This window comes from Pleurodeles waltl, chromosome 2_1 (assembly GCF_031143425.1).
Source record: "Pleurodeles waltl isolate 20211129_DDA chromosome 2_1, aPleWal1.hap1.20221129, whole genome shotgun sequence".
Taxonomy (NCBI): domain Eukaryota; kingdom Metazoa; phylum Chordata; class Amphibia; order Caudata; family Salamandridae; genus Pleurodeles; species Pleurodeles waltl.
The window spans coordinates 32,945,896-33,084,669 of NC_090438.1; the positions used below are offsets into that span (position 1 = coordinate 32,945,896).

Sequence of the window (138,774 nt, forward strand, 5' to 3'; positions counted from 1 at the left end):
TTGGTAGACCTGGGCACTGCCAGGAGTCCCCTTAGGGTGATTCATGTCAACCGCCTAAAACCCTACTATGACAGGGCTGATCTCACCCTGCTCATGGCAACAGATGAGGGACAGGAAGAAGAGAGTGACCCTCTCCCTGATCTCTTTTCCACCACTGAAGCAGATGCCTTAGTGGAGGGAGTAGTTTTAGCAGATTGTCTGACTGCAGAACAGAAAGACAACTGCATCAATCTCCTAGGACAATTTTCTGACCTCTTTTCAATTGTGCCAGGTACAACATCCTGGTGTGAACACACAATTGACACTGGAGACAGCCTGCCTGTCAAAAGTAAAATTTATAGGCAGCCTGACCATGTCAGAGACTGCATTAAACAAGAGGTGCAGAAAAGGTTGGATCTGGGAGTGATTGAACCTTCTGAAAGCCCATGAGCTAGCCCAGTGGTGCTTGTACTAAAACCTCACACCAAAGATGGAAAGAGGGAGATGGGGTTTTGTGTAGACTACAGAGGTCTCAATCAGGTAACAAAAACTGATGCTCACCCTATACCCAGGGTAGATGAGCTCATTGATACACTGGCTTCTGCCAAGTATCTTAGCACTTTTGATCTGACTGCAGGGTATTGGCAGATCAGATGGGCAGAAGATGCTAAACCAAAGACTGCATTTTCAAATATAGGAGGGCACTACCAATTTACAGTGATGCCCTTTGGTTTGAAAATTGCACCTGCCACTTTTCAGAGGTTGGTGAACACAGTCCTGCAAGGATTGGAGGCCTTTAGTGCAGCATATCTTGATGATATTGCTGTCTTTAGCTCAACCTGGGATGAGCACCTAGTCCACCTTTGCAAAGTTTTGGAGGCCCTGCAAAAGGCAGGCCTCACTATCAAGGCCTCAAAGTGCCAGATAGGGCAGGGAAAAGTGGTTTATCTGGGCCACCTGGTAGGTGGAGAACAGATTGCACCATACAGGAGAAAATCCAGACAATCATGGATTGGGTTCCCCCTACAACTCAGACCCAGGTGAGAGCCTTTTTAGGCCTCACAGGGTATTACAGGAGATTCATTAAAAATTATGGCTCCATAGCAGCCCCTCTTAATGATCTCACAAGTAAGAAAATGCCTAAAAAAGTATTATGGACAGCTAGCTGTCAGAAAGCTTTTGAGGAGCTCAAACAGGCCATGTGCTCTGCACCTGTCCTAAAAAGCCCATGTTACTCCAAGAAATTCATTGTTCAAACTGATGCATCTGAATTAGGGGTAGGGGCAGTCTTATCACAACTGAATTATGAGGGCCAGGATCAACCAGTTGCTTTTATCAGCAGAAGGTTGACCCCTAGAGAAAAGCGTTGGTCTGCCATAGAGAGGGAGGCCTTTGCTGTGGTCTGGGAACTGAAAACATTGAGGCCATACCTGTTTGGCACTTACTTTATAGTTCAGACAGACCACAAACCTCTACTTTGGCTAAAACAAATGAAAGGTGAAAACCCTAAATTGTTGAGGTGGTCCATATCTCTACAGGGAATGGACTATACAGTGGAACATAGACCTGGGAGTACCCACTCCAATGCAGATGGACTCTCCAGATATTTCCACTTAGACAATAAAGACTCATCAGGTCATGGCAAGTCTTATTGTCCTTCGTTTGGGGGGGAGGGGGTTGTGTAGGAAAGTACCATCTTGCCTGGCATGTTACCCCCATATTTCACTGTATGTATGTTCTTTTAGTCCTTGTGTCACTGGGACCTTGCCAGGCAGGGCCCCAGTGCTTTTAGTATGTGCCCTGTATGTGTTCCTTGTGTGATGCCTAACTGTATCACTGAGGCTCTGCTAACCAGAACCTCAGTGTTTATGCTCTCTCTGCTTTCCAAATTTGTCACTACAGCCTAGTGACTAAATTTACCAATTCACATTGGCATACTGGTACACCCATATAATTCCCTTGTATATGGTACTGAGGTACCCAGGGTATTGGGGTTCCAGGAGATCCCTATGGGCTGCAGCATTTCTTTTGCCACCCATAGGGAGCTCTGACAATTCTTACACAGGCCTGCCACTGCAGCCTGCGTAAAATAACGTCCACGTTATTTCACAGCCATTTACCACTGCACATAAGTAACTTATAAGTCACCTATATGTCTAACCTTCACCTGGTGAAGGTTGGGTGCCAAGTTACTTAGTGTGGGGGCACCATGTCACTAGCCAAGGTGCCCCCACATCATTCAGGGCAAATTCCCCGGACTTTGAGAGTGCGGGGCACCATTACACGCGTGCACTATACATAGGTCACTACCTATGTATAGCGTCACAATGGTAACTCCGAACATGGCAATGTAACATGTCTAAGATAATGGAATTGTTACCCCAATACCATTCTGGTATTGGGGGGACAATTCCATGATCCCCCGGGTCTCAAGCACGGAACCCGGGTACTGCCAAACTGCCTTTCCGGGGTCTCCACTGCAGCTGCTGCTGCTGCCAACCCCTCAGACAGGTTTCTGCCCTCCTGGGGTCCAGGCAGCCCTGGCCCAGGAAGGCAGAACAAAGGATTTCCTCTGAGAGAGGGTGTTACACCCTCTCCCTTTGGAAATAGGTGTGAAGGGCTGGGGAGGAGTAGCCTCCCCCAGCCTCTGGAAATGCTTTGATGGGCACAGATGGTGCCCATCTCTGCATAAGCCAGTCTACACCGGTTCAGGGATCCCCCAGCCCTGCTCTGGTGCAAAACTGGACAAAGGAAAGGGGAGTGACCACTCCCCTGACCAGTACCTCCCAGGGGAGGTGCCCAGAGCTCCTCCAGTGTGTCCCAGACCTCTGCCCTCTTGGAAACAGAGGTGTTGGGGGCACACTGGACTGCTCTGAGTGGCCAGTGCCAGCAGGTGACGTCAGAGGCTGCTTGTGATAGGCTCTTAACTCTCTTGGTAGCCAATCCTCCTAACTTGGTAGCCAAACCTCCTTTTCTGGCTATTTAGGGTCTCTGCTTTGGGGAATTATTCAGATAACGAATGCAAGAGCTCACCAGAGTTCCTCTGCATCTCCCTCTTCGCCTTCTACCAAGGATCGACCTCTGACTGCTCCAGGACGCCTGCAAAACTGCAACAAAGTAGCAAGACGACTACCAGCAATATTGTAGCGCCTAATCCTGCCGGCTTTCTCGACTGTTTCCAGGTGGTGCATGCTCTGGGGTTAGCCTGCCTTCACCCTGCACCAGAAGCTCAGAAGAAATCTCCCGTGGGTCGACGGAATCTTCCCCCTGCTAATGCAGGCACCAAAAGACTGCATCACTGGTCCTCTGGGTCCCCTCTCATCCTGACGAGCGTTGTCCCTGGAACACAGCAACTCTGTCCAAGTGACTCCCACAGTCCAGTGACTCTTCAGTCCAAGTTTGGTGGAGGTAAGTCCTTGCCTCTCTACGCTAGACTGCATTGCTGGGTACCGCGTGATTTGCAGCTGCTCCGGCTCCTGTGCACTCTTCCAGGATTTCCTTCATGCACAGCCTAGCCTGGGTCCCCAGCACTCCGTCCTGCAGTGCACAACCCTCTGAGTTGGCCTCCGACGTCGTGGGACCCTCTTTTGTAACTTTGCGTGGACTCCAGTTCACTAATCTTCTAAGTGCCTGTTGGGGTACTTCTGCGGGTGCTGCCTGCTTCTGTGAGGGCTCTCTGAGTTGCTGAGCCCCCCCTCTGTCTCCTCCTCCAAAAGGCGACATCCTGGTCCTCATCATTACACATGGAGAGAGGAGGAGGGAGAAGGAGGGACAAATGTGGAGGAACACACCGTACTTAGCTCCCTATAACTCAAAATACACAAGAAAGTACGGGGTTCTCTTAACGAGGGCGTCGCGGATATCAGCGTGGCCCTGGGTTGTATGTGTTCCTATTTGGAAGGGTAATGTCAGTGAAATGTCAGTAGGTAACTGCAGAGTGCATGCGCGGGGAGGAACAGCGGGGGGAGGAAATTCCTTTTACGGACTAGGTGGTCTCACACACTATATAGTGTCATGCTTCATCATTTGACCACCTAGACCCACCCAGGAAGGACAGTGCCACCTGGGCGGACTCAACCTCACTGTTAAAGGAACAGGAGGGAGTGCGTAAATAAACTTGTTTCTGGAAAGATCGGGATCCAGCTAATCTACTGAAAAAATTAAAAGCACCTCAGCAGACACCTGTGAGGAGTAACACATTTAATAGTGGTATCTGACTGGTGTAGTTAAAACGGGGGTTGGGACACCTCTGTGAGGTCAAGGACTCACAGGGTCCTAGGAGAGGACGATATAGGCGCACGGCGAGCGTCCCCTTTGATGTATGTTTGACTATAAGGGGACACTCCCCCTCCTGGATACCAGAGGCTAGCAGCCTCTATGAAAAGGGCCGCCTCAAGGTAATTCCTTGGGTAAGGTAGACCTTTTATTTCACACTCTTTGACTTTCACATAGAGTAATTTCCTCCAACGTGAGACGTAGGGATCCTAGGCCCTGACGAATGCCCCGAGACCTTCATTGGCTCACTTCTGAGGGCACTTCTGAGGGCAGAAACATGTTGGCTATTAGTTAGGTGACCCTGTGAGTCCTTGACCTCACAGAGGTGTCCCAACCCCCATTTTAACTACACCAGTCAGATACCACTATTAAATTTGTTACTCCTCACAGGTGTCTGCTTAGGTGTTTTTAATTTTTTCAGTAGATTAGCTGGATCCCGATCTTTCCAGAAACAAGTTTATTTACGCACTCCCTCCTGTTCCTTTAACAGTGAGGTTGAGTCCGCCCAGGTGGCACTGTCCTACCTGGGTGGGTCTAGGTGGTCAAATGATGAAGCATGACACTATATAGTGTGTGAGACCACCTAGTCCGTAAAAGGAATTTCCTCCCCCTGCTGTTCCTCCCCGCGCATGCACTCTGCAGTTACCTACTGACATTTCACTGACATTACCCTTCCAAATAGGAACACATACAACCCAGGGCCACGCTGATATCCGCGACGCCCTCGTTAAGAGAACCCCGTACTTTCTTGTGTATTTTGACATCCTGGTCCTTCCTGGTCCTCAGCAGCACCCAAAAACCTCTATTGCGACCCTTGCAGCTAGCAATGCTTGTTTTTGGTATTTCTGCGTGGGAATACCTCTGCAAGCTTCATCGCGATGTGGGACATCTGTCTTCCAAAGGAGAAGTTCCTAGTCCTCTTCTTTCTTGCAGAACTCGAAGCTTCTTCCAACTGGATGCAGCTTCCTTGCACCTTCATCCGGGGTTTCCTGGGCTCCCGCCCCCCCTAGACACTGTCACGACTATTGGACTTGGTCCCCTTACCTTGCAGGTCCTCAGGTCTGGAAATCCGTTGTCAGTGCGCTGCTGGTGTTTGTTGTTCTTTCAGAATCCCCCTATCACGACTATTGTGCTCTTTTGGGGTAGTAGGTGCACTTTACTGCTACTTTTCAGAGGCTTGGGGTGGGGTATCTTGGACACCCTGACTGTTTTCTTACAGTCCCAGCGACCCTCTACAAGCTCCCATAGGTCTGGGGTCCAATCGTGATTCGCATTCCACTTTTAGAGTATATGGTTTGTGTTGCCCCTTGACCTATGTTTGCCTATTGCAACCTATTGCAATTCTACACTGTTTGCATTACTTTTCGGACTCTTACTTACCTGATTTTGGTTTGTGTACATATAACTTGTGTATATTACTTACCTTCTTACTGAGGGTACTCACTGAGATACTTGTGGCATATTGTCATAAAAATAAAGTACCTTTATTTTTAGTATATCTGTGTATTGTGTTTTCTTATGATATTGTGCATATGACACCAGTGGTATAGTAGGAGCTTTGCATGTCTCCTAGTTCAGCCTAAGCTGCTTTGCCATAGCTACCTTCTATCAGCCTAAGCTGCTAGAAACACCTCTATTCTACTAATAAGGGATAACTGGACCTGGCACAAGGTGTAAGTACCCTTGGTACCCACTACAAGCCAGGCCAGCCTCCTACAGGGCTCTTTCCCCTTTTATACTTATCTTGCAGACAGTGCATCCTCTGCCTAAGGTTTCAGAAACAGTTTGGTTCTCTTTCAAATGACATTTCCTGACCTCTTCGCCAACATAGACTTCAGGTAAGGTGATGGCTCTCGCAGCAGGCACAGTGAAGTGTGGGATCTCTGCATCTGGCCTCATCAACAGTCCGGACCAGTCATCAGGGACAGAGAAAAGGGCTTGGCCTGAGTAGAAACGTCCTGATCTTGAGCAACAGAAAATGCAGTCCCACACCTCACCCCACCACCTACCAAACCTCAGTGCCCAGCAAGAACTCATCAGTAGCTCTTGGCTAACTGGACTTCATTGCATACACACGCGTATACACGGACGCACACCCCCACAACACCAACACACACACACACACACAACACTCACAATGCACACACAACACGCACACACAACACACGCACACAACACGCACACAACACGCACACAATACGCACACACAACACACACATACACAACACACCCACACAACACTCACAACACGCACACACAACACCCACACAACACACCCACACAACACACCCACACAACACTCACACACACACAACTCACACACACACACACAACATTCACAGTGCGCACACACAACACATACAAACACACCCACACCCACACAACACTCACAACACGTGCACACAACACTCACAACACGCACACACAACACCCACACAACACACACGCGCACTCAAAACACGCACACACAACACACCCACACAACACACCCACACAACACACCCACAACTCACACACACGCACAACATTCACAATGCGCACACACAACACACACAACACGCACACACAACACCCACACAACACACATGCACACTCACAACACGCACACACAACACACACACCACACTCAAAACACACACACAATACGAACACACAACACACACACAGACACTCACACACACAACACTCACACACAACACAATACACACAACACTCACAGACAACACTCACAGACAACACACACAACACGCACACACACACAACAAGCACACACAACACACCCCAACACCAACAACACACACACAACACTCACAATATGCACACACAACACACCCACACAACACACACCCACACAACACTCACAACACGCACACAATACGCACACACAACACACACACACAATACACACGCAACACTCACAACACACAAACTCAACACACCCACACAACACACACAACACTCACAATGCAAACACACACAACATACCCACACAACACACACACAAACACTCAGAACATGCACACAATATGCACACACAACACACACACAACACTCACAACACGCACACACAACACGCACACCCAGCGCAATGATCTGGCTCTCGTGCAAAAGCAGAAGTTTAAATCAGTGGGGCCTGCAGACTGTACTCCCCTTGGCATTGAGACAGTTCTGGTCACACTGAGGAATCACAAGTCTCTGTACGCTCACCGCTGTATGTGACTCACCCAGGGCATGGAGAGTAGTCTGGTGCCCACCATGATGGCATGAGATAAGCACCCCTCCGGGGACAGAAGAGATTCTAGACCTCTCATTACCAGGGACAGCGTTAGGCCTCTGCACATGCTGCGTTAACAGGACGTCCGGCCAGAAAAGAAGTCGGGATACCAGTTTCACATGCAGTTGGGCACTAAGGGCAGGGGCATTTGCCCACTTACCATGCACAGGAGGCTCCTGTCCCAACACAAGGAGGGTTGAAGCACTGAAAAGCGAAGACAGCTGGCCGTTTGCAACCATAAAAATGCTTTTTCAACTGTACAAAATGCAATGTGGTATCTTGTTACTGAATTACATTTTGCATTTGCAATTCTGTATTTGGAAGGGGCGTGTTTAGGGCGCCCCTTCCAAATGTTGAATTGATTTGATATGTTACTATTTTGCGACTGTATTCAGGTCGCAAAACAGTAATTCTTTACCACCAGTTTAAAACTAGTAGTAACTGATTTGCAAAGATGGCTTCGATTTGCAAAGATTTTGCTTTGAGAATGTAACTATTAACATGTTTTAAGAGCAGGTAGTGCTTCCACAGACTACTGCCTACTCTTAAAAAATGAAACTAAAAGGTTTTATTTTTGTCTTTTTAAACACATCCCATTCTCCTTTAAAGAAAACAGGCTCCATTTAGAAAAAACATAAGATTGCTTTTTTAAAAACCAATCACAGACCATGGTGGTCTGCTGACCTCAGCAGGCCACCATCCCTGTGATGGCTGCGACTCCTAATGGGTCGCAGCCTGCAATATACCTCATTAATATTCATGAGTTAGGTTGATTTGTGACCCTCAACGAATTCCCAAAATAAAACTCAATCGGTTTCATACATTAGGAATACCGATCTTCTAATTGCGATTCATAGAGAATCAATTAGGAAATCGGTATTCCCAATGTTGGTACATCTGGCCCATAGTGCTAGTTTGTGTCAGTGGTGATAACCAGTGGGCACCAGCTCTCATATTTAGGGCCTGGGAGTTGTTTTTCATCATCAGACTTTGACCCAGAACAACAGTGGAGGTGGTGTCGTGGCAGTGGGACCCAGGGATCTCAGGGGCCCAACGCACCCCACTTATGGCTGTTTTTAGTGCCGAACCATGGGTTGGAGATCCTTGTTCTTTATGGCATCAGGGTCCCTGGCACCCTTGATGCTACGTCACTGCAACCCCCGGCAGCCGTAGCCTCCATCTATTCATCTGAGAACTTTATTAATATTTAGAAATATGAACACGAACAACAAATCGTTGAATCTGTAAGTTTATTCTGACTGAAAACTACAATAAATACATATATGAAAAAACATGCCTTTTTTCTGCAGAGGCACTTTTAACCCACAACTGAACCCCCAGAGTGTGGAAGTGACTTCCCCAGATAACACAACTCTGGACGGGGCAGCCAGGACTTTCTTACGGGCCTGCTGACCACCCAAAGCCCCATTCAGAGCTTCTCCGGCACCGGTGGTCCTGGATGGTGCCTTTATTGTGACTGTCACACATGCGTTTATTGCACATTGGTGAGCAGCGTAGTCGGAGTTAGCACATGGTGCGCGACATCGTGGGCTCACGGTGGCCTCGGCATGGTAGTGAACATCGGTGTGAATAACCCCATGTCCTGGTCTAGTGACAGGTGACATCAGATCCTTTCCAGGCGGGCACCCCTGAGACCTGTGTGAGGAGGGCAAACATTGCAATGATGCGTTGACAAGCTCATGGCCAAACCTTGGCTATTGATGGTCCATCCATGGTCAACCCTGGTGGACCACAGCTTCCTCAGCACTGTGACCCCCTCCCGCCCCCCCAATGTCTGCGGGACCTTCCTCCTCTCCAGTGACCTCTCCCAAACACCGGCTTCTCTTCCCACCGCTGCTGTCCTCCACGTCGTTGTGTTTACGGTCTCCGTGGCAGTACTCCTGTGTGCAGCAGGCAACTAGAATGGAAAACCGGGTTATGCTACTGCGCCCAGTCATTCCGGCTAGTTCACCCCACGTACGCATCTCGCTTTCTAGGCGGCGTTTAGTCTCATATCGGCGAAGGCAGGTGGTCTGTGTAAAGCTGCCACGGCGTCGTTTCTGCCTGGAGGCAACTGCGCACTCGTAACCTGAGGGGCAGCACTTTCATGATCTGAGGGGCAGCACTTTCATGATCTGAGGGGCAGCACTTTCATGATCTGAGGGGCAGCACTTTCATGATCTGAGGGGCAGCACTCTCATGATCTGAGGGGCAGCACTTTCATGATCTGAGGGGCAGCACTTTCATGATCTGAGGGGCAGCACTCTCAGGATCTGAGGGGCAGCACTTTCATGTGTCAGAGATATCCTTAAAGGCTGTAGGTCTGTGTATGTGTCACAAGATCTATTTACGGGTATTCTAGGAGGCATCAATTCTTATTTGCTATTAATAAGTCCTAGGGATCTATGTATTTCTTGCGGCAGAATTCTTCATTAGAGATACCTTGCGGGGTAGCTCTTTTCTGTGGTAGTCAGTCCGTGGGGCAGCAGTTTTCAATGACATATATATTCTGCAGGGCAGCAGTTTTCTGTGACAAACAAATTCTGAGGTTCATCAGTTTTCTGTGACATACATTTTCTGTGGGGCAGCGTTTTTTTGTGACACATATTCTGTGGGACTGCAGTTTTCTGTGACATACATATTCTGCAGGGCAGCTGTTTACTGTGACATACATATTCTGTGTGGCAACAGTTTTCTATGACATACGTATCCTGCGTGGCACCAATTGTCTGTGACATATGTATTCTGAGGGGCAGACGTTTTCTGTGACATCCATACATCGAGGCGCAGCGGTTTTGTGTGGTGGGGATTTTCTGAGGGGTTCTACCTCTGTGTACGTCCGGCAGCAGACCTACCTCTGATCGCTGAGCTGGGGGTAGAGTATGGTATAATAGCTTTCTCTCTTTTAGAGGTCCTTTGTCAGGAAGTAACTCTCTCTCTGTTGGAAGCAGTTTGTGGGGCATTAGCTCTTTGTAGGAGGAAGTTTGTGGGGCATTAGCACTCTCTGTGGGGCATTAGCTCTCTCTGTGGGGCAGTTACTCTCTGTGATATGATATTGTGGGGCATTAGCTCTCTGTGGGGCAGTTGCTTTCTCTGTGATAGGTAGTTTGTGGGGCAGAAGCTCTCCCTGTGATAGGTAGTTTGTGGGGCAGTTGCTATCTCTGTGGTGCAGTACCGCTCTCTGTGATACATAGTTTATGGGGCATTGCTCTATCTGTGGGAGAAAGCTTGTGGGGCAGTAGCTCTCTATGTGAGAGGTGGCTTGTGGGGCGGTTGTTCTCTCTGTGGGAGGTAGTTTGTGGGCTATTACAACTCTGTGTGAGGTCATTTGTGGGGCATTAGCTCTCTCTGTGGGGCATGTTCTCTCTATTGGAGGAAGATTGTGGGACCGTCACTCTCTCTGTGGGAGGTAGTCTGTGGGACATTAGCTGTCTCTCAGTGGGGCAGTTGGAGGTAGTTTGTGGGGCAGAACCTATGTCGGAGGTAGTTTGTGGGGAAGTAGCTCTCTGTGATGGATAGTCTGTGAGACATTATCCTCTCTCTGTGGGGCAGTTGCTTTCTCTGGGGGAGGTAGTTTGTTGGGCATTATCTCTCTGTGTGGGGCGGTAGCGCCCTCTGTGGGCAGTTGCTCTCTGTGATGGGTAGTTTGTGGGGCATTAGCTCAGTCTGTGGGGAGTAGTTTGTAGGGTATTATCTCTCTGTGTGGGGCGGTAGCGCCCTCTGTGGGCAGTTGCTCTCTGTGATGGGTAGTTTGTAGGGTATTAGCTCTCTGTGGGGCAGTAGCTCTCTCACTCTGTTGGACTTAGTTAATGGGGTAGAAACTACTTTCGCTAGAGGTGTTTTGTGGACCACCCCCTGTGTCTCTACTAGAGAAGTACTTTCAGGCAAGAGTTCTCTATGTTAAAGGTATACTGAGGGGCAGTGGCTGGGCAGTACATCTGAGTTATTCTAGTGAGCAGATTGTGTCTGTTTTTGAGTGGGATTCTCAGCGAAACTGCCTCGCCCAATCGGTCAATTTGGACCTTAACATATAAGAGTTTAAATAATTACAACATAACTTAAAAACACAAGTATATATAATAGTGCATCGAGCAGATATAGAAAAGAGGGCAGTGGGAGAGGAGGGCAGAGCTATGGACTTGGAAGTTAAAATATGAACAACTTTTCATGAAAAGGGTATGGAAAGTGCAGAGGTGATTAAGCATCGAGGTAAACAGTAAAAGGTTTAAAAACTCAAAATACATAACAATAGCTCTCCGTGGCGTCTTGTACTGCACAGCGGCGCCCCCTCGGGGGAGACGTTTGAGGGCAGTAGTGTGTTTCAGGTGTTCGGGGGCAGTAGCTCTTTGTTGGTGACGTTTTCTGGGCATCACCTCTTGTGAGAGGTGTTCACTTTCAGGGGCACCCTGTGAGTGCCATTAGAAGCATCCACGGTCAGGGGGAGTAGTTCTGTTCCCATTCAGCAGGGCAGTACCTCTGTGTTAGCATTATTCACATCAGCAGGGCAGTAGCTCTGAATATTAGCATTATTCACATCAGTAGGGCAGTAGCTCTGAATATTAGCATTAGTCACATCAGTAGGGCAGTAGCTCTGAATATTAGCATTAGTCACATCAGTAGGGAAGTAGCTCTGAATATTAGCATTATTCACATCAGTAGGGCAGTAGCTCTGAATATTAGCATTATTCACATCAGTAGGGCAGTAGCTCTGAATATTAGCGGTATTCACATCTGCAGGGCAGTAGCTCTGAATATTAGAGGTATTCACATCAGCAGGGCAGTAGCTCTGAATATTAGAGGTATTCACATCAGGAGGGCAGTAGCTCTGAATATGAGAGGTATTCACATTCAGCAGGGCAGTAGCTCTGAATATTAGCGGTATTCACATTCAGCAGGGTAGTAGCTCTGAATATTAGAGGTATTCACATCAGTAGGGCAGTAGCTTTGAATATTAGCGATATTCACATCAGTAGGGCAGTAGCTCTGAATATTAGCGGTATTCACATCAGCACGGCAGTACTTTTGAATATCAGAGGTATTCACATCAGCAGGGCAGTAGCTCTAAATATTAGCGGTATTCACATTCAGCAGGGCAGTAGCTCTGAATATTAGCGGTATTCACATTCAGCAGGGCAGTAGCTCTGAATATTAGCGGTATTCACATCAGTAGGGCAGTAGCTCTGAATATTAGCGGTATTCACATCAGCAGGGCAGTAGCTCTGAACATCAGCAGTATTCACATTAAGCAGGGCAGTCACTCTTTTTGTTACAGTTATTCATATTCAGAGGCATTCTGTGACTGCCTCTATGAGAGGTATTCACATTCAAAAGGGCAGTTGCTCTTTGTGTAAATGGCCTGGCACTGCCAGCGACCGAGTAACCGGTATTCACATTTAGAAGGTCAGTAGCTCTGACTATGAGAGGGGTTCACATTCAGCAGGGCAGTAGCTCTGTGTGCTTGAGGTATACTGAGAGGCAGTTGCTCTGTTAGAGGTATTCACACTCAGAAGGGCAGTAGCTTTCTGTACTAGAGGTATCCTGAGCAGAATTAGCTCTGTTAGAGGTATTCGCACTCAGCAGGGAGCTAACATTCTGTGCTAGAGTATCCTGAGGGGCAGTAGAGGTATACACACTCAACAGGGCAGTAGCTTTCTGTGTCACACTCAGCAGGGCAGTAGCTTTCAGTGCTGTAGGCATTCCGAGGGGCAGTAGCTGAGATATTCACTCTCAGCAGGGCAGTAGTTTTCTCTGCTAGAGATATGCTGAGGGGCAGTAGCTCTGTTAGAGGTATACACACTCAGTAGGGCAGTAGCTTTCTGTGCTAGAGGTATACTGAGAGGCAGTTGCTCTGTTAGAGGTATACACGCTCAGCAGGGCAGTAGCTTTCTGTGCTAGAGTATCCTGAGAGGCAGTTGCTCTGTTAGAGGTATACACACTCAGCAGGGCAGTAACATTTTGTGCTAGAGGTATCCTGAAGGGCAGTTGCTCTGTTAGAGGTATTCACACTCAGCAGGGCAGTATCTTTCTGTGCTAAAGGTATCCTGAGAGGCAGTTGCTCTGTTAGAGGTATTCACACTCAGCAGGGCAGTAGCTTTCTCTGTTAGAAGTATTCTGAGGGGCAGTTGCTCTGTTAGAGGTATTCACACTCAGCAGGGCAGTAGCTTTGTGTGCTAGATGTATCCTGAGAGGCAGTTGCTCTGTTAGAGGTACACAAACTCAGCAGGGCAGTAGCTTTCTCTGCTAGAGGTATCCTGATTGGCAGTTGCTCTGTTAGAGGTATTCACACTGAGCAGGGCAGTAACATTCTGTGCTAGAGGTATCCTGAAGGGCAGTTGCTCTGTTAGAGGTATTCACACTCAGCAGGGCAGTATCTTTCTGTGCTAAAGGTATCCTGATGGGCAGTTGCTCTGTTAGAGGTATTCACACTCAGCAGGGCAGTAGCTTTGTGTGCTAGAGGCACTCCAAGGGGCAGTAGCCTGATCACTGTGAGGTGCTGACATGGAGCAGATCACCCTGGACGAGCTATTCTAAAGGGCACTAGTTTTCTGTTAAATGTATATTTAGGGCCAGTTGAGGTAATTTGAGGGACAGTGCCTTTCCTTCTGTTCAAGGTATGGGCAGTTTCCGTTTGAGGGGTGTTCTCGGTGATCAACAGATACTTCATGTTGCTGTAGGTATTCCATGGGGCTGCAGAACTTTCTTTAAATTGCTTTCTAAAGAGCATTGTCTGTTTTCCAGTTTGTGGCAGTATTTCTCTCTGTCACAGATATTCTGAAGTACAGCATCTCTCTATCATGGATGTTTGCAGAGGCAGTAGCTCTCAGTATTAGGGGTCTTTATGGGCAGTAGCTCTCTCTCTATTAGGAGTGCTCTGGGGCAGTAACTGCCTCTGGTATATGCACTTTAAAGTGCTGCATCTCTCGCTCTCTGTCAGGAATAGCCTGAGGGGCAGTAGCTTTGGGTTCTGGAGGCCATAGATATTCTGTGGGCAGTAGATAGTTACCTAAGGGTATTCAGTAGAGCAGCACCACGCTCTATGTTTTCTGAGAAGTATCTCACTCAGTCATCTATAGTCTGAGGTCAGGCATTCTCTCTCTCATAGGAATAGTCTGAGGGGCAGTATCTCTCTGTTTCTAGGAGTATTTGTAGAGGGGCAGTAGCATTCACTGTTTTGGGGGTGTTCTGGGCGCAATAGCCCTCTTTGTTACTCACAGAGCACCCCTCCTTCTCTCAGGGATATTCCTGGGGGCAGTATCTCCCTGTTTTAGGAGTATTTGTGGAGGGGCAGTAGCTCTCACTGTGTTGGGGGTGTTCTGGGTGCAGTAGCCCTCTTTGTTACTCACAGAGTACCCCTCCTTCTTTCATGGATATTCCTGGGGGCAGTATCTCTCTGTTTCTAGGAGTATTTGTGGAGGGGCAGTAGCTCTCACTGTGTTGGGGGGATGTTGGGCGCAGCAGCCCTATTTGTTACTCACAGAGCAACCCTCCTTCTCTCAGGGATATTCTGAGGGGCAGTATCTCTGTTTCTAGGAGTATTTTTGGAGGGCCAGTAGCTCTCACTGTGCTTGGAGTGGTCTGGGCGCAGTAGCCCTCTTTGTTACTCACAGAGTACCCCTCCTTCTCTCAGGGGTATTCTGAGGGGCTGTCCCTCTCCGTGTAGCTACTCAAAGTGCAGAAGTTCTCTTTAGTTAGGGGTATTCTGTGTGTGAGTATCCTGGACTTAGAGGTATCCTCCTTGCAGTAGTTTTCTGTTAGTACTATCCTGTGGTTTGAAGTTGGCATTGGGTCCTTCTCCTCTGGGGGAGTTATGAAAGGCAGTGGCTCTCTGTGTCTGGGATATTCTGTGGGACAGACTCTCTTCTTGCTGTCAGGGGTATTGTAGGCCAGAGCAGCCCGCTTCATGCTAGAGGTATTCTAAGGGCTGTAGTTCTGGGTTAGAGGTAGTTTGATGCAGTGACTCCCTCTTTGGGAGACGTGGAGTGAGGGTCCATGTTTCTATCTCTTTGAAGCATGGTGAGGAGGACTCGTGCTCAGTTATAGGTATTTTAAGGGGAAGTAACTTTCAGTCTTTCCATCTATAAGAGATATTATGTAAGTCTGTATCTTTCTTTTAGAAGTACTCAGAGTCATAGGTTAACTGAGGGGCAGGAGCTGTCTCTCGCTCTCTCTCTGTCTCCCTCTCTCTCTTAGAGATATTATGAAAGTATCTTTCTGCAAGGAGTACTCTGGGGGCAGTATGCCATAGGTTAACTGAGTGGCAGTAGATGTCTCTCTCTGTGGCTCCCTCTCTCTCTTAGAGATATGATGACAGTCAGTATCTTTCTGCTAGGAGTACTCTGTGGGCAGTATGCCATAGGTTAACTGAGGGGCAGTAGCTGTTTCTCTGTCTCTCCCTCTCTCTTAAAGATATTATGACAGTCCGTATCTTTCTACTAGGAGTACTCTGGGGGCAGTATGCTATAGGTTAACTGAGGGGCAGTAGCTCTTGGCTTCTCTGTCTTTGAGAAATATTCTGAAAGTCAGAAGGCTTTTGCTATAGATATTCTGAGGGCAGTAGCTCTCCTTCCACTAGAGGTACTTTGAAAGACTACAGGGGCAGTATCTCTTCTTTGAGTGTATTATAGGGACAACAGCTCTTGGTTGGGGCAGGATAGTTCTTTTAGCACTAGGAAAGTATTGGCAACCGTTAATCGGTAGTGGCGTTTTTGTGTACAGGGCAGAATGGCCTTTGATAGAGGGAGTACTAAAAAGGGCAGTAATGCAGAGAATGTCAATATCCAAGAGGACAGTGAGACACTCGCGGAGATGTATTAAAAGGAAGCATGTGGGTGGGATCTAAGGGACGTTTCAGACACGGTGGGTGTCAGCGTTCTGCCTGGCAGGGGGTATTCGAAGGGTACAGGACTGGGTGGCCTTGAATGGGCAGTAAGTTCATGCATGTTTGATTAGATACAGTCTTGCCTTGCCACCACCAGTAGGGGGTCAATGTCTCTGCACCCCATGAATGAACCGCCGCTGGTCTCATTTGCTCCCCGGGATCTAACTCCTAGGCAGTTCAGAGGGTCATGCAAGACCCAGGGCAGGGGTGGGTAATGAGGGAGACAGAGAAGAACTGAGGGGCACAGCCTATAGTATCTAGTGACACAGGTAGGGTGGTGCCTGCTGAAAGAGGGAGCTGAAGGCTGCTTATGTCAGTCAATGCAGGGCAGAGGGGCGATGTGTCTAGTGCCTCAGGGGTAAGGTGAACTTCCCATGCTCACTCTTAGACATCTGAGGTGGAATGGGAAGGGGCGATGCTAAAAGCCAAAGTTCTGAGTATGTTCTGGTTTTATTCTTGAAGTGTTCCAGAGGTTTTGGCGGGTGGATCTCAGTAAATACCACTGAGTGTGCAGGTCGTCTGTCACTTCATTTGTGACCAGGAAGTTGGCATACTGTATGTGTAGTTACACCACCTGGTCCTTCCAATGTGCCTGCACAAGATTTCTCTCTACTGCCCACCCGTGTCATCTCTTTGACTGCATTTCTTGTTCCCCCCCATCCTGGCCCTGCCGTTGATCATGAACGTCCAAGCAGCAATCGATGGTCTGTGCATAACAAGTCCCGCCCTAGGCCGCCATTTGCTGCCAGGGTTCAGACTGCAAGATCACTGGGCCGCGAGCGTGTGCTCTGTCGGCTGGCGCGGCTGGCTCTCCTGTGCTTCTCCCGATGTTTGGGCTGGTCCTCCAGATCACTGCTGCTGTCTGACCGGCCATTCTGTTCCACCGCCTGGTTCTCCCTGTTCTGCTGATGAGCTACCTGGCTTGTGTCGGGGGGCAAAGGAGGGATCTTGTTGGGGCAGCTGGAACGTGCAAAGCCCAGCCCTGGGGCGAATGCCTGGGGCCCACTGGAGGCTGTGTAGTGGGAGAAATGTGGAATGAAGTGGGGCACAGTGTCCACAGGACTCTTTGGGCTGGGCTTGCACTCGGGCTCTGGTTCTGGGGTGTTCTTGGCAGACAGGCCCTGCCGGCACTTCTTGAAGCCCAGGTAGTACATCTCAATGAGGTTAAGGAGCAATGAGAGGCAGGCCATGGCCAGCATGAAGATGATGAATATTGTCTTCTCGGTGGGCCTGGAGATGTAGCAGTTTACAGTGTTGGGACAGGGCCACCGGCTGCAAGTGTAGAGCGGATGCAGCTGGAACCCGTACAAGTAATACTGCGCTACAATGAAGCCAACCTCAAAAAGAGACTTGAAGATAATATTGAAAATGTATGTTCTCAGGATGGCCCCTCGTAGGTAAGCCTTCCCCATGTCATCTTTGATGGGTTTCCTGCTGGGCTTTGGTGTGGACAGGAGCAGCTCTTTGTCCTCTTCGGTCCCTTTTTTGCTCTGTCGCGCCTTGTTCTTGCGCTTCTCCTTCTCCTCCATGCGCACCAGGTGCATGATGTGAAACATGTAGATGGCTGTCGGCGTGGACACAAAGATAATCTGCAGGATCCAGAAGCGCATGTGTGAGATGGGGAAAGTCTTGTCATAGCAGACGTTCTGGCAACCTGGTTGCTTGGTGTCACAGGTGAACCCCGACTGCTCATCACCCCAAACCTTCTCAGCAGCCATGCCAAGGATCAGGATCCGGAAGATGAAGAGGACGGTGAGCCAGACTTTGCCGACCACAGTGGAGTGCTCCTGGGCACTCTCAAGAAGCTTTCCCAGTAGGCTCCAGTCTGCCATTACTGCAAATGTAGCACATCACCTGTGGGGACAAATAACATGTCAGTGGTGTGGTGTTGTAAGAAGAAGCATACAGATGCAGGTGGAAATATATCTGGGATTTAGAACAGAGCCAAAGTGTAGTTGCAAAGGAGACAAGAAAACAATTATTCACTCATCAGCTGCATCCTCTGTTGTAATTTTATATCTGTAATGATATTTGATTCATCATGGGATTTCATTTTGATGCCAAAAAGTGAACAGATTTCTACAGTGCTGCAAATGTCCCCTGTGAGAGTAGCCTTCATCCACCTCTATCTCTTTAATGAGACTATTGAATCTTTCAACCCGCCTGTTGGTCTGTGAATGATTGAAGTCCCTCAGTTTAATGTCTAATATCATCTCCCAGAAATAAGGAATGGATACAAATGCTTGGATCAATCTTAACTATTGTAATTTTGCGGGGTAGTATTTCATTCCATCATTTTTAATTAGTCTGTTATGTTATAGAAAGGGGCAAGTACGTGCAAATAGAACTCGGTTCTGCTTCTGTAGGAGCTGCAGATCCTGAATTGTTTGGTCCCTTCTAGATGGGAGCACAAGCAAACTTTCATGTTAGCGGCTGTTTTTTGGCTTCACTGTTTAGGTGCAGCTTAAGTCCCTACAATAAAGTGAGCTGTGTAAAAGCTGTCCCTGTCCACAATAGAGCAAAATATGTATGATTAAACTGTTGTTTTGACATTTTCAAACAGATAACATACAACTTTCAGCAGGCATGCCAACTTAAATTGTCCTCTTCCAATCCACCCTCGAGTCCTCGCCCTTCTTTAATTGCCCTCTACACCATGTGATTCGAATTTCATAAGTCCAATCTATCCTTTCTCATTTCAACACCTATCCTGAGTGCAGTTGTCTTTCTGTTAGCAATGATTGATTGGCAGCCCTCTCCTTTTAGGTTTCCTGCCTTTCATGATTTTGTCTCACATCACCTGTGTGGCTCTATGATCTGTTGAGCTCTGAAGGTCCTCTGGCATGTAGGTTCTCTATAGCCTCTGGAAAAAAACGAGAAGGAGACTCTATATGGTACAGAATTATTTTTCTGATCCATGTCCAGCATACATGAGTTTTTCCATCCCTACGATGGGCCAAAGTTTATCATGCCGCTCATTTATGCTTAGGCAACCCTGCATTCCTGACTTGACCAATAGCAACTTCCACAACTTCAGAGTCATTAGGTTAACCAAGGAGCTCAGTCTTTTTATTTTTTTGATGACCCCTTTTTATTTTTGTCTTTTATCCCATGAAGGGAATGTAAGAACCCCTTTCATTTCTAATATGACTGGTATCATTTCCTTCCAGAAGGGGCCATTTATAGGGCAGATCCATAATATATGGGTGATCATACCCTTTTGCCCACAACCCCTCCAGCACAGGTCAGACATGTGTAGGGTCAGTCATATGGAGGTGTTCAGTGCCATCTGAGTAGTATTTTCGCTGCTGTGTCACTACCCGGCACATGGATGATGCAATTGAGCGCTGTTGACGGACTGTCCCAGTTCTCCCTCCCATTTCGTTTGAAATTGTTTCTTCCATGTTTCTTAGTCTATTCGAAGCTTGTAGCGCCTCGACCTGAGGCGGGCCTCATCTTCAAGCTGTCTCAGTAATTTCTCTAACTGGGGCAATGGCCGATTGGTTGCTTCTCTGATTCTCCTCTTCATGACCCAATGATGGACTTTAGTGTTCCTGCCCTGGTAAATCATAATCCTGTTTTAGTTGCTCAGAGGGTTTTATTTCTCCTTTATCAAAGAGGTTGCCCACCTTACTGCACCTTGCATCCTGCCATTTTTAAAGCTTTTCTATCTAGACATGGGCTAGCCTTAGGATTTCGAAGACCGGACAGATTTGGGGATGGGGGTGCCAGTCTGAAGCCTGGTTGGTTGCAGTTTGGTCAGGCATCTGGTCGTGTTGGTTGGTGACTTTCCAAGCCAACCACGGTTCCTCCCAGAGAGCCCTCCCTGCAGACAAGTAATCCAGGAGGCACACATGCTTCTCTGTTTCTGCTCTGGACATCTCTAGTAGATAGTGGAGGTTCCCTGCCCAAGGGCGGCTGATGTAGGGGCAAAGTGGCGGGCGGGGGTAGAACAACATAAAGAAATAAAAAAAAGAAACTTGCTGCCACTGCCTTGCCGCTCTTCTGGCTCCTGCTCCACTCGCTGTAGGCACAGGCTCCAAGCCAGCCCTGCGGCCAATCCTAACGCTGCTCTTTCATGAGAGCAGCGTTTGGATTGGCCGCAGCGCCCTGGCTTGGCGCTCCGAGGCAGACTGAGAGCCTCTGGCTGCTCTCTCCAACCCGGCAACACAGCTCGGATTAGAGAGAGCACAGTGCGCATGTGTGTTTGGCTGCCCCAGGACGGCTGGCCAAACACACATGCGCACTGAGGGGGAGTGCTGTGCACTCCCCTTCCGTCCCTGTCATCACCCTATGGCCCCACCCCCTGAATAATAAAAATGATAATAAATAATGTTCATTATCGTTTTTATTTTTCGTTTTGCAGCTCCAGCTGCTGTTAGGGGTGGAGGGGCGATGCTTGGCGCTGCCTGGCAGTATGGTAAAATATTTGATCTGCGCACGTGAGTGCGCTATCTTTGCGGGAATTCTTGCCTTCTTACCCCCCCTCAATAAAGTTGATGCATGTACTCTGTAGCTGGCAGATACATTTATGTTCTATCCAAATGGGTATTGATTGACATATGAAGAGGATTCTAGAAAGAATTGTCATTTTCACAGTGGCTAATCGCCCTAGCCAGATTAAAGACCGATTGTGCCATTTTTGAAGATCTTGCTTGATGGACTGGGCCAACTGGGGAAAGTCTGCTGTACATCTTCCTGCTATGGTTGGTGCAACTTCAATGCCTTGATGTCCAGTGGAGGAGATGCTCTATTATAAATGGGGAATGCTGTGTACAAAGCATGGGCTCCTGCCCTTATAGTCAGGCTTCATGTTTCTGATGTCTGGCTCTTTAGCTTGGAGCACGAACAGTATACCTCATCTAAGAGGTGGGAGATAGGCTAGTGGCTTCCCCAGTGTGACCTGAGTATTGTCAGCAAATAATGTGGTTTTGGAATTTATTTTTATCTTATTTCACTCCAGTAATAACTTATTCTCTGTTATCAGCTGTACTCAATATGCAGATGGCAAGGGTGATAACTGCATCTCTGCCTAGTCTCACCTGGGGTCTTGTCAGAGCCTCTACCTGGGGAGAAGCACAACGGGTCATTTTTAGAAAGTCTGGTCCTAGACCACTTTAGGACCGACCTCAGGAAGGTCCAGTTGACCCTGACAGATGCTTGTCTGCATCTCATGATAGGAGTGTTATTTTCTTGTTCTGTTTGTTGGCAATCTCAAAGAGGCGTGCTGCTCCTTGTGTTGTCTGGTACTCGTCTCTTGGCTATAAACGCACCTTGATTGGGTTCGATCCGTTCGATCAAGTGAGGTCTCAGTTTGTTCAGACGATTGGTAAAATTTGGTGTATATTTTCACATCCGTGTTAAGGAGTGAGATGGGTCCGTAAGATCCACAACTTTCAGGATCTTTCTTGCATTTCAGCAAAATTGTTAATTTATCCAGGAATTTTTGCATTTCAGACCACAAAGCAATGTACAATGACAGAGGGAATCCGTCCAGACCCGGCCCTTGTCCCGACTGGATTAATAGCTTCCATCATTCCCATCCTCGTCGCCAGTTGTGGAATCGTGCAAGAACACCGCGGCACACGGAGGTATGTTTTCTACTTCTTTACTCCGCACTGAAGCACGTTCCACCGTCCCCAATCTCGTTTCCTCTCCTTCGTGTCCCCTCCCTTTCCACTTCCGGAACTTGGCCCTCCCTGGACATCTCCTGGTTCCCGAGGTCCTAAACATAACTATGAATTTGTAAAGCGCAAGTTCACCAGAATCTTGGACCTCAATAACAGATGTTTATTGTAATCCAACTTAGTGGTACTTATTTTATCGACATCAGAAAGATGTATGTCCGACTTGACCTGCCAGGATTCAAACACAGATCCCTGGAGATCATGCATTAATTACTTCACTGGGCCACCGACGCAGTGTCTAGCACCCCTAGCACCTTCCCGCCTTGTTGTGTTGTGATGTGTAGTATGGACGCCTTGCTTAGCGTTTTCTAAGCGTATTTACAAGCAGCGTCTACGCTGTGCCTCCCTAATATTACTTCTCATAGTATTTCTCGTCGATTTTAACCAGAGCATAGTCTGCCATATTCAGTTCCATCAATTTGATTTGTCCTTGTAATGCTAGTATTTCTCTCCAAATCTTTCATGAAAGGGTCTGTCCTGATCCCTTGAGATCAGATTACACCTTTTCAGCATTTCTTGCCTGATTGCCTCTAGTGTGGCTGATTCAGCTGCACTCTCCCTTCATCACAGCCTTCGATGAGTCCCAGACTCTCTCTGGCCTGCACTCCCCTCCCTGCTGTTGTGGCATTAGGTGCTCTTTTAATTGAATTTAATTAAATAAAGCAGCTGTGGCTGTGGGGTCTCTATGTAGGATTTCATTCAGTTGCCAGATAAGGCAACAGTCCGCGTGTGTGTGGGGTCTCCCACCCATTTCCCTGTCCGCATGTGTGTGTGGGGTCTCCCACCCATTTCCCTGTCCGCGTGTGTGTGTGGGGTCTCCCACCCATTTCCCTGTCCGCATGTGTGTGGGGTCTCCCACCCATTTCCCTGTCCGCGTGTGTGTGGGGTCTCCCACCCATTTCCCTGTCTGCGTGTGTGTGGAGTCTCCCACACATTTCCCTGTCCGCGTGTGTGTGTGGGGTCTCCCACCCATTTCCCTGTCCGCATGTGTGTGGGGTCTCCCACCCATTTCCCTGTCCGCGTGTGTGTGGGGTCTCCCACCCATTTCCCTGTCTGCGTGTGTGTGGGGTCTCCCACCCATTTCCCTGTTTTCCTGCATGGTCTCAGCTGCGTCCCCACTCACCTCATCCTACGGCACACACCTACCTACCATTGCAATATAGGAAGCCACATTGGTCTCCCTGTTATGGGCAACCTGTCTCTTACATTACATGTTGGTGTTGGGAGTAGGTGAAGCGTTTCCTGAGTGCGAGTGCAATGAGAGCGAGTGCAATGAGAGCGAGTGCAATGAGAGCGAGTGCAATGAGAGCGAGTACAATGAGAGCGAGTGCAATGAGAGCGAGTGCAATGAGTGCGAGTGCAATGAGTGCGAGTGCAATGAGAGCGAGTGCAATGAGTGCTTGTGTCTGCTTTGAAGCTGGTTGATAAGAACTTGAAATGTTTTAGTTATTTCTAATTTAAACACTATCACTAACACTATGTATTTCTAAAGACATTCCACACATTATATTTGTGCTGTGCAGTGCGCAACCTTTTCACTGTGGTGCGGAGGCGTGCATGTGCTGTGTAGCACAGGAGTTGTACTGGAAGCTTACAACTGTAGTATAATATCCTATGCAGACACATTCTGAAATGTTTCACACATTGTATATGTGCTGTACTGTGCACAAGCTTTGCACCATGGTGCGGAGGCATGCGTGTGCTCTCTAGCACAGGAATTGTACTGGAAGCATACAATTGTAGTATAATGTCCTAGGCCGACACATTCTGAGACATCCCACACATTGTATGTGTGCTGTGCACAAGCTTTGCACCATGGTGCGGAGGCGTGCGTGTGCTCTCTAGCACAGGAATTGTACTGGAAGCATACAATTGTAGTATAATGTCCTAGGCCGACACATTCTGAGACATCCCACACATTGTATGTGTGCTGTGCACAAGCTTTGCACCATGGTGCGGAGGCGTGCGTGTGTTGTCTAGCACAGGAGTTGTACTGGAAGCATACAGTTGTAGTATAATATCCTATACTAACACATTCTGAGACACCCCACACATTGTATGTGTGCTGCACTGTGCACAAGCTTTGCACCTTGGTGCGGAGATGTGCGTGTACTGTCTAGCATACGAGTTGTACTGGAAGCATACAATTGTAGTATAATATCCCATGCTGACACATTGAGACACCCCACACATTGTATGTGTGCAGTGGTGTGCAGTGCACCACACATGCAATAAGTGAAAGCTTGAAGAAACAAAGACATTTCTCCATTTTGAGGCTGCATTTAAGGAGACGTTCATTCTTTTGCCCAAAGCCCGGCCTGGCTGCCACAACAGATGGTTTGTGTCAGTCTTTGCAACAATCTGCGCAAGATAAACCCAAGCAATGTCCATTGGCACAAAGTGACCCAAAGCACCTTAAAGCACTATGGGGGTCATTCTGACCCTGGCGGCCCAACGACCGCGGAAGCACCGCCAACAGGCTGGTGGTGCTTCCATGGGCATTCTGACCGCGGCGGTACAGCCGCGGTCAGAAATGGGAAACCGGCGGTGTCCCGCCGGTTTCCCGCTGCCCCAGGGAATCCTCCACGGCGGCCGCCATGGGGATTCCGACCCCCTTCCCGCCAGCCTGGTTCTGGCAGTTTTCACCGCCAGAACCTGGCTGGCGGGAACGGGTGTCGTGGGGCCCCTGGGGGCCCCTGCAGTGCCTATGCCATTGGCATGGGCACTGCAGGGGCCCCCTAACAGGGCCCCACATAGATTTTCAGTGTCTGCATGGCAGACACTGAAAATCGCGACGGGTGCAACTGCACCCGTCGCACCCCTTCCACTCCGCCGGCTCCATTCGGAGCCGGCATCCTTGTGGAAGGGGGTTGCCCGCCAGCCCAGCGGGAAACTCAGAATGACCGCCGCGGTCATTTGGCGGCTCCCGCTGGGCGTGCGGTTACCGCCGCCGGCGGGAGTCAGAATGACCCCCTATATGTGCTAGAGAAGGGCAGCTTTCAGAGTGAAATATTGTTTCTGCCGGGAAGTATGATACATATTTATGACTGGGGTTGCGTCGCTTTTGAACCACACAATGTGGTGCATGCGTGACGCAAGCCCAAAATGTGATTTATAAAGCCACGCAAGGCCGTCTTGCGTGGCCCTTGGTGGCTTCGTACATCTGGAGTAACGCAATGCTGCATTACATCACTCTGTGCCAGGAAGGCGTTCCCATGCTTGTTGTCGTGCAAGACACAAGGATTTTGACACGTTCTCCAGTTTACTAGAAGTGGTAGACCTGGGAATGTGCTAAAATGCTCCCGTCCCAAGAGAGGTCTAGCAAGGAGTCATATCTTTATTTCTTCGTGTTTCCCCTCTTTCTGTGTCTGCTGCACTCTGCATCCTGCAGCACCCGCAGAAAGACGAACAGGCCTCATGGGATTGTCTTTTGTGCAGGAAGGTGTCCCTCCCTTCATAGAAGCAGTCCTGCCTGGATGCAGGCACCTTGGCGCTAGGCAGCACGTGTGCGCCAGGAAAGGACAGGACTTATGTAAATCAAGGGCGCATTCCTGCCCTCTCCATGGGACGCGGCGCAGCGAGGCGACGCTTCAGGGCGCTGCGTCACTGTCTTATAAATACCGCCCCAAATGTCCTTGAAAGGGTCTGCGCTGCTGTGTCACTCTGCAGGACTTTGACACGACACAAACCCTTGGTACATCCGGGGCAGTGAGTGGAAGGAGCGAGACCCCCGTCATTGGAAAGTTTCCCACATGAGGGCTGTACCTGTTGGACACGTGTGACCCTTCACATGCTCATGGCAGACAATCTAAGTGAATGCCACAGACGTGTGAGGCCTGTGTCCCCCGGGCGGGGCCCAGGGCACTGCGCCGGGGCTGGCCCGGTGCCAGGCCCCCGGGTGGCACAGCCGGTCTGCAGTTTGTGTCCCTCGCCGCCTCCTTCACAGGTGTGGCTGGGGTGGAGGGGCATTCTGTGCCCGCTGTAGTCCAGGGTCAGGTCCTCTCCGACGCCCCAAAACGGGACTTAAGCGGGTACTGGGCGCTATATGAAGCACGCACGCCCCTAAGCGCTTTTCAACTCTGTCCATGCTGCCCAGGAAACAGATCACGTACATTAGGGCATGCGAGCTTCTGTACTTACTAAACGTAACGGTATCGTTAGATGGTTGGCAGGGCCCTATAATAACGGTTCTATACATTATCTGTCCCTATAGACAGGGTGGGCAGAGCACGTTTGCACAAACCTGAAAGTGTAAGTCTGTGTGATGCCGGCGCGGTGCCCTTGGTCCCTCTGTCCACGGGGCGGTGTCACTCTCTGACCCCTTCACAGCTCAGGGCACCACGGGTACCACGAGAGATAGTGGCACAGGGCACAGGCTGGCTTGGGGGACAGAACAGAGCTCGGAACAGGCTGGGCACAGGGCACCACTGGTACCACGAGGGACAGTGGCACAGGGCACAGGCTGGCATGGGGGACAGAACAGCTCGGAACAGGCTGGGCACAGGGCGGTGTCACTCTCTGACCCCTTCACATCTCAGGGCACCACTGGTACCACGAGGGACAGTGGCACAGGGCACAGGCTGGCATGGGGGACAGAACAGCTCGGAACAGGCTGGGCACAGGGCGGTGTCACTCTCTGACCCCTTCACAGCTCAGGGCACCACGGGTACCACGAGAGATAGTGGCACATGGCTCAGGCTGGCATGGGGGGCAGAACAGAGCTCGGAACAGGCTGGGCACAGGGCGGTATCACTCTCTGACCCCTTCACAGCTCAGTGCACCACAGTCACCACGAGAGATAGTGGGAGACAGAGGGTGGCATGAGGGCATGTGCAGCTCGGAACAGGCGGGCACCGGGGCGGTGTACGCCCCCCCTGAAGGGCACACGCCAGGTGTACCTTGTCCCGGAGGGTGGGTGGAAGGGGCCTGTGTGGGACGTGGTACCAGGGAGCGGAGAGGCTTTAGTACTAAACCCTAACCTACCCCAGCAGTAACCCTAGGCCGAAACCGGACCCTCCACTCACCCCAGGCCGCACCCCGAACCCCGATCCCTCCTCGGTGTCTGCTGCTTGGCTGGGTTGGGTGCCGGTGGGAGGCATTGTCTGTGCTTCAAGGGAGATGCCCTGGAAGGTGGCACTAAAGCTGGTGTGTGCAGTGCCTATCTGCAGTGACTGCCAGGGTTGCCAGCTCGGCTCACACTCGGGCGGCAGTGCCTGGACAAACCTGCAGTGTGTGCCAACTGTACCAGCGCGACTCACACTCAGGCGGCAGTGCCTGGACTCACTTGCAGTATGTGCCAGCTCAGCTCACACTCAGGCGGCGATGCCTGGACTCACCTGCAGTGTGTGCCAACTCAGCTCACACTCCAGCAGCAGTGCCTGGGCTCACCTGCAGTGTGTGCAGCTCAGCTCACACTCCAGCAGCAGTGCCTGGACTCACCTGCAGTGTGTGCCAACTCAGCTCACACTCGGCCAGCAGTGCCTGGGCTCACCTGCAGTGTGTGCAGCTCAGCTCACACTCCAGCAGCAGTGTCTGGACTCACCTGCAGTGTGTGCCAACTCAGCTCACACTCGGCCAGCAGTGCCTGGGCTCACCTGCAGCCTGCAGTGTGTGCCAGCTCAGCTCACACTCCGCCAGCAGTGCCTGGGCTCAACTGCAGTGTGTGCCAGCTCAGCTCACACTCAGGCGGCAAAGCCTGGACTCACCTGCAGTATGTGCCAGCTCAGCTCACACTCAGGCGGCGATGCCTGGGCTCACCTGCAGTATGTGCCAGTTCAGCTCACACTCGGCCAGCAGTGCCTGGACTCACCTGCAGTGTGTGCCAACTCAGCTCACACTGAGGCGGCGATGCCTGGGCTCACCTGCAGTGTGTGCCAACTCAGCTCACACTCGGCCAGCAGTGCCTGGGCTCACCTGCAGTGTGTGCCAGCTCAGCTCACACCCCGCCAGCAGTGCCTGAGCTCACCTGCAGTGTGTGCCAACTCAGCTCACACCCGGCAGCAGTGCCTGGGCTCACCTGCAGTGTGTGCCAGCTCAGCTCACACTCCAGCAGCAGTGCCTGGACTCACCTTCAGTGTGCGCCAGCTCAGCTCAGCTCACACTCCGCCAGCAGTGCCTGGACTCACCTGCAGTGTGTGCCAACTCAGCTCACACTCAGGCGGCGATGCCTGGGCTCACCTGCAGTGTGTGCCAGCTCAGCTCACACTCCGCCAGCAGTGCCTGGGCTCACCTGCAGTGTGTGCCAGCTCAGCTCACACCCGGCAGCAGTGCCTGGGCTCACCTGCAGTGTGTGCCAGCTCAGCTCACACTCAGGCGGCAGTGCCTGGGCTCACCTGCAGTGTGTGCCAACTCAGCTCACACTCGGCCAGCAGTGCCTGGACTCACCTGCAGTGTGTGCCAACTCAGCTCACACTCAGGCGGCGATGCCTGGGCTCACCTGCAGTGTGTGCCAACTCAGCTCACACTCGGCCAGCAGTGCCTGGGCTCACCTGCAGTGTGTGCCAGCTCAGCTCACACCCCGCCAGCAGTGCCTGAGCTCACCTGCAGTGTGTGCCAACTCAGCTCACACCCGGCAGCAGTGCCTGGGCTCACCTGCAGTGTGTGCCAGCTCAGCTCACACTCCAGCAGCAGTGCCTGGACTCACCTTCAGTGTGCGCCAGCTCAGCTCAGCTCACACTCCGCCAGCAGTGCCTGGACTCACCTGCAGTGTGTGCCAACTCAGCTCACACTCAGGCGGCGATGCCTGGGCTCACCTGCAGTGTGTGCCAGCTCAGCTCACACTCCGACAGCAGTGCCTGGGCTCACCTGCAGTGTGTGCCAGCTCAGCTCACACCCCGCAGCAGTGCAGTGTATGCCAGCTCAGCTCACACTCGGCCAGCAGTGCCTGGGCTCACCTGCAGTGTGTGCCAGCTCAGCTCACACTCGGCCAGCAGTGCCTGGGCTCACCTGCAGTGTGTGCCAGCTCAGCTCACACTCAGGCGGCAGTGCCTGGGCTCACCTGCAGTGTGTGCCAACTCAGCTCACACTCAGGCGGCAGTGCCTGGGCTCACCTGCAGTGTGTGCCAACTCAGCTCACACTCCAGCAGCAGTGCCTGGACTCACCTTCAGTGTGCGCCAGCTCAGCTCAGCTCACACTCCGCCAGCAGTGCCTGGACTCACCTGCAGTGTGTGCCAACTCAGCTCACACTCAGGCGGCGATGCCTGGGCTCACCTGCAGTGTGTGCCAGCTCAGCTCACACTCCGCCAGCAGTGCCTGGGCTCACCTGCAGTGTGTGCCAGCTCAGCTCACACCCGGCAGCAGTGCCTGGGCTCACCTGCAGTGTGTGCCAGCTCAGCTCACACTCAGGCGGCAGTGCCTGGGCTCACCTGCAGTGTGTGCCAACTCAGCTCACACTCGGCCAGCAGTGCCTGGACTCACCTGCAGTGTGTGCCAACTCAGCTCACACTCAGGCGGCGATGCCTGGGCTCACCTGCAGTGTGTGCCAACTCAGCTCACACTCGGCCAGCAGTGCCTGGGCTCACCTGCAGTGTGTGCCAGCTCAGCTCACACCCCGCCAGCAGTGCCTGAGCTCACCTGCAGTGTGTGCCAACTCAGCTCACACCCGGCAGCAGTGCCTGGGCTCACCTGCAGTGTGTGCCAGCTCAGCTCACACTCCAGCAGCAGTGCCTGGACTCACCTTCAGTGTGCGCCAGCTCAGCTCAGCTCACACTCCGCCAGCAGTGCCTGGACTCACCTGCAGTGTGTGCCAACTCAGCTCACACTCAGGCGGCGATGCCTGGGCTCACCTGCAGTGTGTGCCAGCTCAGCTCACACTCCGCCAGCAGTGCCTGGGCTCACCTGCAGTGTGTGCCAGCTCAGCTCACACCCCGCAGCAGTGCAGTGTATGCCAGCTCAGCTCACACTCGGCCAGCAGTGCCTGGGCTCACCTGCAGTGTGTGCCAGCTCAGCTCACACTCGGCCAGCAGTGCCTGGGCTCACCTGCAGTGTGTGCCAGCTCAGCTCACACTCAGGCGGCAGTGCCTGGGCTCACCTGCAGTGTGTGCCAACTCAGCTCACACTCAGGCGGCAGTGCCTGGGCTCACCTGCAGTGTGTGCCAACTCAACTCACACTCGGCCAGCAGTGCCTGGGCTCACCTGCAGTGTGTGCCAGCTCAGCTCACACTCGGCCAGCAGTGCCTGGGCTCACCTGCAGTGTGTGCCAGCTCAGCTCACACTCAGGCGGCAGTGCCTGGGCTCACCTGCAGTGTATGCCAGCTCAGCTCACACTCAGGCGGCAGTGCCTGGGCTCACCTGCAGTGTGTGCCAACTCAGCTCACACTCGGCCAGCAGTGCCATAAGGGGCATCTACGTCCCTGGTGAACCAGACCTCTTATCTCAGCCACTGCGCCCACCTTCCGTCGACTCGATCAAGAGGGGTGCCCATAAATCAGGGGCAGGTGCAGACGAGGGTACCCGGGGTGGTGCGGGTCAGGGCATGGGTCGGCGGCACGTGCCGATGTGTTTATAGACCACCGTGAGGGGACAGCTGAATACACCCAGAGGGTGCCAGAGAGAGACCAGCTGCCCCTGTGGGCGTCTGTGCCCGATGCCAGATCGGATCCCCGAGGGGCAGCTAGAGGAGAGACATGCTGGCACCTGACAGAGGGCATAGCTCGCGTCTCTAGGACACACTCTGTCCGATGCCAGCTGTGCCTTCGTGAGGTATGTAGCATGCTGTCACCATCCAGACGGTACAACCCCCGTCCTAGGAGACTCTGCCCAGATGCTTGCTGGTCTCTCCAGCTGGCATGCTTGCACCCTAAAGAGGGCACAGCCCCTGTCCTAGGAGACTCTGCCTGATGCCTGCTGGGCTCTTCATGTGGCATGGTGCCACCTGTAGGAAAGTACCATCTTGCCTGGCATGTTACCCCCATTTTTCACTGTATATATGTTGTTTTAGTTGTATGTGTCACTGGGACCCTGGTAACCCAGGGCCCCAGTGCTCATAAGTGTGCCTGAATGTGTTACCTGTGTAGTGACTAACTGTCTCACTGAGGCTCTGCTAATCAGAACCTCAGTGGTTATGCTCTCTCATTTCTTTCCAAATTGTCACTGACAGGCTAGTGACCATTTTTACCAATTTACATTGGCTTACTGGAACACCCTTATAATTCCCTAGTATATGGTACTGAGGTACCCAGGGTATTGGGGTTCCAGGAGATCCCTATGGGCTGCAGCATTTCTTTTGCCACCCATAGGGAGCTCTGACAATTCTTACACAGGCCTGCCACTGCAGCCTGAGTGAAATAACGTCCACGTTATTTCACAGCCATTTTACACTGCACTTAAGTAACTTATAAGTCACCTATATGTCTAACCTTTACCTGGTAAAGGTTAGGTGCAAAGTTACTTAGTGTGAGGGCACCCTGGCACTAGCCAAGGTGCCCCCACATTGTTCAGAGCCAATTCACTGAACTTTGTGAGTGCGGGGACACCATTACACGCGTGCACTACATATAGGTCACTACCTATATGTAGCTTCACCATGGTAACTCCGAATATGGCCATGTAACATGTCTATGATCATGGAATTGCCCCCTCTATGCCATCCTGGCATTGTTGGTACAATTCCATGATCCCAGTGGTCTGTAGCACAGACCCTGGTACTGCCAGACTGCCCTTCCTGGGGTTTCACTGCAGCTGCTGCTGCTGCCAACCCCTCAGACAGGCAGCTGCCCTCCTGGGGTTCAGCCAGGCCTGGCCCAGGATGGCAGAACAAAGAACTTCCTCTGAGAGAGGGTGTGACACCCTCTCCCTTTGGAAAATGGTGTGAAGGCAGGGGAGGAGTAGCCTCCCCCAGCCTCTGGAAATGCTTTGTTGGGCACAGATGTGCCCAATTCTGCATAAGCCAGTCTACACCGGTTCAGGGACCCCTTAGCCCCTGCTCTGGCGCGAAACTGGACAAAGGAAAGGGGAGTGACCACTCCCCTGACCTGCACCTCCCCTGGGAGGTGTCCAGAGCTCCTCCAGTGTGCTCCAGACCTCTGCCATCTTGGAAACAGAGGTGCTGCTGGCACACTGGACTGCTCTGAGTGGCCAGTGCCACCAGGTGACGTCAGAGACTCCTGCTGATAGGCTCCTTCAGGTGTTAGTAGCCTTTCCTCGCTCCTAGGTAGCCAAACACTCTTTTCTGGCTATTTAGAGTCTCTGTCTCTGGGGAAACTTTAGATAACGAATGCATGAGCTCAGCCGAGTTCCTCTGCATCTCTCTCTTCACCCTCTGATAAGGAATCGACCGCTGACCGCGCTGGAAGCCTGCAAACCTGCAACATAGTAGCAAAGACGACTACTGCAACTCTGTAACGCTGATCCTGCCGCCTTCTCGACTGTTTTCCTGCTTGTGCATGCTGTGGGGGTAGCCTGCCTCCTCTCTGCACCAGAAGCTCCGAAGAAATCTCCTGTGGGTCGACGGAATCTTCCCCCTGCAACCGCAGGCACCAAAAAGCTGCATTACCGGTCCCTTGGGTCTCCTCTCAGCACGACGAGCGAGGTCCCTCGAATCCAGCGACGCTGTCCAAGTGACCCCCACAGTCCAGTGACTCTTCAGCCCAAGTTTGGTGGAGGTAAGTCCTTGCCTCACCTCGCTGGGCTGCATTGCTGGGAACCGCGACTTTGCAGCTACTCCGGCCCCTGTGCACTTCCGGCGGAAATCCTTTGTGCACAGCCAAGCCTGGGTCCACGGCCCTCTAACCTGCATTGCACGACTTTCTAAGTTGGTCTCCGGCGACGTGGGACTCCTTTGTGCAACTTCGGCGAGCACCGTTTCACGCATCCTTGTAGTGCCTGTTTCTGGCACTTCTCCGGGTGCTACCTGCTTCAGTGAGGGCTCTTTGACTTGCTCGACGTCCCCTCTCTCTGTAGGTCCAATTTGCGACCTCCTGGTCCCTCCAGGGCCCCAGCAGCGTCCAAAAACACCAAACGCACGATTTGCGTGTAGCAAGGCTTGTTGGCATCCTTCCGGCGGGAAAACACTTCTGCACGACTCTCCAAGGCAAGAGGGATCCGTCCACCAAAGGGGAAGTCTCTAGCCCTTTTCGTTCCTGCAGAAACCTCAGCTTCTTCTGTCCAGTCGAAGCTTCTTTGCACCCGCAGCTGGCATTTCCTGGGCATCTGCCCATCTCCGACTTTCTTGTGACTTTTGGACTTGGTCCCCTTGTTCCACAGGTACCCTAGATTGGAAATCCACAGTTGTTGCATTGCTGGTTTGTGTCTTTCCTGCATTATTCCTCTAACACAACTCTTTTGTCCTTAGGGGAACTTTGGTGCACTTTGCACTCACTTTTCAGGGTCTTGGGGAGGGTTATTTTTCTAACTCTCACTATTTTCTAATAGTCCCAGCGACCCTCTACAAGGTCACATAGGTTTGGGGTCCATTCGTGGTTCGCATTCCACTTTTGGAGTATATGGTTTGTGTTGCCCCTATCCCTATGTTTCCCCATTGCATCCTATTGTAACTGTACATTGTTTGCACTGTTTTCTAAGACTATACTGCATATTTTTGCTATTGTGTATATATATCTTGTGTATATTTCCTATCCTCTCACTGAGGGTACACTCTAAGATACTTTGGCATATTGTCATAAAAATAAAGTACCTTTATTTTTAGTATAACTGTGTATTGTGTTTTCTTATGATATTGTGCATATGACACTAAGTGGTACTGTAGTAGCTTCACACGTCTCCTCGTTCAGCCTAAGCTGCTCTGCTAAGCTACCATTATCTATCAGCCTAAGCTGCTAGACACCCTATACACTAATAAGGGATAACTGGGCCTGGTGCAAGGTGCAAGTACCCCTTGGTACTCACTACAAGCCAGTCCAGCCTCCTACATTGGTTGTGCAGTGGTGGGATAAGTGCTTGAGACTACTTACCACTCTTGTCATTGTACTTTTCATAAGAGAAAAATATACAAAACAAGGTCAGTGTATATACACATAGCCAAAAAGTTTTGCATTTCCTCTTTTCACTCTTTTCTAAGTGCTGAAAAGTACTCCTAAACTTTCAAAAAGTTCTTAAAAGTTTAAAAAGTTTTTTCTGTCTTTCCAAAAAGTTCTGAAAACTTTTTTCTCTTTTTCTATCACTTTAACTCTCTCTAAAAAATGTCTGGCACAGGAAAAAATGTTGAACTGTCCAAACTTGCATATGATCACCTTAGCTGGAAAGGAGCAAGGAGTCTCTGCATAGAGAGAGGTTTGAGTGTAGGGAAGAATCCTTCCTTAGAACTGTTAATTAATATGCTTAGAGTACAGGATAAGGCCATAAGTGCCCAATCTGTAGAAAAAGTAGCTAATGGTTCTCAATCTGATCCAGGGACTCCCCCAGGAAAAGATTCAGGAAAGAAACTTCTCAGCCTGCCCATTACTAGACAGTCTAGCATAGTTGGTACAGAGGTTGAATCACACCATACTGATGGTGTGCTCTCACATTATACTGGTAGCCAAGCTGTTAGGGTGCCCTCTGTAAGGGACAGGTCTCCTTCTGTTCATTCCCATCATACCTCTGTATCTAGAAATGTCCCTCCCACCCACCCTGATGACAGATTGTTAGAAAGGGAGCTCAATAGATTGAGAGTGGAACAAACCAGACTGAAGCTCAAGAAGCAACAGCTGGATTTGGATAGACAGTCTTTAGAATTAGAGAAGGAAAGACAGAAGTTGGGTTTAGATACCCATGGTGGCAGCAGCAGTATTCCCCATAGTCATCCTGCAAAAGAGCATGATTCCAGGAATCTGCACAAGATAGTTCCCCCTTATAAGGAGGGGGATGACATTAACAAGTGGTTTGCTGCACTTGAGAGGGCCTGTGCTGTACAGGATGTCCCTCAAAAGCAGTGGGCTGCTATCCTATGGCTATCATTTACTGGAAAAGGTAGGGATAGGCTCCTTACTGTATAAGAAAATGATGCTAATAATTTCCAAGTTCTTAAGAATGCACTCCTGGATGGTTATGGCTTAACCACTGAACAGTACAGGATAAAGTTCAGAGAGACCAAAAAGGAGTCTTCACAAGACTGGGTTGATTTCATTGACCAGGCAGTGAAGGCCTTGGAGGGGTGGTTACATGGCAGTAAAGTTACTGATTATGACAGCCTGTATAACTTAATCCTGAGAGAGCATATTCTTAATAATTGTGTGTCTGATTTGTTGCACCAGTACTTGGTTGACTCTGATCTGACCTCTCCCCAAGAATTGGGAAAGAAGGCAGACAAATGGGTCAGAACAAGAGTGAACAGAAAAGTTCATACAGGGGGTGACAAAGATGGCAACAAAAAGAAGGATGGTAAGTCTTCTGACAAGGGTGGGGACAAATCTAAAAATGAGTCTTCATCAGGCCCACAAAAACACTCTGGTGGGGGTGGTGGGTCCAAATCCTCCTTTAATCAGAACAAGGAAAAGAAACCATGGTGCTATTTATGTAAAATAAAAGGCCATTGGACAACAGATCCCAGTTGTCCAAAGAAAGGCACCACAGCTCCTACCACTACAACCCCTACTGCTACACCTAGTGTCCCTACTAATAGCAGTGGTGGTGGGAGCAAACCTACTAATAGCCAATCCAAGGGAGTAGCTGGGCTCACTTTTGGTAATTTAGTTGGGGTTGGTCTAATTAGGGAGACCACAGAGGCTACTTTAGTCTCTGAAGGGGCTATTGATTTAGCCACTTTGGTTGCTTGCCCCCATAACTTGGAGAAGTACAGGCAACTAACCCTAATAAATGGTGTTGAGGTCCAGGCCTACAGGGACACAGGTGCCAGTGTCACAATGGTGATTGAGAAACTGGTGCACCCTGAACAACACATACTTGGACACCAGTACCAAGTAACCGATGCTCACAACATAACACAAAGCCACCCCATGGCTGTTGTAAATCTCAACTGGGGGGGGGGGGGGTAACTGGTCCAAAGAAAGTTGTGGTAGCTTCAGATTTACCTGTAGACTGTCTATTAGGGAATGATTTGGAGACATCAGCTTGGTCAGATGTGGAGTTGGAGGCCCATGCAGCAATGGTGGGCATCCCAGGGCATAGTTTTGCTTTGACAAGGGCTCAGGCCAAAAAGCAAAAAGGACAGGGAAGCTTGGATCCTGGAACAATGGACCAAGTGCTCCCTAAAGCTAGGGCTAGTAGAAGCAAACCACTTCCTACTATCCCTCCCTCTACAGTGGATTCTACTTCTGAGGAAGAAGAATTCCCTCCCTGTGCAGAACCTACACCAGAGGAGCTGGAAGCAGACACTGCTGAGCTTTTGGGTGAAGGGGGGCCTGCCAGGGAGGAGCTGAGTGTGGCACAGCAAACCTGTCCCACATTAGAGGGTCTCAGACAGCAAGCTGTCAAACAGGCTAATGGGGATGTCAGTGACTCTCACAGAGTTTACTGGGAGGACAACCTCTTGTACAGTGAGCATAGGGATCCTAAACCTGGAGCTGCCAGGAGATTAGTGATTCCTCAGGAGTACAGAAAGTTCCTCCTAACACTGGCACATGACATTCCCCTAGCTGGGCACCTGGGTCAAATGAAAACTTGGGACAGATTGGTTCCATTGTTTCATTGGCCTAGGATGTCTGAGGACACAAAGGAATTTTGTAAGTCCTGTGAAACCTGTCAAGCCAGTGGCAAGACAGGTGGCACTCCAAAGGCACCCCTTATCCCACTGCCTGTGGTTGGGGTTCCCTTTGAAAGGGTAGGGGTTGACATAGTTGGCCCCCTTGACCCTCCTACTGCTTCAGGCAATAGGTTTATCTTGGTGGTAGTGGACCATGCCACAAGATATCCTGAAGCTATTCCTTTAAGGACCACTACAGCTCCTGCAGTGGCAAAGGCCCTCCTGGGAATATTTTCCAGAGTGGGCTTCCCAAAGGAAGTAGTATCAGACAGAGGAAGCAATTTCATGTCTGCATACTTAAAGGCCATGTGGAAGGAGTGTGGTGTAACTTACAAGTTCACAACACCCTATCATCCACAAACAAATGGACTGGTGGAGAGATTTAATAAAACTCTCAAAGGCATGATTATGGGACTCCCTGAAAAACTCCGCAGGAGATGGGATATCCTTCTACCATGCCTCCTTTTTGCCTACAGGGAGGTACCCCAGAAAGGAGTGGGCTTCAGCCCCTTTGAACTTCTTTTTGGACACCCTGTTAGGGGTCCACTCACACTTGTAAAGGAGGGTTGGGAACAACCTTTAAAAGCTCATAAGCAGGATATTGTGGATTATGTACTTGGCCTCAGATCAAGGATGGCTGAGTACATGAAAAAGGCCAGTAAAAACCTTCAGGCCAGCCAAGAGCTCCAGAAGCAATGGCATGATCAGAAGGCTGTTTTGGTTCAGTACCAACCAGGGCAGAAAGTGTGGGTCTTGGAGCCTGTGGCCCCAAGAGCACTCCAAGATAAATGGAGTGGACCCCACACAATTGTTGAAAAGAAGGGTGAAGTCACCTACTTGGTTGACTTAGGCACTGCCAGGAGTCCCCTTAGGGTGCTCCATGTCAACCGCCTGAAACCCTACTATGACAGGGCTGATCTCACCCTGCTCATGGCAACTGATGAGGGACAGGAAGAAGACAGTGATCCTCTACCTGATCTCTTCTCTTCCACAGAACAAGATGCTCTTGTGGAAGGTGTAGTTTTGGCTGATTGTCTTACTGCTGAGCAGAAAGATAATTGCATAAATCTCCTAGGACAATTTTCAGAACTCTTCTCCATTGTGCCAGGCACCACTTCTTGGTGTGAGCACACTATAGATACTGGAGACAGTTTACCTGTCAAAAGTAAGATCTATAGGCAGCCTGACCATGTCAGGGACTGCATAAAGCAAGAAGTTCAGAACATGTTGGAACTAGGAGTGGTTGAGCACTCTGACAGTCCATGGGCTTCTCCTGTGGTACTGGTACCAAAACCCAATTCTAAAGATGGAAAGAAGGAAATTAGGTTTTGTGTAGACTATAGAGGTCTCAACTTGGTAACCAAAACTGATGCTCACCCTATACCCAGGGCAGATGAGCTCATAGATACACTGGCATCTGCCAAGTATCTAAGCACTTTTGATTTGACTGCAGGGTATTGGCAGATCAAATTGTCAGAAGATGCTAAACCTAAGACTGCATTTTCTACCATTGGAGGACATTACCAGTTTACTGTAATGCCTTTTGGTTTGAAAAATGCACCTGCCACTTTTCAGAGGTTGGTGAACACAGTCCTGCAAGGGCTGGAAGCTTTCAGTGCAGCATATTTGGATGATATAGCTGTCTTTAGCTCCAGCTGGGATGATCACCTGGTCCACCTTTGGAAAGTTTTGGAGGCTCTGCAAAAGGCAGGCCTCACTATCAAGGCTTCAAAGTGCCAGATAGGGCAGGGTAAGGTGGTTTATCTGGGACACCTTGTTGGTGGGGAACAGATTGCACCACTTCAGGGGAAAATCCAAACTATTATTGATTGGGTTCCCCCTACCACTCAGACTCAGGTGAGAGCCTTCCTAGGTCTCACTGGGTATTACAGGAGGTTCATTAAGAACTATGGCTCCATTGCAGCCCCTCTTAATGACCTCACATCCAAGAAAATGCCTAAAAAGGTATTATGGACAGCAAGCTGTCAGAAAGCTTTTGAGGAGCTGAAGCAGGCCATGTGCTCTGCACCTGTCCTGAAAAGCCCTTGTTACTCTAAAAAATTCTATGTCCAGACTGATGCATCTGAATTAGGAGTAGGGGCAGTCCTATCACAACTTAATTCTGAGGGCCAGGATCAACCTGTTGCTTTTATTAGTAGAAGGTTGACCCCTAGAGAAAAGCGTTGGTCTGCCATTGAGAGGGAGGCCTTTGCTGTGGTCTGGGCTCTGAAGAAGTTGAGGCCATACCTGTTTGGCACTCACTTCATTGTTCAGACAGACCACAAACCTCTACTTTGGCTAAAACAAATGAAAGGTGAAAATCCTAAATTGTTGAGGTGGTCCATATCCCTACAGGGAATGGACTATACAGTGGAACATAGACCTGGGAGTAGCCACTCCAATGCAGATGGACTCTCCAGATATTTCCACTTAGACAATGAAGACTCATCAGGTAATGGCTAGTCTTATTGTCCTTCGTTTGGGGGGGGGTTGTGTAGGAAAGTACCATCTTGCCTGGCATGTTACCCCCATTTTTCACTGTATATATGTTGTTTTAATTGTATGTGTCACTGGGACCCTGGTAACCCAGGGCCCCAGTGCTCATAAGTGTGCCTGAATGTGTTACCTGTGTAGTGACTAACTGTCTCACTGAGGCTCTGCTAATCAGAACCTCAGTGGTTATGCTCTCTCATTTCTTTCCAAATTGTCACTGACAGGCTAGTGACCATTTTTACCAATTTACATTGGCTTACTGGAACACCCTTATAATTCCCTAGTATATGGTACTGAGGTACCCAGGGTATTGGGGTTCCAGGAGATCCCTATGGGCTGCAGCATTTCTTTTGCCACCCATAGGGAGCTCTGACAATTCTTACACAGGCCTGCCACTGCAGCCTGAGTGAAATAACGTCCACGTTATTTCACAGCCATTTTACACTGCACTTAAGTAACTTATAAGTCACCTATATGTCTAACCTTTACCTGGTAAAGGTTAGGTGCAAAGTTACTTAGTGTGAGGGCACCCTGGCACTAGCCAAGGTGTCCCCACATTGTTCAGAGCCAATTCACTGAACTTTGTGAGTGCGGGGACACCATTACACGCGTGCACTACATATAGGTCACTACCTATATGTAGCTTCACCATGGTAACTCCGAATATGGCCATGTAACATGTCTATGATCATGGAATTGCCCCCTCTATGCCATCCTGGCATTGTTGGTACAATTCCATGATCCCAGTGGTCTGTAGCACAGACCCTGGTACTGCCAGACTGCCCTTCCTGGGGTTTCACTGCAGCTGCTGCTGCTGCCAACCCCTCAGACAGGCAGCTGCCCTCCTGGGGTCCAGCCAGGCCTGGCCCAGGATGGCAGAACAAAGAACTTCCTCTGAGAGAGGGTGTGACACCCTCTCCCTTTGGAAAATGGTGTGAAGGCAGGGGAGGAGTAGCCTCCCCCAGCCTCTGGAAATGCTTTGTTGGGCACAGATGTGCCCAATTCTGCATAAGCCAGTCTACACCGGTTCAGGGACCCCTTAGCCCCTGCTCTGGCGCGAAACTGGACAAAGGAAAGGGGAGTGACCACTCCTCTGACCTGCACCTCCCCTGGGAGGTGTCCAGAGCTCCTCCAGTGTGCTCCAGACCTCTGCCATCTTGGAAACAGAGGTGCTGCTGGCACACTGGACTGCTCTGAGTGGCCAGTGCCACCAGGTGACGTCAGAGACTCCTGCTGATAGGCTCCTTCAGGTGTTAGTAGCCTTTCCTCGCTCCTAGGTAGCCAAACCCTCTTTTCTGGCTATTTAGGGTCTCTGTCTCTGGGGAAACTTTAGATAACGAATGCATGAGCTCAGCCGAGTTCCTCTGCATCTCTCTCTTCACCCTCTGATAAGGAATCGACCGCTGACCGCGCTGGAAGCCTGCAAACCTGCAACATAGTAGCAAAGACGACTACTGCAACTCTGTAACGCTGATCCTGCCGCCTTCTCGACTGTTTTCCTGCTTGTGCATGCTGTGGGGGTAGCCTGCCTCCTCTCTGCACCAGAAGCTCTGAAGAAATCTCCTGTGGGTCGACGGAATCTTCCCCCTGCAACCGCAGGCACCAAAAAGCTGCATTACCGGTCCCTTGGGTCTCCTCTCAGCACGACGAGCGAGGTCCCTCGAATCCAGCGACGCTGTCCAAGTGACCCCCACAGTCCAGTGACTCTTCAGCCCAAGTTTGGTGGAGGTAAGTCCTTGCCTCACCTCGCTGGGCTGCATTGCTGGGAACCGCGACTTTGCAGCTACTCCGGCCCCTGTGCACTTCCGGCGGAAATCCTTTGTGCACAGCCAAGCCTGGGTCCACGGCACTCTAACCTGCATTGCACGACTTTCTAAGTTGGTCTCCGGCGACGTGGGACTCCTTTGTGCAACTTCGGCGAGCACCATTTCACGCATCCTTGTAGTGCCTGTTTCTGGCACTTCTCCGGGTGCTACCTGCTTCAGTGAGGGCTCTTTGTCTTGCTCGACGTCCCCTCTCTCTGCAGGTCCAATTTGCGACCTCCTGGTCCCTCCTGGGCCCCAGCAGCGTCCAAAAACGCCAAACGCACGATTTGCGTGTAGCAAGGCTTGTTGGCGTCCTTCCGGCGGGAAAACACTTCTGCACGACTCTCCAAGGCGAGAGGGATCCGTCCACCAAAGGGGAAGTCTCTAGCCCTTTTTGTTCCTGCAGAAACCTCAGCTTCTTCTGTCCAGTCGAAGCTTCTTTGCACCCGCAGCTGGCATTTCCTGGGCATCTGCCCATCTCCGACTTTCTTGTGACTTTTGGACTTGGTCCCCTTGTTCCACAGGTACCCTAGATTGGAAATCCACAGTTGTTGCATTGCTGGTTTGTGTCTTTCCTGCATTATTCCTCTAACACGACTCTATTGTCCTTAGGGGAACTTTGGTGCACTTTGCACTCACTTTTCAGGGTCTTGGGGAGGGTTATTTTTCTAACTCTCACTATTTTCTAATAGTCCCAGCGACCCTCTACAAGGTCACATAGGTTTGGGGTCCATTCGTGGTTCGCATTCCACTTTTGGAGTATATGGTTTGTGTTGCCCCTATCCCTATGTTTCCCCATTGCATCCTATTGTAACTGTACATTGTTTGCACTGTTTTCTAAGACTATACTGCATATTTTTGCTATTGTGTATATATATCTTGTGTATATTTCCTATCCTCTCACTGAGGGTACACTCTAAGATACTTTGGCATATTGTCATAAAAATAAAGTACCTTTATTTTTAGTATAACTGTGTATTGTGTTTTCTTATGATATTGTGCATATGACACTAAGTGGTACTGTAGTAGCTTCACACGTCTCCTAGTTCAGCCTAAGCTGCTCTGCTAAGCTACCATTATCTATCAGCCTAAGCTGCTAGACACCCCTCTACACTAATAAGGGATAACTGGGCCTGGTGCAAGGTGCAAGTACCCCTTGGTACTCACTACAAGCCAGTCCAGCCTCCTACACCACCCTACAGAGGGCACATGGGTTCTTCATGTGGCATGGTGCCTCCCTACAGAGGGCACAGCTCCCGATCCTGGGAGACTCTGCTCGATGCCTGCTGGGGTCTTCAGGTGGCATGGTGGTTTCATACAGAGGGCACAGCTCCTGCCTATTGAAGACTGTGCGGTGTAATGTAGGCAGGGCTTTGCGGCAGCATGCTGCCACCCTCCAGAGGGCACAGCGCATACCCTTGCCCTGGGAGACTCTGCCCGATGCCAGCTATGCCCTCGCCGTGGACTATATGACAAGCTTGCAGACTACAGTGGACAGCGTCCGCTCCTGGGAGACTCTTCCCGATGCCTGCTGGGCTCTTCAGGTGGCACGCTTGCACCCTACAGAGAGGGCACAGTTCCTGCCCACTGAAGGCTGTGCGGTGTACTGTAGGCCGGGCTTTGCGACAGCATGCTGCCACCCTCCAGAGGGCACAGCGCGTACCCTTGCCCTGGGAGACTCTGCCCGATGCCAGCTGGGCCCCTGGGGGTACAGCTCACCCATGAGACACGCCGGCACCCTAATGGAGAAGTGTGGCTCAATGGTTAGAGCGGCAGACCCTGAAGCAGAGATCTGGCTCAAGACCAGGGTTCAAGTCTCGCTTCGGCAGGTCTTGGGCTCAATTCCCCTTGACCAGATTCTCGCCTCGGTGCCTAATCTAATTCATGGGTCCCACTCTGCATGGAGTGGACGCCTCACAGGGAAAAGCCAGGAGGGGTTCCATAGCGGTATGAGTACAGCGCCTTGAGACCCTAACGGGTGAGTAGTGCGCTATACAAGTGCTAATTTACATTTTACATTTACATTTACAGAGGGCACAGGTCAGCAAGTACGGGGCAGTGCCCGCGTGTGATGGGTGCACGTGTGTCCACTGACAGGGATACTGCAGAGTGTCTTTGACAAACCACAACACACACAATTCAACATACAGCTAGAGTACACACACACACGGTGCCCAACACACATACACAGCCAGAGCAAACACATGCACACACCGTATACACACACACACACACACACACACACACGGTGCTCAACACACATTCACAGCCAGAACAAACACACAGTTCCCAACACACATACACAGCAGAGGAAACTCAGACACACGGTGCCCAACACACATACACAGCAAGAGCAAACACACACATGCACACACCGTATATATACACACACACACACACACACCATATACACACACGAACACAGTTCCCAACACACATACACAGCAAAGGAAACACACACACACACATGGACACACCATATACACACACACACACACGGTGCCCAACACACATTCACAGCCAGAGCAAACACACACATGCACACACCATATACACACACACACACACACACCATACACAGACCCCAACACACGTACACAGCAGAGGAAACACACACACACACATGAACACACCATACACACACACACACACACACACAGTGCCCAACACGCACAGACAGCCAGAGCAAACACACACATGCACACACCGTATACACACACACACACCATACACACACACAGTTCCCAACACACATACACAGCAGAGGAAAAACACACACGGTGCCCAACACACATACACAGCCAGAGCATACAAACACACACCGTGCCCAACACACATACACAGGAAACACACATACACACCGCCAAAGTATATAAACATGCGCACTGGTCCTCACAAGGAGTGTTTGTCTTGATCTGACAATGTTTATCCACGCCAGACCGAGCCCGTCCTCACAGAGTGGGCTATACATGCCCACACACACACACACACACGGTGCCCAACACATCCACAGAAAACACACATGCACACTCCATATGCACACACACGGTTCCCAACACACATACACAGCCAGAGGAAACACACAGAGCGTACACACACACACATACACACACCATACATACACACACACACGGTGCCAAACACACATACACAGCCAGAGGAAACACACAGAGCGTAAACACACACACACACATACACACACCATACACACACACACGGTGCCCAACACAGCCACAGAAAACACACATGCACACACCATATGCACACACACGGTGCCCAACACACATACACAGCCAGAGGAAACACACAGAGCGTACACACACACACATACACACACCATACACATACACACACACACACGGTGCCCAACACACATACAAAGCCAGAGCATACACACACACACACACACACACACACACACACACACCCAGACCGAGTACACACACACACAGAGCATACGCACACACGGCGCCCCCACACACATCATCCACCCACCTTGCACCAGAAACCGGTCCTCACAGAGTGGGCTATACATGCCCACACACACACACACACAAGGTGCCCAACACAGCCACAGAAAACACACATGCACACACCATATGCACACACACTGCCCCTTCAGCTCACTCTAGCAGCTTTCTACTTTCTCCCTTTGTGTTCCTTTTACGTTGTTCCCTTCCTCCGTCTTTCCCATATTTCTCTTTTGCTCACAACAAATGCTTGAGGCAGAAGAATAAGCGCCGGCCCTCAAAAATAAGTGCCGGTGCTCAGCACCGGAAACAACGAGCACAAATTAAGCACTGTGCACAAGTACACGAAGCTTGCAGAAGACACGTCTCGCGCACATGGCACGCACACCTACCCCTCCTTGGTGCTCTGCCCTCCGCTCTGCCCCGGGGTAGGGGCCTCTCCTTCTGCCCCAGGGTCCACTCTCCTTGTGAGGTCAGTCTCGGCCTTAGGACACTCGCCACAACACGTGCACACGTGCAGCGTGTGCGTGCCCAAAAATGTGCACTTACCTCCCACGTGGATTCCGCACCCACGAAGCGGCGGGCGGCACCCAAATGTGAGCCCGGGGGCCCGAAATAGCCCTGATGTCCGGGAACAGCTGTGAGCATCTCTGGAGAAAAATAGCACCACCGGGGGTCAGCTGGGGGGTCACTCACCGCCGAGAACTGTGTGAGGGCTGCCGAGTGAGGGCCTGAGGTCCGGGGGTGTGAGGGCCTGAGGTCCGGGGGTGTGAGGGAGCCGGGGGTGAGAGGGCCTGAGGTCCTGGGATGTGAGGGTCCGAGGGTGAGAGGGCCTGAGGTCCGGGGGTGTGAGTGCCTGAGGTCCGGGGGTGTGAGGGAGCCGGGGGTGAGAGGGCCTGAGGTCCTGGGATGTGAGGGCCCGAGGGTGAGAGGGCCTGAGGTCCGGGGGTGTGAGTGCCTGAGGTCCGGGGGGTGAGAGGGCCTGAGGTCCGGGGGTGTGAGGGAGCCGGGGGTGAGAGGGCCTGAGGTCCTGGGATGTGAGGGCCCGAGGGTGAGAGGGCCTGAGGTCCGGGGGTGTGAGTGCCTGAGGTCCGGGGGTGTGAGGGAGCCGGGGGTGAGAGGGCCTGAGGTCCGGGGGTGTGAGTGCCTGAGGTCCGGGGGTGTGAGGGAGCCGGGGGTGAGAGGGCCTGAGGTCCTGGGATGTGAGGGCCCGAGGGTGAGAGGGCCTGAGGTCCGGGGGTGTGAGTGCCTGAGGTCCGGGGGGTGAGAGGGCCTGAGGTCCGGGGGTGTGAGGGAGCCGGGGGTGAGAGGGCCTGAGGTCCTGGGATGTGAGGGCCCGAGGGTGAGAGGGCCTGAGGTCCGGGGGTGAGAGGGCCGAGGTCCGGGGGTGAGAGGGCCGAGGTCCGGGGGTGAGAGGCCCTGAGGTCCGGGGGTGACAGGGCCTGAGGTCCGGGGGTGTGAGGGAGCCGGGGGTGAGAGGGCCTGAGGTCCTGGGATGTGAGGGCCCGAGGGTGAGAGGGCCTGAGGTCCGGGGGTGAGAGGGCCGAGGTCCGGGGGTGAGAGGGCCGAGGTCCGGGGGTGAGAGGGCCGAGGTCCGGGGGTGAGAGGCCCTGAGGTCCGGGGGTGAGAGGGCCTGAGGTCCTGGGATGTGAGGGCCCGAGGGTGAGAGGGCCTGAGGTCCGGGGGTGAGAGGGCCTGAGGTCCTGGGATGTGAGGGCCCGAGGGTGTGAGTGCCTGAGGTCCGGGGGGTGAGAGGGCCTGAGGTCCGGGGGTGTGAGGGAGCCGGGGGTGAGAGGGCCTGAGGTCCTGGGATGTGAGGGCCCGAGGGTGAGAGGGCCTGAGGTCCGGGGGTGTGAGTGCCTGAGGTCCGGGGGGTGAGAGGGCCTGAGGTCCGGGGGTGTGAGGGAGCCGGGGGTGAGAGGGCCTGAGGTCCTGGGATGTGAGGGCCCGAGGGTGAGAGGGCCTGAGGTCCGGGGGTGAGAGGGCCTGAGGTCCGGGGGTGAGAGGGCCGAGGTCCGGGGGTGAGAGGCCCTGAGGTCCGGGGGTGAGAGGCCCTGAGGTCCGGGGGTGACAGGGCCTGAGGTCCGGGGGTGACAGGGCCTGAGGTCCGGCACTGAGCGGGCCGAGCTCCTGGTCTGAGGACTGCAGAGTGTTAGGGCCTGTCTCAGACCCCCCGGCTCACCTCTGACCTGTACTGATATCACCGTACTGCCATAAGACGCTCACCCCTGTCTCTGCCGCCCTCACCCCGGCTCACCTCTGACCTGTACTGAGAGCACCGGGTGCCACCCCCGTCTCCCCCCCCCCAGGTTCACCCCCAGCAGTCACTGGGGTCTGTATCAAAGAGACACTTAGATGCTTCGGGGTCCTTTGCTTCAGGGTCCTCAGAGACGAGGGTGACCCTGACGTGGCGACGCTCTGCTTGGGTCCATTAGCGCCTAGAAGGTCCTGCACCAGAACCCTGTACCCTCATCTGCCCCAGCAGGAAGACTGGGCCAGAAGTACCCCCCCACCCCTTCTTCACTCGCAGGGGTTGGAGAGGACCGCACCCCCAAGCATATGGAGAATAAAGCTGGGTTTATTAACAGTACAGACATTTGCATCACAGGGGCCAGCACCTATGCATTCTGTACATTGCCTTCTCATTAGACACTGCTGATAGCCAAGAAATACACAAAGATACACGTGGAATCGAGGAACCCACAGAAGTAGATTTACAAACATTTTGCGTTGGGTGTTCCCTCACAAAGGTGACGCTAACCAGCACAAAATGTTTTTTTCTAATGCACCCTAAAAGTAATGCAAAGCAGCAAAGCACAACTTCGCGTTACTTAGCGCCAAGGGGGCATTACATGGGTGGCACATGGGCGTTCAAATCCGACCACCCATGCCTTTTGATGCAAAACCCTCTCTACCGACAAGAGACAGGCTTTGTGCCCAAAATTAATGCCATGTGAAAGCAGGCGTTCAAACTAGGCCTGGACGCAGCTCGCGGAATTCTGCTACGTGGAGCTCCGCAAAGTGCTGGAAAAACTCTGCCGCGCTACACGGAGTTCCGTGAGTGGTGAAGTTTGGGGAAGTCATGCTGTTCACACTGATTTTCAGTGCCAGAGATTTCTCACGTGCTGCAAAATCAGTGCAAACGGCACTATGCGAAGCGCCAGAGGGCGCTAACTTCTTTCTGCCACTCGAGTAGATTTTATACACGAGCGGCAGCTTCCTCAATGCGAGCAGGAGCTTTCTCCATGCGAGCAACCTCCCGTGACCGCCTGCGTTCAGAAATCTAGCTCGCCAATTTACAAATTTCTCTAGTTCACGCTTGCCAACTTAGGGGTGGCGAGCCGCGCAAGAGAAAAAACTCAGCTCTGCATCAGTTTGCAGAGATTTCAGAACTCTGCGGAGTGGGGAAACCTCTGCGAACTCCACAGACAGAGCGGAATTCTTCACCCATCACTAGTTAGAAGAAGTGGTTTCATTTCTCCTTTCTTTTCCACCTTTGCGTGCGTGTTGCACTGTGCAGCACGCATACAACATAGGAAAAGTTTTAAAGTGTGTTTGAGCATAGTATTTTGCAGTGGAAGGACATCCTTCCAGTACAAAACCTATGCTAGACTCACACACACACACCCTTGTGCTACGGAGCAGAGGTGTGTGTGTGGCGCACGGTAGCTAAAATCAGCGCAGGCGCTAGGAAGAGGGGAGGAGAGGGCCATTTCTATTTGAATATGGCGCCCTCCTGCTCTCTCCGTGTCACGCAGCACAGTATTTTTGGCTGCTGTGCTGCTTTCCGTGCCCTGTTTGTAAATCTGGGCCCATGTTCCTTAAAGTCCCCTCAGAATGCACCTTATGCATGAGTCTAAGATCTGAAAGACTTCACCTGTGCCCTCAATGATACCACAGTCAGACCCTGGGCACAAAGTGTCTCTCTGCTCCTTGGCAGCGCCTGCATACCCTCATGGGTGACAAGAAACACTCTACAAATCTACTGAGTGATTGACATGTCCATCTTGGTGGACCACACGCCTCTGTTCTCAGAAACCGAGCCCATGCTCCAGGCCGGGCGCCTCTGGTTGCCCAGACAGCCTTCTAGGAACTGTCTCACTATCAGTGTTCAACATAAACGTGTACCTGAGTGGCCCTTAACATGTTATCTAGGAACTGATGAAATATCTGATTTCGTTTTATTTTACAGAGGACCTCATGTCATTTTTTATGTGAATAACACCATCTGTTCCTGGTTAAATTTAATTTGTTGGACTCATTTTTTTAGGCCGAACCCTTCCAGACAACTAAATACATCTTGGAGACATTCAAACAGCTTCCTTAGGAATGCATTCCGCTTGTTGCTCACCACTGGCTTTGTGGTTTATAACTCACATTTTCTGGCTTTTCTTTGCTGGCTTTATTTGTTTTAGGATGCCCAACTTGAGTTTAACCCTCTTAAGGATCAAAGGGCCAGATGTATCATCACAGCCCTTTGCGAGTCGGAAATAGCGATTTTTATGAAATTGCTATTTCCGACTCGCAAAGTGCTGTGTATCACATTTGCGATTCGGTAATAGCGATTTCTTAAAAATCGCAAATGCTATTACCGAATTGCAAATTGCGATACCGGCCCCATTCGCAGCTATGGGCCTGTTGGCCCATATCTGCAAATTTTTTGCATTTCCAAAATTGCGATTTCTGAGCCAGAAATCGCAATTTTGGAAATGCAAAAGCCCAGGGTGCTGGGGGCCTAAGGCCTCCTCTGCTGCACCCCAAAAATGTTTTGGGGGACCTGTAAGGTGCACACATGTCAAAAGGGCATGTGTGCTTTACATGTTCAATTTAAAAATGCATTTTAAATGCATTTTAAAATTTTGCACCAGGTTACCACCTGGTTTCTTTTGATGGTATTTTGCATGTGCAAATTGCCATTATGCGAAAAATCGCAATTTTTTTTTGCAGCATCTCCTTGCGATGTGGAATTTGCGAATCGCCACTCACAAAACTAGGTTGCAATGCAAGAAATCGTAATTTTTGCGATTTCTTGTTTGTGGTCTGCGAATGACTTTCATGCATCGCAGACCACTTTTTTGCACTCGCAAACGGCCGAATTTTGCGATTCGCACAGTTTCGAGTGCAAAAGTTTTTCATACATCTGGCCCAAAGTCTTTTCTCACTAACTCTCCATGAATTCTTCCAGGAGTGCTCCTTTCTGTAAACAGGCCTGTAAATCTTGTTCTTATCTTGTCACATTTGCTGTGCATTCAAAGACAGTGGTCAAATGTCAGGCTCTGGCTCAGAAGGAGCTTGGTGTTTACTTTCTGTCTCTGACTTCAAACTGAGAGGATTTATGTGACAATCTTGCAGGATACTGGGGGTAGGAAAAGTTTTTTTTTCTAGCAGGTAACAACATTTGAATCAACTCTGCAAGTATTTCAAATATACCAGAAGTAGGACAGCACAAACGAAGCACATTTTTTGTTATTTCTGAAGTGTTTTGGAAACAAATACTTTAATATGATAAAACAAATCAATACACTGGTGATGACATTCCCACACATTTTTGTTTCTGTGCTGTATACTTTTATCAGTAAATCTGTATGTCTCTGCAAATGTAATGGTGATTTCAATTGAAGATGTGTTGTCTGTAATGGCAGTGCACTACTACACCATGCATGCTCCACGCTGCGCCACCCCACTCTACACCACTCCACACCACTGCACTCTACTCTGCACCACTTCACACTATGCCAATCCATTCTATGCCACCCCACTCTATGTCACTGCACTCTATGCCACTACACTCTGTGCTAAAGCATTCTACTCTGAACCACTCCAGTCTCTGTCAGTGCAGTCTATGCCAATCCACTCCATGCCACTTGAATCTGCGCTACGCCACTCTACTCTACGTCACTGCAGTCTACTCTGCACCACTTCACTGTATGCCACTGCACTGCACTCTGCACCACTTCACTGTATGCCACTGCACTCTACTCTGCACCACTTCACTGTATGCCACTGCACTCCACTCTGCACCACTCCAGTTTACATCACTCCACGCCACCGCACTCAGTGCCATATCACTATGCGTCGCTCACCTCCGTACCACCCTACTCTGCCAACGCACTCCATGCCACTCTACTCTACACCACTCCACTCTTCACCACTGCACTATACACCACTCCGGTCTAGGCCACTCCACTCCACTCTGCACAGCTCCACTATACACCACTCTGCAGCACTGTACTCTGCGCCAATACACTCTGTGCTCATGCACTCAACTCCGTACCACTCCACTCTATGCCACTGCACTCTACACCACGTTACTCTGCATTATTACACTCTACGCCACTGTACTTTACACTGTTGCACTTTACGCTGCACCACTCCACTCTATGCCACTTCACTCTACGCCACTCTATACCACTCTGTGCCACTCTACTCTAAAACAGTGCACACTACACCACTGCACTCTACGCCAATGCACTCAATGCCACTGTACTCTGCACCAATCCACTCTGCAACCCTCTACGCCAATGCACTCTACACCAGTCCACTCTACGCCATTCTGCTGTACACACTCTACACAACTGCACTCTGTCACTTCAATACACTCCACTCCATGCCACCCCACTCTTCACGATTCCACTGTACGACAGGCCTCACTTCTCTCCTCTGTGCCACCTACATAACAGCAGCCACGCTGGTTTACAAAAGGGCTAAACACATTGGCAAAGTCAATAGCTCTTGCATAGGCGCAACCAATTGGCTTTGCCAATGTATGTTACTTCTCTTATTAACTGAAGAACATACCAAAAATCCTTCACCGGGGTCCAGTTGCGTTCACAGTTTTTCCCTCAGGAACAGGTATCTCTTAAAATTCCTTGTAAACCCGGTATTATCTTCCCCCGGCCTGGTACCCGCCAAAGACTAGGCCACACAAGGAGCAGTAAATCACATGCCTTATGTACCTCTGAACTCCAACATCCTGAACCAAGCTTTCAGTACATTCTATGCTGGTGAGTACGTCACACTGATACTGAGTCCTCAGGAGTCAGAAAGGTTACGTTCTAAGTCATGCAAGACACTACGAACCGCATCTCGGTGGACCTTATACAAACTGTTCTAGCAACCATGTGTAGTCTGTGCCCCTCGCAGCACTGTGCAGCTCACAACCACTGGACCTGCCAAAAAGAAGTATCTTTCGAGGACAATTAATATCCCTCTGTGTGCCTTTTAACTAACGAGCATGCGGAACTCACAAAGAAGTGTCAGAGAACGGAGTAAGTTCACGCTCTTCATATGCATTGTTCCTCGATGCACCATGTAAACACTTCTGTACCTACCTGGTTACCTTCGTTGCATCAAACATCAGCAGCACCGCCCTCCCTCGGATTATGGTTTAATCAGAGAACAGCATTTCCACGCCTTACAGTCCTCACTTTCATGGACCCTCTTGGATGCAGACCTGCTGCGTGATGGACCACATTGGCAGCAACCTGCAGAACTCCCAACATGGCTGAAGAAAAGATGTCAACACTGCCATGCTCAGATTCCTTCTCTCCCATCCTCGTCCAGACCCTCCTCTCTCAGGCACCCATAGGCTGCCCTCGGATCCAGCACAGAGCACAGCAACAGACACCTCAAGTGCATCCTTGTGTGAACTTTAAGAGGGGGCTGTGTGTGTGCTAGAAAATCTCTCTCTCTCTCGCTCACTCTCAAGAAGAGAGTCCAGTGGATCCCCAATTTGTTTGCAGAGGCAAAAGTGGGTAGGACTAATGTGGTAGTGTGGTCGAGCAGTAGGCTTATCAGAGGGTAGTGTGAAGCATTTGTGGTACACACACATGCAATAAATGAGACACGCTCAAAGAATAAATCTGAGGCCAATTTAGAAAAATAACAATCCTTTTTTATATATACTTTAATGTCAAGAACTTTGTTACAAGGTAAGTACGGTTTCAAGCATAAATACCTTTTCATTTAAAAAATCAAGGCAGTGCAATTTTAAAGTTCTTCAATGTTAACCTGTGGAGGAAAACAATGTTCTGTAAACACAGGGTTAACGACTCACGAGGCCAGTCTCAGAGATCTAAGGTAAGTACTGGGCACTGACCAGAACCACACCAGCAGGTCACTCCGGGTGGCACTGGGGGGCCGGGTGCAGAGGTGCAGCAAGGAGTCAGGTGCCCAATCGTTTTCCATGGAAACTGATCCTCGTGAAGACAGGCGGCAGGCCCTGGCTCGGAAGCCAGTCAGGGACTACAACCAGGTCGATGGTAGACCTGGGGTGCTCGAGCTGCGGGTGCACCTTTGGTCCTCTTCTCCTGTACTCAGGGGCAACTGATGCGGGGGTGTCTTTAGGCGTCAGGTTTTCACGTCAGGGAGCACTTGTAGTCAGGGGATCTTGTGTGTTGAGGCTGCAGGTGTCGTCAAGGAATCTGCAGGGGTGGACCTAGGGTGGACTCAAGCTGGGGGAACCGAGGGATGCCGTTGGCACCAGTGACCCACTTCAGATATGGTCAGGGGCGATGGGTGCAGTGGTTGCTGGAGGTGTCGGATTTTTTTTTCACCACCAGGCTGCTGGAGAGGGGGCCTGCGTACAGAGGCTGCAAGTGTCTCGGGAGAGTCCAAGATGCGGAGACCACACTGGACTGCATCTCTGGGCAGCTGGGGAACCGCGTTGGCACCATTGGCTGGCTTCACCTTGGGTTGTGGAAGTCGGGTGCAGTGTCGGATTTCTGTGGTTCCAGCAGCTGCAGTCTTTTCCTTGGAGTTTCTTGTTGCAGGCCAAGTCTGCTGCCCATGGGAGACAAGTCTTTATTGAAGGCCTGGACGAGTTGGCTTCTTGGGCAGGTTCCTTCGAGGTCAGTGTACAGGCCAGAGGGGCTGGGTCCAGGTCAGCTGCTTCTTCTTTTCCTCTTCTGCGGGTGCAACTCTTCTTTGTCCGGGTCTTCTTAGGTTGTCGAAATCTGAGTTCTAGGGTTCAGGGGTGCCACTTAAATAGTCAATTTAGGGGTGTTACAGGGAATGCCAGGTGGTAGCTAATGGGCTGACCACCTATAGGAGGACTACACCCTTCTTAGGACCACTTCTGCTGGGAAGTGCGCATAACCCTAACCCTTGTACCCTCATTCCTTCCAAACAAGATGGAGACATGTAAAAAGTAGTGTCCACTTCAGCACGTCCACCTCGTGCTGAAGTGGGAATGGAGTGAAGTGGGCACACCTCTTAATTGGATTAATTTACCCGCCTGTTCTGCCGCCAAAAGTGGGTTCAGGGTAGGGGGAGTGGGTCATCTCTGCCATCTGGAGACACCTGGGTTGCATTAGAAAGGCTGCTATGCCTTTGAAGCTCCCCGTACTGGAATGTCCACTCCACCTGGGTGAGTGCTAACACCCCCCACCCAGTGCAGGGTTTTGTCTCTGGCCCTCGCGAGCGCTGGCTCTCACCTTGGGGGTGCCGAAAAGTATCTAAGGTGACTGAACTGCTCAGGACCAGTCAGGGAACACACTAGTAGCTGGTAGGTTTTTAGAGGGCACTTCTAAGGTGCCCTCTGTGTGTAGTTATTAATAAATCCCTCTCTGGCATCAGTGAGGCTTTATTAATCTGAGATGTTTTATTCTAAACATCCCTATATTCAGAGAAGCCATCATGTAGCTGGGGAACTGGTAATGACCAGTGTAGAGCACATGCATTTAAATGGCTTCCCTGTTCACTTACTATGTCTGAGAATCGACAGAGACATAGAAGGGGCATATCTGCGTACGCAGATATGCCCTCACATGTAATCTAATGTACCCTGCCTTAGGGCTGCAAGGAATGCAGTAAGGGTGACTTACATATATTGCATGCAGTGTTAGGGGACATGGCAGAGAGGCTGTGTGCTATGTTGTGTTTTCACTTTTGTCTGCACCAAGATGCGCAGCCTGCAATGGCCGCCTGTCATGTGCTTGGTGAGGGGATCCCTTAGGGTGGTACAACTTAGGGACCCTCCTTAGTACCACAAGCCCTAGGGAGCAGGGGTACCATTTACTATTGACTTACAGTGGTAGCTAAAGGCTTGTTAATTGGGAAAAACGACTGTGCAGTTTTGGGGGAAAGAGATCTGGCACCGGGGTCCTGGTTAGCAGGAACCCAGTGCACAGTCAATCAAAAGTACACCAGAAATCAGGCAAAAAGTGTGGGTATAGTTGACCATGTCAAAAGAGGCACTTTCCTACACAGACACACACAGGTTTACACGCACAGACACACAAACACACACATCCACACCTCTCCAAAGTGTATCCTTGTGTGAACTTCAAAGACGGGGCTGTATATGTGCGCGACTATGAAACTGCTGCCTCTCGGCTACGTTTGTGACACACACACAGACACACACACACAAATGTCATTTGTAAATGCAGGTGTGAAAACATAGTTATCTAGTTTTATGTACTCCAACATTATTTTTTTTACATATATAAATCCGTAAATCATTGTTTGTGCCAATATATTTTATAATCAAAGTTGCTTCTTATTGACCTGAAGTGTCTCAGTTACGCTGGATACATTTCATGGCTCTACTGGGCCTAGAAGCTATTTTATTCCTGGTAGTACATTTGCGCTATTCTGCAGAACATAACCTTGTTTTCAGTTCTGGCAACCAGAAGTAGGATTTTAGGAGAGTAATGAACTGAGTATTGTAATAATGAATAATATCTGGCTACAATCTTGGAGAAATACCTTAATGATGAATTAGTGAAGCTTATCGACAGGTGACATTCTTGGTCCATCACAGAATGGCTTCAGAAGTGGTCATAGTACAGAAAGGGCACATGTGGCCGCCACAGATAGTGTCAGGTGGATCAGAGTGGGGCGGCTGTCCTGGCGCTGCTGGATCTCCCAGCAGCCTTTGCCACCGCTTCACCCCTCTGACTGGTTCCGCCTCTTCATCAGGCAGGTGCTAGCGGGAGAGCCCTTAGTCTCTGTCACTCCTTCCTCAGCAACAGGGTGCAGGTGGTCAGCTATGGTGGCTTTAGAGCCAGGGCCTTCAGTCTTCCTTGCAGGGTCCATCAATCGGTATGTCGCTCTGAGGAAATTCGATTTTTAATACGATCGTATCGACCCGCCATTTTGTGGCCCGCCGCCATTTTATGTTGCCTTCACTCAGGCAGCACAGCGAACGAAGTCCATTCTGCCTTTTCTGCTTATTCTGCAACATGGTGTTCAAAACAGCCTTCTGCCTCTATCTTTACAAGGCTGGTATTAAGGTCTGACCAAGTACACTAATCCCTGTCTGGTTTTCTAATCCTTGTTTCAACTATCTGTAGGCTCACACTATTCTCCGCCGATCTTATCTTATCGTCTGGCCTTCGCTGTCCTTTGCTAGTATTCTCTCATTTCACAACTGTCCTCCAAACGCACACAAACTTATCGCACCACATGCAACTTCGTTGTGGATCGGTTAATGAATTAGTTCAAGGGAGGGGTGACAAACACAGCTGGAGGGGAGGCAACCTTAAGTCACTTGATACTTTGTTTTCCAATTCCTTCTATTGGTGCTGTCTTGTTTTCCGACATTTCTATTGGCTCTGTTCTATCTTTACATTATTCTTACTGGCTCCTTTCTATGTGTTCTGGGAGTGTATGTAGTTAATAAATGGTTTTTATACGGTATATAAGATTGTGCGCCACAAAGTAAAGTGGCAGTCTCCTGAGAACATACCTTGTGTACTTCTTGGACAACTGTACTAGCTGCAGCTAATAAAATCTGATCTTTTACGCCTGACAGAGTGTCCCGTGTCTCTGTTAGTTGAGGCAGGTGAATCCAAGGAGATTTCAGGCGTACCCTGCGCCGCCAGGCCCATAAGGTTCTGGTTCTTCAACTGGCGCCCAACGTGGGGCGGCTTCAGCGGTACCGGTTCTGCCTGAAGGTCGTGAGGAACCCCGCAAGAAAATTCTGGAGGAATCGCGAGCCACGTCAAGCGACCCCTGTATGTCGAAGTGGTCCGAAGGTCTTTTTCAGCGCGGTTACTCCTTCCTGACGGCTACTGACGACTGCTGCCCTGACTGCCGCCCTGCCTTGGCCCTTTCTTTGATGATGTATGGTAAAGCGAGACGATAGACGGGCCTCTGTTGGTGTAAGAAGACATCCTTAGTTAAGTATTTGGTGGGTCGCGCCCACAAATTTTGGTCTTTGTTTTGTCCTTAGGTCCTTAGATTTGGCCATTGCAGTGGCCAAAGCCGAGGGGTAAGTGCATTTGTGCTGTGTAAACTGAAAGTTTTACCCCCTTGATGTTTGTGAACAGCCAGTAAAAATCGTGAGATGTCTGGTCTGACTAAGTTTGGAAAACTTTGTTGCTTTGGTTGTAATAGGGACTCCCAACTTGAGGACTCCTGTCCGATTCCTTCGGTTGGAACTCCCACATATGAGCTCTATTCTAAACATGGTGTTGGTCCTATTGCCTTTAATAAAACATGGACCCGATATACAAAGAAAGATGGTGTTTTAAAATGGCCAGAAAATGGTAGTTTCGAAACTGATGTGCTAGATAATTTAGAAGCAACGTTATTTAAAAGAAAAGCCCGGCCGGCAATGTTTGACTCTTTTCGCCTTTGGCGTAAGGAAGCCAAACAGAGAGAAATTAAACAAGCGAAACGAGATAGGAAAACACAGGGAATGACGATTATACAGGCTGCTCAGCAATTCAAAAATGATGAAATAGATAATGCAATGGAAATTTCAGACAGACAGCATCGAATGGCAATAGATAAATGCTATCCGACGTTGCCTATCTCTTCCCTTGATAAGAGAAAAGATTTTGAGGAAGATTCCTTAATGTCCCACTTATTGAAATTGCCTCCGCCCTATGTACAAGGTGCTAATGCACCCCCGATGTTACAGCCTGTTCAGCCGCCAGTTGTGCTTCCGCCTGCTCCAGCTTTTCCACATTTGCCTCCTCAAGTATTGCCTATGCCAGCTTTGCCTTTAACTCCTTTGCCTTCTGCTCCTTTGGCAATTCCTAATGCTCCTTTAGTTAATTCACCTAATACCTTGTCCCCTATCCTTATGTCAAATTCTCCATCTATGCGTAAGCGATTTGCCGATACTGTCTCTGGTCTCTTATCACCTTTCTTTGAAGCTTTAAATGTGTCTCCAGCTTTTTCTCGAAGACAGTCTCGTAGTCAATTCCCAGACTCCGAAGAGCGAGAAAAATTGGACTCACTTGCTTGTAGATGGATCAAGAAGGGTCCCCAATATAGTACGTCTGATATTATGTCCACCTTTCTGCAATGGAATGCACCTACGCAGAGATATGTTTTTAAAGTTATGTGCGATACTCTCGCTAAAGAATGGGAGGATATGAATTTGGGTTTGGTCCCACAGGATCTGTTAGATGTTCAGGCTGACTTTGACAAAGGACTTATTGTGGGTCCTAAGGTTGAAAACGCTGTCAGAACACTTATTTCTTTCAGATCCCTATTGTTCTCACAGACTTTTCCTGATTCTGATCCTTCAGTTAGGACAGCACTGAAAAACTATCCCATGAGAGAGGTTTCTCCAATATGGAAGGAAGAAGTTGCAGCAGCAGGTGCTAATCCAGCTATTCCTGCGCATTTTCAGCGCATATGGATACATGTCCCCTGGAAAAGGTCTGAAGTTTTAGCACTTAAACAGTCACTACCAGATCCACGCAAAAATCCTGCTGGTTACTATAAAGAGTTGTCGCAAACAGTTGATGCATGTACTATGAATCTAGCAGATATTGACATGTTGATGGGAAATGTAGTTCCACAGACAATATGGGCTAAAATTCGTAGAGAGGATCACGCTCAAGAATTAGGCGGCGATTGGAACGCTATTATTGCCGCAGATAGAGGTCAAGTAGGTGGTGCAAAGCCCGACGCTTTGATCTCAGAACTCCCTGGTAGGATTATTACATTAATGAAAACAATGATGCCTGCTTTGAGAGTTAATTGGGATAAGCTAGCAGCATGTAAACAAAAGAAAGATGAAAGTGTTTCCGATTTCTTTACCCGATTCGAGGAGACATTCATTGATCACAGTGGTCAAGATATGGCTACAGAAGGGGGACAGCGATTATTTGTGGATATGTTCGTATATAACTTGCTTCCTGAACTATCACACAAGCTAAAAGACTCCGAGAGTTCATGGGCAGTTTCTTCTTCCGCCCAGATATTGGCTACTGCACAATATTATGAAAATAGAGACAAAGAAGAAAGGGAAAACAAGAGAAAAAGACGAAAGAATTAAAAACTAAAGTTCTCTTGCAACAGGCTTATCCTCCTCGTTATGTTCAGCCTCAGTTTCAACAGCCTCCGCAGTTTCAGAGGTTGTATCAAAAGCCTGAACCATTCATTCCAAGACCTTTGCTAGGTCCCAATCAATGTGCTTATTGTAGGGAGGAAGGTCATTTTAAGAACAGTTGTCCGGCATTGTTGCAGCGTAATGGAGCAACATCTGCTTCACGAGGTCGTGGTGGTCCTCAGTCAGCAAATAGAGGTAGAGGTCGAGGTGTGTTAACCCAAGAGCAGCGTTCTTTTGTTCCTCCAAATTCCGGAAATTACTTTGACCAGCAAAATGTTAGGTCTACACAGTATTACAGTGAGGATCAGTATATTGAAGGAAGGAATGAAAGTCTTCATTTTGAATAGGACAGCCATGGACAAAGTAAGGGGGTTACGTCAATTCCAGTGGATCAGAATGGACCTTATGTTAATGTCACTACAATGGGTGTTTCAGAGCCATTTCTTTTAGATACTGGTGCCATGAGAAGCTCTATCATTCATTCTAAACTCCCTGGCGCACCTTTGTCTGGCTTAACGAATGTATCTGTAGGATTTTCTGGCGCCCCTGTTCGCAATCCAGTTTCTTGCCCTTTGCCTGTTTCAATAGGCCCTTATGATTTAGAAGCTCCGCTTCTTCTAACGAATGGTTGTGGTGAAAATCTGTTGGGTTTAGATCTATTAAAAAGAATGCATGCTACGATATATTGTTCACCTTCTGGTGTATACCTCACTCTAGGACAGAAAATGACTAGTCCAATGTACTTATCAAAAGATCAATTCCCACCTGAATTGCTTTCTCTTCCCGAAACGCTTTGGGCTACGGGTCCGAATGACGTTGGTTGTCTTGAGATCCCACCTTATGTTGTTACTCTTAAGCCCAATGCTGAAATGCCACGTATTCCGCAATACAGAATCTCTACTGAAGGTGAGAAAGCACTTCTGGAAATTGTCCATGATTTGATTCAGAAGGGTGTGGTTGAGGAAACGAGAGGAAATACATGTAACAGTCCTGTTCTTCCGGTTCTTAAACGCACTGATCCTTCTCAGCCTCCTGTTTATCGTTTTGTAATTGATCTTCGGGAGGTAAACAAGATTGTCGTACCGCAGTTTCCTGTAGTCCCAGATATCACTGCTCTGTTGACGATGATACCTTCTACAGCGACTTGGTTTTCAGTTATTGATTTAAAGAATGCTTTCTTTAGTATTCCCATCGCCGAAGAGAGTAGAGATATTTTTGGTTTTTCCCTCGGAGGCCGAAGCTTCCGGTTTAAACGCGCACCTCAAGGTTATTGTGAAAGTCCCTCTATTTACAGTCAAGCTCTAAAATGTCATCTTGATGCCTTTTCCTTACCGTCCGGTGCCGCTCTCATTCAGTACATGGATGACTTATTAGTTGCCGCTGATTCAGAGGAGATTTGCAAAAACGTGACCGTTGCACTGTTGCGTCATTTGTTTGATCTGAATCACAAGGTTTCTCCTTCTAAATTACAATATGTCTGTCGCGAGGTGACTTATTTGGGTCATCTCTTGTCAAAGGAGGGACGACGATTGACCCCCGAACGAATTCAGGCAATTGCACAAATGTCAGTGCCATCCACACAAAGAGAGGTACGTGCCTTTTTGGGCATTACTTCTTATTGTAGACAGTGGATTCCGAGTTTCTCTTTATTGGCTAAACCGCTGTTGGCGCTAACTTTAAAAGATACGCCTCAGCCTCTTCCGTGGACTGACGAGTGTCAGAAGAGTTTTACTGATTTGCGTATTGCTTTGTGTTCTGCTCCTGTATTGGGTACTCCTGATTACAGTAAGCCCTTTACGCTCTATGTCCACGAAAGAGAGGGTTGTGCATTGTCAGTCTTAACGCAGCGTTTTGGAGATCAACAGCGACCATGCGCATATTTCTCAGCTACGTTAGATCCAGTAGCTAAAGCATTGCCTAGTTGTCTTAAGGCGACAGCGGCAGCAGCAATTTCTATTCGACAGTCTGCTGGAGTAGTGCTAGATAATACTCTCATTGTTATGGTGCCACATGCAGTGGATACTTTACTAAATAGGACAAAAACGCAGCATCTTACGAGTGCTCGGTTGTCCGGATATGAGCTGACGCTTTTGGCTAGTCACATACACATCAAACGATGTAATACCCTGAATCCAGCTACTTTGTTGCCTCTTCCAGAAGAGAGAGATGTCTCTGAACAGCATGATTGTTTTCTCCGTACTGAAGAAGAGACTAAGGGTAGAATTGACCTAAAAGACACGCCATTAGTGAATCCAGATGGAACACTATGGGTAGATGGTTCTTGTTTCAAGCTCCCGAATGGAGATACAGTTTCAGCCTACGCTATTACTACTTTGCATACGATTGTGGAGACAGCACGCATTAGACATAATTCAGCTCAGGCAGCTGAATTGATAGCCTTAACTAGAGCGTGTGTGTTATCCAAAGGAAAAAGAGTAAACGTGTACACTGATAGCCAATACGCTTTTGGTGTAGCGTTTAACTTTGGGCGCTTATGGAAGGAAAGAGGATTCTTTACTTCCCATGGTACTAAGATACAACATGGTCCATTAGTGACTGAACTTCTTGAGTCACTTACAATGCCTACTCAGATAGCGATCGTGAAGTGTAGTGCACACAAAAAGATTGTGGACGATGTTGGTCGAGGAAATGCATTTGCAGATGAGGTAGCGAAAAAGACAGCCAGAGACAACACAAGTCGAATGTATGTTGCAGGTCCCGCAAACTGCGTAAGAGAAAAGGGAATGTGTGAAGATACAGTAGAGAGTGTGAAATCAATTCAAGGAGAGGCTACGGAGAATGAGTTGAGAAAGTGGAAGGAAAGTACAGGAATGTTAGATGAGATGGGATGTTGGGTTGAATTATCAGAACATCAATGTTGGCTGTTACCAGATGCTTATGTACTACCTGTAGTTACTATGGCACATGGTCCAGCTCACCTAAGTGCAAAAGGAATATGTAAACTTCTGGCTCCAGTGTGGCAAAATGAGGGGATCCCAAAGTGTGCAAATAATGTAGTAAAACATTGTATTGTTTGCTTGATGTACAATCCGGGAAAGGGAACCCCAACTCCAGCAGGTCATTTTGCTCCTCCAACATATCCATTTGAGGTGTTGCAGATCGATTATATTCACATGGAACGATGCAACAACCTCAAATATGTTCTGGTGGTAGTATGTGCTTTTTCTAGATGGGTAGAAGCCTACCCTCTGAAGGACAATACTGCTTTATCAACTGCCAAAATACTTTTGAAAGAATTCTTCCCTAGGTTTGGTTTGCCGCGCATTGTCTGGAGTGACAATGGGAGCGAATTTGTGGGTCTTGGCATAAAACAGAAGTTCCACGCGGCGAATCACCCACAGTCGGCTGGTTTAGTAGAATGCTACAATGGAACCTTGAAGCTTAAAATTGCTAAGGTGCAAGCTAGCACAGGACTTAATTGGCCTGATGCTTTACCATTGGCTCTTCTGTACACCAGAACAGCAGTACACTCTCGTTTGGGGCTTAGCCCTTACGAAGTGATATTTGGTCGCCCAGCTAATGTATGGGGAGTTCCTCGCCCTAAGAAATACTCAGACTTGCCATACCCGATGTTGATTGACTACTTGCATGACCTTACAACTAAATTGCGTGTTCTTCATCAACAGGTTCAGAGTGCTCTACCAGAGGCTTCCACAGACCCAGGTCATTCCATCCGACCAGGTGACTGGGTCTGCACGAAAAATTTCCAACGACAGAGAAATTTGGAGCCTAGATGGAGAGAGCCACGCCTGGTTCTTTTGACCACAAGAACAGCAGTTAAAGTCGAAGGAAAGAAAAACTGGGTGCATGCCGTGCACTGCAAGAAAGTGCCTTTGCCCTTGCCTTTCGATCAGTGGGTCCATAGAGGCATCAGTGACTCTGAAAGTGAGAAAGTTCCGCAATTTGTACCATTCAGTGATGCGCGTCTAATTGGAACACTTTCTGAGAAAGAGGACGACGACATCCTTCAAGAAGCAATACCATTGCATCGTCGCTTGAACACGACAAATCCAGGAACATTGTTTCAAAACCAGACTGCCTCTGGACAGGAACGCTATAATTTGAGACCAAGACCAAAGAACTTGTAAATTTCTCTCCTATGTAGTACTCTATCCCGGTTGCAGGGTCACGGTAGGAGTCTTAGTTACGACCTGAGTAAGTGGCAATAGGCCTGCAGGACCTCACAGTGTCATAGGACGGTAGATAATCGTGACTACAGTGATTGAGGAAGATTGCCGTGAGCATCCACTTAGAAAGATGGAGGCTACATTAGATAAAAGAGAAAGTAAAAATGTAAAGAATAATTGTAAAGAAATATATAGTCGTTGTAGTATTGCTCTATGCGTCATTATATTGTCGTGTATTCTTTTGGCATCTGTAAACTGGATCATTATTACTCTGCAGCAAAAAGTTGTCTCTTCTCCTACCTCTACATCTTCTTCTACTATCTCTCCGCACCTATTTCACACTCTTCCCCAGCATGAACTCATCAGAAGAACTGAATACTTTAACAATTCCTTCGTCCAGTTGTTACATCAACATCAGTTAGTGATCAATACAACTGACTGTTGGGTGTGTGGACTCATACCACATACGGTAGAAAAAGGAATGCCATATTTAGTTCTTCCATTCTCCTATGAAGGTTCCGCTTGGGCTTATTTTGTCATTTTCAATAATGCATATCAAAGTAAAATTAAACAACCTGTCAGTTCACATAGTGTTGGTTCAGATTTCAGTCATAGTTTATTGATAAAGGGAATGGTAGCTATGGCTAAAATCATGGAAAAAAGTGAAGCTTCCATAGATGAAAGAAAAGCATATACCAATTGGAACATAACTAATTACATTTCCAGCCTCAATGCTAAGGTTGAGCAAGGAAAATCTCCTCCGATACGGGTCATACCCCAACAAGGAAATTTCTGTCTGCAAATAAATGGTAGAACTCCAAACACCGGACAAAGAGAAAGTTTATGTTCCCATACATATGTTTATTCAGCCCTGAATTCACTGCCGTTAGTACCATCTCAAGGTACATACTTCGTTTGCCACGATAGGGCTTATACATGGTTGCCAGCTGATTTCTCTGGTACTTGTTATATAGCCTTTCTTCTTCCCCCTACATACACCGCTCCTGCGAACCATCATAAAAATAGATATGGCAGAGGGATTGTGGATTCGAAAGACACAGCAGGACAAGAGGGAGGAGATTTCCTCAAAGGATTTCTTCCCTTCTGGGGTCCAATGGCCAACAGCAGAAATATAAGGCAATTGGTTCGTGTCGTAGAAACCACCATAGACATCACTGTAGGAGCTTTAAGTAACATTACAGCTGAACTACAGGCTGATCGTCTTATGACCTTGCAGAACCGTGTTGCCTTAGACTTTGTTCTTGCGGACCGTGGTGGAGTATGCAAATTGATCGGATCAAGTTGCTGTATTTTCATACCTAATGACGCTCCGACAGTATACCAAGCTATCTCTAAGTTACACATAATCTCCGAGTCGATTCATCAGGACGAAGGAGATTGGTCCTTTTCAGAGTGGTTTTGGGGATTACTGTCCAAATGGGGTTGGAAGGTATTGACATTCTTTGGAGTAATTTTAGCTTTTATATTCTCTTGTTGTCTTTGTATGCACTGCGGTCCTGCCATCTGCAACCTATGTGCTACTGCATGTATTCCCAAACCCAAGTCACAAAGAGCAGAGAATATCAAAATGATGGTACAGCAACAGCTTGATGACCTCATGGCCATAGACATCGACTCAGATTAACATGAGTTTGTGTACCTTGCCTGAGTTCTGGCAAAAGGAGGGTCTGAGGAAATTCGATTTTTAATACGATCGTATCGACCCGCCATTTTGTGGCCCGCCGCCATTTTATGTTGCCTTCACTCAGGCAGCACAGCGAACGAAGTCCATTCTGCCTTTCCTGCTTATTCTGCAACATGGTGTTCAAAACAGCCTTCTGCCTCTATCTTTACAAGGCTGGTATTAAGGTCTGACCAAGTACACTAATCCCTGTCTGGTTTTCTAATCCTTGTTTCAACTATCTGTAGGCTCACACTATTCTCCGCCGATCTTATCTTATCGTCTGGCCTTCGCTGTCCTTTGCTAGTATTCTCTCATTTCACAACTGTCCTCCAAACGCACACAAACTTATCGCACCACATGCAACTTCGTTGTGGATCGGTTAATGAATTAGTTCAAGGGAGGGGTGACAAACACAGCTGGAGGGGAGGCAACCTTAAGTCACTTGATACTTTGTTTTCCAATTCCTTCTATTGGTGCTGTCTTGTTTTCCGACATTTCTATTGGCTCTGTTCTATCTTTACATTATTCTTACTGGCTCCTTTCTATGTGTTCTGGGAGTGTATGTAGTTAATAAATGGTTTTTATACGGTATATAAGATTGTGCGCCACAAAGTAAAGTGGCAGTCTCCTGAGAACATACCTTGTGTACTTCTTGGACAACTGTACTAGCTGCAGCTAATAAAATCTGATCTTTTACGCCTGACAGAGTGTCCCGTGTCTCTGTTAGTTGAGGCAGGTGAATCCAAGGAGATTTCAGGCGTACCCTGCGCCGCCAGGCCCATAAGGTTCTGGTTCTTCAGCTCCTCTCACTGAAATGACACTTTCTTGCGGTTTTCAAGCACTTTCATATGCTGACGACACAAAGGTTATCGTATCCATCTCTGACAACTTGCGACCAACATTAGCACCTGGACGAAAGAACATTTTCTTAAAATATGAAAAAAACTGATGTGCTGGTGTTTTGCGCTCAAGAATCCATTTGGTCCTGCAGTTGGTGGCCTGAGGAATGTGGCCCTTAAACCCTCTCCTGTTCAAACAGCCCAAAATCCTGTGGTGATCTCGGATACCTCCTTGAACTTTGAGTCACCGGTCGATCACATAATTAGGACTCTACGAACTGCGACGTCCGGTGGTCAGGCTTCAGTCTCCTCCAGATTATTGCAATGCGCTCTATTAGAACATTAATGCCTCCTCATTGAACAAGCAGCAAGTGGTGCAAAATCCGGCTCCAAACCTTACAATCCCAAACCAGTGTCTGCCTGAGTTGGCATCAGGGCGCTGCACTGGCTCCCTCTTTGGAAGCACGTTGTCTTCAAGGCTGTTTGCCTCGCCTTCCTAGCGCTCCATCACAAAGGGTCCAAACATCTCTAACGGCACAGTCCAGGCAGGTCACTCGGACACTCTTCAGCCACCATTCCCAGGTTTCAGAAAGTCAGATGGGGGACGGTCCATTTCCAGGGTTGCTGACAGGTTGTGGGGTTCTCTGTCCACCCACATTGCTAGACTGGACCCCTTTACTATCTTTAAAAAATCTTTAAAAACTTATGTTTTCTCATCTCTCAGGCTTCGTTGTGCTTATGAGCTTTGTTTTCCGGCATAGAGCTTAGACACCCTTGGCTTTCATGCGCTCTGTAAATTTGTTTTTCATTTCATTTCATCTTCTCCTCCGTGTTGTGCTTTATTTTTTAACATAGTAAAAATGAAGTTATTGATTTAAAACACTTTTATAAACTACAATCAGGGCCACTGGAATTATGTGATTGTGCGACAGCTGCGATTTCCACATAATTAGAGATGTGCCGCATTTGCCACATAATTCATTTTCTGCCACATAATCTGCAGATTTTAACAACAAACTAATTTGTTTCTGGCTCAAACAGTTAAAAAAATAATGAAGTAATACTGTCACAAAATGTGCTGCACTATGTTGCGTAATGTGGTCCTCCTCTGCTGCATAATTCCAGTGGCCCTGACTATAATATCTATTAAGTCAGCAGAAAGCCAAACCCAATTTCACTACCAATGTTCTCTACAGGATGAGCTCAGTGCTCGTGGTAACCAATGTGATGCAACGCACTGTGTTGTGCCCACTCACCTGTGTGGCATTCTGCACCGCACATGCACCCACCAGCTACCCCACCACACACACACTCCATATCCTTTGGTGTCTCTTGTGCTGAGAGCAGCAGTCACCCACTGAGAAGCACCCAACAGTCACCATACACACACACACACACCCCACATCCTTTGGTGTCTCTGTGCTGAAAGCAGCAGTCACCCTCTGACAAGCACCCACCATTCACCACACACACACACACACACCGTATCCTTTGGGGTCTCTGTGCTGAGAGCAGCAATCACCCTCTGACAAGCACCCACCAGCTACCACACACACACACCGTATCCTTTGGTGTCTCTGTGCTAAAAGCAGCAGTCACCCTCTGACAAGCACACACCAGACACCACACCACACACACACCATATCCTTTGGGGTCTCTGTGCTGAGATCAGCATTCACCCTCTGACAAGCACCCACCAGCTACCACACCACACCCACACTCACCCCACATCCTTTGGGGTCTCTGTGCTGAGAGCAGCAGTCACCCTCTGACAAGAACACACCAGTACCACACACACACACACCGTATCCTTTGGGGTCACTGTGCTGAAAGCAGCAGTCACCCTCTGACAAGCACACACCAGTCACCACACACACACACATCCCTATTTTCTGGTGTCTCTGTGCTGAGAGCAGCAGTCACCCTCTGACAAGCACACACCAGTCACCACACAAACACATCCCTATTTTCTGGTGTCTCTGTGCTGAGAGCAGCAGTCACCCTCTGACAAGCACACACCAGTCACCACACCACACACACACCATATCCTTTGGTGTCTCTGTACAGATAGAAGTCACCCTCTGACAAGCACACACCAGTCACCACACACACACACACACCGTATCCTTTGGTGTTTCTGTGCTGAAAGCAGCAGTCACCCTCTGACAAGCACACACCACTACCACACACACACACCATATTGTTTGCTGTCTCTGTGCTGAAAGCAGCAGTCACCCTCTGACAAGCACACACCAGATACCACACACACACCGTATACTTTGGTATCTCTGTGTTGAGAGCAGCAGTCACCCTCTGACAAGCACACACACATACATACACACACACACACACACACACACACACACCATATCCTTTGGGGTCTCTGTTCTGAAAGCAAGTCACCCTCTGACAAGCACACACCAGTCACCACCAGAGCTTCTAATGTGCAGCCAATACTGAGCTCATGCCCTCATGAGGGGCCTGCAATGCCCACCTGGACAGGCCGCCCAAACCGTGCTACTGGCACCCATGGGGAACTATGAGGTCTGCGCATCTCCTGCAGGTGTCGGGGTTCAAGTTGTAAGTCCTGGTCCGAGGCGGTTCAAGGGGCTTCCGTCACATGCACAGATTGGGGGGCTGGTGAGGACCAATGTTCCCTGTAAGGCGCGCGCGCACCTTTCCTTCCCCCATCGCGCAGGCCCCTTTGGCAAGCGCGCACATTGTGCTGTTATCAAATGTTCCACCATTCCTATACTTTGTGGTAGTTTATATGCGTTATCACTTTCTAAGCCTAAATAAGCCTTTTAGAGCGATATACGTGCTCCCCTAAGGCAGATAATGCTCATATTTGAATCTGGATTGAAGTCAATGAAAACAGCGTTTAAATGCCGCGGGGAGTGTTTTAAACATCATTTGGCGTACTTTAGCATACAAGCGAGCAAGTGATATTTGTCTTGGAAATTAATGGTTAATGAGCTAGGAAATGCTTCAGAACAGTAGAAAATGTGCTGTTATCAAATGTTCCACCATTCCTATACTTTGTGGTAGTTTATATGCTTTATCACTTTCTAAGCTTAAATAAGCCTTTTTGAGCGATATACGTGCTCCCCTAAGGCAGATAATGCTTATATGTGAATCTGGATTAAAGTCAATGAAAACAGCTTTTAAATACCGTGGGGAGTGTTTTAAGCATCATTTGGCGTGCTTTAGCATACAAGCGGGCAAGTGATATTTGTCTTGAAAATCAATGGTTCATGAGCTAGGAAATGCTTCAGAACAGTAGAAAATGTGCTGTTATCAAATGTTCCACCATTCCTATACTTTGTGGTAGTTTATATGCGTTATCACTTTCTAAACCTAAATAAGACTTTTAGAGCAATATACGTGCCCCCCTAACAGGTCATGTCCTTGGGGTGTGCAACCAGGTCACAAAACTGCCTTTATGCCCTATTGCATGGAGCAATGATATCCCTTTTTTGCTTTAGTGGTATGGAGAGGCTAATGCCAAAGATCTTGGCTAGTTATGCGCTGTGCGCGCGTGAATGGTCAATTTCTTGGCGCACGTTTCCTTGGCTGCAGCGCACAGAGACCGCACACTGCCGCACACAGTGGAAAAAAATTAGAGGGAACATTGGTGAGGACTGCTGGACTCTTGAACCAGGAGAGCAGGGGCTTGGGAGACCTGACCCAAATCAAATCGAAAATTCTTTACTGTTTTGGTTAGTTAAAACTGTAACAATGTTACTTTTAAAAATAACACATAATTAATAAATTGAGGAAAATACACACATATATATATAAAACTTCTAGAGACGCGACTCCCATTCTCTCGTTCCTCCAGTGGTCACCTCACTGAGGCATATAAGGGGCGGGCTCTGGACAAAGGCTGGGGTTCGGTTGGTAGCGCCCCTTATTGCTTGGGGTACTTTCGGAAACCTGTAAAGGGTGGGGACAGCTCCTCCCCGCTCTCTCTTGGTAACAACAGACACCCATCTCGCCCCTCCCTCTGGGACCCCCTCCTCAGGGCAGACCCTCTCAGAAACACTGGCCCCTGCACACAAGGCCAAGGGGCTTCAAGGGTTCATGTTGGGGATACAAAATAATTGGTTCCAGGTGATTATTTCATATTCATTAATTACTCTCCTATTAATCTCAGTAGATTCATCCTGAAACATTGTTATTCGTTTCCATTAATATCCGATTTCTTCCCGACCTAACCCAATATTTGTTATTTAATAAATTGTTTTTAATCTATGGATGGCAGTATGAGACAATTTTACTTGGTTATTATTATTACCATTACTATGATTAGGTGTGGCATTAGCGAAGACCTTTTGATTAAAACTACAAATATGCTACACTTACAGGGGCGTCCAGCTTCCTTCTAGCTTCCTCTCTTCGCCCATTGGCCTACTGTTGTGTCATTCACATTTTAGCTCCGCCCACTACAGCCCACAGCATGGGGCGATGAGTCAGCTCTCTTCAGTCATTGGCTACGTTTATTGTGAGGCGTGGCGTTAGGAGTCCATTCACCCATTAAGTAGTTCCCTTCAGGGCCAGGTGCCTCTGTGCCGGTGTGCCCTCTGAGACCAAGAAACATTTTTGCTTTTGCCTGTGTTTTTTTTATATGGCTGAGGGCCCTGTAGCCTCGAAGCAACGCGGCCAATTTACAAGACCCCGAGGAAGCAAAACGAGCATTGGCAAAGGCAAAAGGCTGACAGCCAACACCAAACCTATTAACTTTGCCAATGTTTCTTTACTTCATTGATATGTACTTCCTTGGACAGCCAGGATGCCAAATACAACAGTAGTACATAAGTAAGGGCATTCTCCTCCAGAGTGGGCCAGTCCTGTCTCAACCAGACATACACAGGGGGCTCCTGGACCACCAGATGCCCGGGATGCATCAGTGAATGGGATGCACCAAACCCAGGGGGGGTTCTCCCCTCACACCTGGTATCGCTAAGCCTGGAGGCTGGATGCTTGCCTCCTCCTCACGCTTGAGCTACAGAGGACTGTTTTCTTGATGCTGGTGTGACTCTGCCACTCATGGAATGATGCGCCGTCTGCTGGATGGTGGTTAGTACGACTGGGAGGATATCTGCGCTTGGCTCCACCCATCTCACTTAGGATGTCACTGGGGATGAAACTGCAGGAAGGTTGGAACGGTTCTGATGTCGCTGGGGATGAAACTGCATGAAGATTGGGTGGTTCTGTTGTTGGTGGGAATTAAACTGCAGGAAGGTTGGAGGGGTTCTAATGTTGCTGGGGGTGAACCTGCAGGAAGGTTGGGGCAGTTGTAATGTTGCTGGGGTTGAAACTGCAGGAAGTTTGGAGCGGTTTCTAATGTCGCATGGGATAAAACTGTAGGAAGATTTGGGTGGTTCTGTTGTTGGTAGGGATGAACTGCACTAAGGTTGGGTCAGTTCTATTGTCAGTGAGGATAAAACTGCAGGACGTTTAATGGGGCTCTGAAGTTGGTAGGGATGAAATTGCAGGAAGGTTGGAGCAGTTCAATTGCCAATGGGGATGAAACCGCAGGAAAATTAGGGCAGTTCTGATGCCACTGTGGATGAAACTGCAGGAATGTTGGGGTGGTTCTGATGCCAGTGGGGCTGAAACTGCAGGAAGGTTGGGACGGTTCTGATGTTGGTAGGTATGAAACTGCAGGAAGGTTGGAGCGGTTCTGATGTCGCTGGGTATGAAACTGCAGGAAGGTTGGAGCGGATTTAATGTTACTGGGGATGAAAGTGTAGGAAGGTTGGGGTGGTTCTGATGTCAATAGGGATGAAACTGTAGAATGTTTACTGGGGTTCTGATGTTGGTAGGGATGAAACTGCAGGAAGATTGGGTGGTTCTGATGTTGGTAGGGATGAAACTGTAGAATGTTTAGTGGGGTTCTGTAAGTGGTTCTGATATTGGCAGGGATGAAACTGCAGGAAGTTAGTGGGATTTTGATGTTGACAGGGATGAAACAGCAACAGCAGGAAGGCTGGGGCTATTCTGATGGCGGTATGGATGAAACTGCAAGAAGGTTGGGACGGTTCTGATATTGGTGGAGAAGAAACTGCAGGAAGGTTGCAAAAGTTCCAATGTCACTGGGGATGAAACTGCAGGAAGTTTATTGGGGTTCTGATGTCGGTGGGGATGAAACTGCAGGAAGGTTGCAAAAGTTCCAATGTCACTGAGGGTGAAACTGCAGGAAGTTTATTGGGGTTCTGATGTCGGATGGGGATGAAACTGCAGGAAGGTTGGGACTGTTCTGATGTCAAGAGGGATGAAATTGCAGGAAGGTTGATGTTGCTCTGATTGTGGGGATGGTACTGCAGGAAGGTTGGGGCGGTTCTCGTGTTGATGGGGATTAAACTGCAGGCAGGTTGGTGCGGTTCTGATGTCAGTGGGGATGAAACTGCAGAAAGGTTGGGGCAATTCTGATGTTGGTAGGGATGAAACTGCAGGAAGTTTGGGACAGTTCTAATGTTGGTGGGGATGAAATTGCAGGAAGGTTGGGATGGTTCTGAAGTTGGTGTGGATGAAACTGCAGGAATGTTGGGGTGATTCTGATGTTGGTGGGGAGGAAATTGCAGGGAAGGTTGGGGCTGTTATGATGTTGGCAGGGATGAAACTGCAGGAAGGTTGGGGAGGTTCTGATGTTGGTGGGGATGACCTGCAGGAAGGTTGCGGTGGCTCTGATGTTGGTATGGATGAAACTGCAAGAAGGTTGGGATTGTTCTGATATTGGTGGAGTTGAAACTGCAGGAAGGTTGCAGCAGTTCCAATGTCACTGGGGATGAAACTGCATGAATTTTAGTGGGGTTCTGATGTCAGTTGGGATGAAACTGAAGGAAGGTTGGGACGGTTCTGATGTTGGTAGGGATGAAACTGCAGGAAGTTTGGGACAGTTCTAATGTTGGTGGGGATGAAAGTGCAGAAAGGTTGGGACGGTTCTAATGTTGGTGGGGATGAAATTGCAGGAAGGTTGGGATGGTTCTGAAGTTGGTGTGGATGAAACTGCAAGAATGTTGGGGCGATTCTGATGTTGGTGGGGAGGAAATTGCAGGGAAGGTTGGGGTAGTTCTGATGGTGGCAGGGGTGATACTGTAGCAATGTTGGGGTGGTTCTGATGTTGCGGAAGAAACTGCAGGAAGGTTCGTGCGGTTCTAATGTTGGTGGGGATGAAAATGTAGGAAGGTTGGGGTGGTTCTGATGTTGGTAGAGATAAAACTGCAGGAAGGTTGGGACGGTTCTGATGTCTGAAGGGGTGAAATTGCAGGAAGGTTGATGTTGTTCTGATGGTGGGGATGACACCGCAGGAAGGTTGGGGCGGTTCTCATGTTGACGGGGATTAAACTGCAGGGAGGTCGGTGCAGTTCCAATGTCAGTGGGGGATGAAACTGCAGGAAGGTTGATGTGGTTCTGATGTCAGTGGAGATGAAACTGCAGGATGGTTGAGGTGGTTCTGATGTTGCTGGGGATGAAACTGCAGGAAGGTTGGTGCGGTTCTGATGTTGGTGGGGATGAAAGTGTAGGAAGTTTAGGATGGTTCTGATGTTAGGAGGGATTAAATAGCAGGAAGGTTGAGGTGGTTCTAATGTTGGCAGGGATGAAAGTGTAGGAAGGATGGGATAATTCTAATGTTGGTACGAATTACACTGCAAGAAGGTTGGGTGGTTCTGATGTTGGTGGGGATGACACTGCAGGAAGGTTGAGGTGGTTCTAATGTTGGTGGGGATGAAAATTTAAGAAGGCTGGGACAGTTCTAATGTTGGTAGGACTGACTGCATGGAAGTTGCTGTGGTTCTAGTGTTGGTGGGGATGACACTGCAGGAAGGTTGAGGTGGTTCTAATGTTGGTGGGGATGAACCTGCAGGAACGTTGGGGCAGTTGTAATGTTGCTGTGGATGAAAATGTAGGAAGGTTGGGGTGGTTCTGATGTTGGTGTAAATGAAACCTCAGGAAGGTTGGGATGGTTCTGATGTTGGTAGGGATGAAATTGCAGGAAGGTTGAAACTGTTATAATGTTGGTGGAGAGGAAAGTGTAGGAAGGTTGAGGAGGTTCTAATGTTGGTAGGGATGACACTGCAGGAAGGTTGATGCAGTTCTCATGTTTGTGGGGATGACACTGTAGCAAGGGTGGGACAGTTCTAAGGTTTGTAGGGCTGTTGTTCTAGATCCTGGTTGCGAAGATGGAGAACACCTACCTTCTAATCTTTTCTTTTTTCGTTGCCAGTTGGGCGATGTTTTAGCTCCTGGTGTTGCGCTGTCTGCCTGAGGTGGTGATTTTCTTGTCCAGGTATTCAGCAGTGATGTTCTGGACGGTTGTGAAGATGTTGATGATGTTAGTAGTTACTTTCCTGTCCTGGTATTGTTTCTGCTGTCTTGAAGATGATGGTAATGTGTTTGGTTACTTTCTGGAATTCAGGGGTATCGCTGTTGATTACTTCATAATGTAGGTGGTTACTTCCTTGCTCTGGTACTTCGGGTACTGAGGGAGGCACTGTGTGTTAATGAAGTGTTGAAGTGGCGTGGTCAGACTTTCAGACCCCTGAGGAGACGTGCTGCGGCGTGCATGATGTCTTCCATGAAGTGATGATTATGTGTAACCAGAGCGGAGGATACAAAGGCAGAATAGACTGTCTCTATAGCATTGGGCCCTCACCCTCTGTGGCAGGGGTCTCCAACCTTTTCTGTAGCCAGAGCTATCTGATCAGTGAAAACCATCATGAGCTACTGCACTGTTATAATTCTTGCTACAATCTCTTCTTAGCTGCCTGTCAGAATCTTGTAATAAAATAAATAATTAAATAATACATGCGTCCATATATGTAAATATATTTCAATATAGAGACGTAAAGGAGCTTTGGGTCAGCCCTCTTCTGCCATTGGCCTGCCTGGGTGTCATGTGCACTATTCTTGCAGCCGTGACAGCGTACTGCTGGGGTAACGGTTCATCCCACATCGCTCATCGGCTTCCTTGCGCAGTGAATGACCTGATCACGTGCACATCAGTCTGGGAATGAGAACTCCTCAGGGTCAGGGCTGGTTGGACGGTCCTTTAGTTTTCAGTTTCCCCTTTTATAGTTCCCCTATCGTCGCTTTCCGTCTCCTCTTTTTATTTTAATACTTTGTAAAAGGTACTCCAGACAGTGCCAATGAGCCACTTGCTTTCTGCTCATTTCACCTGCAGTGCCCCTCATCCCACGAGGCCACAACCAGCAGACCCTGGAGGACTGCTACTGCTTGTTGTTTTATCATGCTAAGGTGGCCTGCTTGTTGGTTCTAAATGTGGTGGCCATGCTGGTGATGTAAAATAACAGTGTACACAAAACTATTTACCATACCTTGCAAGATGGGCACCTGCTGTTATGTTTCGTTTCGTTACTGTAGCCATTAGCCAGCTGTTTCTAGATGGCAGCATGGGTTTTTTTCTACTTGTAAACTTTTAATTTCTCTTCCATAAGTTGTTGAGTCGGTATGTGTTTTATTGTGGTTGTGCCAGAGGGTGAATGGAAGAATAAGCCAGTGGATGCATGATGCCTTACTAAGCGCCTAGAACCATCAATAACACAAAAAGCACTTTCATTCATAAACCAGACCTATTGGTATTGCCAACGCTTCTTCTGAGCATTATGCACTATTAAATCCAGAGACTACCTCAATGACTGCTCAGCCTGCCTCATTCAGTGCTCAGCCTGCCTCAGTCACATCTTAGCCTGACTGCCATATTCAGGGTTCAGAATACCTCAATCAGCCTGAGTGGGGCTGAGCCCTGCCACGCACCCACCTGCCAGTCAGGGCACACCAGTGCAGAAACATACAGACTGGTGGGGACTGGAAACACAGACCGGGGGACACAGGTCACACCACATGCAGACTGGTGGGGACTTGAAACACACACTGGGGACACAGGTCACACCACATACAAACTGGTGGGGACTGGAAACACACACTGGGGACACAGGTCACACCACATACAGACTGGTGGGGACTGGAAACAGAGACCGCAGGACACAGGTCACACCACATACAGACTGGTGGGGACTGGAAACACAGACCAGAGGACACAGGTCACACCACATACAGACTGGTGGGGACTGGAAACACAGACCGGGGGACACAGGTCCCACCACATACAGACTGGTGGGGACTGGAAACAGAGACCGGAGGACACAGGTCACACCACATACAGACTGGTGGGGACTGGAAACAGAGACCGGGGGACACAGGTCACCTCACATACAGACTGGTGGGGACTGGAAACAGAGAACGGGGACACAGGTCACCTTACATACAGGCTGGTGGGGACTGGAAACACAGACCGGAGGACACAGGTCACACCACATACAGACTGGTTGGGACCGGAAACACAGACCGGGGTTCACAGGTCACACCACATACAGACTGGTGGGGACCGGAAACACAGACTGGAGGACACAGGTCACCTCACATACAGACTGGTGGGGACTGGAAACAGAGTCCGGGGGACACATCTCACACCACATACAGACTGGTGGGGACCGGAAACACAGACCGGAGGGACACAGGTCATACCACATACAGGCTGGTGGGGACTGGAAACACAGACCGGGGTTCACAGGTCACCCCACATACAGACTGGTGGGGACTGGAAACAGAGACCGCAGGACACAGGTCACACCACATACAGACTGGTGGGGACTGGAAACAGAGACGGGGGACACAGGTCACACCACATACAGACTGGTGGGGACTGGAAACACAGACCGGAGGGACACAGGTCATACCACATACAGGCTGGTGGGGACTGGAAACACAGACCGGGGGGACACAGGTCACACCACATACAGACTGGTGGGGACTGGAAACAGAGACCGGGGACACAGGTCACACCACATACAGACTGGTGGGGACTGGAAACACAGACTGGGGACACAGGTCACACCACATACAGACTGGTGGGGACTGGAAACACAGACCGGGGGACACAGGTCACACCACATACAGACTGGTGGGGACTGGAAACAAAGACCGCAGGACACAGGTCACCTCACATACAGACTGGTGGGGACTGGAAACAGAGATGGGGGACACAGGTCACACCACATACAGACTGGTGGGGACTGGAAACACAGACCGGAGGACACAGGTCACACCTCATACAGACTGGTGGGGACTGGAAACACACACCGGGGACACAGGTCACACCACATACAGACTGGTGGGGACTGGAAACACACACTGGGGACACAGGTCACACCACATACAGACTGGTGGGGACTGGAAACACACACTGGGGACACAGGTCACACCACATACAGACTGGTGGGGACTGGAAACACAGACCGGGGGGACACAGGTCACACCACATACAGACTGGTGGGGACTGGAAACACAGACCGGGGGGACACAGGTCATACCACATACAGACTGGTGGGGACCGGAAACACACACTGGGGACACAGGTCACACCACATACTGACTGGTGGGGACTGGAAACACAGACCGGGGGACACAGGTCACACCACATACAAACTGGTGGGGACTGGAAACAGAGACCGGAGGACACAGGTCACACCACATACAGACTAGTGGGGACTGGAAACAGAGACCGGAGGACACAGGTCACATCACATACAGACTTGTGGGGACTGGAAACACAGACCGGGGGACACAGGTCACACCACATACAGACTAGTGGGGACTGGAAACACACACTGGGGACACAGGTCACACCACATACAGACTGGTGGGGACTGGAAACACACACTGGGGACACAGGTCACACCACATACAGACTTGTGGGGACTGGAAACACAGACCGGGGGACACAGGTCACACCACATACAGACTGGTGGGGACTGGAAACAGAGACCGGGGACACAGGTCACACCACATACAGACTGGTGGGGACTGGAAACACACACTGGGGACACAGGTCACACAACACACAGACTGGTGGGGACTGGAAACAGAGACCGGAGGACACAGGTCACACCACATACTGACTGGTGGGGACTGGAAACACACACTGGGGACACAGGTCACACAACATACAGACTGGTGGGGACTGGAAACAGAGACCGGGGGACACAGGTCACACCACATACAGACTGGTGGGGACTGGAAACACAGACGGGGGACACAGGGCACAGGTGACACCAGGAGCAGAGAGGTGAGTGTGCCCAGCAGTGTGACCTTGGACAAGGAGACAGACAGACCGCTCACTCTGCCCACCTACTGCACATTCCACCCCGTGGGGGGAGTGACAGGCAGGGGGCCCGAGTCACCAAGGCGCTGCTGTGAGTTACTCCCAGAGTACTCCTGGATTACTGCCGGCGTACCCCCCTACCCCGAGGGCCCAGCCAGAACTCCCGCAAGTACCCGGGTTTAGAGAAGAATTCTGCGTTATCGAGAAACTAAGGAGAGGCGCCGCTCAAAAACATTCTTATCATGTGACCCCAATGTATTCGGTGTTATTTTTCGGACATTTGGGGGACAAGCTGTTTCCCTCTCTGGCTCCCCCACGTTCATGAAGTGATCGGGGTCTAAACCCACGGGTAATACCGCAGTGTGGCAAGAGTGTTACCACATTGAACACAGGGCTTTCCAGCTGGGGTGGAGCAGATTAGCGTATTATTGTGAGGTGGCCAGAATTACCACCGGGCAGGAGCTTTACAGCGTGGTAAAACCAATACTGCACTGTGCGGTATTACAAGAGAGTGACATTGCCACCCTGTGCACAGTGCTGTGGTGAAACTTGAGGGGCCCCCTGCAGAATACACTGTGTTGCCGGGCTGGAGAGAGCCTGCAGCGTCAGGATTGGCCCAGGTCACGCTGGGAGCCTGTGCCCGCAGCGACGGGAGAAAGAGGAGCGGTGCGCCACAGCGGCGGGTCAGGTAAGTTTTTATTTTTTATCAAATGTTACCTCCCCCATCCCTGCGCCGCACCCGCCCCCTGTGATCGCAGTAGCGACCGCCTCTTGGACCCTTGAGCGCAAGAGGAGCCGAGCTGTCATGTGGCTTCTGGCTGCAACTCTCACTCTACCCTAGTGCTCCAAGAATTAAAGGAAAAACGCCAACCTTCAATGTAAACCAGGCGAGGGTAAGAGATACCCATCTAGTTGCTAGATGCCACAACACGCAATCCAAAAACCCGGCTTCCCTGCCTAGAATGTGTGACCCTCTGCACATATTTATTTCACTCTGCTTTCTTTATCCCCATTGTACTTGAGAGCACTTTGAAATATGTGATCTCAGGGTGAGTGCTTTACAAGCACCTCTCTTGTGTCTGGTTGAAAAAATCTATAATGTGGCTCCATGTAAGAACCCAGGACACATATACGGAGCATGTTGCAATTGGGTTCACCCATTTAATACTGCCACGATTTTCTGCTTTTTTTATCTCCCTGTTTTAGACTTTTTAAGGATGAGGCCGGGTAAGGGGCACTTGGCTGGTTACACATGAACACCTGTGCACACGTGTGTGCACACTTGTGAGTGCTGCACATATGATTCTACTGTTGTGTGCAGCCTGGTAACTGGGCACAGGTAACCTGGCACAGAGAGGACTCTGCAAGGTTATGCAATGACCTGGGATAGGCCTTATAACATTAGTGGGCACTCATAGGTGACGTCAGTCTGGTTTACTATTTTGTCTGCAGTGACACTTTATTACACACCTGGGGCAGTGGTCAAAGTGCAGAAAAAACAGTATGGGGACTGTGATGCTGCATGCAGTGGGGGCGGGGTCAGTGAGGGTGAGGGCGGGTCAAACATTTGGCTAAAAAACAAAATAGTCTGTGAATGTTTTGGTCTTTCACCGTCAAGTAGCGACATATAAAATAACGCACAGCTTAAATGAAAAATACATTTAAAAATGTGTTACTCAGTGGGAAACGCGCTGTGCTACATTATCAAACCTCTATTAGTTAATGCACTGCAGGGTCTGTGTGTAACCAAAGAGCCACAGAACTAAATCTTGGTTGATGCAGTGGAGAATAGCGACTTATGTATTTTTAGTGCTATGAAGTCACACCCTGTGACAGAAAGCACTATGAATATGTGAGTCATTATTTTAAACTTACACTTCACACAGTATAAGATAGACTGTTACCAAATGCGCACCCTACGCTGCTGATGCTGGAGGCAGGCTCTCTATATAGAGTACAAAAATGACGTACACTGTGCAGAAAGTCCGAGCAACCACACCTTGGTATCCAGAGGCAAAAATAGACCATCTAATGCTCTATTTTTGTGGTAATGTGAGTGAGAAGTTTATCCAAGAGATGTGCTAAACAATTTTTGTACTCACAGTGTCAATAAATGAGGACACGCACTCTGTAGAATAACTCAAGACCAATTTACTAAAATACTTCAGGTTCTTATACAATTTTTAGGACCACGATCATGAAAATCAGGTAAGTATTTTTTACGTTTTTTTTTTTAAAGTTCAGAAAATGTTCTGTTTCGGTGTGTAATTACGCACCATTGGAATCAATGGGAGAAAACTTTAAAATTGCATATAAGATCAGGAAATGCTCTCACAAGTGTCACCATTTGTTTCTAGCTCAAGGTCGTCAAGATGTCCTGTGGGCCAGCCGGAGAAGTTGGGTGGTTCCTAGTTTCTGCGGTATCATCTGCTGAAAGTCTTGGAGCTGGTGTGCCAGGAGAAGGGGACCACTTGGAAACACACGGCACAGATGGATTTAAAGGTAAGACCGGTGGGTCCTCTTGGAGGGTAGAGGTCGCAAGGAGTTAGGGACCCCTAGAGCACAGCTGGTTTTCCGATGCAGGGGCCGATAGGTCAGCCAAGGGTTGTGCATCAAGTAGCCTTTGGAGCCAGGTGCAGGTTACTTTGAGGGCAGATTGCAGGTCTGCAGGGCCACACTGGGGGCTGGTTCTTGGGTGTCCTGAAGTCCCCCGACTGGTGCTTACTTCTGGTCCTCAAAGAGTCTGAAGTAGAGTTTTCTTCTGGGTGCCTGATGTTGGGGGTCCAGTACCCCAGGCTATGGCACAGCTCAGCCACTGGAGGTTGCAGTACCACCAAACAGGCACACTGGCAGGGTTTGTTTTCCGGGTCCGTCGGTGGAGTTTGGTCTGGCTGTTGCATCCAGTTCGTTGGTCAGCGGCCGGTCTGTGAACTTGACTTCACCGGTTTCTTGCCTGCGGTGTGCAGGGAGTGATGCCTTCACACAAAGGAAGGCTCTTCAAGGAGGCCCTCTGATGTTTCTTAGAGTCCGTCTGTCATCCAGCCGAGCCCTCGGTGGTGATTGTCGAGTCCTCAGTGCAGCCGGCAGGGTTTGGTGCCTTTGTCTTCTTGCAGCACGACTTCCGTTCTCGTGCTTGAGTCTTCTTTGTTGCTGGTCTTCTTGTGTCCATCGAATCTGATCTGCAGGTCTAGGGATTTCCACTAAATACTGTATTTATTGGACATTAGGGGGCACACGTGGTCATGGCCAGTGGGCTACTTACCTTAGGGTGGCTACACCCACTATGTGACCAGTTCCTGTGGGAAGAGGTCATATCCCTACCCCAGGTTGGCTTCCTTCCTGCCATCCAAGATGGAGGAAAATGAAAGGGAGTGGTCACCTCGCCTGGCACACCTGAGGGGTGGTGCAGGCTGTGGGGTGGCCATTCCTTCCATCCTCACCCCAGGGATCCAGAATTGTGTCTTGTGGTGGCAGACTGGTTTGGACCAGCCAGCAACCATGCTAAGCGGTGTACGTTTGCAGGGGGCACCTCTAAGGTGGCCCATGGGTACATTTTATAATAAACCCAACACTGGTACCAGTGAGGATTTATTATTCTGAGTTGTTTGATACCATCTTAAAGCAGGTGCTGGACAGGCCCTCCGAGAGATCAACGTGCCAGGAGAAGATTGTTTGGAGCCCAGGAGGTCACCCCTGGCACTTCGCCAAAATCCTGAGATGCTGACCCCACTCGGAGGCTCCCTGCACCTAAACCCTGGGCACTGGAACCCTTGTTGCAACCAAGGCTTGTTGGTGGTCTAGTCTGGATTCCAATAGCACCAAAGCGGTCCTACCGACGAGGGACATCAGGATTCACAATGCCATTCAGGAGACTGGCCCCACTGCCCTGTTTCCCCTCTTCACCAAGAGCCAGAGCAATTCTCTGACCACTGTGACCCGACACCTCAAACCACCCCTGCACCCGAGCCCCACAGTCCAAGTCCGAGGGACTCAACAGTGCCCAGAGAGTCCTGAGACTCTCTGGAGCTGAGCACGGCCTTGGCCAGAATGAACTACCAGTCGCAGCCTGCAGTCTGTTTCTGCAGGCCTCCTCTAGCCGCGAGTATCTCCTGCACCGGAAACTGATGTCAAAAGACACCACTGCACCGGAGCCCCACAGCCCGAGGAATAGTGGAGCATCAGTGTCCCTATGTGCCAGAGGATCACAAGGGTCAAGCCCCCCGTGGGTTCCCCTGAACGGGCCCCTCCCAGTCCCTTCTTGCAGCCGATCTCCATTGAAGTGAATGTGACATCCAACGCTGTAACACACCTCAGCACCTGGACGCCCCAAGGGCCCCAGCGGTTATACTTACCTTGACTGCAGAAGAGCAGTGCTGTAGTTCTAGGTCGTTGCTAAGTGCCCGAATGCAGTATATGTCTTTTCCCCATGTGATTAGATTACCTCTCCAGAGATCACCTATCTGGAGTGTGAGGTCTGGACCACCGCTTGGTTCCAGTTCCAAGTTCTTCTTGATGAAGGAAGCGAGCGCCCTGCAGAGCGCTCAAAGGAGCGCTGTGTGATCAGAGCTGCTGTCCCAAGGCAGCCACGCTCCCAGAAGCCGGGGACATCACCTTTCTCCTAGAGGAACTGAGGCAGCCCGAGGCCTAGAAGTTTGACTGTCCTCTGAGAGAGCGCAGAAGTGCGCCTGGGCCTGCTGGAGGAGAGACTGTCCAGGCGACAGGCCCAGCACATCCCTGTGTGAGACCCACGAGGAGGAACTGCACTACTGTAGGAGGCTGGCTTGGCTTATAGTGGGTACCTGTTGGTACTTACACCTCTCTTTGAGTGAGCCTCAACTCCGGGGTTGTAGTTCTCAAACCAAGTGAGTGAGACCAAGGCATAAACCTCACCCTGAGCAAGTAAGACTCTGCTCCAGTGATGCAGCGGGCGGGCGATGACAGCGGCAGGGGTTCATCGTAGTAGCTACGGCTCTGTGCTGCGTTCTCCTCCTGGCGCAAAGCAGCACATGTGGTCGCTGCGCTGGGTGAAAAATGTGTAAATCGGGGCTCTGTGGTCTAAAACTACCTCACAGAACAAATTCTGAACACTTGTCTAGATGTCATAGTGTGTTGTTTCCAACTATGGGCCATGTTTATAAAAAGTTGCCTGGATGTTTTGGGATGCAACTCAGTGCAACTCAGGGCTGGACACACATGGGCCTTTGCAATGGTAAGTAAATAAACACAGGGGCATATTTATCAAAGGTTTTGTGTCACACTTGCGCCACGCACGGGGGCACAGGTTGATGCAAAGTCTATAATGAGATTTAGCAAGCCATGCTAGACCTCCCTGCGTGGCCTGGTAGATCTGCAGTAATGCAAGGCAGCACAAGGAGCTTGTTACTCCGCAGCAGGGAGACATACCGAGGATGAAGTGTGGGTGCTCCCACGCATCCACCATGGATTCTGAAGAATTCCCAGATTTACCATTTCTGGTACGCCTTTCCAGGGAAGGTGTAAGTAGAAGAGCTATCTTTACTTCTCCCTGTTTTTCCTCTTCCTACCTGTGCTGCATTCTGCCTCAGATTATTGTTTTTTGTGCAGGAAGCTGCCCCTTCCTGCAGATAAATGATCCTGTCTGCAACACAGGCACTCTTGCACCGTGGTGCACAGCTGCCTGCGTTGGTGCTGGGTAGCTCATAGTGGCACAGTGCAAGGAGAGGACAGGAATGCACCCTATAATGTTAAATATGGCTCGTTCCTGCTCTCTCCCTGTCACGCCGCGCACAAGGTGTATTACTGCAGTTTTTGCATCATGTGCGCACCAGGGCAAAGCTTTGGTGAATGAGGGTTTTCACATGCCATTACTGCTTCCTGGCTCAGAAGCCCTTTCAGCAGAGCTTTGAAAGTTTTTCTATGTGGTACATGGTGATTTGCTTGAAGAAAATCCTGAGCAGGCCACAGAATGTAAGACAACTTGAGCCCTACTAGGAGGGCTGCAGAAACCTGCTCCAGCTGAGGGGGGGCCAAAATCCGGTGCCCTGGGAGGTTCCTCCTGTACTGGTGGCAGAGGAGGGACCCAGATCAAGGACTCGCTTGGAATGACAGGTGCCCTTGAGAGTCAGTTCTGAAGGACAAGACAAGAGACCAACTTTGCAGATGGAAGTCATGCTACCAAGAAACAGCGTCCTGATCCTCACAATAATGGTTTACCCCGCCTCATAGGGGTGCCTGGGGGGAGGTGGGGGGGGGGGGAATTGTAGCAGCCCCAAAATAACCATCCTCAAGTTTAAATGGTGAATTAAAAATAAAGGCGCATTTTTATCTTGACTCATTTCCTGTGTCTTCAAAGATCAAGTTTATATGTCAGGTCATGGATCCTGCAAGGTCTCTGCTCATCCTTTCACCAAGGAGATTGGTGGCTACTTTTCTGTCTCTAAAATTTGAGAGGCTCCTGGAAATTGAAGTATGTGCCAGTATTGCTGGGGTGCAGGCAGTGTGAAAGGAAAGGCTGCAGGATGTCATTTTTTTAACACAACAAAATGTAAATATATGTTAATGAACTGCACAAATATTTCAAAACATATCAGTGCTTAGGACTGCAGGAATGAGGCACATTTTAATAATTCCGAACTGTGATGGAAAAAAAGAGCTTAATAGGATCCGAATAAATCAAGACATTTTACTTGGTGATGCACAAATGATAAATATTCGCTGAAACCCAAATTCCACATATTTACTTAGGTGCACGCCTGCCCACATTCAGGGTCCAGCTGAATGGACAACGTGCTGCCTGTATTAGGCAGTGCACAGCCACAGCCTGTTTCCGTCACAGATTTGCACCATCTATATACTGCACCCCCACCACTCTCCCGCTGAATGGGCGTGGCTCGTTTGCTGCACTAGTATGGGCTGGGGTAGAGTCATACGCAGGGAGGCACGCCTGGGCTGGGGTAGAGTCGTACGCAGGGAGGTGCGCTTGTGCTGGGGTAGAGTCATACGCAGGGAGGCACACCTGGGCTGGGGTAGAGTCATACGCAGGGAGTTGTGGCTGGGCTGAGGTAGAGTCATAAGCAGGGAGTTGTGGCTGGGCTGGGGTAGAGTCATATGCATTGAGGCACACCTGGGCTGGGGTAGAGTCATACGTAGGGAGACGTGCCTGGGCTGGGGTAGAGTCGTACGCAGGGACTCACGCCCTGGCTGGGGTAGAGTTGTACGCAGGGACTCGCGCCTGGGCTGGAGTAGAGTCGTACGCAGGGAGTCGCGCCTGGGCTGGGGTAGAGTCGTACGCAGGGACTCGGCCTGGGCTGGGGTAGAGTCGTACGCAGGGAGGCGCACCTGGGTTGGGGTAAAGTCGTACGCAGGGAGGCGTGCCTGGGCTGGGGTAGAGTCATAGGATCCGGAGGCCTCCAGACTGCCCACACTCCTCCCACCAGCTATACACGGACCGACAATCTTATTTGTTGGAAGAGGTTTTTATTTAACACCTTTTTATCTTTTCAGCATAAAGTCATAAATCAATTATAAATAACATTCCACAAATATTTACAAGTCGTGAGAATTAGTGATCATAAATCTTTTCTGACAGGATCACTTCCTGTCCTGAACCACCATTGGACCACACAAGTGACCCATATCTCACCTGTATCCTTAGGAGGGGCGGTTACCCTGACTACACCGATCCTTGTCCTCACGCTCAGGGTTTTGTCCCCCTCCAAAAACCAATCTCTGGGTGGACTCTGGGTGGACTCTGGGTGTCACGGGCGGCCAAGAGCTGGAGCCCCATGGCCCCCCCAGCGATCTGAGCTCTCTTACCCCCTGATCTGATGTGTACATCTGCAGGTTGGCTCAGAACGTCAGGATCCTATCCCTCATTGATCCTCTGAGGTGTATGCACTAATAAACACTGGGGCGGGCAGGCGTGCCTCTCTGATAAACACTAGGACGGGCAGGCGTGCCCCTCTGAGGTGTGTGCGCTAATAATCACTAGGACGGGCAGGCGTGCACACCCGCGCAGCAGGCGCATTGACCCTCTATGGGGCAGGCGTGCACACCCGCGCAGCAGGTGCATTGGCCCTCCATGGTGGCTGCACTAATAAACACTAGGACGGGCAGGCGTGCACACCCGCGCAGCCGGTGCATTGACCCTCTATGGTGGCTGCACTAATAAATACTAGGACGGGCAGGCGTGCACACCCGCGCAGCCGGTGCATTGACCCTCTATGGTGGCTGCACTAATAAACACTAGGACGGGCAGGCGTGCACACCCGCGCAGCCGGTGCATTGACCCTCTATGGTGGCTGCACTAATAAACACTAGGACGGGCAGGCGTGCACAGCTGTGCAACAGGCGCATTGACCCTCTGAGGTGTGTGCACTAATAAACACTAGGACGGGCAGGCGTGCACACCCGCGCAGCCGGTGCATTGACCCTCTATGGGGCAGGCGTGCACACCCGCGCAGCCGGTGCATTGACCCTCTATGGTGGCTGCACTAATAAACACTAGGACGGGCAGGCGTGCACACCCGCGCAGCCGGTGCATTGACCCTCTATGGTGGCTGCACTAATAAACACTAGGACGGGCAGGCGTGCACACCCGCGCAGCCGGTGCATTGACCCTCTATGGTGGCTGCACTAATAAACACTAGGACGGGCAGGCGTGCACAGCTGTGCAACAGGCGCATTGACCCTCTGAGGTGTGTGCACTAATAAACACTAGGACGGGCAGCCGTGCACACCCGCGCAGCAGGTGCATTGGCCCGGTGCAGTGTGTTCTCGCTCACCTGGTTATCCGGGGGTCCGATGGCACCCTCACTTCTTCATGGTCACCCCTGGGTGCCACAGATCACACATCGTGATCAGCGGTTCGCCGGGACCAGAGTGCCCCCTCGGCCACGGGTCCTCCTGGCTCCTTCACTCCGTGGAGTGCCCACTCCCGAGTATCCCGGACGTACCCCAGGCCGGCTCCTGCCTCCGTGCCACAGCGCCAAGAGTTGAGCAGATGCGCTGGGTCCCTCGGACCCCTCCTGGGGTCTGCCCCGCGTCGGACAGACCGGTGAGGGGCAGCTGCCGCGCCCACCCCGCCGGATCTCCTTTCGGGTATTTTTGACTTGGCCTCTTGGCTAAATTTAAAGCTCCCTCTCGGCGCCCTGACCGCAGCCTGGGAGGTGGGTGGACACGGGGTGGGATTGGACGGGGTGGTCTGTCGGTGACCCGTGGCATACCAGGGATGGCAGGGTGTCCTGGTCCGAGGCTGGTGGGATGGGCACGTCTAGGCCGGGCCACAGGGCACGGCTGGGAGGGGCAGAGCGGAGGGGTATGACAGGGTGGCATGGGGGCAGTGAAGGCAGGACCCCCACACACACCCCTTCTTTGGACATTGGGGCGCACAGCGCAGGAGCCACCCCTGCGCAGGGGCACACGGGGCATCGGCGCATCTGTGCATCCTTGCGGGCTTGTGGCACACTGTGGGGTGAGGAGGAAGGTCACGAGGTCACGGGAAGGGCGCCGCGAGGCCGGTGACAAGGGTCCTCTAAGCGCAGAGGGGCCGCAGCGCATTCATGTTCACTAGTACGTGCCTCGGTGTGTAAGTAAACCTTTGTCTTTCCTTGTCTGCGTAGCGCCATTCACCATAGAAGCGCTAGAGGGGGAGGGGGATGCAACTTCACAAGACAAGGATGATGGGGTGTGAAAGAGGAGGGGGTGCTGAGGGGTGTTAGCTGCTGTGTGACAAGTCTGAAAAAACATTGACAAAACCAATAGATTTCTTAGAGGCGAAACCTATTGGCTTTGCCAATGCTTGCTTTATACTGCTAAGACCTCAGCTGCTCCCCAAACAATGACGCTTTACAAAAACTCGACGAAACAGAACAAAACATTGACAAAGCCAAAATGGTAGCAGCCAACGCCAGACCACTTGGCTTTGCCAGTGCTTGTTCTCTGCGTCAGGAGAGAGGGGACCCACTGACCCCTCTTGCGTAAAGTTCTGCTTTAACGTGAACCCAGCCAGACCTTACACTGACATTACATGTGTGTCCAATGCGTGCATGTGCAGCAGGGCCGGGCCGGGGGCGCACAAGCAGCGCTGGCAAAGATGCTAAAACCAGCCCACTCCCCTCATCATCTGGCAGAATCTCCCTCTCCATCCAGCCAATCTCCCTCTCCATCCAGCCAATCTCCCTCTCCATCCAGCCAATCTCCTCGCCTCCTCCTCTCTTCTCCCTCTCTGGTTGTTTTCCCACCACTTCCCCTCCCTCCTTCCTCCCTCTTTTGAAGCCCCCCAGTGCCCACCGCTGTTAACCTCGGGGTGCTGGGGAAAGCGACTGAGGCGCCAGGAGTGGCCCTTGGCTTTCGAATCCAGCTCCCAAGGGCCCCAGCCCACCAGGCCCAGCCCCCGGAATAAGTGGGCTAAGGCCCCCGGCGTGCAGTGAGTGTGCGGCACATGTACATGGAGTGAGAGGGTATTGGGCCCCGGCGTGCAGTGAGTGTGCAGCACATGTACATGGAATGAGAGGGTATTGGGGCCGGCGTGCAGTGAGTGTGCAGCACATGTACATGGAATGAGAGGGTATTGGGCCCCGGCGTGCAGTGAGTGTGCAGCACATGTACATGGAATGAGAGGGTATTGGGCCCCGGTGTGCAGTGAGTGTGCGGCACATGTACATGGAATGAGAGGGTATTGGGCCCGGCGTGCAGTGAGTGTGCGGCACATGTACATGGAATGAGAGGGTATTAGCCCCGGCGTGCAGTGAGTGTGCGGCACATGTACATGGAATGAGAGGGTATTGGGCCCCGGCGTGCAGTGAGTGTGCGGCACATGTACATGGAATGAGAGGGTATTGGCCCCCGGCGTGCAGTGAGTGTGCGGCACATGTACATGGAATGAGAGGGTATTGGCCCCCGGCGTGCAGTGAGTGTGCAGCACATGTACATGGAATGAGAGGGTGTTGGGCCCCGGCGTGCAGTGAGTGTGCGGCACATGTACATGGAATGAGAGGGTATTGGGCCCCGGTGTGCAGTGAGTGTGAAGCACATGTACATGGAATAAGAGGGCTAAGGGCCCCGGTGTGCAGTGAGTGTGCAGCACATGTACATGGAATGAGAGGGTATTGGGCCCTGGCGTGCAGTGAGGGTGCGGCACATGTACATGGAATGAGAGGGTATTGGGCCCCGGTGTGCAGTGAGTGTGCCGCACATGTACATGGAATAAGAGGGTATTGGGCCCCGGTGTGCAGTGAGTGTGCCGCACATGTACATGGAATGAGAGGATATTGGGCCCCGGTGTGCAGTGAGTGTGCCGCACATGTGCATGGAGTTAGAGGGTATTGGGCCCGGTGTGCAGTGAGTGTACGGCACATGTACATGCAATGAGAGGGTATTGGGCCCTGGCGTGCAGTGAGTGTGCAGCACATATACATGGAATGAGAGGGTATTGGGCCCCGGTGTGCAGTGAGTGTGCAGCACATATACATGGAATGAGAGGGTATTGGGCCCCGGTGTGCAGTGAGTGTGCGGCACATATACATGGAATGAGAGGGTATTGGGCCCCGGTGTGCAGTGAGTGTGCCGCACATGTACATGGAATGAGAGGGTATTAGGCCCTGGCGTGCAGTGTGTGTGCGGCACATATACATGGAATGAGAGGGTATTGGGCCCCGGTGTGCAGTGAGTGTGCGGCACATGTACATGGAGTAAGAGGGTATTGGGCCCCTGTGTGCAGTGAGTGTGCGGCACATGTACATGGAGTAAGAGGGTATTGGCCCGGCGTGCAGTGAGTGTGCCGCACATGTACATGGAATGAGAGGGTATTAGGCCCTGGCGTGCAGTGAGTGTGCGGCACATATACATGGAATGAGAGGGTATTGGGCCCCAGTGTGCAGTGAGTGTGCGGCACATGTACGTGGAGTAAGAGGGTATTGGGCCCCGGTGTGCAGTGAGTGTGCGGCACATGTGCCGTGCCATGGCTCTGCGCGTGTTATATGGGATCCATTTTGGATTCCCCTGGAATGAGAGGGTATTGGGCCCCGGTGTGCAGTGAGTGTGCAGCACATGTACATGGAATGAGAGGGTATTGGCCCCAGTGTGCAGTGAGTGTGCCGCACATGTACATGGAGTGAAAGGGTATTGGGCCCCGGTGTGCAGTGAGTGTGCGGCACAGGTACATGGAGTGAGAGGGTATTGGCCCCGGCGTGCAGTGAGTGTGCAGCACATGTACATGGAATGAGAGGGTATTGGGCCCGGTATGCAGTGAGTGTGCAGCACATGTACATGGAGTAAGAGGGTATTGGGCCCCGGTGTGCAGTGAGTGTGCGGCACATGTACATGGAGTAGGATGGTATTGGCCCCGACGTGCAGTGTGTGGGCAGCACATGTGCAGTGCCATGGCTCTGCGCGTGTTATATGGGATCCGGTTTGGATGCCCCTGGAATAAGAGGGTATTGGGCCCTGGCGTGCAGTGAGTGTGCTGCACATGTACATGGAGTAAGAGGGTATTGGCCCCGGTGTGCAGTGAGTGTGCGGCACATGTACATGGAGTGAGAGGGTATTGGCCCCGGCGTGCAGTGAGTGTGCCGCACATGTACATGGAATGAGAGGGTATTGGGCCCGGTGTGCAGTGAATGTGCAGCACATGTACATGGAATGAGAGGGTATTGGGCCCCGGTGTGCAGTGAGTGTGCAGCACATATACATGGAATGAGAGGGTATTGGGTCCCGGTGTGCAGTGAGTTTGCCGCACATGTGCATGGAATGAGAGGGTATTGGGCCCCGGTGTGCAGTGAGTGTGTGGCACATGTACATGGAATGAGAGGGTATTGGGCCCGGCGTGCAGTGAGTGTGCAGCACATGTACATGGAATGAGAGGGTATTGGCCCTGGTGTGCAGTGAGTGTGCAGCACATGTACATGGAATGAGAGGGTATTGGGCCCCGGTGTGCAGCACATGTACATGGAATGAGAGGGTATTGGGCCCCGGTGTGCAGTGAGTTTGCCGCACATGTGCATGGAATGAGAGGGTATTGGGCCCCGGTGTGCAGTGTGTGTGCGGCACATGTACATGGAATGAGAGGGTATTGGGCCCGGCGTGCAGTGAGTGTGCGGCACATGTACATGGAATGAGAGGGTATTGGCCCCCGGTGTGCAGTGAGTGTGCGGCACATGTACATGGAATGAGAGGGTATTGGGTTCCGGTGTGCAGTGAGTGTGCGGCACATGTACATGGAATGAGAGGGTATTGGGCCCCGGTGTGCAGTGAATGTGCGGCACATGTACATGGAATGAGAGGGTATTGGGCCCGGCGTGCAGTGAGTGTGCAGCACATGTACATGGAATGAGAGGGTATTGGGCCCCGGTGTGCAGCACATGTACATGGAATGAGAGGGTATTGGGCCCCGGTGTGCAGTGAGTTTGCCGCACATGTGCATGGAATGAGAGGGTATTGGGCCCGGTGTGCAGTGTGTGTGCGGCACATGTACATGGAATGAGAGGGTATTGGGCCCGGCGTGCAGTGAGTGTGCGGCACATGTACATGGAATGAGAGGGTGTTGTGCCCCGGTGTGCAGTGAGTTTGCAGCACATGTACATGGAATGAGAGGGTATTGGGCCCGGTGTGCAGTGAGTGTGCCGCACATGTACATGGAATGAGAGGGTTTGGCCCCGGTGTGCAGTGAGTGTGCAGCACATGTACATGGAATGAGAGGGTATTGGGCCCCGTGTGAAGTGAGTGTGCGGCACATGTACATGGAAGGAGAGGGTATTGGGCCCCGGTGTTGTGCTGCACATGTACATGGAATGAGAGGGTATTGGGCCCGGCGTGCAGTGAGTGTGCAGCACATGTACATGGAATGAGAGGGTATTAGCCCCGGTGTGCAGTGAGTGTGCAGCACATGTGTGAGAAGGTAGCCTCTTTCTAGCCTTGTTACCCCCACTTTTGGCCTGTTTGTGAGTGTATGTCAGGGTGTTTGTCACTGTTTTCACTGTCTCACTGGGATCCTGATAGCCAGGCCTCAGTGCTCATAGTGAAAACACTATGGGCCTGATTCTAACTTTGGAGGACGGTGTTAAACCGTCCCAAAAGTGGCGGATATACCACCGACCGTATTACGAGTCCATTATATCCTATGGAACTCGTAATACGGTAGGTGGTATATCCGCCACTTTTGGGACGGTTTAACACCGTCCTCCAAAGTTAGAATCAGGCCCTATGTTTTCAGTATGGTTGTTATGTGTCACTGGGATCCTGCTGGTCAGGACCCCAGTGCTCATAGGTTTGTGGCCTATATGTATGTGTCACTGGGACCCTGTCACACAGGGCCCCAGTGCTCATAGGTGTGCATGTATATGTTCCCTGTGTGGTGCCTAACTGTCTCACTGAGGCTCTGCTAACCAGAACCTCAGTGGTTATGCTCTCTCATTACTTTCAAATTGTCACTAACAGGCTAGTGACCAATTTTACCAATTTACATTGGCTTACTGGAACACCCTTATAATTCCCTAGTATATGGTACTGAGGTACCCAGGGTATTGGGGTTCCAGGAGATCCCTATGGGCTGCAGCATTTCTTTTGCCACCCATAGGGAGCTCTGACAATTCTTACACAGGCCTGCCACTGCAGCCTGAGTGAAATAACGTCCACGTTATTTCACAGCCATTTTACACTGCACTTAAGTAACTTATAAGTCACCTATATGTCTAACCTTTACCTGGTAAAGGTTAGGTGCAAAGTTACTTAGTGTGAGGGCACCCTGGCACTAGCCAAGGTGCCCCCACATTGTTCAGAGCCAATTCACTGAACTTTGTGAGTGCGGGGACACCATTACACGCGTGCACTACATATAGGTCACTACCTATATGTAGCTTCACCATGGTAACTCCGAATATGGCCATGTAACATGTCTATGATCATGGAATTGCCCCCTCTATGCCATCCTGGCATTGTTGGTACAATTCCATGATCCCAGTGGTCTGTAGCACAGACCCTGGTACTGCCAGACTGCCCTTCCTGGGGTTTCACTGCAGCTGCTGCTGCTGCCAACCCCTCAGACAGGCAGCTGCCCTCCTGGGGTCCAGCCAGGCCTGGCCCAGGATGGCAGAACAAAGAACTTCCTCTGAGAGAGGGTGTGACACCCTCTCCCTTTGGAAAATGGTGTGAAGGCAGGGGAGGAGTAGCCTCCCCCAGCCTCTGGAAATGCTTTGTTGGGCACAGATGTGCCCAATTCTGCATAAGCCAGTCTACACCGGTTCAGGGACCCCTTAGCCCCTGCTCTGGCGCGAAACTGGACAAAGGAAAGGGGAGTGACCACTCCCCTGACCTGCACCTCCCCTGGGAGGTGTCCAGAGCTCCTCCAGTGTGCTCCAGACCTCTGCCATCTTGGAAACAGAGGTGCTGCTGGCACACTGGACTGCTCTGAGTGGCCAGTGCCACCAGGTGACGTCAGAGACTCCTGCTGATAGGCTCCTTCAGGTGTTAGTAGCCTTTCCTCTCTCCTAGGTAGCCAAACCCTCTTTTCTGGCTATTTAGGGTCTCTGTCTCTGGGGAAACTTTAGATAACGAATGCATGAGCTCAGCCGAGTTCCTCTGCATCTCCCTCTTCACCTTCTGATAAGGAATCGACCGCTGACCGCGCTGGAAGCCTGCAAACCTGCAACATAGTAGCAAAGACGACTACTGCAACTCTGTAACGCTGATCCTGCCGCCTTCTCGACTGTTTTCCTGCTTGTGCATGCTGTGGGGGTAGCCTGCCTCCTCTCTGCACCAGAAGCTCCGAAGAAATCTCCCGTGGGTCGACGGAATCTTCCCCCTGCAACCGCAGGCACCAAAAAGCTGCATTACCGGTCCCTTGGGCCTCCTCTCAGCACGACGAGCGAGGTCCCTCGAATCCAGCGACGCTGTCCAAGTGACCCCCACAGTCCAGTGACTCTTCAGCCCAAGTTTGGTGGAGGTAAGTCCTTGCCTCACCTCGCTGGGCTGCATTGCTGGGAACCGCGACTTTGCAGCTACTCCGGCCCCTGTGCACTTCCGGCGGAAATCCTTCGTGCACAGCCAAGCCTGGGTCCACGGCACTCTAACCTGCATTGCACGACTTTCTAAGTTGGTCTCCGGCGACGTGGGACTCCTTTGTGCAACTTCGGCGAGCACCGTTTCACGCATCCTCGTAGTGCCTGTTTCTGGCACTTCTCCGGGAGCTACCTGCTTCAGTGAAGGCTCTTTGTCTTGCTCGACGTCCCCTCTCTCTGCAGGTCCAATTTGCGACCTCCTGGTCCCTCCTGGGCCCCAGCAGCGTCCAAAAACGCCAAACGCACAATTTGCGTGTAGCAAGGCTTGTTGGCGTCCTTCCGGCGGGAAAACACTTCTGCACGACTCTCCAAGGCGAGAGGGATCCGTCCACCAAAGGGGAAGTCTCCAGCCCTTTTCGTTCCTGCAGAAACCTCAGCTTCTTCTGTCCAGTCGAAGCTTCTTTGCACCCGCAGCTGGCATTTCCTGGGCATCTGCCCATCTCCGACTTGCTTGTGACTTTTGGACTTGGTCCCCTTGTTCCACAGGTACCCTAGATTGGAAATCCACAGTTGTTGCATTGCTGGTTTGTGTCTTTCCTGCATTATTCCTCTAACACAACACTTTTGTCCTTAGGGGAACTTTAGTGCACTTTGCACTCACTTTTCAGGGTCTTGGGGAGGGTTATTTTGCTAACTCTCACTATTTTCTAATAGTCCCAGCGACCCTCTACAAGGTCACATAGGTTTGGGGTCCATTCGTGGTTCGCATTCCACTTCTGGAGTATATGGTTTGTGTTGCCCCTATCCCTATGTTTCCCCATTGCATCCTATTGTAACTATACATTGTTTGCACTGTTTTCTAAGACTATACTGCATATTTTTGCTATTGTGTATATATATCTTGTGTATATTTCCTATCCTCTCACTGAGGGTACACTCTAAGATACTTTGGCATATTGTCATAAAAATAAAGTACCTTTATTTTTAGTATAACTGTGTATTGTGTTTTCTTATGATATTGTGCATATGACACTAAGTGGTACTGTAGTAGCTTCACACGTCTCCTAGTTCAGCCTAAGCTGCTCTGCTAAGCTACCATTATCTATCAGCCTAAGCTGCTAGACACCCTATACACTAATAAGGGATAACTGGGCCTGGTGCAAGGTGCAAGTACCCCTTGGTACTCACTACAAGCCAGTCCAGCCTCCTACAACATGTACATGGAATGAGAGGGTATTGGGCCCCGGTGTGCAGCACATGTACATGGAATGAGAGGGTATTGGGCCCGGTGTGCAGTGAGTGTGCGGCACATGTACATGGAATGAGAGGGTATTGGGCCTGGTGTGCAGTGAGTGTGCAGCACATGTACATGGAATGAGAGGGTATTGGGCCCGGTGTGCAGTGAGTGTGCGGCACATGTACATGGAATGAGAGGGTATTGGGCCCGGTGTGCAGTGAGTGTGCGCCACATGTACATGGAATGAGAGGGTATTGGGCCCCGGTGTGCAGCACATGTACATGGAATGAGAGGGTATTGGGCCCCGGTGTGCAGCACATGTACATGGAATGAGAGGGTATTGGGCCCCGGTGTGCAGTGAGTTTGCCTCACATGTGCATGGAATGAGAGGGTATTGGGCCCCGGTGTGCAGTGTGTGTGCGGCACATGTACATGGAATGAGAGGGTATTGGGCCCGGCGTGCAGTGAGTGTGCGGCACATGTACATGGCATGAGAGGGTATTGGCCCCCGGTGTGCAGTGAGTGTGCGGCACATGTACATGGAATGAGAGGGTATTGGGTTCCGGTGTGCAGTGAGTGTGCGGCACATGTACATGGAATGAGAGGGTATTGGGCCCCGGTGTGTAGTGAGTGTGCGGTACATGTACATGGAATGAGAGGGTATTGGGCCCGGCGTGCAGTGAGTGTGCAGCACATGTACATGGAATGAGAGGGTATTGGGCCCCGGTGTGCAGCACATGTACATGGAATGAGAGGGTATTGGGCCCCGGTGTGCAGTGAGTTTGCCACACATGTGCATGGAATGAGAGGGTATTGGGCCCGGTGTGCAGTGTGTGTGCGGCACATGTACATGGAATGAGAGGGTATTGGGCCCGGCGTGCAGTGAGTGTGCGGCACATGTACATGGAATGAGAGGGTGTTGTGCCCCGGTGTGCAGTGAGTTTGCAGCACATGTACATGGAATGAGAGGGTATTGGGCCCGGTGTGCAGTGAGTGTGCCGCACATGTACATGGAATGAGAGGGTATTGGCCCCGGCGTGCAGTGAGTGTGCAGCACATGTACATGGAATGAGAGGGTATTGGGCCCCGTGTGCAGTGAGTGTGCGGCACATGTACATGGAAGGAGAGGGGATTGGGCCCCGGTGTTGTGCTGCACATGTACATGGAATGAGAGGGTATTGGGCCCGGCGTGCAGTGAGTGTGCAGCACATGTACATTGAATGAGAGGGTATTGGCCCCGGTGTGCAGTGAGTGTGCAGCACATGTACATGGAATGAGAGGGTATTGGGCCCCGGTGTGCAGCACATGTACATGGAATGAGAGGGTATTGGGCCCGGTGTGCAGTGAGTGTGCGGCACATGTACATGGAATGAGAGGGTATTGGGCCTGGTGTGCAGTGAGTGTGCAGCACATGTACATGGAATGAGAGGGTATTGGGCCCGGTGTGCAGTGAGTGTGCGGCACATGTACATGGAATGAGAGGGTATTGGGCCCGGTGTGCAGTGAGTGTGCGCCACATGTACATGGAATGAGAGGGTATTGGGCCCCGGTGTGCAGCACATGTACATGGAATGAGAGGGTATTGGGCCCCGGTGTGCAGTGAGTGTGCAGCACATGTACATGGAGTAAGAGGGTATTGGGCCCCGGCGTGCAGTGAGTGTGCGGCACATGTACATGGAATGAGAGGGTATTGGGCCCGGTGTGCAGTGAGTGTGCAGCACATGTACATGGAATGAGAGGGTATTGGGCCCGGTGTGCAGTGAGTGTGCGGCACATGTACATGGAGTAAGAGGGTATTGGCCCCGGCGTGCAGTGAGTGTGCAGCACATGTACATGGAGTAAGAGGGTATTGGGCCCCGGTGTGCAGTGAGTGTGTGGCACATGTGCAGTACTATGGAGGGTATTGGGCCCCGGTGTGCAGTGAGTGTGCAGCACATGTACACGGAGTGAGAGGGTATTGGCCCCGGCGTGCAGTGAGTGTGCGGCACATGTACATGGTATGAGAGGGTATTGGGCCCCGGTGTGCAGTGAGTGTGCGGCACATGTACGTGGAGTAAGAGGGTATTGGGCCCTGGTGTGCAGTGAGTGTGCAGCACATGTACACGGAGTGAGAGGGTATTGGCCCCGGCGTGCAGTGAGTGTGCGGCACATGTACATGGTATGAGAGGGTATTGGGCCCCGGTGTGCAGTGAGTGTGCGGCACATGTACGTGGAGTAAGAGGGTATTGGGCCCCGGCGTGCAGTGAGTGTGCGGCACATGTACACGGAGTGAGAGGGTATTGGCCCCGGCGTGCAGTGAGTGTGCCGCACATGTACATGGAATGAGAGGGTATTGGGCCCCGGCGTGCAGTGAGTGTGCCGCACATGTACATGGAAGGAGAGGGTATTGGGCCCCGGTGTTGTGCTGCACATGTGCATGGAGTGAGAGGGCCCCGGCGTGCAGTGAGTGTGCAGTGAGTGTGCCGCACATGTGCAGTGCCATGGCTCTGCGCGTGTTATATGGGATCCGGCTTGGATGCCCCTGGTGCAGCATTAGACGGAGGGTGGATACAGCTCCCCGGACAGTGGAAGTGTAGTGACTACGTTTCTGTAGTGGAGGATGGAGGGCCGGACGGTGAAGTGAGGGAGGCTGGAGAGAGAGGGCCTGACTTAGATTTCAGCGGACAGGTTTCACAAAGGTGTCTCCTGAAATCTAAATCCAGTTATATCCTATGGGATTTATATTTGGGCGCACGGGCTATCTGCCACTGTTGTGACGAAGGAACCCATCGGCCGAAACCTAAGTCAAGCCCAGTGGTACCTTAAGACATTTAGTGAAGATCTTGTTAGTAAAACACAGCTGACTAGTTGGTCCTGCGCCCCTCCATGTGGTGATGACGGGACGGCCGTGTCTGCTGCTCAGGGTATGAAGTCTCTAGGTAGGACCGGCCCTTTTGTCCATCTCTGATGACTGCATCAGGAGGACCGAAGGCCGCCAGGTGCAGAGACCCCACACTTCACCCCCCCTTGGGGTAGATACTCCTGCTTCTTGCGCCAGCATCATTGCTACCTGCTGTGAGAGCCACCACTTTGCACAAAGCCCACGTCTGAGAAGCAGCCAGAAAACTAGATTTGAAAAGGAATCAACCTAAACAGGGTTTGAAACCATAGACACTAGACCCGCCTCACCTATCTGGAGCGTGAGGTCTGGACCACCCGCATGGTTCCAGTTCCAAGTTCTTCTTGATGAAGGAAGCGAGCGCCCTGCAGAGCGCTCAAAGGAGCGCTGTGTGACCAGATATGGTGTCCCAAGGCAGCCACGCTCCCAGAAGCCGGGACTTCACCTTTCTGCTGGAGCAGCTGAGACAGCCCGAAGCCTAGAAGTTTGACTGTCCTCTGGGAGACGGTACAAGTGTGACTGGGGCTGCTGGAGGAGAGACTGTCCAGAAGGAGAGAGGCCCAGCACATCCCTGTGTGAGACCCACGAGGAGCAACTGGACTACTGTAGGAGGCTGGCCTGGCTTATAGTGGGTACCAAGGGGTACTTACACCTTGTGCCAGGTCCAGTTATCCCTTATTAGTAGTGTTCTAGCAGATTAGGCTAATAGAAGTAACTATAGCAGAGAAGCTTAGGCTGAACTAGGAGACATGCAAAGCACATGCAATACCACTTATATTATATAGGTACTATATAATAAGAATCACAATACTCAGAGTTACTAAAAATAAAGGTACTTTATTTTAGTGAAATTATGTGTAAAGAAATGGCTCCCTGTTGCAGTTACCCCCCACTTTTTGCCTGATACTGATGCTGACTTGACTGAGAAGTGTGCTGGGACCCTGCTAACCAGGCCCCAGCACCAGTGTTCTTTCACCTAAAATGTACTGTTGTCTCCACAATTGGCACAACCCTGGCACCCAGGTAAGTCCCTTGTAACTGGTACCCCTGGTACCAAGGGCCCTGATGCCAGGGAAGGTCTCTAAGGGCTGCAGCATGTCTTATGCCACCCTAGGGACCCCTCACTCAGCACAGACACACTGCTTGCCAGCTTGTGTGTGCTGGTGGGGAGAAAATGAGTAAGTCGACATGGCACTCCCCTCAGGGTGCCATGCCAACCTCACACTGCCTATGGCATAGGTAAGTCACCCCTCTAACAGGCCTTACTGTCCTAAGGCAGGGTGCACTATACCACAGGTGAGGGCATTGGTGCATGAACACTATGCCCCTACAGTGTCTAAGCAAAACCTTAGACATTGTAAGTGCAGGGTAGCCATAAGAGTATATGGGCTGGGAGTCTGTCAAAAACGAACTCCACAGCTCCATAATGGCTACACTGAATACTGGGAAGTTTAGTATCAAACTTCTCAGAATAATAAACCCACACTGATGCCAGTGTTGGATTTATTAAAAAATGCACACAGAGGGCATCTTAGAGATACCCCCTGTATTTTTACCCAGTTGTTCAGTGAAGGACTGACTGGTCTGTGCCAGCCTGCTGCTGAGAGACGAGTGTCTGACCTCATGCGGTGAGAGCCTTTGTGCTCTCTGAGGACAGAAACAAAGCCTGCTCTGGGTGGAGGTGCTTCACACCTCCCCCCTGCAGGAACTGTAACACCTAGCAGTGAGCTTCAAAGGCTCAAGCTTCGTGTTACAATGCCCCAGGGCACTCCAGCTAGTGGAGATGCCAGCCCCCTGGACCCAGCCCCCACTTTTGGCGGCAAGTCCAGGAGAGATAATGAGAAAAACAAGGAGGAGTCACTGGCCAGTCAGGACAGCCCCTAAGGTGTCCTGAGCTGAGGTGACTATGACTTTTAGAAATCCTCCATCTTGTAGAAGGAGGATTCCCCCAATAGGGGTAGGAATGTGACCCCCTCCCCTTGGGAGAAGGCACAAAGAGGGTGTACCCACCCTCAGGGCTAGTAGCCATTGGCTACTAACCCCCCAGACCTAAACACGCCCTTAAATTTAGTATTTAAGGGCTCCCCTGAACCTAAGAATTTAGATTCCTGCAACTAACAAGAAGAAGGACTGCTGAGCTGAAAGACCCCTGCAGAGGAAAAACAGAAGACACCAACTGCCTTGGCCCCAGACTTACCGGCCTGTCTCCTGCCTTCCAAAGAAACCTGCTCCAGCAACGCTTTCCAAGGGACCAGCGACCTCTGAATCCTCTGAGGACTGCCCTGCTTCGAAGAAGACAAGAAACTCCCGAGGACAGCGGCACTGCTCCAAAAGAACTGCAACCTTGTCACAAGGAGCAGATTTAAAGACCCCTGCAACTCCCCGCAAGAAGCGTGAGACTTGCAACACTGCACCCGGCGACCCCGACTCGACTGGTGGAGAACAACCAACTCAGGGAGGACCCTCCGGCGACTCTACGACTGTGAGTAACCAAAGTTGTCCCCCCTGAGCCCCCACAGCGACGCCTGCAGAGGGAATCCCCAGGCTCCCCCTGACCGCGACTGTCTGAACTCCATTTCCCGACGGCTGGAAAAGACCCTGCACCCGCAGCCCCTAAAGAAACGGAACTTCTGTGCAGGAGTGACCCCCAGGAGGACCTCTCCCTTGCCCAGGTGGTGGCTACCCCGAGGAGCCCCCCCCTTGCCTGCCTGCATCGCTGAAGAGACCCCTTGGTCTCCCATTGAAAACTGAAGGAAACCCGACGCGTCTTTGCACACTGCACCCGGCCGCCCCCGCGCTGCTGAGGGTGTACTTTCTGTGCTGACTTGTGTCCCCCCCGGTGCCCTACAAAACCCCCCTGGTCTGCCCTCCGAAGACGCGGGTACTTACCTGCTGGCAGACTGGAACCGGGGCACCCCCTTCTCTCCATTGAAGCCTATGTGTTTTGGGCACCTCTTTGACCTTTGCACCTGACCGGCCATGAGCTGCTGGTGTGATAACTTTGGGGTTGCTCTGAACCCCCAACGGTGGGCTACCTTGGACCAAAAACTGAAACCTGTAAGTGACTTACTTACCTGTTGAAACTAACCATAACTTACCTCCCCCAGGAACTGTGAAAATTGCACTGTGTCCACTTTTAAAACAGCTTATTGTGTTTTATGTAAAAAGTATACATGCTAAAGTAATGATTCAAAGTTCCTAGAGTATTTACCTGCAATACCTTTCAAATGAGATATTACATGTAAAATTTGAACCTGTGGTTCTTAAAATAAACTAAGAAAATATATTTTTCTATAACAAAACCTATTGGCTGGATTTGTCTCTGAGTGTGTGTACCTCATTTATTGTCTATGTGTATGTACAACAAATACTTAACACTACTCCTTGGATAAGCCTACTGCTCGACCACACTACCACAAAATAGAGCATTAGTATTATCTCTTTTTACCACTATTTTACCTCTAAGGGGAACCCTTGGACTCTGTGCATGCTATTCCTTACTTTGAAATAGCACATACAGAGCCAAGTTCCTACATTGGTGGATCAGCGGTGGGGTACAAGACTTTGCATTTGCTGGACTACTCAGCCAATACCTGATCACACGACAAATTCCAAAAATTGTCATTAGAAATTAATTTTTGCAATTTGAAATTTTTCTAAATTCTTTAAAGTCCTGCTAGGGCCTTGTGTTAGTCCCTGTTTAGCATTTCCTTTTAGAGTTTAAAAGTTTGTGAAAAGTTTGAATTAGATTCTAGAACCAGTTTTAGATTCTTAAAAAGTATTCCAACTTTTAGAAACATAGGCCCTCATTCTGACCTTGGCGGTCGGCGGAGAGGCGGCGGTCGGACCGCGAACAGACCGGCGGTATTAAAAATGGCATTCTGACCCCGGCGGGAACCGCCAACACAGCCCGCCAACTTAACACTCCGACCGCCACAGCGGTACAAACAAACAGCGCGGCGGTTCCCGCCAACAGCCCGGCGGCAGACAAAGTACCGCCCACCCTATTACGACCCACCAATCTGCCACCTTTTCCGGGGCGGGAGCACCGCCGATAAGAACACGGCGGAAACAGACTACGAACTGGAAAACGCTCACCTCTACGCACTCCACGCGAGATTCCGGCAGTATGGAGCCAGAGTTGCAGGTCATCCCCGCACTCCTATTCCTCCTCATATACCAGGAGCACGCCCGGCGGCGCGGAAGACATCGGTGAGTACTGCACCTACGACACAGGGGAGGGAAAAGATTACCGGCACACACCCACCCACCCACACCCACTACAACACACACATCAATGCATTCCCACAGATCACTGTCACAACCCACAAACCACCCCCCTCCGAAATAATGCAAAGACCAAAAGAAGAGATCATAAACGGCCAGATATATTGAAATATGGACACCAGTAATCCAAATAAATAAATAAACTATGTACAAAATATATACAGCTACTAAATGTAGTCCAACCACTGTCCGTGGATCACAGGGGTCCTGTGCAAAGGGGCAAGGCCCAGTCCCACGACAAGAACTCCACGGAGAGAACACTGCAGGGGCATCAGAAAGAAAATAGGACAGGCACCTCAGGGGGAAGGGAAGGGGGGGCACCTCAGCCACTTGAGTACACGACGCCAGATCCACGAGGGGACTCCATGACCACTGGCCCATCCTGGGGAGAGCAAAGCCACAGTCCATACAGTCCATACAGTGGGTGGCCTGCCCACTGGGCCATCCTGGGGAGAGCAAAGCCACAGTCCATACAGTCCATACAGTGGGTGGCCTGCCCACTGGCCCATCCTGGGGAGTGCAAAGCCACAGTCCATACAGTCCATACAGTGGGTGGCCTGCCCACTGGGCCATCCTGGGGAGAGCAAAGCCACAGTCCATACAGTCCATACAGTGGGTGGCCTGCCCACTGGGCCATCCTGGGGAGAGCAAAGCCACAGTCCATACAGTCCATACAGTGGGTGGCCTGCCCACTGGGCCATCCTGGGGAGAGCAAAGCCACAGTCCATACAGTCCATACAGTGGGTGGCCTGCCCACTGGCCCATCCTGGGGAGTGCAAAGCCACAGTCCATACAGTCCATACAGTGGGTGGCCTGCCCACTGGGCCATCCTGGGGAGAGCAAAGCCACAGTCCATACAGTCCATACAGTGGGTGGCCTGCCCACTGGGCCATCCTGGGGAGAGCAAAGCCACAGTCCATACAGTCCATAACAGACCCCACTGCCACTGGAGGAGGCAAGTTGGCCAGAGGACATCCTGCAGCCCTGCCCGAGATAGATCCTGCCCTGCCACGTCTGCCAAAGGGCCAGCGGTTCTTGCCCTGAAGGGCCCAGTTCAGCGGTTCTTGAGACGGCGGGGCCCAGTTCAGCGGTTCTTGCCTTGAAGGGCCCAGTTCAGCGGTTCTTGCCTTGAAGGGCCCAGTTCTGCGGTTCTTGCCCTGAAGGGCCCAGTTCAGCGGTTCTTGAGACGGCGGGGCCCAGTTCAGCGGTTCTTGCCTTGAAGGGCCCAGTTCAGCGGTTCTTGCCTTGAAGGGCCCAGTTCAGCGGGTCTTGCCTTGAAGGGCCCAGTTCAGCGGTTCTTGAGACGGCGGGGCCCAGTTCAGCGGTTCTTGCCTTGAAGGGCCCAGTTCAGCGGTTCTTGAGACGGCGGGGCCCAGTTCTGCGGTTCTTGCCCTGAAGGGCCCAGTTCAGCGGTTCTTGAGACGGCGGGGCCCAGTTCAGCGGTTCTTGCCTTGAAGGGCCCAGTTCAGCGGTTCTTGAGACGGCGGTCCCCAGCGGAGCGGTGCTGGAGACGGCGGGGCCCAGTTCAGCGGTTCTTGCCTTGAAGGGCCCAGTTCAGCGGTTCTTGAGACGGCGGGGCCCAGTTCAGCGGTTCTTGCCTTGAAGGGCCCAGATCAGCGGTTCTTGAGACGGCGGGGCCCAGTTCAGCGGTTCTTGAGACGGCGGGGCCCAGTTCAGCGGTTCTTGCCTTGAAGGGCCCAGTTCAGCGGTTCTTGCCTTGAAGGGCCCAGTTCAGCGGTTCTTGAGACGGCGGGGCCCAGTTCAGCGGTTCTTGAGACGGCGGGGCCCAGTTCAGCGGTTCTTGAGACGGCGGACGGTCTATGGCCAACTGCTAATTGCCTGGTGGTGCCCTCCTGGGCAGCGGGGATGGTGCTCCTTCACTGCCCACCTGGGCTGTGGGTGGTGGGGCCCTCCTGGCCAGCTGGGCTGGGTCCTCCCTGGGCAGCGGCTATGGGGGTGGTGGGCTCTCCCGGGGCAGCTGTGCCGGTTCCTCCCGGGGCAGCGGCTATGGGGGTTGTGGGCTCCTCCTGGGCAGCAGGCCTGCTGCCTGACCTCTCTGACTTGCTGCCCTTGCCCTCCTTAGTCGTGGGCCTGTGGCCCTTTCCTCCCTTTGGAGCTGTGGCTGGTGACTGTCTCTGGGTGGTGTCCGGGGGGGATGTAGAAGGCGGGCTCCTGCGGTGCCCCTTCCGCCTTCTGCTCCTCTTCCCAGGGGGTGGGCTGGCTGTCCCCTTGCTGCTGGGCGAAGATCCAGACATGCGGGCTGGCGGGCTCCAATACCCCTGCACCCTTGTCAAGGGGGCTGCAGGGCTGGTGGTGGCTGAGGTGCTCTTCTTACCCCGACGAGAAGGAGGGGGGGGCTCAGGGTCAGGAAAGAAGTTAGTAGTGGCGAGGAAGAGCTTCTTGGGACAATGGAGAGTGGTAGGTACAGTGGGAATGGGAGTGGAGGGAGAGGATGTGGTTGTAGGTGAGTCACGTTTGCTGTCTTTGGGTGCAGGTGCAGGAGGGATAGGCTGTCGTGAGGTGGATGGCTGTTGGGTGGGTGGGTGGCTGCGTTTGTGTGGTGTGGAAGAGGGGGTGACAGACACAGTGGGAGAGGACACAGGGGACGTGTAAATGGCAGTGGGGGTGGTGACTGCACGTGTGCGGACTGGAGTGGAGGGTGTGCTGGTGATGGAAACACTGGCTGATGGTGAGGTGAATGGAGGTGTGAGTGTAGACGTCACAGGGAGGGAGGAGGGAGACGAGGAGGTGGGGGTCACAGAGGTGGTAGTGACTGTTGGCATGTCTGCATCGGAATGTTGCGTGTGTGAATGTCTGCGTGATCTGTGGTGCTTATGTTTGGATGAGCTTCTCTTGGGTGTTGAGGTGTGTGCAGGCTGGTCTGATGGTGTGGGTGGGACAGGCAGAGGAACAGGAGACTGGGAGGAGGGAGTTAGTAGAGGCAGGCAGGAGACAGGGACAATGGCTGCCGTCAGTGCTGAGGCCAGAGCCTGGAACGATCGCTGATGGGCAGCCTGACCCGAATGAATGCCCTCCAGGTACGCATTGCTGCGATGAACCTCCCTCTCCACCCCCTGGATGGCATTCAAAAGGGTAGTCTGCCCAACAATGAGCGTTCGGAGGAGGTCAATGACCTCCTCACTGAGGGCAGCGGGGGTAACAGGGGCAGGGCCTGAGGTGCCTGGGGCGAAGGAGATGCCCGGCTTCCTGGCAGAGCGGGCACGGGGCGAACGCGGAGGGGCTGCTGGGAGGGCGGAGATGGTGCGCTGGGTGGCGGCTGTACCTGTAATGGCGGGGGGCACGGATGGTGCCACCCCCGCAAGGGAGCCCCCTTCCGAGGACGTGTCCGTGTCGCTGCAGGCTCCAGTCGTCCCCGTCGTGGAGCTCCCCTCGCCCTCCGTCTCACTGGTCCAGTCTGACTCTGTGGCATGGCCCTCCTGGGCCATGTGAGATGCAGCTCCCTCCTGCCCCGATGCCACTTCTCCTCCGCCTGATGATGCTGATGCACACAAGCACAGAAAGACAAACAAAAAGGGGGGGGGAGAGAGAAATAAAGGGATATTGAGTACATGGATCTCCGGTACAGTTAGCGGACATGACAGACACAGATGCCTCCTGCACTAAGTTGCGCACTTGGGGTCCGCTACGCATTCCGTGGAACATGCCCTACACGCCTAGAGTTGTCAACTGCACCCATGGATGACACGGCCCAGGGATGGCTGTACTGACACACTACTGAGGGTGGTGGCTGGGGACACAGGGGCTTACGGGGGTGCCCAGCCTACAGATATCGCCCTGGCCTAGGGGGACCCACAGCCCTCCTCCCCCACCCAGACACCTCCACTGCACGACAACAGAGTAGATGATGCTTGTACTCACCCCCTTGTGTCTGCTGTGCTGCCCTCACGCGCCCATCCAAATCAGGGTAGGCCACCGCCAGGATCCGGAACATCAGGGGGCTCAGTTGACGGCAGGCACCCCGCCTACGTTGGGAGGCCATCCCCAGCAGAGACTCGGCGGTCTTCTTGGTCCCGCGGCGGATGTCCTCCCACCTCTTGCGGCAGTGGGTGCCCCGTCGATGGTGGACCCCCAGGCCCCGGACTTCCTTGGCGATGGCACGCCAAATCCCGATCTTCTCATGGGCGCGGACCTATGTGACACGTACAGGGAGGGAGAAATACCACGTTCAAGTTACTCAGCATTTTCCTTTCCAGTGGCCCAACGCCCCCCATCCCCGCCAGGCCCCCCGCCAGGCCCCCCGCCATGCCCAACATGCCCCCCATCCCCGCCAGGCCCCCCGCCAGGCCCCCCTCCAGCCCCAACATGCACCCCATCCCCGCCAGGCCCCCCGCCAGCCCCAACATGCACCCCATCCCCGCCAGGCCCCCCGCCAGCCCCAACATGCACCCCATCCCCGCCAGGCCCCCCTCCAGCCCCAACATGCACCCCATCCCCGCCAGGCCCCCCTCCAGCCCCAACATGCACCCCATCCCCGCCAGGCCCCCCGCCAGGCCCCCCGCCATGCCCAACATGCCCCCCATCCCCGCCAGGCCCCCCGCCATGCCCAACATGCCCCCCATCCCCGCCAGGCCCCCAAGCCAGCCAGTGGCCCCAAATCCATATAGAATTAAACTCACTTGTTGGTCTGGAGGACCGTAGAGTAGCGCATACTGGGGGAGGACCCCATCCACAAGTTTCTCCAACTCCTCTCCAGTGAAGGCAGGGGCCCTTTCCCCAGTCGCAGCAGCCATTGTCCCTTCCAGACCGAGGTCACAGCAACACTTGCAGTATAGGTCCTCTCCTGTGAAAGTTCAAGTCGCAAGTGGATAAGTAGATATAAAATGGCGGTCACATCCGCGGCGGTGCGTACCGCGGCGGTGCGTCCCGCCACCGCCGGCGCCCTTCGCCATTGGCTCCTGAAACCCATAGGCTTCAATGTTAACCAATGCGGCTTCGCGCCGCGGTCTTGGCCCGCCGCCCGCCGCGGTGTGCCACGCCAGCGCATTGACCTCACATCCCATTGTCACACTTCACAGGTCAGGCAGCCGCCATTTCCAGGGCCCACATGGCTCAATTTCAACTGCGTCACACAGGCCTAGGCCTTGCATAGCCACTCATACACGCCATTCACTGCATAGAGAATCGTATACTGTGCTAGCTGTGAGTACGTACCTGTGGGTTGCCTGACTGTGTGCTCCATGTTGTCCTTCCTAGGCACCGTCCGCTGGGTTGGGCGAGGAGACGGATGAATCCTCCCGTGTACCGACCGCTGGTGGACCTGTCGACAATGGAAGAACGCCACATTATCCTGACCTACCGTCTTAACCGTGCCACTATCCATGAACTGTGTGCCCGGCTGGAGCCCGACCTGATGTCCCCCATCCGCCAACCCACAGGGATTCCCCCTCTGGTGCAGGTCATGTCAGTACTACATTTCTTGGCAAGTGGGTCATTTCAGACAACCGTGGGAATTGCTTCCGGGATGTCTCAGCCCATGTTTTCAAAGGTGTTATCCAGAGTGTTGTCTGCCCTGATGAAATCCGTGAGGAACTACATCATTTTCCCTGAGGTGGGCGAACTGGCTACAGTGAAGGGTGATTTCTACGCCCTTGGACATATTCCCAACGTAATTGGTGCCATTGATGGGACCCATGTGGCTTTGGTTCCCCCAAGAGACAGGGAGCAGGTGTACAGGAACAGAAAAAGTTACCATTCAATGAACATCCAGGTGGTGTGTTTGGCTGACCAGTACATCTCGCATGTAAATGCCAAATTCCCAGGGTCAGTGCATGATGCCTACATCCTCAGGAATAGCAGCATCCCTTACGTGATGGAACAGCTACAGAGACACCGTGTATGGCTAGTGGGGGACTCTGGGTACCCCAACCTGTCGTGGCTACTGACCCCAGTAAGGTATCCCCGGACCAGGGCAGAGGAACGGTACAATGAGGCCCATGGGCGTACTAGGAGGGTGATCGAACGCACCTTTGGCCTCCTAAAGGCCAGGTTTCGCTGCCTGCATATGACCGGTGGATCCCTAATGTACTCTCCTAAGAAGGTGTGTCACATCATCGTGGCCTGCTGCATGCTTCACAACCTGGCTTTGCGCCGCCAGGTGCCTTTCCTGCAGGAGGATGGTCGAGACGGTGGTGTTGTGGCAGCGGTGGAACCTGAGGAGAGTGACGAGGAGGAAGACGACGGGGCTGAAACAGACAACAGGGACAGAATCATTGAACAGTACTTCCAATAGGACACAGGTAACATTTCAAAGATAATTTAGTAAAAGTTAACTACTCTGCAGCATCTCTGCTGCCTGTCTATTTGCCCCAGTGTATGATGACTGAGTTTTGGCTTTTCCCTCCCTATTTCAGATCTGGGGTCCCCACTACGAGTCCTGTGCTTCGTTTCCCCATGGACTACAGCTTTGTGGCAGCTGTTTGTTGACTTCACCATGTACAAGGACATATTTGCACTGTCATGTCAATTACAATCTATTGAAATCACAGCCAGACTCCTGATTTTTTGGTGCAAAATAGGTGTTTATTGAAGTGCTCAAAATGGGATGGGTGGTTTCAAGTGGGTGGGGGCTATGGTGAAGGAATGTCCATGGCAGAGTCCAGAGTAACAGTCACACAGGTGCATTGTCCAGAGGCCTGTGGAGAGATGGAGCATGGGCAGTTCGAGGATGGACAGGGTGACAATGTGGGACAGTGGGATGACATCAGGTGGTATCCATTGCTGGCGGGGGTCTTGACATCCTACTCTGTCTTGCGAGATCTCAGGGCCCTCTTGCGGGGTGGTTCTTCTCCTGCAGGAGGTGGGGGTCTGGTGGGCTGCTGCTGTGCGGGGGCCTCCTGTCCACTAGCGCCGGCGGAGGTGGATGGCTGTTCTTGGTCCCGGCTAGTGGCAGGGGCCCTTGGGTGTTGTTCAGTGTCCGCCCTGCTGTTTACGAGGTCCTGCAGCAGCCCTACCATGGTAACCAGGGTGGTGTTGATGGCTCGGATGTCCTCCCTGTACCCCCGATAGTGTTCCTCCTGCAGCACCTGGATCTCCTGGAACCGGGCCAGTACCGTCGCCATCGTCTCCTGGGAGCGGTTGTATGCTCCCATGATGGTGGTGAGGACCTCGTGGAGAGTGGGTTCCCTGGGCCTCTCCTCCCCCCCCTGTCGCACAGCTGCCCGCCGAGTTGCCCTGTTTCCCTGGGCCTCTGCCCCCTGGCCGGTGTGCCCACTACCACTGCCCCCAGGTCCCTGTTGTTGTTGGGGTGGTGGGTTATCCTGGGTGCCCTGTAGTGGTAGACACACCGCAGATTGACGCGCCCTGGAGACAGAGGCATGGGCCCGCTGGGTGGGAGCTGTGCTGGTGTTCCCAGAGGGGTTAGGGTCTATAGTGGCCTGTGCCTGTGTGAGGGGAACCGACTGTCCAGAGGTCCCCGATGGTCCGGGCTGGTCATCGGTGTCCAGATCGACAGAGCTGCTGTCATCGCTGACGGCCTCTTGGGTGGGGGGTGTGGATAATTCTGGCCCCTCCGCCGCGGTGTGTTGACGGTCGGGTCCTGCAGGGGTATAGAGGTATGGTTATAGTTTCAATGTGTGGCATATGTGTGTATCTGTGGGTTCCCGTGTCCCCAAGTGCTGGCATTCGTGTGTGGGGGCTTTGGTGAGGGTGGCTTGTGGGGGGGATGTGTATATGCATTGGGCATGCTTTGGTGATGGGTGTCCATGCTTAGTGGACGCATGCAGGCCTAGGTTTTGGGATGTGTGGGTTGTGATGGTGAGACATTGGCGGGGAATAGGTGTGCTGGGGGTGGGGGTGAGGATGGTGGTGGGGGTGAGGATGGTGGTGGGGGTGAGGGTGGGGGTGAGGATGGGGGTGGGGGTGAGGGTGGGGTTCGAGGATGGGGGTGAGGGTTGGGGTCTGATTTGGCATGCAGGTGGGGGGGAAGCAGTATTGAAGCTTCAACTTACCAGTATCCATTCCTCCGCCGACTCCTGCGAGGCCGTCAGGATGCAGGATGTTCAAGACTTCCTCCTCCCATGATGTGAATTGTGGGGGTTGAGGTGGGGGTCCTCCGCCAGTCTTCTGCACGGCGATGTTGTGCCTGGATACCATGGAACGCACCTTCCCCCGTAGGTCGTTCCATCGCTTCCTGATGTCTTCCCGATTTCTGGGGTGCTGTCCCACTGCGTTCACCCTGTCGACAATCCTCTGCCATAGCTCCGTCCTCCGGGCAATGCTGGTGTATTGGACCTGTGTGCCGAACAGCTGGGGCTCTACACGAACGATTTCCTCCACCATAACCCTGAGTTCTTCGTCTGTGAAGCGGGGTTGTCTTTGGGGTGCCATGGGGTGGTGTGTATGATGTGTGGGGTGGAGTATGTGTATTTAAGTGAGTTGAGTGTGGTGGTGTGTGTTGTTTTGTGTGTGGATAGTGTGTGGGTGATGGTGTTGAGTGGCTGTGGCTGTTATGTTTTGGATGCTGGTGTCTCGCTCTTGCCTTCTTAACGAATTTGTAAGCGTAGGGGTTTGTGGGTGATGTGGGTGGGTGTTTTATATTGTATTGTGTGTGTGGGAGTGGTGTGTGTATGTGTATCAGGTGTGTGGGATTCAAATCGTCCAATGTGGGTGAGTTTTGTTCGTTGGTGGGTATTCTGACCGCGCCGGTGTGTCCCGCCAATGGAATACCGCGTTTGAATGACCGCCGCGTGGATTCGTGGGTCGTAATGGGATGGGCGTATTTCTGTTGGCGTGGCGGTGGAGGTTTGGTCACCTCCACCTTTCCGCCGACCGCTGGTCTGGCGGTCTGTTGTGGCGGTCGGATTTTCGGAGGTTTGCCTTCTGCGGGTCAGAATGACCGTGGCGGGTTTCCGCGACCGCGGCGGGATTATGGAGGATTTCTGACCGGCGGTAGGCGCCTTTTACCGCCGAGGTCAGAATGACCACCATAATGTCTAGTACAGATATGAATGTGGTGGAACTCGACACCACACCTTACCTCCATCTACAGATGAGAGAGCTAAGGTCACTCTGTAAGATAAAGAAAATAACAATGGGCTCCAGACCTACCAAACTACAGCTCCAGGAGCTGTTGGCAGAGTATGAGAGAGCCAACCCCTCTGTGGATGGCAACACAGATGAAGATGATAGTGAATTGGAGGAAGATTCCCCCCTACCAGTCCTATCTAGGGAGGACAGGGCCTCTCAAGCCCTGACTCCACAAATACTAGTCAGAGATGCTGGTTCTCTCACAGGAGGGACCAACCTCTCTGAAATCACTGAGGATAACTCCAGTGAAGAGGACATCCAGTTAGCCAGGATGGCCAAAAGATTGGCTTTGGAAAGACAGATCCTAGCCATAGAAAGGGAAAGACAAGAGATGGGCCTAGGACCCATCAATGGTGGCAGCAACATAACTAGGGTCAGAGATTCTCCTGACATGTTGAAAATCCCTAAAGGGATTGTAACTAAATATGAAGATGGTGATGACATCACCAAATGGTTCACAGCTTTTGAGAGGGCTTGTGTAACCAGAAAAGTGAACAAATCTCACTGGGGTGCTCTCCTTTGGGAAATGTTCACAGGAAAGTGTAGGGATAGACTCCTCACACTCTCTGGAAAAGATGCAGAATCTTATGACCTCATGAAGGGTACCCTGATTGAGGGCTTTGGATTCTCCACTGAGGAGTACAGGATTAGGTTCAGGGGGGCTCAAAAATCCTCGAGCCAGACCTGGGTTGATTTTGTAGACTACTCAGTGAAAACACTGGATGGTTGGGTAACTGGAAATGAAGTGCATGACTATGTTGGGCTTTATAATTTGTTTATGAAAGAACACATTTTAAGTAACTGCTTCAATGAAAAGTTGCATCAGTATCTGGTAGACCTAGGTCCAATTTCTCCCCAAGAATTGGGAAAGAAGGCAGACCACTGGGTCAAGACTAGGGTACCCAAAACTTCCACTGGGGGGTGACCAAAAGAAAGCGGTTACAAAGACTCCCCAGGAGAAAGTGGGTGACACTAGAAACAAAGAAAAAGAGACCTCTGTAGGCCCCCAAAAACCAGAACAGGTGGGTGGGCCCCGAGACACAACCCAAAACAAAGGTGGGTACCAGGGTAAGAACTGGGATGCCACTAAGGCATGGTGCCACAACTGTAGACAGACAGGGCACCACACCAAGGACACTTCTTGTCCCAAAAACAAACCCCATAGCAAAATCCCAGGGGTGACCAGTGTAGCCATTGGGGATGACTCCTCAGATGAGGAGGTCTTCATAGCCTTCAACTGGAAAAAGGGCCCAACAGGTGAGTTGGAGATTCCAGAGGGAAGTAGACACTTCCACCACCTACTGGTGAATGGAATCCCAGCCACTGCCCTGAGAGACACTTGTGCCAGTCACACTATTGTGCATGACAGGCTGGTTTTCTCAAACCAGTACATCCCAGGTGAGACTGCCAGAGTAAGAGTTAGCCCAGACAGGGTCACTAATAGGCCTGTGGCTTTTGTGCCCATAGAAGTGGGTGGGACTTTTAGCTGGAGAAGGGTGGTAGTCAGTACAGACCTCCCCCTTGATTGTCTCCTTGGAAATGACTACCCAGAGGTTAGTCAGAGCCCAAGAGAGGAACTGGTCCAGTGCCAGTCCTCTCCCAAGGATTCTGGAGGTCCTGCCCCTGCAGTAACTGCAAGCAGGCCCCAGAGGAAAAAGAATAGAAAACAGTGTAGGAAGGGTGGACAACCTTTAGCCAAGGTTCCAGCAAGCCAAGGCGATTCTGCTCCAGTAGGGGAGAACTCCAAAAGTGGCTCTGATAAAGTCCAACCTGACCCACAAGAAGTCCTGGCTAGTCAGGCAACTGTTAAGCCTGAGTGGGTGGCTCCTCAGCTAACAGAAGAAAGAGTGGAAGAAGGGTGTTTACTACAAGATGTGGTAACCCCCCACTCTAATGCAGCAGACAGGCACCCTGAACCCAAATAAACCTGTAACTTAGCTCCTTCCCTTGCAGGTGAAGAGCTAAAGGTGTGGTTCTGGGCACTGACAGCAGTCAGTGGCCTCTGCTGGGTGTTAGCCTTTATGGCTGCACTATCCTTGGCATGGTGGTCTGACCCCATGCCAAATAGCAAGTTAGGCCCCCTGACCCTGTTGGTCATGGTGGGGTTACTCCAGCTCTGGGTAACCTCTTTGGGTAAGCTAGGGGTGACCCTGGCTAAGATAAGATTAGCAGAGGTGGATACCTCTAACCCCAAAATAGAGAGAATGGGTGGAGACATTAAAGATACAAACAAGAGGCAATTCAGACTAGGTCCTATCACTGTGGAAGTGGGTCAGTACCCCAGAGGGAATGACCTGAACAGAAGGATGTAAGGCAGAGTAGGCCCTGCAACAAACCAGCCTATTTCCTCTACTCTTCCTCGCCTGACAGACTAGGAAGACTCTCCCAGCTTTGGCTGAGTCTCCTGGCCTGTGGGCTGGGGGGGGCTTGTGTAAAGAAATGGCTCCCTGTTGCAGTTACCCCCCACTTTTTGCCTGATACTGATGCTGACTTGACTGAGAAGTGTGCTGGGACCCTGCTAACCAGGCCCCAGCACCAGTGTTCTTTCACCTAAAATGTACCATTGTCTCCACAATTGGCACAACCCTGGCGCCCAGGTAAGTCCCTTGTAACTGGTACCCCTGGTACCAAGGGCCCTGATGCCAGGGAAGGTCTCTAAGGGCTGCAGCATGTCTTATGCCACCCTAGGGACCCCTCACTCAGCACAGACACACTGCTTGCCAGCTTGTGTGTGCTGGTGGGGAGAAAATGAGTAAGTCGACATGGCACTCCCCTCAGGGTGCCATGCCAACCTCACACTGCCTGTGGCATAGGTAAGTCACCCCTCTAGCAGGCCTTACAGCCCTAAGGCAGGGTGCACTATACCACAGGTGAGGGCATATGTGCATGAGCACTATGCCCCTACAGTGTCTAAGCAAAACCTTAGACATTGTAAGTGCAGGGTAGCCATAAGAGTATATGGGCTGGGAGTCTGTCAAAAACAAACTCCACAGCTCCATAATGGCTACACTGAATACTGGGAAGTTTAGTATCAAACTTCTCAGAATAATAAACCCACACTGATGCCAGTGTTGGATTTATTAAAAAATGCACACAGAGGGCATCTTAGAGATACCCCCTGTATTTTTACCCAGTTGTTCAGTGAAGGACTGACTGGTCTGTGCCAGCCTGCTGCTGAGACGAGTTTCTGACCTCATGCGGTGAGAGCCTTTGTGCTCTCTGAGGACAGAAACAAAGCCTGCTCTGGGTGGAGGTGCTTCACACCTCCCCCCTGCAGGAACTGTAACACCTAGCAGTGAGCTTCAAAGGCTCAAGCTTCGTGTTACAATGCCCCAGGGCACTCCAGCTAGTGGAGATGCCCGCCCCCTGGACACAGCCCCCACTTTTGGCGGCAAGTCCAGGAGAGATAATGAGAAAAACAAGGAGGAGTCACTGGCCAGTCAGGACAGCCCCTAAGGTGTCCTGAGCTGAGGTGACTCTGACTTTTAGAAATCCTCCATCTTGTAGAAAGAGGATTCCCCCAATAGGGGTAGGAATGTGACCCCCTCCCCTTGGGAGGAGGCACAAAGAGGGTGTACCCACCCTCAGGGCTAGTAGCCATTGGCTACTAACCCCCCAGACCTAAACACGCCCTTAAATTTAGTATTTAAGGGCTCCCCTGAACCTAAGAATTTAGATTCCTGCAACTAACAAGAAGAAGGACTGCTGAGCTGAAAAACCCCTGCAGAGGAAAAACAGAAGACACCAACTGCCTTGGCCCCAGACTTACCGGCCTGTCTCCTGCCTTCCAAAGAAACCTGCTCCAGCGACGCTTTCCAAGGGACCAGCGACCTCTGAATCCTCTGAGGACTGCCCTGCTTCGAAGAAGACAAGAAACTCCCGAGGACAGCGGCACTGCTCCAAAAGAACTGCAACTTTGTCACAAGGAGCAGATTTAAAGACCCCTGCAACTCCCCGCAAGAAGCGTGAGACTTGCAACACTGCACCCGGCGACCCCGACTCGACTGGTGGAGAACAACCAACTCAGGGAGGACCCTCCGGCGACTCTACGACTGTGAGTAAGCAAAGTTGTCCCCCCTGAGCCCCCACAGCGACGCCTGCAGAGGGAATCCCCAGGCTCCCCCTGACCGCGACTGTCTGAACTCCATTTCCCGACGGCTGGAAAAGACCCTGCACCTGCAGCCCCTAAAGAAATGGAACTTCTGTGCAGGAGTGACCCCCAGGAGGCCCTCTCCCTTGCCCAGGTGATGGCTACCCCGAGGAGCCCCCCCCTTGCCTGCCTGCATCGCTGAAGAGACCCCTTGGTCTCCCATTGAAAACTGAAGGAAACCCGACGCGTGTTTGCACACTGCTCCCGGCCGCCCCCGCGCTGCTGAGGGTGTACTTTCTGTGCTGACTTGTGTCCCCCCCGGTGCCCTACAAAACCCCCCTGGTCTGCCCTCCGAAGACGCGGGTACTTACCTGCTGGCAGACTGGAACCGGGGCACCCCCTTCTCTCCATTGAAGCCTATGTGTTTTGGGCACCTCTTTGACCTTTGCACCTGACCGGCCCTGAGCTGCTGGTGTGATAACTTTGGGGTTGCTCTGAACCCCCAACGGTGGGCTACCTTGGACCAAAAACTGAAACCTGTAAGTGACTTACTTACCTGTTGAAACTAACCATAACTTACCTCCCCCAGGAACTGTGAAAATTGCACTGTGTCCACTTTTAAAACAGCTTATTCTGTTTTATGTAAAAAGTATACATGCTAAAGTAATGATTCAAAGTTCCTAGAGTACTTACCTGCAATACCTTTCAAATGAGATATTACATGTACAATTTGAACCTGTGGTTCTTAAAATAAACTAAGAAAAGATATTTTTCTATAACAAAACCTATTGGCTGGATTTGTCTCTGAGTGTGTGTACCTCATTTATTGTCCATGTGTATGTACAACAAATGCTTAACACTACTCCTTGGATAAGCCTACTGCTCGACCACACTACCACAAAATAGAGCATTAGTATTATCTCTTTTTACCACTATTTTACCTCTAAGGGGAACCCTTGGACTCTGTGCATGCTATTCCTTACTTTGAAATAGCACATACAGAGCCAACTTCCTACATTATGCCAAAAGTATCTCAGAGGATATACTCCCTTAGGAGGTAAGTAAATACACAAAATATACACACAAACCAAAATCAGGCAAGTAAATAGTTAGAAAAGTAGTGCAAACACTGTAGAACACAATAGAATACAATAGGACACACTAGGCCTAGGGGTAACACAAACCATATACTCCAAAAGTGTAATGTGAGCCACAAATGGACCCCAGGCCTAGTGTAGTGTGTAGAGGGTCGCTGGGAGTGTAAGAAAACAGGAAGGGTGTCCAAGATGCCCCACCCCAAGACCCTGAAAAGTAGGAGTAAAGTTACCCGACTACCCCAGAAAGAGAGTAAAGTCGACATAGGGGATTCTGCAAAGACAACAACTGACTACAAAGCACCGACCTGAGGACCTGCAAATGAAGGAGACCAAGTCTAAGAGTCACGCAAGTGTCCAGGGGAGGCAGGATCCCACTAAACCCCGGATGAAGGTGCAAAAGGGCTGCCTCTGGGTGGAAGAAGCCAAAGATTCTGCAACAACAGAAGGTGCCAGGAACTTCTCCTTTAGTCAGAAGATGTCCCACGGCGTGCTGGAGGATGCAGTGTTGTTTCCACACAGAAAGACTGCAAACAAGCCTTGCTAGCTGCAAGAGTCGCGGTTGAGGATTTTGGGTGCTGCCAGGGCCCAGGACGGACCAGGAGGTCGCCCCTTGGAGAAGGAGACAGAGGGTCTGATCAGCAATACAGAAAGCCCATGCAAAAGCAGGCAGCACCCACAGAAGCACCTGAACAGGTGTTCAGAAGATCTGAGCACTGCAGTCGTCTCAGCACAACCAAAGTGAGTCCCACGAAGTCGGAGGTCAGCTCAGCGAGTTGGGCAAAGCAGGACGGAGTGCTGGGGACATGGGCTGTGCTGTGCACAAAGGAAGTCTTGCAAAAATGCACAGAAGTCCTAGCAGCTGCAGTTCACGCAATACACAGGATTACTGTCTGGCGTGGGGAGGCAAGGACTTACCTCCACCTAATTTGGACAGAAGGGCCACTGGGCTGTCCAGGACACTTGGATCCAGCTCCTGTGTTCCAGGGACCACTCTCGTCAAGATGAGAGGGGACCCAGAGGACCGGTGATGCAGAAGTTTGGTGCCTGCGTTGGCAGGGGGAAGATTCTGTCGATCCACAGGAGATTTCTTCTTGGCTTCCAGTGCAGGGTGAAAGACAGCCCTCAGAGCATGCACCACAAGGAAAAAGTTGAGAAAGCAGGCAGGATGAGGCACTACAATGTTGCTGGTAATCGTCTTGCTACTTAGTTGCGGTTTTGCAGGCATCCTGGAACAGTCAGCGGTCAATCCTTGGCAAAAGTCGAAGAGAGAAGTGCAGAGGAACTCTGGTGAGCTCTTGCATTCGTTATCTGAGGAATAGCCCAGAGGAGAGACCCTAAATAGCCCTCAGAGGAGGATTGGCTACAGAGAGAGGTAAGCACCTATCAGGAGGGGTCTCTGACATCGCCTGCTATAACTGGCCACTCAGAGGTCTCCACTGTGCCCTCACACCTCTGCATTTAAGATGGGAGAGGTCTGGGACACACTGGAGGAGCTCTGGGCACCTCCTCTTGGGAGGTGCTGGTCAGGGCAGTGGTCACTCCCCTTTCCTTTGTCCAGTTTCGCACCAGAGCAGGGCTGGGGGATCCCTGAATCGGTGTAGACTGGCTTATGCAGAGATGGGCACCATCTGTGCCCTTCCAAGCATTTCCAGAGGATGGGAGAGGCTGCTCCTCCCCAGCCCTTAACACCTATTTCCAAAGGGAGAGGGTGTAACACCCTCTCTCAGAGGAAATCCTTTGTTCTGCCTTCCTGGGCCAGGGCTGCCTGGACCCCAGGGGGGTAGAAACCTCCAACCTGGGGTTGGCAGCAGCGGTAGCTGCAGAGAAAACCCCAGAGAGTTAGTTTGGCAGTACCCGGGGTCCATGCTGGAGCCCCGGGGATGCATGGGATTGGCACCCCAATACCAGAATGGTATTGGGGGGACAATTCCATGATCCTAGAAATGTTACATGGCCATAATCGGAGTTACCGTTGTGACACTACATATAGGTGTTGATCTATATGTAGTGCACACGTGTAATGGTGTCCCGCACTCACAAAGTCCGGGGAAATTGCCCTGAACAATGTGGGGGCACCTTGGCTAGTGCCAGGGTGCCCTCACACCAAGTAACTTTGCACCTAACATTCACTAAGTGAGGGTTAGACATATAGGTGACTTATAAGTTACTTAAGTGCGTGTAAAATGGCTGTGAAATAACGTGGACGCTATTTCACTCAGGCTGCAGTGGCAGGCCTGTGTAAGAATTGTCTGAGCTCCCTATTGGTGGCAAAAGATATTCTGCAGCCATTAGGGATCTCCTGGAACCCCAGTACCCTGGGTACCTAGGTACCATATACTAGGGAATTATAAGAGTGTACCAGTGTGCCAATCAGAATTGGTCAAATTAGTCACTAGCCTGCAGTGACAATTTTAGAAAGCAGAGAGAGCATAAACACTGAGGTTCTGGTTAGCAGAGCCTCAGTGATACAGTTAGGCACCACACAGGGAACACATACAGGGCACACTTTATGAGCACTGGGGTCCTGGCTGGCAGGATCCCAGTGACACAGGCAAAAACAAACATAGATACAAGTAAAAATGGGGGTAACATGCCAGGCAAGATGGTACTTTCCTACAACTACCAAACGGTAGAGAAGCCTGGGGTGACTCATTGTGGAGGGGAGTTCAGGCCTCCCAGAGCAGCTATTGCTGTGAACTACGCCATGATTTGAATCTGCCAAGGATCATCATGTCATTCGGCATCCTGCCATGTCCCAGAGGGACTGGGGCTGCTGCCTTGTTGCAGCTGATGCGAAGGTCCTGATTGGCCCTGAGGCTGCAACTCCTGAAGCTGCACAACTGCTGACCACTGGCCTGGAGACCACACATGCCATCTCCAAGCATCCATCTGCACCCAGCCAGGGAGGCCCCCACTGCCAAGGATGTGTGCTGCTGTGTGAGCCTGCACTGCTGATCCTCCCAGTTGTCAAGTTGTGTGTGAGCTCATTGCCACAGCCTCTGCAGTACAACAGCTGTCCTGCAGGCGTCAAGGCGCTGAACCTGGTCGCACTAACTGAACTGCGTCTACACTGACACAAGTAACCACAGGGCCCAACTGACTGACAGATCTCACAGGGCAGACAAACTCTGCCCTAAGAATCTTTCTTCAGCTGTAAACTGCACGAGTGCCTAATCAATGGTTATAGCCATGATACACATTGGGGGTTTGTAGGAAAGTACCATCTTGCCTGGCATGTTACCCCCATATTTCACTGTATATATGTTGTTTTAGTTGTATGTGTCACTGGGACCCTGCCAGCCAGGGCCCCAGTGCTCATAAGTGTGCCCTGTATGTGTTACCTGTGTTATGACCAACTGTCTCACTGAGGCTATCCAGAACCTCAGTGGTTATGCTCTCTTATTTCTTTCCAAATTGTCACTAACATGCTAGAGATCCAATTTCACCAATTTACATTGGCATACTGGAACACCCTTATAATTCCCTAGTATATGGTACTGAGGTACCCAGGGTATTGGGGTTCCAGGAGATCCCTATGGGCTGCAGCATTTCTTTTGCCACCCATAGGGAGCTCTGACAATTCTTACACAGGCCTGCCCTTGCAGCCTGAGTGAAATAACGTCCACGTTATTTCACAGCCATTTACCACTGCACTTAAGTAACTTATAAGTCACTTATATGTCTAACCTCTACCTGGTAAAGGTTGGGTGCTAAGTTACTTAGTGTGTGGGCACCCTGGCACTAGCCAAGGTGCTCCCACATTGTTCAGGGCAAATTCCCCGGACTTTATGAGTGCGGGGACACCATTACACGCGTGCACTATACATATGTCACGACATATGTATAGCGTCACAATGGTAACTCTGAACATGGCCATGTAACATGTCTAAGATCATGGAATTGTCACCCCAATGCCATTCTGGCATTGGGGAGACAATTCCATGATCCCCCGAGTCTCTAGCTCAGACCCGGGTACTGCCAAACTACCCTTCCCGGGGTTTCACTGCAGCTGCTGCCAACCCCTCAGACAGGTTTCTGCCCTCCTGGGGTCCAGCCAGGCTTGGCCCAGGATGGCAGAACAAAGGACTTCCTCAGAGAGAGGGTGTTACACCCTCTCCGTTTGGAAAAAGGTGTCAGGGCTGGGGAGGAGTAGCCTCCCCCAGCCTCTGGAAATGCACAGATGGTGCCCATTTCTGCATAAGCCAGTCTACACTGGTTCAGGGATCCCCCAGCCCTGCTCTGGCGCAAAACTGGACAAAGGAAAGGGGAGTGACCACTCCCCTGACCTGCACCTCCCCTGGGAGGTGCCCAGAGCTCCTCCAGTGTGCTCCAGACCTCTGCCATCTTGGAAACAGAGGTGCTGCTGGCACACTGGACTGCTCTGAGTGGCCAGTGCCAGCAGGTGACGTCAGAGACTCCTTCTGATAGGCTCCTTCAGGTGTTGCTAGCCTATCCTCTCTCCTAAGTAGCCAAACCTCCTTTTCTGGCTATTTTGGGTCTCTGCTTTGGGGAATTCCTTAGATAACGAATGCAAGAGCTCATCAGAGTTCCTCTGCATCTCTCTCTTCACCTTCTGCCAAGGAATCGACCGCTGACTGCTCTGGAAGCCTGCAAAACTGCAACAAAGTAGCAAAGACGACTACTGCGAGCTTGTAACGCTGACCCGGCCGCCTTCTCGACTGTTTTCCTGGTGGTGCATGCTGTGGGGGTAGCTTGCCTCCTCTCATCACTAGAAGCTCCAAAGAAATCTCCTGTGGGTCGACGGAATCTTCCCCCTGCAACCGCAGGCACCAAAAGACTGCATCACCGGTCCTCTGGGTCTCCTCTCAGCACAACGAGCGAGGTCCCTGGAACTCAGCAACTCTGTCCAAGTGACTCCCACAGTCCAGTGACTCTTCAGTCCAAGTTTGGTGGAGGTAAGTCCTTGCCTCCCCACGCTAGACTGCATTGCTGGGAACCGCGTGTTTTGCAGCTACTCCAGCTCCTGTGCACTCTTCCAGGATTTCCTTTGGGCACAGCCAAGTCTGGGTCCCCGGCACTCTAACCTGCAGTGCACGACTTCCTGAGTTGTCCTCCGGCGTCGTGGGACCTTACTTTGTGACTTCAGGTGAGCTCTGGTTCACTCCACTTTGTAGTGCCTGTTACGGCACGTCTGCGGGTGCTGCTTGCTTCTGAGTGGGCTCTTTGTCTTGCTGGACGCCCCCTCTGTCTCCTCACGCAATTGGCGACATCCTGGTCCCTCCTGGGCCACAGCAGCATCCAAAAACCCTAACCGCGACCCTTGCAGCTAGCAAGTCTTGTTTGCGGTCTTTCTGCATGGAAACACCGCTGCATGACTCTTCATGACGTGGGACATCCATCCTCCAAAGGGGAAGTTTCTAGCCCTTGTCGTTCTTGCAGAATCCACAGCTTCTACCATCCGGTGGCAGCTTCTTTGCACCCACAGCTGGCATTTCCTGGGCATCTGCCCACTCCCGACTTGATTGTGACTCTTGGAGTTGGTCCCCTTGTTCCACAGGTACTCTTGTCAGGAAATCCATTGTTGTTGCATTGCTGATGTTGGTCTTCCTTCCCCTATCACGACTTCTGTGCTCTTTGGGGAACTTAGGTGCACTTTGCACCCACTTTTCAGGGTCTTGGGGTGGGCTATTGTTTTAACCCTGACTGTTTTCTTACAGTCCCAGCAACCCTCTACAAGGTCACATAGGTTTGGGGTCCATTCGTGGTTCGCATTCCACTTCTAGAGTATATGGGTTGTGTTGCCCCTATCCCTATGTGCTCTCATTGCAACCTATTGTGACTATACATTGCTTGCACTGTTTTCTATTGCTATTACTGCATATTTTGGTATTGTGTACATATATCTTGTGTATATTTGCTATCCTCATACTGAGGGTACTCACTGAGATACTTTGGCATATTGTCATAAAAATAAAGTACCTTTATTTTTAGTATATCTGTGTATTGTGTTTTCTTATGATATTGTGTAAGTGACACTAGTGGTACTGGAGGAGCTTCACTCGTCTCCTAGTTCAGACTAAGCTGCTCTGCTAAGCTACCTGTTCTATCAACATAAGCTGCTAGACACCCCTCTACACTAATAAGGGATACCTGGGCCTGGTGCAAGGTGTAAGTACATCTTGGTACCCACTACAAGCCAGTCCAGCCTCCTACATTGGTTGTGCAGCGGTGGGATAAGTACTTGCAACTACTTACCACTTTGTCATTTTGTACTTTTCATAAGAGAAAAATATACAAAACAAGTTCAGTGTATGTACACCTAACCAAAAAGTTTTGCTTTTCTTCTCTTACTCCTTTGCTAAGTGCTGAAAAGTACCTCTAAATCTTCCAAAAAGTTCTTTAAAAGTTTTTTTTCTGTTCTTTAAAAAGTTCTGAAAATGTTCTTTCTTTTTCTGTCCCTTAAACTCTTTTCTATCATGTCTGGTACAGGCCAAACTCTTGATCTGGCCAGCACAGTATATGACCACCTTAGATGGAAGGAAGCAAGGAGTCTCTGCGTTGATAGAGGTTTAGGGGTAGGGAAGAATCCTTCTAGAGGACTGTTGGTTAATATGCTCATTGAAAATGATAAGTCCTTAGGTGGCACATCAGGTGAGAAATTAGCAGATGGTTCACACTCTGATTCTGGGGTAGCCCCAGTAAAAGTGTTAGATAGCATTTTTCCCAACCTGCCCATTAGCAGACCACCTAGCAGGGCTGGTACTGAGGTGAGTTCTCATCATAGTATAGAGATAGCTCCTTTAGGCCAGGTTGTTAGAGTGCCATCTGTTAGGGACAGGTCTCCCTCTGTTCATTCTTCTGTGTCAAGGCATGCCCAACCCACCCACCCTGATGACAGAGTGTTAGAAAGGGAGTTCAATAGATTGAGAGTGGAAGAATCCAGGCTGAAGCTCAAGAAGCAACAGCTGGATTTAGATAGGCAAGCATTTGATTTAGAAAAAGAAAGACAGATGTTGGGGTTTGGACCTCATGGTGGCAGCAGCAGTATTACAGATAGTAATCCTGTAAAAGAGCATGACTCTAGGAATCTGCATAAGATAGTTCCCCCTTACAAGGAGGGGGATGACATTAACAAGTGGTTTGCTGCACTTGAGAGGGCCTGTAATGTACAGGGGGTCCCTCAAAGGCAGTGGGCTGCTATCCTATGGCTATCTTTCAGTGGAAAGGGTAGGGATAGGCTCCTTACTGTTAAGGAAAGTGATGCCAATGATTTTACAGTTCTTAAGAATGCACTCCTTGATGGTTATGGCTTAACCACTGAACAGTACAGGATCAAGTTCAGAGAAACCAAAAAGGAGTCTTCACAAGACTGGGTAGACTTTGTTGACCATTCAGTGAAGGCCTTGGAGGGGTGGTTACATGGCAGTAAAGTTTCTGACTATGAAAGCCTGTATAACTTAATCCTGAGAGAGCATATTCTTAATAATTGTGTGACTGATTTGTTACACCAGTACCTGGTAGACTCTGATCTGACCTCTCCCCAAGAATTGGGAAAGAAGGCAGACAAATGGGTCAGAACAAGGGTGAACAGAAAAGTTCATACAGGGGGTGACAAGGATGGCAAGAAGAAGGATGGTAAGTCTTCTGACAAGGGTGGGGACAAATCTAAAAATGAGTCTTCATCAGGCCCACAAAAACACTCTGGTGGGGGTGATGGGCCCAAATCCTCTTCAAATCAAAATAAAGAAAAGAAACCATGGTGCTATTTATGTAAAATAAAAGGCCATTGAACAACTGATCCCAGTTGCCCAAAGAAAAGCACCAAGCCTCCTACCACTACAACCCCTGCTGCTACACCTAGTGCCCCTAGTAATAGCAGTGGTGGTGGGAGCAAACCTACTAATAGCCAATCCAAGGGAGTAGCTGGGCTCACTTTTGGTAATTTAGTTGGGGTTGGTCTTGTTAGGGAGACCACAGAGGCTGTGTTAGTCTCTGAGGGGGCCATTGATTTGGCCACCTTGGTTGCTTGTCCCCTTAATATGGATAAGTACAAGCAACTTCCCCTAATAAATGGTGTTGAGGTTCAGGCCTACAGGGACACAGGTGCCAGTGTTACCATAGTAATAGAGAAGCTGGTCCACCCTGAACAACACCTACTTGGTCACCAGTACCAAGTAACTGATGCTCATAACAACACTCTTAGCCACCCCATGGCTGTTGTGAATCTCAACTGAGGGGGGGTTACTGGTCCAAAGAAAGTTGTGGTTGCCTCAGATTTACCTGTAGACTGTCTACTAGGGAACGATTTAGAGACATCAGCTTGGGCAGAAGTGGAGTTGGAGGCTCATGCAGCAATGCTGGGCATTCCAGGGCATATTTTTGCTTTAACCAGGGCTCAGGCCAAAAAGCAAAAAGAACAGGGTGACTTGGATCCTGGAAGAATGGACCAAGTGCTCCCTAAAGCTAGGGTTAGTAAAGGTAAAACACTACCTACTATCCCTCCCTCTACAGTGGATTCAACTTCTGAGGAAGAAGAATTTCCACCCTGTGCAGAACCTACACCAGAGGAGCTGGAAGCAGACACTGCTGAGCTTTTGGGTGAAGGGGGCCTGCTAGGGAGGAGCTGAGTGTGGCACAGCATACCTGTCCCACACTAGAGGGTCTAAGGCAGCAAGCTGTCAAACAAGCAAATGGGGATGTCAGTGACTCTCACAGAGTTTACTGGGAGGACAACCTCTTGTATACTGAGGCAAGGGATCCAAAACCTGGAGCTGCCAGGAGATTGGTGATTCCTCAGCAATACAGAAAGTTCCTCCTAACTCTAGCCCACGACATTCCCTTAGCTGGACATTTGGGGCAAATGAAAACTTGGGACAGGCTTGTCCCCTTGTTTCATTGGCCTAGAATGCCAGAGGACACAAAGGAATTGTGTAAGTCCTGTGAAACCTGTCAAGCCAGGTGGCACTCCAAAGGCACCCCTTATTCCACTGCCTGTGGTTGGGGTTCCCTTTGAAAGGGTAGGGGTTGAAATAGTTGGCCCCCTTGACCCTCCTACTGCTTCAGGCAATAGGTTTATCTTGGTGGTAGTGGACCATGCCACCAGATATCCTGAAGCAATTCCTCTAAGGACCACTACAGATCCTGCAGTGGCAAAAGCCCTCCTGGGAATCTTTTCCAGAGTGGGCTTCCCAGAAGAGGTGGTATCAGACAGGGGAAGCAATTTCATGTCTGCTTACTTAAAGGCCATGTGGAAGGAATGTGGTGTGACATACAAGTTCACTACACCTTATCATCCACAAACAAATGGACTGGTTGAGAGGTTTAATAAAACTCTCAAAGGAATGATAATGGGACTCCCTGAAAAACTCCGCAGGAGATGGGATGTCATGTTACCTTGCCTCCTTTTTGCTTACAGGGAGGTACCCCAAAAAGGAGTGGGCTTCAGCCCCTTTAAACTCCTATTTGGACACCCTGTAAGAGGTCCTCTAACACTTGTGAAGGAGGGTTGGGAACAACCTTTAACAGCTCCAAAGCAAGACATAGTGGACTATGTACTTGGCCTAAGATCTAGGATGGCTGAGTACATGAAAAAGGCCAGTAAAAACCTTTAGGCCAGCCAAGAGCTCCAAAAACAATGGCATGACCAGAAGGCTGTTCTGATTCAGTACCAACCAGGGCAGAAAGTGTGGGTCTTGGAGCCTGTGGCCCCAAGAGCACTCCAAGACAAATGGAGTGGACCCCACATTATTGTTGAGAAAAAGGGAGAAGTCACCTACTTAGTTGACTTAGACACTGCCAGGAGTCCCCTTAGGGTGCTCCATGTCAATCGCCTGAAACCCTACTATGACAGGGCTGATCTCACCCTGCTCATGGCAACAGATGAAGGACAGGAAGAAGAGAGTGACCCTCTCCCTGATCTCTTCTCTTCCACAGAACAAGATGCTCTAGTGGAAGGTGTAGTTCTGGCAGATTGTCTTACTGCTGAGCAGAAAAACCACTGCATAAATCTCCTGGGTCAGTTTTCTGAACTCTTTTCTACTGTGCCAGGCACCACTTCTTGGTGTAAGCACACTATAGATACCGGAGACAGCTTGCCTGTCAAAAGTAAGATCTATAGGCAGCCTAACCATGTCAGAGACTGCATAAAACAAGAGGTGCAGAAAATGCTTGAACTGGGAGTGGTTGAGCACTCTGAAAGTCCATGGGCCTCTCCTGTGGTACTTGTACCAAAACCTCATTCCAAAGATGGTAAAAGGGAAATGAGATTTTGTGTTGACTACAGAGGTCTCAACCAGGTAACTAAAACTGATGCTCACCCTATACCCAGGGCAGATGAGCTAATAGATACACTGACATCTGCCAAGTATCTAAGCACCTTTGATTTGACTGCAGGGTATTGGCAGATCAAGTTATCAGAGGATGCTAAAGCAAAAACTGCATTTTCAACCATTGGAGGGCACTACCAATTCACAGTAATGCCTTTTGGATTGAAAAATGCACCTTCTACTTTTCAGAGGTTGGTGAATACAGTCCTGCAAGGGCTGGAAGATTTTAGTGCAGCATATCTAGATGATATAGCTGTCTTTAGCTCCAGCTGGGATGATCACCTGGTCCACCTATGGAAAGTTTTGGAGGCCCTGCAAAAGGCAGGCCTCACTATCAAGGCTTCAAAGTGCCAGATAGGGCAGGGGAAAGTGGTTTATCTGGGACACCTAGTAGGCAGAGAACAGATTGCACCACTTCAGGGGAAAATCCAAACTATTATAGATTGGGTTCCTCCTACAACTCAAACTCAGGTGAGAGCCTTTTTAGGCCTCAGTGGGTACTACAGGAGGTTCATAAAGAACTATGGCTCCATTGCAACCCCTCTTAATGACCTCACATCTAAGAAAATGCCTAAAAAGGTATTGTGGACAGCAAACTGTCAGAAAGCTTTTGAGGAGCTGAAGCAGGCCATGTGCTCTGCACCTGTCCTTAAAAACCCCTGTTACTCCCAAAAATTCATTGTCCAAACTGATGCATCTGAATTAGGGGTAGGGGCAGTCTTATCACAACTTAATTCTGAGGGCCAGGATCAACCTGTTGCTTTTATCAGCAGGAGGTTGACCCCTAGAGAAAAGCGTTGGTCTGCCATAGAGCGGGAGGCCTTTGCTGTGGTCTGGGCACTGAAGAAGTTGAGGCCATACCTGTTTGGCACTCACTTCATTGTTCAGACAGACCACAAACCTCTACTTTGGCTAAAACAAATGAAAGGTGAAAACCCTAAATTGTTGAGGTGGTCCATATCCCTACAGGGAATGGACTATACAGTGGAACATAGACCTGGGAGTACCCACTCCAATGCAGATGGACTCTCCAGATATTTCCACTTAGACAATGAAGACTCATCAGGTCATGGCTAGTCTTATTGTCCTTCGTTTGGGGGGGGGGGGGTTGTGTAGGAAAGTACCATCTTGCCTGGCATGTTACCCTCATATTTCACTGTATGTATGTTGTTTTAGTTGTATGTGTCACTGGGACCCTGCCAGCCAGGGCCCCAGTGCTCATAAGTGTGCCCTGTATGTGTTACCTGTGTTATGACTAACTGTCTCACTGAGGCTCTGCTATCCAGAACCTCAGTGGTTATGCTCTCTCATTTCTTTCCAAATTGTCACTAACAGGCTAGTGACCAATTTCACCAATTTACATTGGCATACTGGAACACCCTTATAATTCCCTAGTATATGGTACTGAGGTACCCAGGGTATTGGGGTTCCAGGAGATCCCTATGGGCTGCAGCATTGACAATTCTTACACAGACCTGCCCTTGCAGCCTGAGTGAAATAACGTCCACGTTATTTCACAGCCATTTACCACTGCACTTAAGTAACTTATAAGTCACCTATATGTCTAACCTCTACCTGGTAAAGGTTGGGTGCTAAGTTACTTAGTGTGTGGGCACCCTGGCACTAGCCAAGGTGCTCCCACATTGTTCAGGGCAAATTCCCCGGACTTTATGAGTGCGGGGACACCATTACACGCGTGCACTATACATATGTCACGACATATGTATAGCGTCACAATGGTAACTTCGAACATGGCTATGTAACATGTCTAAGATCATGGGATTGTCACCCCAATGCCATTCTGGCATTGGGGAGACAATTCCATGATCCCCCGAGTCTCTAGCTCAGACCCGGGTACTGCCAAACTACCTTTCCCGGGGTTTCACTGCAGCTGCTACTGCTGCCAACCCCTCAGACAGGTCTCTGCCCTCCTGGGGTTCAGCCAGGCTTGGCCCAGGAAGGCAGAACAAAGGACTTCCTCAGAGAGAGGGTGTTACACCATCTCCCTTTGGAAAAAGGTGTTAGGGCTGGGGAGGAGTAGCCTCCCCCATCCTCTGGAAATGCTTTCATGGGCACAGATGGTGCCCATTTCTGCATAAGCCAGTCTACACCGGTTCAGGGATCCCCCAGCCCTGCTCTGGCGCGAAACTGGACAAAGGAAAGGGGAGTGACCACTCCCCTGACCTGCACCTCCCCTGGGAGGTGACCAGAGCTCCTCCAGTGTGCTCCAGACCTCTGCCATCTTGGAAACAGAGGTGCTGCTGGCACACTGGACTGCTCTGAGTGGTCAGTGCCAGCAGGTGACGTCAGAGACTCCTTCTGATAGGCTCCTTCAGGTGTTGCTAGCCTATCCTCTCTCCTAAGTAGCCAAACCTCCTTTTCTGGCTATTTAGGGTCTCTGCTTTGGGGAATTCCTTAGATAACGAATGCAAGAGCTCATCAGAGTTCCTCTGCAAATCTCTCTTCACCTTCTGCCAAGGAATCGACCGCTGACTGCTCTGGAAGCCTGCAAAACTGCAACAAAGTAGCAAAGACGACTACTGCGACCTTGTAACGCTGACCCGGCCGCCTTCTCAACTGTTTTCGACTGTTTTCCTGGTGGTGCATGCTGTGGTGGTAGCCTGCCTCCTCTCTGCACTAGAAGCTCTGAAGAAATCTCCCGTGGGTCGACGGAATCTTCCCCATGCAACCGCAGGCACCAAAAGACTGCATCACCGGTCCTCTGGGTTTCCTCTCAGCACGACGAGCGAGGTCCCTTGAACTCAACAACTCTGTCTAAGTGACTCCTACAGTCCAGTGACTCTTCAGTTCAAGTTTGGTGGAGGTAAGTCCTTGCCTTCCCACGCTAGACTGCATTGCTGTGAACTGCGTGTTTTGCAGCTACTCCGGCTCCTGTGCACTCTTCCAGGATTTCCTTTGTGCACAGCCAAGCCTGGGTCCCCGGCACTCTAACCTGTAGTGCACGACCTCCTGAGTTGTCCTCCGGCGTCGTGGGACCTTACTTTGTGACTTCAGGTGAGCTCTGGTTCACTCCACTTTGTAGTGCCTGTTCCGACACTTCTGTGGGTGCTGCTTGCTTCTGAGTGGGCTCTTTGTCTTGCTGGACGCCCCCTCTGTCTCCTCACGCAATTGGCGACATCCTGGTCCCTCCTGGGCCACAGCAGCATCCAAAAACCCTAACCGCGACCCTTGCAGCTAGCAAGGCTTGTTTGCGGTCTTTCTGCACGGAAACACCGCTGCACGACTCTTCATGACGTGGGACATCCATCCTCCAAAGGGGAAGTTTCTAGCCCTTGTCGTTCTTGCAGAATCCACAGCTTCTACCATCCAGTGGCAGCTTCTTGGCACCCACAGCTGGCATTTCCTGGGCATCTGCCCACTCCCGACTTGATCGTGACTCTTGGACTTGGTCCCCTTGTTCCACAGGTACTCTCGTCTGGAAATCCATTGTTGTTGCATTGCTGGTGTTGGTCTTTCCTGCAGAATTCCCCTATCACGACTTCTGTGCTCTTTAGGGAATTTGGTGCACTTTTCACCCACTTTTCAGGGTCTTGGGGTGGGCTATTTTTCTAACCCTCACTGTTTTCAAGTGACAAGGTCACATAGGTTTGGGGTCCATTCATGGTTCGCATTCCACTTCTAGAGTATATGGTTTGTGTTGCCCCTATCCCTATGTGCCCCCATTGCATTCTATTGTGACTATACATTGTTTGCACTGTTTTCTATTGCTATTACTGCATAGTTTGGTATTGTGTACATATATCTTGTGTATATTTGCTATCCTCATACTGAGGGTACTCACTGAGATACGTTTGGCATATTGTCATAAAAATAAAGTACCTTTATTTTTAGTATATCTGTGTATTGTGTTTTCTTATGATATTGTGCATATGACACTAGTGGTACTGTAGGAGCTTCACTCGTCTCCTAGTTCAGCCTAAGCTGCTCTGCTAAGCTACCTTTTCTATCAGCCTAAGCTGCTAGACACCCCTCTACACTAATAAGGGATACCTGGGCCTGGTGCAAGGTGTAAGTAGCTCTTGGTACCTACTACAAGCCAGTCCAGCCTCCTACAGGGTTGTAGACATCAGGATACTCCGACAGTGGGGGGAGGGTCCCCAAAGAGGCGTAGCTCCTCACTGATCACAAATAACGTGAGATTAAAGGGCTTACTTTCAGCTGAATAATAAGCCCTGAGCTGAACAATGCGGAGTGGACATCTGAGGTCTTGTACCCCACGCCGCCCCCATGCGAAGTCTTCATCTGCTCGTCCTCGCTACCCTGAGAGTCAGGTGCAGAAGGGGTTGAAGGTGGCCCAGTCTACAGAGTCGTAGTAGGACAGACCCTTGGACACCAGTGAAGCAGCCTCAACTACCATGGCTGGGCCCAGTGGCCGCATCCTCCCTGTCAAGGATGAAGTCAAGGGAGAAAGCACGACACAGGGAACAAGGTTGAGTGTGAGGCTGGTAGAGGAGGCGGGGAGACTGGGTGTAGGGACTAAAGATTGAGAATTCTCCTGCTTTGAATGATGTCAGACATCAGAGTGCGGGACCCCATACTGCCCCTCTCGGTGTAGAGCCTATGCAGTGTCTTTCATCTGGAAACCTTTGCCTTCATCATATCTGTGAAATCTATTTAGGGGGCTTACATGTGTGAGTGTGTGAGCATGTGTGTTGTTTCCTGTGTGCCTGAATGAGTGAATGGCGGATTCCAGTGGCCTCCGTGAGTGTGTGTGGACCAGCAAGATGTTTGCTGGTGTGATGTTCCGCTGCTCCAACCTTACACATCAGCTGTCCCTCCCATCAGCATCCTGGTCTTTGTGGGGAGGTAGCTCCTTTTCATCTGCAACAGTTTTCTCTTATTTCTCAGATCTCTGTTCTTCAAGAATCTCCTCCTGAGGACTGAGGTTAATACTCATTCCACCTACCTCAGTTAGAACCAACCTGAAGGTTCTTTAGTGCTGTGTAAGCCCAGTACTAGGTGATCATGCCAGGGCCATTGTAAAGAAACGCCTCTTTTTGCACGATCACCCCAAAGGTTTGGACTGATGCTGCTGGTTGTTCGACTCTGGGAGTGCACTGAGGCCTGCTAACCACACCTCAGTGCCAGTGCCCTGACCCTTAAAAGTGTATGTTTAATTGGAAATATACCCATTTGGCATACGTTCACTTACGTCTAAGCCTCTAGTAAATGGTACAGGTGTACTCAGGGCCTACAAGCAAAGTGTCCCTCGTGGACTGCAGTACTTATTGTGCTAGCACAAGTGTGACAAGGTAAAACTTGGCTCCCGGCCTCCCAGTATAGACTGGTAGAGCAGTTTAAAACTACTAACTCGACTTTACCATTTAAACTAATGAAAAAGTGCAGACCTCTCTTTTTAGGTCGAGCGCGCAAGCACTTTCCGAGCTGTTGTTACTATATGTGAGTTTTAAACCACGCCCATCTCACACTCATCACTTCCACTCGCTCCTGGGCTTGCCTTTCAAAAATCCCTTGATGTCATTCATAAATGCTTTCCGTTTGTGACTCCTTGGGGCAGTTTTGTTACCGCCGTGCAGACTGACCCTGTTACATGGATTATCGCACCATTGCTGATACGTTTGACTGCGAACGAACTTCTTTTTCTCTTTGGAGTCTCTCCTTCGTGCTCATGGCGGCCATGGCCCTTTGAATCGGCTCGCACTGCCTTCCTCCAGCACTTCCCATCTATCCCTGCATTTCCTGTATGTGTCTGGCCATCCCCACCGCCCCTCCCACGTTGTGATCATTTTTTGGTGCCTCTGATCTGTAAATGGCAGCACATGCTCTTAACTAGTCTTACCCTTGGCCCTAGTATCGCCAATCCCCTTGTTCCACCGGATATTACGAGTTGGCAGCAACAGACTTTTGGGTTTTGGACGTGCCCGTCTGTAAGTACCTTTATTGAACTTTGGTCGCATGTTACGTCACAGGTGTGCATAATTTGGCGCACTTGTCTCCGTTTGGCTGGGTAACAATGATTGTTGGGTACATCTGGGTACAGAGTGTGCACAAGTGAACTGAGGGTAGTTTTGATTGCTTCAGGTAAACGTGAAAATGTAAATGACGTGACTGGAGGCCGCGTTCTCCCTTTGCGACGGCCAGGCGTTGAAAGGTGAGGAGGCGGGGTCAGTGTGGACTCACACCCCAATGAATTTAATGTAATTTGATTGGTAGGCTGAAGTGCTCATCCATGTAGTCCCGATTCCTGTTGCCGTCATAACGATAACAGAGAAAAACACATAAGGTAAAATAAAAGGAAAAATGGATGCTATGGAGTTTGATTGCCTTATGCTTTTTGGAAGTGATGTAATTAAGCCCCACCCCCGTTTTTTAACATTAGGAAATGTATAATAATTACACCCATGGGTTTGTGTTCTTGTTAATGTTGTACTTGGCTAACTTTGGAAATGTTTTTCATGGATAAGCAGTTTGGCCTTGTAATCCTGTCAAACCTGATGTCACCCTAATCTGGGAAGTCATTCCAAGGCTGGGCTACTGTCTGGTAAACGCAACCGTGGGCATAGTTGTACTAGCCCTACCCAGTTTTCTTGACCCAGTACGAAGTCTCGTTAGAGAGGGCCGGGCATGTTTCTTTGGCCAGCTGCCCCTGCTAAACTGTTCAGCACAAGGACCTGCGGCTATCGTCGCCCTAATCAGAAAAGATTTGACGCGGTATTTAGCAATTTAGGGGCAGCGCCACATCCTTGCGCCCCTTAGCGCCCCCTCCTAACGCCACCATATGTGCACCGTATGTAAAATACGGCGCACCCTAGCGGTAGTCAGGGTTACTAGTGTCATCCTTTTTTACGCTAGTCTGGCGTTTTGCAGGATTAGTGTCAAAAATGTTGACGCTAATCCTGCGAAGCACACAGAGGCCCATTCAAAACAATGGGAGCCTCCCATTAACGTCTGCTCTTAGCAGGTATTAAAAATGCTGATAAGAATGACGCAAAGAAATCTCTTAGATTTCCTTGCATCATGTTTTCAGCCCCCCCTGGCATCAGAACGCCCCCCTTGCGTACATTATGCCTGGGGTAGGCATAATGTGGTGCAAGGCGTTACAAAGTGGCACAATGCATGCATTGTGCCACTTTGCAAATATGGCCTGCAAGTTTTTGGCCTACCAACACCCAATAGCGTAAAAAATGACCCTAATGTGGCGATGGAATGACGCTAGGCACTGTTAAATCTGGGCCTTTATTTCTTGAAAATATTAAAAAACTGTAGCAAAAAGTTTATCTGGCAAGGGATTTTGAAACTCGTTCGAAAGAAACAAAAAGTAATTTCTTTCCTCACTGGTTATTTTATAGTGGTTAGGAAATTTTAAAGACTGAAAAAAATACTGAGTTTATACACTGACTGATGTGTTACCGTTCTATACTTGGATTCAGCTATATTTAAGCAAATGACTCACTGGAACTGTTTAGATTTGCCTTTGCCAAAGCTTTGTACTTGACGCGGTTGTAGAAACAAACAGTAAAAAAAAAAATACTGTAAACTCTTTCTAATTAGTAGTATGTTTTAACGTAAAAATTAATCGAGCCATTGAAACTTTATTCACTTTGATAGCAGATCGCCTATAATAGTGTAACCTCCTGCAAAAGTATTTATTACGCACAAAAATGTCGGCAACGCATCTTCTCTCTGTGACGATGAGATTTCGTCCTGCTATTTTAGACTGTAGCGAAGTTGTTGGGATGGTGTCTGCCTTCTCCCACCCCTCCCTTTTTTCCCTCTTTCTGTGTAGGTCATCTCTGGGTCCCCACAGTAGCTTGGGGAGGGGGACCCAAAAATAATATAAATACATAAAATAAATAATGGCAATATTTTCATTTTGTGCTGCAGGTACAAGAAGAAGGTACATGGAAGTTATATGCAGGGCCACTGGAATTATGTGGCAGGAAAAGACCAAATTATGAGGCAGGGTTGACCAATTTATGTGACAAAAAAAATCCAGTTATGAATTTACAGCGCCAATAGCTGTAACTCAAGCAAATGTGAGACTCGTTGCATTGCAAATGCTTGTTAAGATATATAAGTCACCCCTCAGTTAAGTCTGTTGAGCCCTGAGAAAGGATGTGGAATATTAAAAAGCAGGATGTGTTTTTGTGTGCCCTAGCAATAAACCCCCAAATTGTTGTTGTTGGAAATGGTCCTTCCTGCAGGGTTATCCTCCAAATTTTTGCCTTTCGCCTCCTATTTTTCTGACCCTCTGATTTGAGAGCACTTTGGAACTGAACCTCTGCCGGAAGGACTGCTGGAGTGCGCAAGGGACTCACCTGGACTGCTCTTCTGTGATTGGCCTGCTGCTGCTGGGTAGAATAAAGGACTCCCTGGTTTGCTTTTCTGCTTGTTGGCCTGCTGCCAGCTGCTCCCTGACTCTGTTTCACTAAGGGACTGCGGTGTTGCCAGGGGGAGCTGCCACACTCACACAGTTGTTGATGTGCAGCCTGCCTGCTTGGTCTGTGCCCCACCAGTGTTCTAAGCACTTGGTGAGCGCCTTATTCCTCACCACCAAGTGCAGGCTTGTTCTGGGGCCTGCAGCAAAGTGCCTACTGAGCACTTCAACTTTCACGCATGTCTGGGTGAGCACTTCTCCACTTTTAGCGCCGGAGGAGCTCTATCCCTTCGTTTCCTTAAGGACATGGTGAGCCCGTCTTTTCTCACCCCTTGCCCTGCGCGTGGTGAGTGCTTTTACTTGTCCTGGTGCCAGGAGCGTGACTTTTCTCTGCCCCTTTTGACTGAGGACTGGTGCATGGTAGGCGCCCCAGCTCCTCACTCCTTCAGGGAGAGATCAGTGCGTGGTGGAATTATTTCCTTTCACCCAAGCCTGTGTGTGGAGTGCCCTGGTCAGCCCGAGCCAGTGCATTGTTATGTTTGGAACCTCCAGGAGGTACCAAGTGGGGAGGGGTGTTTGCTGGATCGCGTGTTGTGTAACGCGATGCAGCCAGTGGTTACCCCTGCTCCCAGGGGATTTGTGGTTGAGCCCCGTACGCGGGGCGAGAGTTAATAAAAAGACCGGGTTGGCGTCGCGCCAGTGAGTCCGGGAGCCGATGAAACCAACCATGTGTGCGTGTATGTAATTTTATAATTCCCCAGGCCTGCACACCGTCCGAGTGCGGGAGTCATTGGCAAGCTGAAGGCGGGTGTGACCCACCCTATACAATATATAACAAAATTGGCGACGAGGGTACCAAAAGGAAAAGAACTCACGTGGAGTGCAGAGCGGCAGGCTAGCCCCTGCACGGCAGCACCTTCGCGCTGTGACGGGCCCAACACGACGACGGGAGTCGGGAGGACCGCAGCAAAAAGGCGGAGGCTCAGCACGGGGATCTCCGTGTCAACGGAGCGACGCGGGTGATACAGGAAGACGCGCGCACAGAAAGCGCACGTTCTCCCGCCCCCGGTTGGCGTCCAGAGACTGGCAGGCAGCGCGGCAGCAACAAAAAAGGTGAGGAGAGAGCTGCAAATCGTCAAGGAAAAGCGAGCACCATTACAGAAAGGAGAGGGGGGCCACAAGCATGAAAAAAAAAGTATAAAAGAGGGACATAACGCCAGACAAACATCAGAAAAGAATCTCTCATCATCATCAAAAAAAAAAAAAAAAAAAACGTTTATCAAGAATAAATAAAATAAAAGAAGAGGGAAACAAGCACAAGCCACAGCATAGGGAGGAACGATATATACAAGGGGCGGACAAAGGAGCAAAGAGAAAGAATGGCCACTTTTCCAGTCATAGAGCCTTTTATTATGGAAGGGCCCCCATCAGCGCAAACCGCCAAATGGAAATCCTGGGTGGAGCGTCTAGAGAACTATTTTGCAGCTGTTGCACTAGACCCAGATAGGCAAAGACCGATGCTTCTTCATATGGGCGGAGCGATGCTACACAAGATTAGCAAGACAGTGACTGAAGAAGGACCACCATTCACGTACCGAACCCTAAAAAGGGCGATAACAGTTTATTTTGAACCAATGGCAAATCCTGATTATGAACGTTTTCTATTACGACAAGCCAGACAGCACGCAGATGAGTCGGTAGACACGTACTATGCAAGGTTAAAGGAACTGGCAAGCACATGCACTTTACCTGACCCGGAGGATGAAATAAGAGCGCAGTTCATACAAGGATGCCACTCAACGAAACTGAGAGAACATATACTTCAGACCCCAGGCATGACAATGGCCAACATGCTAACGATGGGCAGGTCGAAGGAGTTGTCGAGGGTAAGAGCAGCACACATGGAATCGGCGCTTGCACAGACCATAAAAACAGAACCAATAAATGTCATTGCCTCAGGCACCACGACAAAAAGAAAGGACAAGACAAGACCGACAGGCACAAACCGAGCATGCTACATGTGCGGAGGAACATTTCCACACCAAGGTAAATGCCCAGCCTTGGGAAAGCAGTGCGCAAACTGCCAAAAACTGAATCATTTCGCAAAGGTCTGTCGGTCAAACACGAGAGCAAAAGATGACAGACAAAAGACAAGTCAGGGAATAAAGACAGTACAACCACCTGACCTAAGTCCGGACATGGATGATGATGAGCCAGAAGGGACAGTATACATTATTCACACAGCTGAACCAGGTTGCAAAAGTCGAAAAAAAATTCCGAAATGCAAAGTACAAATAGCGGGACACCAAGTGACAGCTCTTATTGACACGGGAGCTTCAATTAACATACTGGCACAGTCAACGTTTGACCAAATGCGGCATCGTCCTGCTCTACGGCACACAACAGTAAAAGTGTTTGCTTTTGGGTCAACCAGACCTCTCCCAATGGCCGGAGTTTTCGTGACAGATATCAATCACGAGGATGTAACCGTACAAGCCAAAGTGTATGTCACCAAGATAGGGACGGGGATGCTACTCAGCTGCCGCACAGCGGAAGCGCTGAAACTGGTGTTTTTTGCGTTCAGCATACACATAGGGGAGTTGGAGAGTTTACAAGAAGAGTATGCTGATTTATTTCAAGGGATTGGATGCCTGAAAGACCGTCAAATAAAACTACACATTGACAAGTCCATAGAACCAGTTGCGCTAAAACACCGACGCATAGCCTTTCATCTCCGCCCTCAGGTTGAGGCAGAATTGAAGAAACTGGAAGAAGCGGATATCATCGAAAAGGTGGAAGGACCAACCCCATGGGTATCCCCTATTGTGGTCACCAGAAAACCAAAGCAACCAGGGGAGGTACGCATATGTGTAGATATGCGCCTCCCAAACGTGGCAATCCGGAGGGAACGTCACCTAACGCCTACGGTGGATGACATCGTGGCAGAGCTCAGTGGTGGGTGCAGTTCTCTGCACTCTAGGGGCCTGGGATGAGCGTGTCTGCTGGCTGTGCAGGGAAGCCCCAGGGCAGAGGCAGCAGCGGGACTCCGACGTGGGAGGCTCCGTTGCTGAAACTTGGCCGCTGTGGCCAATTCACTGTTGCAGAATTAACAACGCTCTGAGAGGCCTCGGAGAGTCCCCGGACCCTCTGGCGACTTTGTGTGGTGGAAGGCTCCCTGGTTAGCATCTGCTCCGAGCACTCGTGGGCCACGGCCTTTGTCCTTTTCATGGGGGGACCCAGTGAGGTCATCCTGTGAATCCCTGAAGTCGGTGCCTTGGGGGCACTTGTTCGTTGGATTGGTGGCACCACTGGATGTGTCCTCAACGAAGGCTCCCCACTCACACTGTTGCCACATCCAGAGAACTGTCTGGATTACCGTAACTTATGTGGTAGGTGTGCAGGTGTCCCTGTAACCTACATTTGTTTTAAAATTACTGTATAATATGTAATAGGAGCCCAGGAGCCCGGATTTTATATTGTATGCCATTTTCGATTCTTGAGTGGGCAAGATAACGTGTTTGGTTTCAGTAATGCCATATTATGCACAGTTTTCATGATCCATGTCATGTTTGGTCTATAATTCATACACAGTATAGTATATTTTTATATAACATTGTGTGAAGTCTCTTATGTGGTGTATTAATTGTGTCACTGGAGTGTTGTGTTGCACAAACGCTTTACACATCACCTCTCTGGGATAAGCCTGACTGCTCATTGCCAAGTACCGATGGGATGAGCAGAGGTTATCTTGAGTGTAGCTCCCTTGGCCTGACTAGAGTGGTTGGCTCTGCCTTGCTGACGTGCATACCATATCCAACCAGGAACCCATTTCTAACAGTTGGTTTTAGTGTGGACAGGCTAGTTTTGTCC

General features: G+C 50.7%; 1 protein-coding gene across 2 annotated transcripts; it reads right to left on the reverse strand.

Annotated features, from left to right (window-relative positions):
• Nucleotides 1-8,764: 8,764 nt before the first annotated feature.
• Nucleotides 8,765-86,665, reverse strand: LOC138260759 (gap junction alpha-3 protein-like). 2 transcript variants are annotated; one of them, XM_069209222.1, is made up of 2 exons: nt 86,417-86,665; nt 8,765-18,260 (listed from the first exon to the last, which is right to left on the reverse strand). In XM_069209222.1, exon 2 carries the CDS (start codon nt 18,236-18,238, stop codon nt 17,159-17,161), a length of 1,080 nt encoding a protein of 359 aa, XP_069065323.1. In that variant the 5' UTR covers nt 18,239-18,260; nt 86,417-86,665; the 3' UTR covers nt 8,765-17,158. The 2 variants fall into 2 exon arrangements, with proteins under 2 accessions (XP_069065323.1, XP_069065325.1); XM_069209224.1 differs by lacking the exon at nt 86,417-86,665 and adding an exon at nt 44,893-45,000.
• Between the last annotated feature and the right edge of the window lie 52,109 nt (nt 86,666-138,774).

Excerpts from the sequence above, each read along its gene's own strand:
- LOC138260759 (XM_069209222.1), bottom strand. The coding sequence starts at position 18,238 with ATGGCAGACTGGAGCCTACTGGGAAAGCTTCTTGAGAGTGCCCAGGAG.